The 121,896-nt window shown below is 40.4% G+C and overlaps 3 protein-coding genes across 8 annotated transcripts in view; 1 reads left to right on the top strand and 2 right to left on the bottom strand.

The window, feature by feature from the left end:
• Nucleotides 1-881: 881 nt before the first annotated feature.
• Nucleotides 882-63,820, top strand: enpp4 (ectonucleotide pyrophosphatase/phosphodiesterase 4). Of its 4 annotated transcripts, XM_048530661.2 has the most exons (6): nucleotides 994-1,407; nucleotides 15,960-16,849; nucleotides 21,855-22,025; nucleotides 23,443-23,618; nucleotides 25,994-26,090; nucleotides 62,974-63,820. In XM_048530661.2, exons 2-5 carry the CDS (start codon nucleotides 16,024-16,026, stop codon nucleotides 26,048-26,050), a joined length of 1,230 nt encoding a protein of 409 aa, XP_048386618.1. In that variant the 5' UTR covers nucleotides 994-1,407; nucleotides 15,960-16,023; the 3' UTR covers nucleotides 26,051-26,090; nucleotides 62,974-63,820. The 4 variants fall into 4 exon arrangements, with proteins under 4 accessions (XP_059501408.1, XP_048386618.1, XP_048386619.1 ...); XM_048530662.2 differs by lacking the exon at nucleotides 25,994-26,090 and having other exon boundaries at nucleotides 62,974-63,815; XM_059645425.1 differs by lacking the exons at nucleotides 994-1,407; nucleotides 62,974-63,820 and adding an exon at nucleotides 882-980 and having other exon boundaries at nucleotides 23,443-26,090.
• Nucleotides 35,882-46,826, bottom strand: enpp5 (ectonucleotide pyrophosphatase/phosphodiesterase 5). The gene is made up of 3 exons (XM_048530576.2): nucleotides 45,992-46,826; nucleotides 44,492-44,671; nucleotides 35,882-36,306 (listed from the first exon to the last, which is right to left on the bottom strand). The coding sequence occupies exons 1-3, from the start codon at nucleotides 46,824-46,826 to the stop codon at nucleotides 35,882-35,884; spliced, it is 1,440 nt and encodes a 479-aa protein (XP_048386533.2).
• A 34,138-nt stretch (nucleotides 63,821-97,958) lies between the features above and the next one.
• The window catches only part of rcan2 (regulator of calcineurin 2), a 355,743-nt gene continuing 331,805 nt past the window's right edge, over nucleotides 97,959-121,896 (bottom strand). For all 3 annotated transcript variants that reach the window (XM_048531672.2, XM_048531673.2, XM_048531674.2), the window contains one exon: nucleotides 97,959-100,818. In XM_048531672.2, coding sequence (XP_048387629.1) covers nucleotides 100,658-100,818 — 161 coding nt within the window. In that variant the 3' untranslated portion in view covers nucleotides 97,959-100,657. The remainder of the gene's footprint in view (nucleotides 100,819-121,896) is intronic.

Raw genomic sequence — 121,896 nt, 5'->3', positions numbered from 1 at the left:
TAATGAAAGGTATGATGCACAATTTCAAAGAACCCTGAATGTCAAAGAATATATGGTATTGGAAGAGGAAGAAAAGGAAGCTTATTGGAAGCAAATTGGATCCAAAATTATCTTAGTGGCACAAGGCTGAGGGCGATGGTTGAAAGATGTTCTCTGGACCAAAGGTCTGTGTTCAGTGGTGTACTGCAAGGTTCAGTGCTGGGTCCCTTACTGTTTGTTGTCTACATTAATGAACCAGACATGAACTTAAGAGGTATGATCAGTAAATTCGCAAATAACATGACAATTGGCGTTGTGGCAAACAGCAAGGCCAAAAGCCTTCTCAGAATCTCTACTTGTTAGACTACCTAATGGTCTTCTACAGCTGCACTAGACAAAGTAGGTCCCCATATAAAAAGGATGGTGGCAGCAAATCTACATTATGGTGAAGAACAGTTGAGCTAATTCATACAACATGATGATCACTGGTGAAGGGTTCATTATGCAACATGGTGCCAGCAGTGGGCATTGTATGGTCTTACCCTAATCATAAGAACTTTTGCACCATCTCATCAGTCTGATGGGATATAAGGTGAAAGGTAAAGTCTCCATAGTCCTTGCAAGGTTACACTCTCATTAGAGAATATTATTGTTGAAAACATAGATAAAGGCACCGTCAACAACCATTTATCTTCTATTTACAAATTTTCTCATAAGGTTTTAATCGTTAAATTTTCAATTTTAGCAGTTTTTTTGCTGATGGAAAAACTTTTATTTGCAACTTTGGAGAGGGGGAACTAGAGAGGGTGATCCGGGATCCGATTGGATAAATGAAGCTGATTTAAATAGTTCTCTGTTGCTGGGGACAATTCTGAATTTGGCAGAACAGCTGCGAAATAAATGGCACGAGGGTTTGTGCGTTTTGTTTGTCGTGAACCATCCGCTAGCGTCGCTAGAATATGACATGGTTAGTCAGGTTGGAGGTATCAGTAAATTTTAAGGTATTACCACCATTTTAGGGAAAGCATATCATAATACTTAGGTCTCATAAATTCTAACCTCAACCCTTGTGTTAAACTCTGATGTTTTACCCCTGAATGAGACCAATTAAGAAACGCAGTATTTTAGGGTTGATGTTATTAATTTCAACGCGTTAAAAGAAACTGCTGCGATCATGGAAGAAAAACGTGGTACAAGATGAAAGGAGTAATGGAACCAGCCAGCTGCTGTTTCCGTGCACAGTGAAAGCCCAGCCTCTCTGAATGTCAATCAAATGTTCCAAACATTTAGGACGCGGAAGTCAAGAGGAGATTGGGTTACTTCTCAGTTTTGCTTTAATGTTTGCTATTTGCTCCAGTGTTAGAAGCCTGCTTTTTGTTCTAAGTATATTCGTGTAAGGGTTCTTGGTCTGGTGCCGTAACACGAGAGGTAAGCAGAGGCCGGCTGGGTTTGAGTGGGTCGATGCTGCAAGTTGTAAAGTCTAGAGCACTGACCCAGTCACACGTTGAGGTTGCGGGGTAAAGCGCGGTCGCAAATGGGCAGTGTTTGCGAGTTATTCCCCAGCTTTTCAACATGTCACCGTGTCCTGCGGATCACCGCACAAGCAATTTATACGTTGCAAGCGGTTTCATTTAGCACGTTTCATTCTGACTCCTATTTGTCGTAAATCTTGTGGGCGGACATTGTTTTTGTTACGGAAACCACAAAAACGAAGCAGTTTCGTTTTCTCGGATGCTGGCCATGCAAGGGGTATTCTAGCTTAATGTTTCAAGCAGAGTTTTGGCCAGATTAGGGTTTCTTTACGATTCTTCTGTTTTCGCATTGTCATGTCGGGTATCAACTCGACCTAAATCATATGACTGGGTCATACTGATGAGATCGGTACCCAGAATAACACTTTACTCTCCAGGGCGAATATGTGAGATGTTTTGCAATGGCTTCTCTTCCTCTTTTATACATTTCTGATGCAGCCACGTTTATTCCACACGCACACCCTTATCATCTAGAAACGAAATGTCAGAGTATAGAGAGTAAGAACTGCAGATGTTGGAGTCTGAGATTACACAGTGTGGAGCTGGAAGAACGCAGCAGGCCAGGCAGCATCAGAGGAACAGCAAAGTTGACTTTTTGGGTCAGGATCCTGCTTCAGAAATGAAGCTTTCTGAAAAAGGGTCCTGACCTGAAACATCAACTTTACTGCTCCTCTGCTGCCTGGCCTGCTTTGTTCCTCTGACATAAGTGTTATGTCAGACTAAGGATGGCCAACTGTACTTGGCAGCCACCCCTTAACCACTCCACTGTCTCTGATTTTTGCCACACTACTTGTGAGATGCCCAGTATCGTCAGTCTCTGCGACCGACTCTGTTCTTTCGCACCTGACTCCCTTAATCATCCTGGTGCCCTATTTGACCTTGAGCTTCTGACTCATATCTTCTGCATTAAGATCACCTCCTTTCACTGCTGCCTAAACAGATGTGCTGAAATTTCCAGCCATGCCTTTGTTACATCTGAATTTCTCAGGCTCACCTTCTGCCTTTGGACCATCTATGAACATCAGCTCATCCAAAGCTGTTATGCTAATATCCTCATTCTCTCAAAATCATGTTCAGTCGTCATATCTGTCCTTGTTTCATTGGCTTGACTCAACAATATCCAATTTTTAAAAATCAATTATTATCAACTCCCTCCTTATCACTGCAACTCCCGAGGCCTGGTCTTTCAGAAGATTTTTGGTAAGGATGCCACAGGAGGTTGGCTGACAATTAATAAGCATGGTGTAGGGGATAATGTCGTGGCATGGATTAAGAGTTGGCTCACAAGAAACAAATGAATCATTCTCATATTGTCAGATTGTGATTAGTAGGGTACCACAAAGATCGGTAATTTGGCCCTAGCTGTCCACAACATATATCCATGAAATTTATGTAGGGACCAAAAGAAAAATTTCTAAATTTGCAGGGGACACAAAGTTAAGCAGAAATTTGTGCTGTGAGGAAGGTATAAAATGTTTTCAGGATGATTTCAATGGGCTTAGTGATTGGCTAAAAACATGACAGAAGGAATATACTGTGGATAAATGTAGGGTTATCCACTTTGGTAGGAAAAACAGACGTAAAGCATATTTCTTAAATATTTAGAGGTTGGAAAGTACATGTACAAAGGGATTTGGATGTCCTTGTTAATAAGTCACTGAAGGCCAATGGCAGATGTTAGGCAAACTATTAGGAAGGCATTGGAATGTTAGCATTTATCACAAAGGGGTTTGAGTACAGGAATAGTAATGTCTTGCTTCATTTGTATGAGCATTTGGTTAGACCTTACTTGGAGTACTATGAAGTTTTATCTCTTTATCTCAGGAAATATATTATTGCCATAGAGGGAGTGCAATAAAACTTCACCAGACTTTTCATCATAGAATCCCCACAGTGTGGAAACATGCCGTTCAGCCTAACAAGTCCACCACCCCTCCAAAGAGCATCCCATCCAGACCCATTCCCCCATATATTCCATTGTCTAACCCAAACATCCCTGGATACTATGGACAATTTAGTATTGCCAATCCGCCTACTCTGCACATCTTTAGACTGTGGGAGGAAACTGGAGCAGCCAGAGGAAACCCATGCAGACACGGGGAGAACGTGCAAACTCCACATAGGGTGGAATGGACCCGCTTACCTGGTGCTGTGAGGCAGCAGTGCTAACCACTGAACCACCGCGCCACCCACTTGTTCCCAGAATGGCAGGACTACCTGTGAAGAGAGACTGGGCAAACTGGGCCTGTAGAATCTCAAAGAATGAGAGGTGACCTCATTGAAATGTACAAAATAATTAAAGGGACAGATGCAGATAAGATATTTCTCCTGGTTGGAAAGTTTAGAGCTAAAGGACAGTAGTTAGAGAAGGAGTTGCACATTAGAACTGATGAGAAATTTTCTTACTTGGTTGTGAATCTTTGGAAGTCTGTATCCCAGAGGGCTGTGCAAGCTCAGTTTTTGAGTATATTAAAAATAGAGGTTGATAAATATTTGATTATTAATGGTGTAAAGAATTGTGGCAATAATATGCATAAAAGGCATTGAAGTGTACAATCAGCCATAATTTTATTAAATGGCTCAATGGGCTGACTGGCATAATCCTGTCCTTATGTCCATGAAGGAATCGACAGCAGGGAGACATGAAGCACGGTTGATTTTTGGCTCTCAATCCTATGCCAAAGCTATCTAGTTAAACCCACTTTCCTGCTCCTCCCACTTAACCCTATAAATTCTTCACTTTTTAAAAAAAAAATCCAAATCTCTCTTGGATGTTACCACTGAGTCTGCTAATTTGTTGCGTATAAAGAAAATATATCCATCCACACATCTCTCTGGGGTTGTTTTGTCCATGTATGATACCATGGTTTTTGACCTTACTGCCACTGGAGACAGTTTATCCTTGTATATTAAAACATTTACGCCATTATGAAATCTCCATTGCTGTAATTCTTCTCCTTTCCTGTCTTCTACCATAAATGTTGCAAGACGTATTTATTTTCAAGAAATATTGTTAATTGTGAAACAGGGATTTTTTGTTCATATTCTGTACTTAGGCTTGTTATGTTTAGTAATTGGCTGGACATGAAAATCAAAGTCAGATGATTTCTGAATTTAATGGATCATTAGTTGATTTGGTTTCAAAATAGCCTAACATAGGACTTTTCAGAGATAATTTTCCAACAATTCCACCGCGTGACATGAAATGCTATTTAAATAGTTAAAGCATACTAATGATGTTATACTAATTCTGATATACACTAAACAATACGTTTGATCTCTGTCCATAAAGAAACAAATTAGCTAAGATGACAGATTTCTTTCTCTAAAGGTAGTTAAGGAACCAAATGGTCTACTTTTTAAAAATTACTCATCGTTACCACCATTATTGAGACCAATTTATAATTCGATGTTTGTTAATTGAATTTAAATTAAATCAGTTGCTACATTGGGATTTGAACCTATGTTTCCTAAGCATTAGTCTAGGTTCATGTTCACTAATCCAGTGATATTATCATCTTGCAGGAGTATGATTGTAGCCATACACGATGATCTAAGTATAGTCTGCCTAATATTTTGTATAACGTATAGAACAGCAATCTTAGCTGGTTTCTGTACAGGGATTTCTAGAACAGACCATTATACAGAATGAGACCCATATGATTGGAGCCCGAAAATTTTCCTATCTCAAAACCCCATTCCAGTATTTCTTCTGTTTTTAATCAGTAAGATCTATGCATGTATTTGTGTGATGGAGGAAGAATGTTTTTCTAAGGCTGACTCCACAACCCTTTACTGTTTTATTGTATAGATATGGTATTATTCATTGGAATTTGGTGAAGTATTTGATGTTCTGTGTATAACAATTGTTGCAGCTTGTAGGAGTGGTTAGTTCAGTGGGCTAGACAGCTAGTATATAGTTCAACCTCATTCCATTTGAGATTGGCTTGAGTCTGCCTCTTGACCGAGATCATTACCCAACCTGTAGTAAAAACAAATCACAACGCTATCCAGCTGTGATAATAAAATGTGAGGCTAGATGAACACAGCAGGCCCAGCAGCATCTCAGGAGCACAAAAGCTGATGTTTCGGGCCTAGACCCTTCATCAGAGAGGGGGATGGGGTGAGGGTTCTGGAATAAATAGGGAGAGAAGGGGAGGCGGACCGAAGATGGAGAGAAAAGAAGATAGGTGGAAAGGAGAGTATAAGTGGGGAGGGGATAGGTCAGTCCAGGGAAGACGGACAGGTCAAGGAGGTGGGATGAGGTTAGTAGGTAGGAGATGGAGGTGTGGCTTGGGGTGGGTGAGGAACAACAGGTTAGGGAGGCAGAGACAGGCTGGACTGGTTTTGGGATGCAGTGGGGGGAGGGGACGAACTGGGCTGGTTTTGGGATGCGGTGGGGGAAGGGGAGATTTTGAAGCTGGTGAAGTCCACATTGATACCATTGGGCTGCAGGGTTCCCAAGCGCAATATGAGTTGCTGTTCCTGCAACCTTCAGGTGGCATCATTGTGTGGCACTGCAGGAGGCCCATGATGGACATGTCATCTAAAGAATGGGAGGGGGAGTGGAAATGGTTTGCGACTGGGAGGTGCAGTTGTTTATTGCGAACCGAGTGGAGGTGTTCTGCAAAGCGGTCCCCAAGCCTCTGCTTGGTTTCCCCAATGTAGAGGAAGCCACACCGGGTACAATGGATGCAGTACACCACATTGGCAGATGTGCAGTCCATTTCCACTCCCCCTCCCATTCTTTAGATGACATGTCCGTCATGGGCCTCCTGCAGTGCCACAACGATGCCACCCGAAGGTTGCAGGAACAGCAACTCATATTCCGCTTGGGAACCCTGCAGCCCAATGGTATCAATGTGGACTTCACCAGCTTCAAAATCTCCCCTTCCCCCACCGCATCCCAAAACCAGCCCAGTTCGTCCCCTCCCCCCACTGCATCCCAAAACCAGTCCAGCCTGTCTCTGCCTCCCTAACCTGTTCTTCCTCTCACCCATCCCTTCCTCCCACCCCAAGCCGCACCTCCATCTCCTACCTACTAACCTCATCCCACCTCCTTGACCTGTCCGTCTTCCCCGGACTGACCTATCCCCTCCCCACCTACACTCTCCATCTATCTTCTTTTCTCTCCATCTTCGGTCCGCCTCCCCCTCTCTCCCTATTTATTCCAGAACCCTCACCCCATCCCCCTCTCTGATGAAGGGTCTAGGCCCGAAACGTCAGCTTTTGTGCTCCTGAGATGCTGCTTGGCCTGCTGTGTTCATCCAGCTTCACATTTTGTTATCTTGGATTCTCCAGCATCTGCAGTTCCCATTATCACTATCCAGCTGTAGTTTGGCAAAGATGGACCAAAGGATTGGGCAGAACAGCTTGAAGAAGTAATGCTGTTGTTGAAATGGGACTTTCCAATACTAAGAATACAAGTACAGGAATAATCAGATCAGAAATGTTATCTTTGCTCACTAACTCACTAGGATTGATATATAATATAATATTTATTTCCATAATCCAATTATCCTTTTCATTTAACAGTGTGTAGCTGGATAAACACAGCAAGTCAAGCAGCATCTCAGGAGCACAAAAACTGACACTTTGGGCCTAGACCCTTCCCATCCCCCTCTCTGATCAAGAGGGTTCTGAAATAAAGAAGGAGAGAGGGGGAGGTGGATCGAAGATGGATAGAGGAGAAGATTGGTGGAGAGGAGAGTGGAGGTGGGGATGGGATAGGTCAGTCCAGGGAGGACGGACAGGTCAAGGAGGCAGGATGAGGTTAGTAGGTGGGAAATGGTGGTGCGGCTTAGGGTGGGAGGAGGGGATAATGAAAAGAACAACAGGTTACGGAGGTGGGGACGAGCTGGGCTGGTTTAATGATGCAGTCGGGGGGGAGATTGAGCTAGGCTGGTTTTGGGATGCAGTGGGGGAGGGGGAGATTTTGAAGCTTGTGAAGTCCACATTGATATCATTGGGCTGCAGGTTTCCCAAACGGAATATGAGTTGCTGTTCCTGCAACCTTCGGGTGGCATCATTGTAGCACTGCAGGAGGCCCATCATGGACATGTCGTCCAAGGAATGGTAGGGGGAGTTAAAATGGTTCGCGACTGGGAGGTGCAGTTGTTTATTGCGAACCGAGCGGATGTGTTCTGCAAAGCAGTCCCCAAGCCTCTGCTTGGTTTCCCCAATGTAGAGGAAGCCACACTGGGTACAGTGGATACAGTATACCACATTGGCAGATGTGCAGGTGAACATCTGCTTAATATGGAAAGTCATCTTGGGGCCTGGGATGGGGATGAGAGAGGAGTGTGGGGGCAAGTGTAGCACTTCCTGCGGTTGCAGGTGAAGGTGCTGGGCATGGTGGGGTTGGAGGGGAGTGTGGAGCAGACAAGGGAGTCACGGAGAGAGTGGTCTCTCCGGAAGGCAGATAAGGGTGGGGATGGAAAAATGTCTTGGGTGGTGGGGTCGGATTGCAGATGGCAGAAGTGTCGGAGGATCATACGTTGTATCTGGAGGTTGGTGGAGTCGTATGTGAGGACGAGGGGGATTCTCTTAGAGCGGTTATTGCGGCGGCGGGGTGTGAGGGATTTGTTGCGGGAAATGCAGGAGACACGGTCAAGGACATTCTCGACCACTGTGGGGTGGAAGTTGCGGTCCTTGAAGAATGTGGACATTTGGGATGTGCGGGAGTGGAATGTCTCATCCTGGGAGCAGATGTGGCAGAGGTGAAGGAATTGGGAATAAGGGATGGCGTTTTTGCAGGGGGGTGGGTGGAAAGAGGTGTATTCTGGGTAGTTGTGGGAGTCAATGGGCTTGAAGTGGACATCAGTTTCTAGCTGGTTGCCTGAGATGGGGGGGGGGAGAGAGAGAGGTCCAGGAAGGTGAGGGATGTGTTGGAGATGGCCTAGGTGTACTTGAGTTTGGGGTGGAAGGTGTTGGTGAAGTGGATGAACTGTTCGAGCTCCTCTTGGGAGGTGGCGCCCGTACAGTCATCAATGTAACGGAGGAAGAGGTGGGGTTTGGGGCCAATGTAGGTGCAGAAGAGGGACTGTTCCACGTAACCTACAAAGAGGCAGGCATTGCTTGGGCCCATGCGGGAACCCATGGCCATCCCCTTCCTCTGTAGGAAGAGGGAGGAATTGAAAGAGAACTTGTTGAGGGTGAGGACAAGTTCGGCTAGGCGGATGAGGGTGTCAGTGGAGGGGGACTGGTCGGGCCTGCGGGACAGGAAGAAGCGCAGGGTCTTAAGGCCATCCGCATGAAGAATGCGGCTGTATAGGGACTGGACGTCCATGGTGAAAATGAGGTGTTGGGGGGCTAGGGAATTGGAAGTTCTGGAGGAGGTGGAGGGCGTGGGTGGTGTCACGGACATAGGTGGGGAGTTCCTGGACCAAGGGGGAGAAAATGGAGTCCAGATAGGTGGAGATGAGTTCGGTGGGGCAGGAGCAGGCAGAGACAATAGGTCGGCCAGGGCAGGTGGGCTTGTGGATTTTGGGAAGGAGATAGAAGTGGGCAGTGCGGGGTTGGGGAACAATGAGGTTGGAGGCTGTGGGTGGGAGATCCCCTGAGGTGATGAGGTCATGGATGGTATTGGAGATGATGGTTTGGTGCTCAGGGGTGGGGTCATGATCAAGGGGGCGGGAGGAAGAGGTGTCGGAGAGTTGGCGTTTGGCCTCGGCGATGTAGAGGTCAGTGCGCCATACTACAACTGCGCCTCCCTTGTCTGCGGGTTTGATGGTGAGGTTGGGTTTGGAGCGGAGGGTTGCCCGTTCTGTGGGGGAGAGGTTGGAATGGGTGAGAGGGGTGGAGAGGTTGAGGCGGTTAATGTCTCGGCGGCAGTTGGAGATGAAGAGGGTAGGAGGCCTTGGTGGTGTCCAGAAGGAGGACTTGTGTTGGAGGCAGGTGAAGGGGTCAGTGGCGGGAGGGTTAGGATCCCGGTTAAAGAAGTAAGCGTGGAGGCGAAGGCGATGGGGAAAAACTGCTCTATGTCCAAAAGTGACTGGTATTCATTGTGTGGGTGGAGGGGGACAAAGGTGAGCCCCTTGCTTAGGACTGACCATTCGTCCTCAGTCAGTGGGAGGTCTGGGGGGGTGGTGGATGGTGAAGATTCGGCAGGGCTCAGTGTGGCTGTCTTCTCTGGGGTTGCTGGCTGTGGGTGGAGCAGTTAACATAGTCAGAGCTGTAGTTTCTCACTCATTACAGGTCACATGATTTGACTGCATGACAGAACTGGTCTAACCTGTCAGGTTTAAATTACAGCAGAGAGTATTTTATGAACATCAGTAGGTATTAATACTTAAGTTGGGCTGTGAATGTGATTTAAAAATTATAAGTTTTTAAGTTGATATCTTTGTCAACCCCCTTACTTACTTGGATAACAAATTTTGGAAAATCAACCTATGTGTCTAAAGTCTGCTTCCCCCAAGTTTTGGACATTCCTTCACCAGTTTCTGGCAGGTCAGACCAGATACTGACAAGATGGAATTATGTTACCTGTAATAGGTAAAAAGCTGCCAATCTCCCTAACAGTAACTCAATAGGCAAGTGTGGAAATCATATTTTTGTCAACCTGTTCGTTAAAATATATTGTTTCGGTTGCTGAGCTTTTGCTGCTTTTTCATTTCCCTGCGTCCCCCAGCTTTGTGGTTTGCTACTTGTGTCACATCCACAACATAGTTCCTGTTTTACAAATATTTAGTGGTTGACGGTTTGTCTCTTCAAATGGTTAGGGATCTGAAATACATCTCTAAATATTTCTGTTTGTGGAGCTTTTAGATTTTTTTGAAATAAAGAGTATGGTGGTAAATTTTAACACTGCTTTACGCATGTAGGAGTGTGATTTTTGCTTATGAGTTGAGTGGGAGTGTAATTGCCAGTACTGTCTTACGTCAGAACCATTTTCTTGGAGGCTGGAGGGGGAGTGGAACGGTTAACCCAAAATGGATTGTATAAAGAGGCCAATGAAGGGGTTGATTGGAATTTTCCAGTTTATTTGTTTGGTCTCTGACTATAAGGAACAGGGCAGCTGCCCAGAGGCAGATAGGGCCTCTTTCTCCATGATGCCTTTTGAGCACCATTTTACCCCCTATTCCTGGCAGCTGTAGCCATTTGTTTACTTTAAAACTTTTAAAAGTGCTGAGAGTACACCTCTGGGTGCATGTGCTCTTTTTCTCCCTGTCTTACTTACAATGCAGGTTTCCTGCTATTTCCATGGTTTGGGGATTTCTATTGGTCCTCCAGCTTCTAGATTTTAATTGGACAGCGAGCACATCCCCTGACCACTAATGGATCAATTCAGGGAAAATCAACTGTTATCATCTCAGCCAAGCCCTGTTGGATCCTGATGTCAGGATCCCGGCCCAAAATGAAAAATTCTGCCTCAACTGTAATCTGTCATTTCCAACCCAGAAGTCAGGCAACATCAGGTTATAGTCCAAGAGGTTTATTTGAAGCCACAAGCTTTCAAAGCACTGCTCCTTCATCAGGTCACACTTCACCAGATGAGGGAGCAGCGCTTCAAAAGCTTGTGATTTCAAATAAACCTCTTGGACTATAACCTGATGTTGCCTGACTTCTGACCTTACCACCCCAGTCCAACACTGGCACCTCCACATCATTTCCAGACTAGAAAGAGGAGCATTTAGAGGAGATTTAAACCACTAAAGTTATTGAAGTTTAATACTGGCATTCAAATTAACTATTGAAGCAGATTGAAAGAAGAACAAATCAGCCTCATTAGAGGCACATATATGATACAACAGATACATGACCTGTTTTGCTTATTATGTGTTTTGTCATACTGTAACAATCAGCTATTTGAAACAAACATTCTCTTCAACTTAATTGATTTATTTTTGTAAATTTCTTCAAGGTGTATGGATATCATTGGCTAGGGCCTGCATTTATTACCAGTCCATATTTGCCTTTAAGAAATTGTGCTGCCATATTGAACAGCTGCAGGTACAGGTACCTCCTCAGTGCTGTTTAGGGAGGGAGTTACCCAATATTAAATTACTTGACCAGAATAGGATTTCAAATGCATGATCTGAGAAAAGGGAAGATGCTTCTTGCAAGACGTAGCCAAATGTAATTTCACATTAATTTCCCTGTTAAGGAAAGTGGCTATGAAATGCGCTGTTACAGGGTGCTAAGTTTGTTCACTTGTTTGGAAGTATTCTGAATTACAGGATCGATCAGCAACCTTGAATAAATCCTATTTATTCTTAACTATACCAAAACACAGTGAATAATTTCTCAGAAGTATCCCATCTACATACAACGTAGCAATCTGTGCATGCACATCAGAGTTGATTTGAAGTATACTGTATGGTGCCAGGATTGGTGCAGAATTGGGAAAGCATGGTATTACAGGTTGTAGCTGTGTTGTATTTTCAGGGCTTCTGAGTTTTTTTGAATACTACTTTGTTTCACACACGCAAACACAAGATTTCAGGATGCCAAATCACTATTTACTGCTGTAGTACTAAACTAACAGTGCATCATGCCCTAGCATGTGGTGTGTTCGGAGAAATGCGATTGATGTCAGTTGTAGCATTTTTTGTTGAAAAGTGCCATTATTTTTAACTTCTAGGAACAATGTAACAAGCTGACAATCTTAACAGCTGAGCTTAATTTAAATGATAGCTTGTCTAGGAGCAGGATTGCGAGCAACTGACAGATGGTCAGAGTCAGCGAACAATGGAGATGGATGCAGGGAGCTAGTAGGAGGTATTGTTGTGATTGGAAGGAGGGAGAAGGTAGATGTTTGAGACCAGAGGAATCATCCCTGCCTTTTCTGAATCATGACCTAGTTTTCTGGTCCTTTTGTCTGTGGAGATGGTGGATCAACTGCCCCCACCTTTTCTCTTGGACCTTGGAATTGAAACATCATTGCATCGTCATGATACATAAATTTAAACCAGGACCATGCTTACTTCCTGTAGGTTGCCTGCTTAAAAGAGTAGAATGTTCACAGGAGGGATAAAGTAAATGGTTCCTACTTCTTTTAGTCCCATGGACCAATCGCCACCAAGCATAGGCAAGTAAAACTAGGGCCTTTGTCTTGACGCTGGCTGTTGGTGTATGTTTCACACTGGGTCATATCTGTAAATGATTGATTGTTACATGCATTTTTACCAGAAACCAGTGTCGATAAGCAAAATGTTTTACAAACAAAAAAATGTTTTTCTTTTGTTAGAGCCATGATTTAGTACATCCTCTTTCCAGAAGCAATCCAGTTGTCATGAGTCCATTTTTAATATTTACTTCAATCACTTTTCATAACACCCTTTCATATAGGGTGAAAACATTCTCTTAACTTCTGTCCTATCTTACGAGCACAAGCTAAATGAAGTTGAGTCAGCATGTGACTAAACTTGGCTTTTTCATCAAGGAAAATTCATCCTACAAGGATTCCAGAGTTTTTGACTCCATGTCACAATTATTCAATCCATTTATCATGTTCTGTGCAAAGATCTATTTATTCTAAATCTGTCTTTTACCAGTTTGATCCTGTATCCTCTGGTTCCCTTTCATACTTTAATTTGAAGAGTAGTTGACTGTCTTTTACACCTACTAAGGTTGCCTCTTGGCTTTGATGTTCCTTCTCCCCCGGGCCTAGAGGGCTCAAGTTCTTCATGTTGGTTTTCTAATTTCTGGGAAGGAAATCGAATGGCTCCTCTGCTAACTATCTCAAGGGCTTGCAAACCCCTTATTTCCCAGTAACCAGAATGCAGATTGGTTGGTTGAACCAGATTGGATACAGTACTTAAACACATAGAGCACCATTTGGATTGAGAGCCAGTTCCTTTGGTTTGTATGTATGTTTTATTGTTTGATTGTAAATCTGAATTGTGTATACTTGATCGCCAATGCACCAGCAGTGAGCAGACAAATTCAAAGCACTGGTCTTCAGTCAACACTTCAGTGAGACCTTAAAAAGCAACACCAGGATAAATTTACTGTTACTGTGAAATGTTTTTTCTTGTTTAAGCCCCCACCCCTCTTGTCAGATATTAGAAATTTTAGTGAAGAAAAACATGGAGGATTTCTTGCAGGCACCTGCGAAGTTCTTGAAATAGAAATAGTTTTATATTCAGCCAGGACTTTCTAGTAAAAGTTTGCAAGACAGTCATACATCTCTTTAACACTGTCAATACAAATTAGTCAGTAGTATGTCCGGCACCAAAAATATTGTTTTGAACCCAGTAACTGACTAAACTGTTAGTGTGATTAATTTAGAATTGTAACTGCTGCAGCTGTTAAACAAGGATCGTTTATCTGTTCATAGGAAATTTCTCTATTGGTACATGTGCATGTGGTAGCATCAAGTGGGTTAAATTTATTATATCACAACTATGAAGAGATAATGGGAACTGCAGATGCTGGAGAATCCAAGATAACAAAGTGTGAAGCTGGATGAACACAGCAGGCCAAGCAGCATCTTAGGAACACAAAAGCTGACTTTCTGGCCTAGACCCTTCTGGTTCATTTATATATTTCAGATAAATCGGTACCTCCTGTGAAATAGTTCTCAATGCAAAAATTAAACTGTGCACGTGATGAATACTCATGCCAAAATTCATGCACTGTGCATCCTCAGATTTGCAGAAAACTTTACAAGTTTTGATTCTGCTTTGGTTCTGAATCAAAAATAATAACTAATCACATCAATGAACAATTGCGCACTCTTGAGCACTGCCCATTTGTACAATAGTACAACCTGAAAGTATAATAGGGTTCCCTTTAGATTTAAGCTGTGTTGGGATGATTTCTGCCCAATTACCTCAACCCTTCCCAGAATTGTGTCATACAGAAGAACACTAATTTCAAAGTTATTTCAGATTTGGTTAATTATCTCAATAAGCCTTTCAGAGCATAATATGGATTTTACGTTGGCGCCTTCAATGTCATTATCAATGTTTGCTGCTGGTACTCAACTGAAACCGGCAGTAACTTTGGGAGTCTACATGGGTGTAGAATACCTTGGAAATCCACAAGTTCCTGTTTGTGATTCTGCAGATGAGATTTTAACTCCCTCAAACATCATTCACTTTAATGGAGTTAAAAATTGAGCACTGTTTGCCTGGAGTGCATGCAGTTGAGATTCCGATCCCTCATCCCACCTGTCCAAATTGTATTACTAGAAAATCAGTTAAATTGACACAAATTTCAGCTCTTATGCTGTTAGTCGAGTTGTAAAGGGTACAGGTTTGTTTGTAACAAAACTATGTTTATATTGACACCTTAACTTCCATCTAAATCCTAGTTATAGTAATCATTATCATTTATTTTACTGTCTGAAAACATATATTAAAAGTGAAGGATAAAATGCTTTTAGCTTCCCTGTTTGCTGTCTGAGAGAATAATGCGTGCTGCTGCTAACTTGCTGATTTCACCACTGATGCATCATCGGAAATACCCTTGACCTCCGTTCCAGGTTTAAACTGCAGTCAGGAAAGGAAGTTTATGCCACAGATATAACTGTATCTTTGGGTACAGCTTTCTTTTGAGACAAACAAACAATGTGCTCCATTGCTTCACTGCAGACTCCCAAATCTAGATCCATGTGATTGTGAGCTTCTTGAGACAGATGCAGCTTTCGCAGGATGATCACTATTTGTCAATTGTACTTGCAACTTCATGAAAATCTCTACAACTTTTAAGTATTAACTACTTGGGGAAACAGGATTACTTGAAGGAAAAGGCATGAGAAATGCAGACCTGACTACAGAATGTAAATGCTCTTGCTTTGAACATGTGGTGGTCTAGTGTAAGCATCACAGTGCCTTTTCACCTCAAATGACAAAGCATTACCTCAACAAGACAAATGTCAAACATTGTATTGATACTTCAATTTTAATGACTTAAGGCTAATTTTTCTGACAGTAAAATTGAATTTTACTGATTATTGGAAGTGCATGGCTATGATAGACCAGCTGACCAAGATTTCTTTTTAGTGTGACTGATACATTTGTGCTCCAAATTGTTAACTTGCTTTTGAAAGAAAGCTTAAATACATCTGTCCAGCACAAATAGAGCTAGAAGTTTGCTGACGTTTTTCTGGTAAAACTAAGGTAATGAAGTATGTCTTTCCTAACTCTCTGGGGAGACCTTAAATGTTGCGATTTTTCTATGGTTCAATTATAACTTAGTGAAGCTTGAGCTTTCGTATGCAATTTCTTCTATGTAATTTGATTTCAAAGATTTTATCTCAACACATTGTGCTTTACTGGAACAATTGCCTGATCGATTTTGTCACAAACTGTGAAAAGGGCGGAAATCCGAGTATTCATACAGTGTTTGTCACTGACAAAAAGGATCTGCCAAATGCCAGTGTCACTTTTGTGACTATCGCTTTCTTCATTTAAAAAATGTAAATTTAAGGTATAAAGTATAGGCAGTCATATTTTGATTGTTGCTTTTGCCATTTAATTACTGTCTTGTATCTTTCAGTACACCAAGTAGGCTTTCCTGAAGATTTAGAAGATTGTGGCAGCTTGCAGAAAACTATTCCAGAATGCGTAGCTTCTGGTACATCTTGATGTTTGTATCAGGATTCCTTAAGTGCCATTGCAATAATACAACAAGCGGCTCTGAGGTTAGATTGCTTCTTGTGTCCTTTGATGGATTCAGGGCTGACTATCTTGAGCGATACAGCTTTCCAAATCTGAAGAAAATGATTAATGATGGAGCACATGTGAAGCATGTAACAAATGTGTTCGTTACTAAAACGTTCCCTAATCACTATTCCATCGTCACAGGCCGCTATGCAGAAAGCCATGGTATTGTGGCCAATTTAATGTATGATGCAGCCACCAAAAAGAATTTTTCGGTCTTCGCAGATCAAGATCCATTTTGGTGGAATGAAGCTACACCAATTTGGGTAACTAATCAGCAACAAGGGCACAAGAGTGGTGGAGTGATGTGGCCTGGTACTGATGTGTCCATACAAAATACAACTCCTTCCTACTACTTGAAATATGACCGCAATGTCACATTCAATAAGAGAGTTGACCACATTATAAGATGGTTTTCCACCTCAACAGAACCCATCAATTTTGGTGCATTGTACTGGGAGGAGCCTGATTCCACTGGACACCGTTATGGACCCGAAAGTCAAGAGATAATCAAAATGTTGAAGGAAGTGGATGATCACATTGGCTATTTAATTGATCAACTTCAAAAGACTGGTCTCTGGAACACAATTAATATAATTCTCACCAGTGATCATGGGATGGCTCAGTGTTCTAAAGACAGAGTTATAGAACTCGATAAATGTATTGGACGTGGTAACTACACAGAGGTGACTCATTCTCCAGTAACATCTATATTGCCCCTTAAAAGTAAGTAGTGATTAACAGGCAGTATTCATTGAACGACTGTGGAATTGTTATTTCTAAAATGCGATTCTGAATGAATTTAGATTTGATATATTAAACTTTAATATTCTTAAAGTTATTTTAAAGTATTTCTATTCCCTGAATATAATTTTTGTTTGCTCTAATAGCTCTAATTATAAAAAGCAAAAAATATACTTGGATGTTTATAAACATCCATTAGTAAATCAATAAAAGCAGGGTTATGATATAGAAATCAACTTCAGACATTCAAGGATTCCCTTGTAGACTCCAGTTTGAAAACGTATTTTAAACCAAGCAAAAGTTAAAATTGTGTAATTCCGTATTAATACCTGGATTGTAGTGCAGATATTGCTAATATATCTAATTATGTTAAATTACTAATATCTTAGATACATTGCATGTAAATTTATAAGATGGTGCCATTTGTTTGATCAGCATTATCCTTGTTGTCTAAGGTATATAAAACAAAATTTGCACATATTTAGCTCCTTTCATAAATTCAGGACATCCAAAAAAGGACTGTTCAACCAACTGATTACTTTTGATATGTCATCACTATTCTGATAAAAGGAAATGGAGCAACCAGTTTGCATACAGCATCTCCCACAATGGCAGCGTGATAATGGTCTGTTTTCTAATAATGATTTTAAGCAATTGCTATTAGTCAGACATCATCTGTGGAGAGAGAGAGGAAAAAGTTAACCTTTTCAGGTATCCCTCCACAGATGCTGTCTGACCTAGAGTAATTACTGGCACGGAAGAAAGGTCATTCAGTCCTTTGATACCAAACTGGTTTTCTGTAGTGCAGTCCATTCATGACCATGCTGCCTAACCTATTTGAGCATTTCTGGCAGAAATTCTTCCGTTTCTCTTTCAGATTTTGACAACCTCAAGGGCCGAAGGGCCTGTACTGTGCTGTAATGTTCTATGTTCTATGTACCTTCAATATCTTTTGATTATTTCTGATTCCTAAAAAGCCAGTGGTTTGTTAGCTGCACACGGGAATCATTTGTAATCAGCAGGCAGCATGGATGCTATTTTCCGCCCTTGTTGGTAGTCTCTGCTGGGTGGTTGTTTTGGCAAATTTCCAATTTCTAAGCCACAAATGTTTTTATTTGAAAAAAAACTTTGTTTAATGCTCCCAGTTTATATTAGAGTTAGGCCTGGGGTGTCCACTTTAACATTACTTGTAAGACCTAAGTCAATTATAGTTATAGACAGAGTTCTGAAAGTTGTTCCAGTTTTGGTTTTGCTCCAAATAACTTCATGTACAAGTATGTTTACACAAGCTTCAAAGAATTAAATCAAGTTCATCACAATAAGCACAAAGGAATTGAATTCAATAAAGGCAGTGGACCAGTCAATTCAGTTCAGAACATGAGTTTACTGGCTGACAGGGCACATGACTGAAGTTCTTCTATCTCCTCTTACCTACACGCTGGACTGCGAGAGTTGTTGTTGTTTATTAACATTTGCCATCCACTGTTTTCCCCCATCCTCCCATGGCACATGGCATTTCTGAATTTGAATTCTCTTGCTAACATGTGAACAGCATACAGTCTGTCTCAGATTGGTCTGTGCCCTATTTCTGACTGGTTTCTTAAGGATGATGGTCATGACTGCTAATACTTCCTAATTTCTCTTGACTGGTTCCCTACTATATCAGTCACTTTTTGATTATTACTTTCATTACAGATTTTCCCTGTAAATTTGCTAACTTTATACATCTCTACTAAGGCAACAGGCACCACCACAGTGTTTTGCCTGTCTGTTAATGTCCAATGAATACATCCAAATATTCTTGAGTTCAAGAGCATATCAATGTTGTTTAGATCAAGGAACCAATTATTAAAATAATACTTCACAATAACTGGTGCCTGTTCCAAGTTGCTCCAACATACATTGCAGTCTGCATAGGTAAGCAGCATGTCAAAACTGAGCAAACAGGATACACACATAAGGTATAACTTAGAATCTCTCCCGTGTGGTAACAGGCCATTCAGGCCAACAGGTCCACAATGACCATCCGCAGAGCATCCCACCCAGACTCACTCACTACCTCCCCCAATCCCTGTATTTCCCATGACTAATCCACCTAACCTACACATCTCTCGACACTAGACAATTTAGCATGGCCAATCTATGCAACTTGCACGTCTTTGGACTGCAGGAGGAAACCAAAGCACCAGGAAGAAACCCATGCAGACATGAGGGAGGAAATGTGCAAACTCCACACAGACAGTTGCCCGAGGCCGGAATTGAACTGGGATCCCTGGTGCTGTGAGGCAGCAGTGCTAACCAATGAGCCACTATGATGCCCTTATTACATATTATAAATTCAAATCAACTACAAAACTAATTGCAGAAATCAATTCCAATGTGTTACAAAGGCCTGTTACGTATTTTGAAAGACTATTTCTCCATAATGCTCTTTGGTATACAAACTAAGCCCAAATAGTGTGTAGCTTTAAACAAAAGCTGTTTTGCTTCAAAGTGGCTTCACAGTCTATGTTTACAATAAAAAATGTATCTTCTGTTACTGAGAGTATGTTTGTCTGTGGTCAATAAAACAGCAAAAAAACCATAAAACCATGACATTGCATTTGACCCGGACTGTATGGCCAATCTCACCTATAACAGAAACATGATTTGTATAATGTCTAACTGTGGTCAGTGTAATATTAATACATCCCTTGCTCAATTGTTGCACCAAACTAAACTAAAACTAATTGTTGAAAAATAAATGCAACCCTCAATTGGCTCAAAAATTCTTGTACCTAGTCAACAACCGGCACTTGCTGCCACATTTTCTCAGAAGCACATCACTGCTTTTATATTCCAACCCTCTTGAGATGAACAACATTACATTCGCTTTCTTAATCACGGACTCTAAGACCCAAGACCCTGCTATTATTCTTGCAGCTCTGCAGTTATTTCTTCCTTTTTAAGCATTTAACAAATTAACATTTGAAAACTACCATCAAATCTGTTTCTAGCACCCTATTAGTTTGTGCATTCAGGATCATAATAGCTTGTTACGTAAAATAATTCTTCTCTTCCTTCCGGTTCTTTTGCCAGTAGTCTGACATCGGTACGCTCAGGTTACTGACCGTCCTAGTCAGCGGCATGTTGGTGGTGGGGGAGTTAATTTCCCATTGCAATCATCTATATTTTTGAAAAGAAAAAGGTCAACTTGTCAAAATAGCTACTGCTGCTGGGACTTTTGGACATTTCCTTCAGTTCAGTGCATCTGAATAACTGAAATCAGCAGCGGGGATACTAAGAAAGCCATTCTAACCTAATCGTCTTGCACAGAGACTGACTGGGTAATGTGCAACATGGCTTTCAACTTCAATAAATGTGACTCAAAATTAAAGTCTAATTCTTGTGTTCCATGTAATCCCGTGGACCTCCTGCCAGTGACATTGGTAGAAAGGCCAACTTTATGCCAGCGTGTGGGGCTGACGTCGTTAAAGCGATTGTGTAATGTTTATTTCAGTTGCTTTAAAACTCGGTTACTTCAATAATATCTATTTTTGAGAGTTATCAGTCTGTATTTACAGGTTTAAAAACAAGATCGTCCTTCTTATATTTTTCATTGTATGTATATAATTGATAATACCATTGGGCCATCACCTAGTTATATAATCACTGGATTGTTAATCCAGAGACCCAGATAACGTTCTGGGGTCCCAGGTTCAAATCCCGTCATGGCAGATGGTAGAATTTGGATTCAATAAATATCTGGAATTAAGAATCTAATGACAACTGTGAATCCATTGTCGATTGTCAGGAAAAACCCATCTGGTTCATTCATGCCTGTTAAGGAAGGAAACTGCCATCCTTACATGGTCTGGCCTACATGTGACTCCAGATCCACAGAAATGGGGTTGACTCTTAACTGCCCTCTGGGCAATTAGGGATGGGTAATAAATGCTGCCTAGCCAGTGATGCCCTCATCCCATAAATGAAGAAAGAAAACAAAATTCAGTATGACTGAGTTTTCTTTCAACTTGTGAAAATGATGATGTCATTTATATTTTTGTTCTTGAAAACATTATTGTAATCAAATGTGCTAGGAGTAACTATACTTGATCTAGTATGGATTTGATGTAAGTTCAGAACATATAATTTTATAGGTAAAGTGCAGCGCATCTAATTATTAAATGATATCTAATAAACAGTGTACATGGAAGGAAGCATGACTATTTCAGGTTAAATGTTATAACTTGTAAGTCAAGTCCAAGAAAGGATTGAAAATTAAATTGAAACCAAACACGACACAGCCTGTCAAACCTGCTATACTATTCCATACAATTATGGCTGATCCAATTCCACTTTCCTGCCCACTCTAAATATCCCCTTGGTTCCAAGAGAGACCAAAAAGCTGTCAGTTCCAGCTTTGCATGTATTCAAAGATGGAGATTCCACAAGTCATCTGAGACGGAGACTACTCAAGATTCACATCCCTTTGACGAAAGAAATTTCTCATCTCAGTCTAGAATGATTTGGCCTCTATTCTGAGACTACCCTTGCATTTTGAATTGTAATATTAGAAACAATCTTTCGGCATTTGCCCTGTCAAGCCTCTTCAGAACCCTGTATGATTCAATGAAACCATTCTTCTGAACTCTGGAATATAAACCCAATTTGCTCAGCCTTTTACCATAGGCAACTCTCGTCATCCCAGGGACTAATCTAGGGAACCTTAATTATGCTGCCTTTGATACAGGTATATCTTTTTTTTTCTTCAATGTGATGAAAATAGCACACGTAATTCAGATATAAACTCATCAAAACCTTGAACAATGGTAACAAGTCTTTATTCATGTATTCCAATCCCCTTGCAATAAAGGCCAACATGTCTTTTGTCTTCTAAATTGTATATAGCAGAGTTATACAGTATGTCTTTTGTTTTAAGATTCCATTTTAACCAGTTTTGAACGTAAGATTCAATATGTGACTCCATTTTGTTTTTTTCTAACAGACACAAGTTACGTGTACAAATTGTTATTGAACTGTGACAGTCACATGAAGGTATATTTAAAAGAAGATATTCCAGACCGTTTTCACTACAAACACAATGAAAGAATTCAACCAATTCTTCTTGTTGCTGATGAAGGGTGGACAATTGTTCAGAACGGATCAATCATCCAATGTAAGTTCAAAAGGTTTTTTTTTCTGTTTTCAAAGTTTGAGCTTTCTTTCCTGGTGTTGCTTCAGTGTGTTGTGTGTGACTGTGTAATAAAATCATAAAACTTCACAATTTCTTTTGTTTCACCCATACAGCCAGTTGTAGCATGGCTACAAAAGCAGGGCAAAAATGGACACTGCAACAAGTGCCATTCCCTAATCTCCTCAAAACCTTTCCATTCTCTACAGTCCTCCAGTCAGCCGTATGATGGAACAGTCACCACTTGACTGGCTGGGTATAGATGCAGCTACAGTCAAATCTTGGAACAGTTCAGGATAGTGCGGTCCATTTGATCAGTGTCTCACTTGATATTTAATGCCCCCTCCAAAAACAACTGTTCCATTATAATATATACTATCTGCAGGGTGCATTAGCAATCTCACTTCGACAGCACACCCCAATTCCACAGTTGCTGGGTCACCTAGGGTGGATAAAAGCAGCAAGATAATAAATTACCATCATCTCATGTTGCACACCATTCTATTTCAGATCATTTTCACCGTTCCCAAATCCTGGCTTGAGCCCTAGTGTGTATAGGCCAATAAGTTCTCCAAATTGCAACATTTTTGATTACATGTGGCTCCCAACTTCATCACAGCTTTGGTCTCCATATTTTTTACTATAATCTACACATTTAATAGTACAGTGCAGACAGTTTGTCTTCAACCAAACTGAGTAACCACACCAGCATGTTTCGGCTACCACTTGGTGAACGTAGTAAAAGTAAAGAGAACCCTGTGTATAAGTTGCATATAGACATGTTGAGAGATGTATGGAAAAGTATGCAAGATTAAGTATGATTAACCAGGGAGGAGCACTGGCAAATATTGGAAGAAACAGCTTTTTCTAGCAAAATCTATGCAATCTTTACAAAAGCAAAAGGGATATTTAAAACAAAATGATAAAAGGAGCTTGGAGAATTAGGAAATCAGCAGATATCAGTTGCAAAAAGTGAAACCTTTTTATTGGCATCTGTGCAAAGGGAAAATTAGGGCATAGTATTAATACTTTAAAAATAGTTATTATTTATAGTGTCAAACAAATTGCACCATAAATATGTATTAACATGTTTTCAATCAATTTTCTAAATTAACATATTCATGGATATTTGCTGAAATTAATTGTGTACTTGCAGGAAGCTAAATAAGAACATGAAAGGGAAAGTAACAACAGATTTATTAATGGGTGAGGATCTGTAAGGTGCATGGGATCATGTGGAATATAAACCTGTTGAGCTGTGTGTGCTGTGAACTTTATACGTGTGTCCATTGTACAACAAATGATCCATATTATAGAGTACAAACATGAAAATAATCTCTTCCCATTTCTTGGAATTTTCAAGACTGATTTTTCAAAAAATTTTGCTTTTTCTTTTCTTCAGTGGGTGACCATGGTTATGATAATGCTTTACCCAGCATGCATCCTCTTATGGTAGCTCATGGACCAGCATTTCGAAAGGCTTACAAAACCAACACCATTAACAGTGTTGATATCTACCCATTAATATGCCGCATCCTGGGATTGAAGGAGGAGTCTAACAATGGAACCTTTGCAAATGTGAGATGTTTGTTGGCTAATGAGATTTGTGTGAGCCTACCAGATGTAATTGGAATTGTGATTGGCTCCTTAATGGTATTGGTAACATTGTCCTGCCTTATAATTCTAATGAAAAAGCGAATTTCACCGCAGCGTGAATTTGCTCGTCTCCAGTTGCAAGATGACGATGATGATGATCCTTTAATAGGGTAGTTTTAAGCCTACCAGTGTGAAAAGCTGGTACTAAAGTGTAAATAAAAACTGAAAGAACTGCACATGCTGTAAATCAAGAACAAAAACAGTTGCTGGAAGAGCTCAGCAGGCCTGGCAGCATCTGAAAAGGAGAAAGCAGAGTTAACGTTTTGGATCTGGTGATCCTGAGGAAGAAGTGTCACTGGACCCGAAATGTTCACTCTCTTTTCTCCTTCACAGATGCTGCCAGTGCTGAGCTTTTCCAGCAACTTTGTTTTTGGTATGAAAATGTATTTATTTTAGTGTGGCAGCAGGGAAAGTACTTTATTTTTAGAGATATTCGCAATAGAATTATTTTGTCTTTCCGTTATTCAAGTACCTCTGAACTACAGGCCCCATTAACTTGCATGCTGTACTAATGAAATCTCTCAAGTAACAAGGATTAAACTGCTCCTAACAATAGTTGTTACCAGAAGTTAGTCTGAAATAATGCGATTTGTAAGTCTGTTCTTGTCCATACTAATATCTGCCACATTTTAAAGAGATTAAATTTAGTTATACCCCATTTGTACTGTTTTTTTTTCCTGAAATGAACTCTGTAAAGTTCCCCTGCAGTTGGGTTTGCAAGTGACTAGTATGCAGATCAAACCCACAAGGCAGTTTATAGTAGGTTAGAAGTGATATGTTGGAAAGCCATTCAAATCCAGCAAAAGTGAAATGAGAAATCTCGTATTATCTACATCTGCAGTCAATACAAAAATAATTCTCATGAACTGAGATGACGTTGATTATAAAAGATCTATTAGGAATGTTTGGAAATTTATTTCTCACAATTAAAGGTTTGGGTAACATGAGATTGTGTTTGAGTTCAATAATTCAGAATGTTAATAAATTTGAGAAACTGTAGATGGTGCAATCCTAAAAAGCCAAAAACTGAGAGTGCATTGAAATTGCAAATGTGTGTATATTTAGATGAGATTATTTGTCAGTGCATTAACCCTATTTTTAGCAATAAGGTTTCATGACATCCTTGGTTTAGTTAGTACTTAAATGTTAATGAAAAAAGAATGTAGATTGGAATTAATCATACTTTAGGTTTTGCAGTGACATTTATCAAAATTCCAGATGCCGGTGTTTTTGAAAAGAAATGCTAGAGCCTGATGACCACAAAATGCAATGTCTTTAACAGTTTTATTAAAAATGAAGTACAGGATCAGTATCAACAAAGGAAAAGTGAATATAAATAGACTAGAGAGTGCAGAAAGGAGGACAAGACTTTAAATTTTTTGTAGAATAATGTCAGCATTTGAGGTATTTGCATACTCTAACGCTATGGTTTGCTTCAGTGTGACAGTGCATTCAGTCATTTGTTTTGAGGTTGGCTCTGGATCTGCTGGCAGTCAAGGAGCCAAAGGACTGAATTTTGAAAACATTTATCTGCATATTTAAAAAATTACTGAAGTAGTTTGTTGGGAAATAGGCATGTAAATGTTAGGATTAAACTATGATTTAAACAGGTTATATTTTGGAGGTGAAGCTTTATAGAATATACAAGGGGGGGGATGGGGTGAAATGGATTAGTATTTTACAACTTTAACTGAAAAAGCATTAAGTATTTATTTTGGCAATTTTCATTTAAAAATTTTATTCATGATAACTGTGTTCTGAAGATTAGCTTATTTTGAAAAGAGCATTGAACATTTACCACTAATTTATCAGTTTGCTTTGTTGCTAATTCAGTCAACCACTATGATAGTAAGAATTAATATTTCCAATGCTCGCAATATGACAACAGTTTGATGGAATTGTAATGATCCAGAGGAAATAGGGTTTTTTTAAAAAAATCTCCAATCTGCACTTTAATGGTCTACAATACCTATGTCCTTTGAAGTTATGAATATGGTATCTCATGACAACTCCAAATGGATGTTGATTATACCCATAATTCAATTCTCCTGTACTTGGTCACTACTGTTCTCGTTCTGTTTATGTCAAGTATGAGTCAGCAAACAAGTGCATTTAATTATGTGACTTTATACAATTAAAGCAAGAGGAATCATACAGAATATATTCTTTTACTTCGTACACTGGAGATTAGAATCTTGTGCAGGTGACAGTGGTCTTAAAGGTTGCCAGACAACTGGTGAGAACCCTACATTACCACTTTTTGGAAAGGTTCACCACATCTTGTTCTGCATCAACAGGCCAGCAGTTCAAACTCTGGGAATCAAAAACTCTGGGGCAGAGAGCTGCCTATCTGATAAACATCTCGGATTGTCACTGGATCCCAGACTATTGTTGGTGAGTCATGAGGGAAGAGGTGCTATGGGTGAAAGGAATAGCTCTCAAGGAACTCTGCAAAGTTCTTCTGACTGCCTTTAAATGATGATACCCCACCAGAAGCTAGGAAGTTTACTTGTCATGTCTCACCAGCTGGGGAACACATGTCCCTGCAGAATTAAAACCAAGAGCCTTTTAAATAGGTTTTCCTGCCATGGGCTGAATTTGAGTGGAGGCAGAAGTTTGTGGAGTCACCAGATGCTAACTTCCCAACTTCCTGCCTGATCAAATCTCACCCACTTTCTGTCTCTCTCTCTCTCTCTCTCTCTCTCTCTCACACTCACACTCACACTCACACAACTAAACGTGTTACAGGATGGGACATGATTTTGTCAAATATAATAAGTGTATATACCTCATTTCTGAATCCAGCACTGCATGGGAAGTGGTCCCAAAACATTTACACCCTATTTGCATCTTTTTCAACCACCCTAGTTTTATAGGAGGAACTTGTGTGGGTAACAATAAAGTAGAAGGTGATTTTTGATACCACAGTTGATGTGGCAACAAGATGCAAACAGTATTTATTGTTAATACGTTATTTGTACATATTAATGAATTGTTAAAGGCAATATGATAAATTTTAGATGTTAACTTTTTTTAAACCGCTTGGATTATATTCTTTAAACATCTTGGGCATTTAAAGTTTTTTTTAAATAATTTAATGCAAAATGTTAACTTCTTGCATTTATGCTAGCTAATGAGAGAATTCTTACCAAGTTTCAAACAAAAAGAAAGTACTGGTAAACGTGCCAAGCAAGAAAATAGGAAATAATTCCCCTCAGTAAAATCAAATTAGAAATCAGCCTGTTAAATAGCAAGCGTTTTCCTGGAACAGCACTCCCACTGTATATTCAATTGACAGCTTAAAGATTGCAATAGAAACAAAGTTAGAAGTTCAATTGTACTAGATATGTGACTCTAAGGAAAGAAAAATAGGAGTTTACTTCCTGAAATTTTCCTCTTCCTTTTTACTTGAATGTAGCTGTAAACTCTATGTAGAATTGTGAGGTAAGCTACCCAAGAACATTAATCCTGTAATCCCATTTCCAACTTAATCTCAAGTCTTTCATCTACTGATTGAAGACATTTAAAGCCAAAGACTATTATTTTCATTTAACTTAAAACAAAATAAATGAGAAGTTGCATTCAAAGTTCACAAAATGAAAAAATGCAAGATAGTAACTAATGAAGAAAATGGAATTCAAGGAAATACAGTGATCAGAAGTAATAGTTTGTGTTCAGTATGAGCGTAATATGTTACAAATATTCAGAAGTAGGCAAGTTCTCCCAGGGTGTTTGGCCAATTATTTACTCAGCAGCACCTGCCTAAAACAGGTGTACAATTCACTTTATGGTAGTGGGAGCTTGTGCACAAATAAGCTGTCACGATTCTTGTATTACGGAATTGACTGTACTTCAAATTAATTTAATTAGCTGCAAAGTGCCTTAAGGTTTTGAGAGATCATGAATGGCACTATGTAAATGGAAGTAACAAAATAATAAAACAAAAGCTCTTCAGCTGTTTGCATATCAATCCCATTACTTTTCAAAAATTACATTTATAAATTAAGTATGGCTTATTAATGTTACTAGAAATAATTCCACAGCTAATTCAATGGCATTGTTCCAATTTTCCACTTCCTCTTGCACCAACATATTAATACAATATGATCATGTTCTACGTGAGGTCTGTAATTGTTCAACATCAAACAACCTGGATAGTTGCATCATTCACCAATCATGTTATACTTGGAGATGTTTGGTACAAGCTGTGCAAACAATATTGTACTTAATAAGGAATTAGTTAGTTTCTTTCATTTTGATGGTCATTCGTAGAGCACTCAAACTTCCCACCCAACAAAAACTGCTGTATAAGTTGAGAAAACAAAATAAGCACAATCCTGAAACATTAAACCTGCCCTCCGTTACTTTTAGAATGTCAAAATTAAAAGAAAATAAGGAAATTCCAAAACTGTTCTAAATATTGTGTTGTATAGTTCATCTGTTCTATTTGCATTGGGACTAGGATTCTTAATTTTTTGCAAAACGTAACTTCTCAAATTATTTGCCACTAACACACTGGATGCTAAATAATTGAGTTAAAAATGTTGATTCATAAAATAGCATATGTAGTTTTTAAATTAGCATTAATCATATGATTATCAGTTATAAGAATGAGAAACCATTTCTTATCTGTTTCAATTTAATCTTTTAGTAATAACTCTGAACTTGAGTGTATCCTCAATCTCACTTCAACAGTAAGTTAATTTTTAAATGGCGGTGTTTGTCACTTGGGTTTTCTGGTTTTGAATCACTTTATAACTAACGATTCTGCCCTTTTTAATGTACTGTGTTCCAATGTTACTGAATAGTAAATATTAGCATTTAGAATGCAGAAGTCAGCTTTAGAACTCAAGGTCAAAAATAGGATATTTTTGGTACATAAATGACTAAAGGAATAAGACTTGCAGAAATTGGTTGTGGGTTCTCTTTATCTGGATTGTGAAAATGAACATTAACATTAATTTATTTGACCTTTTTATTTGCATTAAAATGTTTATATCATACTTTTGAAATTATGTCATCATTTCAGTTGCCTGCATTATCGAAGTAGTGTTCCTTTCGCTGTTGCTGTAAGTTACTGGATCATTTTACTGTTGGTTCCATGTCCAATGCTTACTGGTAAAAGCTGTATGCTCCATTGTTTAGCTCAGTTTGATAGATGGCTGGTTTGTTATGCAGCGTGATACTAACAGTATTAGTTCAATTCCTGCACCAGCTGAGGTTACCTAAACGATTTTGCTACTCAACCTTTTCCTGCTACCTAAGCTGTGGTGACCATTAGGTTAAATGACCAACAGTTGTTTCTCTCTCTAATGAGAGCCTTATGATTTGGCAAAATCATGGTGACTTTACCTTTTTATCATTATTTAATAAAAGTTTTAAAAAAGCCTCAAATCGAAATCCAATGTTTTATGACAATTCACATGCAAAGTTAAATTCTAATTGAATGAAAACATTTACATTGAGGTGACAATTCAGTAAGACTTAAAACTAGGCACAAAAATGTTGTGCCACACTAACAACTCCATTTCACTGCAACAAGCAAAAGTACAGTGCATCAAAATCACAATCTGAGGAGAATTTTTTAATATTTTTAATTAATTAACTTGACCAACATCAAAAACAAATGACACCAGTTGAAACAAAAATTCTTTTTCACTTACACTGCTGTTAAAACATTTACCAAAATTTGTATCCAATTTTTCCTTGAAGATTAATCTTAATTTATTATAGTTTTATAAACTGCTAACTCTTGTCTTATGAACCTTAATTGATATTCTTTGTGAAGGTCAGTTGGTGCAGTGTGCACCCTTCCCCACTGCTCCAATGTTTCATCACTAATGTAGCTTCCAAAATAAGTAAACTGGAAAAATTTCAATGGAAGAAGTTACTTAAATTGCAGTTGAAGTTTTAATTTGAACAACAGGTCAATTTAAATCATTTTGTTCACAAAAGAAATTAGAAGAAATGTGCTCTAAATAGTAATTGTCCCAAATGAATAAATTGCATTTTTGCTTTGTTAAGACTTAGAAATCCCTGAAAAAGAAACAGTTACAACAAACAGACATGGTGGTTAGGTTCGTTTATTTGTAAATCTCTGTTTTCGAAGATGGACTCTCCAAGTACTCCAAATTATTGTAGGATTTCTTGAATACCAATGTATATTTTCCCTCATTGTATGGATATAGCTCTACCTGTGGCAGACTGCAGCCACAAGTGGCTAGATGTGAGGTCATGGATGAGAGAAAAGGCTTCACCAAGGATCAATGCTTGACTTGCAGAGACAAGCAGGTAGGGTGGGATGGAGATCATGGGAGATGGTTACTGATGAGCTGATGTTAGAGGAACGGCAGGGTTTTGGCTTTAAGCCTTGTTGATGCATGATCACTATGTGACACAGTGATTATGAGTAATAGAACCCCTACAAAACCACAATCAAACTGTGAGACATCTTCAAATTTCTGCTAGCATAGTCTTCATGTGTCTTACTAATGAATCCGATGTCGGGGCTTTAATAAAGGTACTCTCATCCAATTCCCCTGGTCCACTGCTATTATGCATCACAAAATCCAGCCTAGTGGTCCATTTGCTTTTTTTTAAAATCACATATATAATGTGTTACTGTCATTGTGAGCCTGAACCCTCAAATCCTGCTCTTCCCTGCCACCCAACTTTCCATGAAGTGTAGTTAAATTTTTATTTTGAGTTCAATTCACATTTAAGAGATTTAAACTCCACTGCTACTTTTTGCCCATCTCACTATGTCAATATACATCAGAACTTCCTTTCTTCCACTCACAGAATGATCTACATACTACTTGATTGACTTCAATGGATCACAAAACTACAGAGATGTTACATTTGAACACATCTCTTTTTACAAACGCAGATTAATTTAGAATTAACCCAAAGCAACATTAAGTAATTCCTAGTTTAGGGGGAACAATAATTGCAACTACTTTTAAAAATGGTGAAAAATATTTTTACCGATCATAGAAGTGTAGTAGAAATAACTTGGTGTAAACACCAAAAACCTGAAACAAACAAGACGCTGAAAGTTCTAATGAAGAAAACGATACTGGATTTGAAATGTGAATCATATTTCACAGTCCATAGATGCTACCAGACTTTTCCCAGCATTTTCTATGTTGGTTATAGTGTTTTGATTGACTCAGATGAGAATTGCTATAATTGTACTAATCAGAAAATATAGGTACAACCATCAAAACCTCATACAGAATGCATGAAGAAAATAGAGTAAATCCTCAAATTGCAATCTTTGCAAAGTAACTGGTAGCTCACAATTGGATCTGGATCACATACAACAACCATTTAGGCATCCCTTCTAAATCATCAAAAAAGTGGTGATGAAGGAATTAATCTTAGAAAAAGCAAATCATGATTTCTGTGAAGTTTAAATAGAAAAATACAGCTTGTAATAATCACTTTCTTGTTTGAAGCTTCATAATGAGGAGACAGGTCACCAACTAATTTTCAAAGGCTTGATGATAAAGTATTACATCTTCATTGAAGTTTGACATTCCCTTCTTTTTCTTCCCCAGTTGTTGCATTGCTCAGCTATAGTGTTTAACCACGTGCTGTTACAATAAAACCAATGTTTGGGTAAGATGTCCAGTTGGTCAGTTCAGCTTGAAACAGGAAGGAAGGAAGGATACTGCAGTTAGCTATGCTACAAGATCTACAGATATAAACATTGTTGGCTAAGATAGATGGTGGGACTTCTACAATGGCAAAGTTTCCTGCCTTGCTACCAAAAAGGGTGGTGGGACTTTTAGTAGCCTCATGGCCATTTCACATTAAGTAACATTAGTTGAATAGAGGCAAGACCCTAACCCAACCCCACTCATTTGGCAGACTGGGATGGGCACCTGATTGGAAAGGGAGTCCTTGAGCCACAACTGACCCTCACAAAATTTCAGCCAAGCTGGGGGAGGCAGGCGTGGTAACAAGAGAGCATCTGGGAAATGTTACCACTTTTTTGTTTACCCCGTCCTTCCCTCTCTTCATTCTACTTGGGTAAATCACAAAATTTCACCTGCAATGTCTTAGCTTGTGATGCCCAGCAGGTGACAGGTTGCTAGAATGGGTTTGTGAGACTTTTTAATCATAAGATATTTGAATAAATACTTATTAATGAAATTCTTCTAATGATGTGGAGATGCTGTTGTTGGAGTGGGATAGGCAAGATCAAAAATCACATGACACCAGTTATAGTCCAACAGGTTCATTTGAAAATGCAAGCATTCAGACCTCAGCTCTTTGCTCAGGGAGAGAGAGAGAGAGAGAGAGAGAGAGAGAGAGAGAGAGAGAGAGAGAGAGAGAGAGGAGATACAAGACACAGAATTTAAAAGCAGAAAGGTAACAACCCTAAATCTGGCCAAGATAATAAAATGTGAGGCTGGATGAACACAGCAGGCCAAGCAGCATCTCGGGAGCACAAAGGTTTCAGGCCTAGACCCTTCATCAGAGAGGGGGATGGGGAGAGGGAACTGGAATAAATAGGGAGAGAGCGGGAGGCGGACTGAAGATGGAGAGTAAAGAAGATAGGTGGAGAGAGTATAGGTAGGGAGGGGATAGGTCAGTCCAGGGAAGACGGACAGGTCAAGGAGGCGGGATGAGGTTAGTAGGTAGATGGGGGTGCGGCTTGGGGTGGGAGGGATGGGTGAGAGGAAGAACCGGTTAGGGAGGCAGAGACAGGTTGGACTGGTTTTGGGATGCAGGGGGTGGGGAAGAGCTGGGCTGGTTGTGTGGTGCAGTGGGGGGAGGGGACGAACTGGGCTGGTTTAGGGATGCAGTTGGGGAAGGGGAGATTTTGAAACTGGTGAAGTTCACATTGATACCATTAGGCTGCAGGGTTCCCAGGCGGAATATGAGTTGCTGTTCCTGCAACCTTCGGGTGGCATCATTGTGGCACTGCAAGAGGCCCATGATGGACATGTCATCTAAATGGGAGGGGGAGTAGAAATGGTTTGCGACTGGGAGGTGCAGTTGTTTGTTGCGAACTGAGTGGAGGTGTTCCGCAAAGCGGTCTCCAAGCCTCCACTTGGTTTCCCCAATGTAGAGGAAGCCACACCGGGTACAGTGGATGCAGTATACCACATTGGCAGATGTGCTTAATGTGGAATGTCATCTTGGGGCCTGGGATAGGAGTGAGGGAGGTGGTGTGGGGGCAAGTGTAGCATTTCCTGCGGTTGCAGGGGAAGGTGCCGGGTGTGGTGGGGTTGGAGGGCAGTGTGGAGCGAACAAGGGAGTCACGGAGAGAGTGGTCTCTCCGGAAAGCAGACAGGGGTGGGGATGGAAAAATGTCTTGGGTGGTGGGGTCGGATTGTAAATGGCGGAAGTGTCGGAGGATGATGCGTTGTATCCGGAGGTTGGTAGGGTGGTGTGTGAGAACGAGGGGGATCCTCTTTGGGCGGTTGTGGCGGGGGCAGGGTGTGAGGGATGTGTTGCGGGAAATACAGGAGACGCGGTCAAGGGCGTTCTCGATCAGTGTGGGGGGCAAGTTGCGGTCCTTGAAGAACTTGGACATCTGGGACATGCGGGAGTGGAATGTCTTATCGTGGGAGCAGATGTGGCAGAGGCGGAGGAACTGGGAATAGGGGATGGAATTTTTGCAGGAGGGTGGGTGGGAGGGGGTGTATTCTAGGTAGCTGTGGGAGTCGGTGGGCTTGAAATGGACATCAGTTACGAGCTGGTTGCCTGAGATGGAGACTGAGAGGTCCAGGAAGGTGAGGGATGTGCTGGAGATGGCCCAGGTGAACTGAAGGTTGGGGTGGAAGGTGTTGAAATAGATGAACTGTTCGAGCTCCTCTGGGGAGCAAGAGGCGGCGCCGATACAGTCATCAATGTACCGGAGGAAGAGGTGGGGTTTGGGGCCTGTGTAGGTGCGGAAGAGGGACTGTTCCACGTAACGTACAAAGAGGCAGGCATAGCTGGGGCCCTTGCGGGTGCCCATGGCCACCCCCTTAGTCTGTAGGAAGTGGGAATCTGCCAATGTGGTATACTGCATCCACTGTACCCGGTGTGGCTTCCTCTACATTGGGGAAACCAAGCGGAGGCTTGGAGACCGCTTTGCAGAACACCTCTGCTCAGTTCGCAACAAACAACTGCACCTCCCAGTCGCAAACCATTTTCACTCCCCCTCCCATTCTTTAGATGACATGTCCATCATGGGCCTCCTGCAGTGCCACAATGATGCCACCCGAAGGTTGCAGGAACAGCAACTCATATTCCGCCTGGGAACCCTGCAGCCTAATGGTATCAATGTGGACTTCACCAGTTTCAAAATCTCCCCTTCCCCAACTGCATCCCTAAACCAGCCCAGTTCGTCCCCTCCCCCTACTGCACCACACAACCAGCCCAGCTCTCCCCCCCACCCACTGCATCCCAAAACCAGTCCAACCTGTCTCTGCCTCCCTAACCTGTTCTTCCTCTCACCCATCCCTCCCACCCCAAGCCGCACCCCCATCTACCTACTAACCCTCATCCTACCTCTTTGACCTGTCCGTCTTCCCTGGACTGACCTATCCCCTCTCTACCTCCCCACCTATACACTCTCCACCTATCTTCTTTACTCTCCATCTTCGGTCTGCCTCCCACTCTCTCGCTATTTATTCCAGTTCCCTCTCCCCATCCCCCTCTCTGATGAAGGGTCTAGGCCCGAAACGTCAGCTTTTGTGCTCCTGAGATGCTGCTTGGCCTGCTGTGTTCATCCAGCCTCACATTTTATTATCTTGGAATTCTCCAGCATCTGCAGTTCCCATTATCCCTAAATCTAGCCACCTCTTGTTGAGTCTTTAAATCAGTTAGGAAGGTTGAAATGCAAAATCCAGATTCCTCTCAAGTCCTTGTACCAAGATAATGAAAAGCTTTATCAATGTATGCAAGAGGTGACTGCGCATTTTAGGTGTGAGGTCTTGCTTAGGATCCGTCCTTTGATTTAAACTGGGTTTTAAAACTCAGATTTTTTTTGATCAGAACAGAATGCATCTGCAACTACACAAACACCTTGGAGGAAACAATTTGTGTGTGTATGCGCATGTGTGCATTTGTCTGTGTGCACATGCTTGAGAGAGTGTGAGGGTGTTGGAGTATTGTGAGAGAGAGGGTCTGTGTAACATGTGTGTATAGTGTGGTAGGGTCACCTGTAGTGTGACATGAACCTAGTGTTACGATTGAGACCATCTTCATAGGTTATGGAACTTGGCTGCCAGTCTCTGCTTAGTGATTTTTGCATTGTTGAATTTCTTGAAGTCTAACTTTGAGGACACTTACCCAAAAATCAGAGGCTGAATGTCCTTAATCACTCAAAATCATGGTTCTCTATTGGCACTACTTACTAGTAGATCTGACCCTCTGCAGTGTTGTTACCATCCAAGTTGTTATGGGGCAAACTGCCAGCTACATTTTCAGAGATAATGGGAACTGCAGATGCTGGAGAATTCCAAGATAATAAAATGTGAGGCTGGACGAACACAGCAGGCCAAGCAGCATCTCAGGAGCACAAAAGCTGACGTTTCGGGCCTAGACCCTTCACCAGAGAGGGGGATGGGGAGAGGGAACTGGAATAAATAGGGAGAGAGGGGGAGGCGGACTGAAGATGGAGAGTAAAGAAGATAGGTGGAGAGAGTATAGGTAGGGAGGGGATAGGTCAGTCCAGGGAAGACAGACAGGTCAAGGAGGTGGGATGAGGTTAGTAGGTAGCTGGGGGTGCGGCTTGGGGTGGGAGGAAGGGATGGGTGAGAGGAAGAACCGGTTAGGGAGGCAGAGACAGGTTGGACTGGTTTTGGGATGCAGTGGGTGGGGGGGAAGAGCTGGGCTGGTTGTGTGGTGCAGTGGGGGGAGGGGACGGACGAACTGGGCTGGTTTAGGGATGCAGTAGGGGAAGGGGAGATTTTGAAACTGGTGAAGTCCACATTGATCCCATATGGCTGCAGGGTTCCCAGGCGGAATATGAGTTGCTGTTCCTGCAACCTTCGGGTGGCATCATTGTGGCAGTGCAGGAGGCATGCAGGAGCTACATTTTCAAATGTGTACAAAACTATAACCCTAAATTCACACATTGTATGACTGCAATCTCTTCAGCTAGTTAATACCATTTTGAGATGATAAATCACAACTGACAGAAGGTATTTTGAAATGTGAAGTTGTATATCAAAGAACAGTTAAATACACTCAATGTAACTTGACAGCAAGGGTTGAGACATTTCACGTTGGTGAATATTCAATCCAGACATCTGTCGTCTTGTAACTTGCCGTGCAAATACTATAAGAAAACCAACAACCAATACACTTCCAAGTAGAATACCTAGCCAAGCATATGAGCCCCTGGTATTTATTTCATCCTGGTATACAATATCCACAGCTGAACTTTCAGTTGTGATCACTTTTCCATTAACTAATAATTCTTGAACATTGTTTAAGGTGCCATTATTTGACATTGGGTCAATTCCCAATAGGTGACAGATTAGTGGGTAGAGGTCAACAATATCCATGGTTTCCTTGGTAAAGTTCTTCTTGAAAGCAGGACCATGAGCGATCAGTAATGGTTGCATACTTTTTACGGTGTTATCATATCCATGATTACCCACTAAGGAAAGAAAAGAGCAGTTCTGTGGCAAATAATAATAATTTCACATGAGCACAGAGTTACATAAAAATCCTACAAATAGTTCCTGAAAGATCTTATTGAATGTAGTATTTATTCCGAACACAGGAGATCCAGCCATTTTTAATGGCTATCAGGATCCATTTTTAGATACACAGATGCATCTGCAAACCAGTTACAATAAGCAACAGGAGTAGAAAGTGTGTTTTGACAAGCATTAATGTGCTTTGATGCTCTAATGCACTCTTGATACATTTAAGTTGCAAACAATATGATAAATAATTATTTAAAAATTCAAAGCATTGGAATAAGTTAATAATAAATTCACAGCAACTAAATTATAATTGAATTAGTACTTAGTTACTGAACTTATTTGGTTTCAGGCGATCTTTCCATTTCCAACAAAAACAAATTGCTGAAAAAGCTGAGCACATCTGGTAGCATTTATGGAGAGAAATCAAAGTTAAGGAAAGGGTCACTTGACCCAAAATTTAGGACTGACCGTAGCTAGGACAATGTTGACTTATATGCAGAAGATGGGGCTAGAGTTGAAAGAGAGAAAAACAGTTGAACAAAGGACTAGATCATGATACAGCTAGGAGGGTGAATAGCTATTAATGGGGACATACTCCAAGACCAGTAATATTCTCACTCAATTCATTTTCCTTTGATTTCTAGATATGTTCTTTAAATCAATCATAGGATATAGAGAACTCAGTTTTCCACATTAGTGATTGTACTAAAAGTAGTCTTGGGCTCACTAAGTCCAGAATAGTGGCAGCCAGTATGGGTAAGCATGAAGTTACATTGGTGCCCTACACCTGATCTCAAGGAAGCTCAACTTAAGAGTTCAGCTTTTAAAGGAAATCAGTCATGTAAAATAGGAATAAAAAGGCCTAGAGGACCACAAAGGCCAATGACAGTAGGGACAGAAGGTTCTATTTAAAAGACAGATTGGAAATGATAGTTATTGCTTAGAAGTCCAGATGCATGGCATCCAGGCAATGAGGGAACCTGGGAGCATATCAAACATGAGATGATGGCCGAGGATGTAGTCAAATATAGAGGACTATGTGAAAGAAGCAAAGAGAGAAACTGCTGGATAAACTCAAACATCTGGCAAACAAACTCGGACAATATCTATGATTGTCTAGTACGTTGGCAAATAACCCAAGCCACAGACAAAGGGAGAGTGGAGTGAGCTGAAGAGTGGAACATCCATGGAATGCGTTGCCAGCAGCAGTTGTGGAAGCAAGGTCATTGGGGTCATTTAAGAGACTGCTGGACATGTATATGGTCACAGAAATTTGAGGGTGCATACATGAGGATCAATGGTCGGCACAACATTGTGGGCTGAAGGGCCTGTTCTGTGCTGTACTGTTCTATGTTCTATGTTCTATGATGGTCAATCTGGATGGACTTCACCAGAAATAAAACAAGGAATGTTAGAAACCCAGATGGTCTGGCAGTAAATGTGGAGACAGAGTGTTAACACTATGAATCCAATGACTCTTCTTTGCAACTAAAAAGGATTAGAAAATGATGCTCTCTATTTTGTTGCTAAAGTGGGGAGGAGCAAGTAGAAGAGGGCAAGGATGCCCATACCAAAGTGGTAGTAAAGTTGAGATTGAAATGCAAAATAGCTGAGAACGTAGTGTTGAATAGAGAAAATCAGGCGTCATTCTCAGTAGAGTTGATCAAAATAACATGGGTTGGTGGGGAAAAGAGACTCTGTTGCATCTGTTCTGATGCCATTTTCACCATATATGCCTCTGATATGTTAACCTTGTCCTTCTTGTAAGGATTCTCCACATCATGGTTAAAAGGGCCCTCAGCCATGTCTGACTCATTTCTCAGTTCTGACTTCACTACTTCCCCTGCCTTCCTGACAAGGACAGTGATCTCATTGCCCTTACTTCCACCCCACATTCAAAGGATCATCCTCTGCCATTTCAACTACTCTCCACAGAATATCACCAGCAAACACATCACTCCCTCCCCTTCTGTCAGCATTTCACACAGTCTGTTCCCTTCACAAACACCTTCCACTCTTCCATCACTGAACATTTCCTCACTCATGTAACTAACCATATAACCACAGAAGTTGCAACACTTGCTGACTTCAACGCCTTCCTCTTCACTGTCCAAGGCACTAATTACACCTTCCACATGAAGGATCAGTTTACTTGTACTTTGTTCATTGTAGTCAACTGTATTCACTACTCACTATGCAGTCTGTTTTACACTGGCAAAGCTAAATGCAGGCTTAATAAAAACCGACAACTGCAGATGCTATAAATCAAGTACAAAATCAAAGTTGCTGGTAAAGCTCAGCAGGTCTGGCAGCATCTGTGAAGGAAAAAAACAGAGTTAGCGTTTTGGGTCTGGTGACACTTTCTCCAAGGAAGGGTCACTGGACCTGACATGTTAACTTTGTTTGTTCCTTCACATATGATGGCAGAACTGCTGAGCTTTTCCAGCAACTTTGATTTTGTTCCTAAATGCAGGTTTGTTCACTGCTTTGCAGGACACCTTTGTTGTGTCTAAGAATAGCCCCATTCATCCAAATGCTTGCCATTTTAACAAACTATCATACTCCCATGCCAACATTTCCATCTTATTGCTACTTTAGTGTTCCAGCATAGCTCGACACAAGCTGGGAAAACAGCACCTTATTGTCCACTTGGACAATTTGCAGCCTTCAGGACTCAACATTGAGTTTAACAACTTCACAGCATGAACATTGTCGTCCATTTTGACCTCCCACCTAGCCCACTCCACTCCCCACTACATATTGTTTGTATCTTGTTAGCTTTATTGTCAAGAGGATTGACTTATTTCCTTCTATTCAGATCACATGTATTTTACATCCTTTATTCCTTTACCACCATCAACAGCTCCACTGTCTTTTACATAGAAATGTAGAAGAGGCTCGCAGAAGTAGCCCATTCTACCCCTCAAGCCTGCTCTGCCATTCAGTATGGCCATGGCTGATTATGGCATTGAGCTTGTTAATCCTGCTCTTCCCCCATATTTCTTGATCCATTTTGTCACAAGAGCTATACCTACCTTCCTCCTTGCAAACACAATGTTTTAGCCTCAGCCACTTGTGGTAGTGAATTCCATTGGTTCGCCATTCACCAGGTGAAGAAGTTTCTCATCTCAGTCTGACAAGGTTTGCCCCTTATCCTTAAATTATAACCCTTGCTTCTGGACTTTCCCCACCATAGGGAACATCTTTTGCATCTAATTTGTCCAATTCTGTTAGTTAGATTCCTAGGTGGGGGCTGGGGATGCAGTAGTGGTATTCTCACTGGATGGTAGGTGGTTGAATGTGAATTCAATGTTTTAAAAAATTGGAATGGAGTCTAATTGTGACCATGAAACCATTGTTGATTGTCAGAAAAAAAACCCAATCTGGTTCACTAATGGCCTTTAAGGAAGGAAACTGCCATTCTTGGAGGCCAGGCCTACATATGACTCTAGACCCACAGCAATGTGGTTGACTCTTAACTGCCCCTTGGGCACTTAGGGATGGAAAGGATGGGCAATGCTGGCCTAGCCAACTATGTTTTTGTTCCGTGAATGAATAAAAACAAAACTGTTAGAAACCTATAAAATCTATGAGACTCCCCACTCATTTTTTCTGAACATCAGTTAAGAGTCCTAACCGACTCAATTTCTCTTCATATATTAATCCTGCCATTCGAGGAATCAATTTGGTAAATATTTGCTGCATGTCTTCTATAGCAAGAACATCCTTCTTCAGATAAGGAGATCAAAACTGTGCACAATATACCAGGTGTGGCCTTACAAATCCCCAGTATAATTGAGCAAGACATCTCAGATTCTCCAGGATCTGCAGTTCCCATTATCTCTGATCCTTGTTCCTGTACTGGAGTCTTCTTGCTATGATGGTCAATGTACAGTTTGCCTTCTTTACTGCCTGTGCGCTTATTTTCAGTGACAGATGCACAGGGACACTCAAGCCTTGTTGAACATTCCCCTCTCTCAATTTCCAGCTATTTGAAATCATAATCTGTCTTTATATTTTTGTTACTAAAGTGGATAACCTCACACTTACTTGTATTATTCTGCATTTGACTGCTCAGCCTGTCCAAATCATACTGCAATATCTCTCCATCCTCCTCATAGCTCTCCCTTCAACCTAGCTTTGTCATATGCAAATTTCAATATATTGTGTTTAGGTCCATCATATAAATCATCAAAATATGTTGTAAATAGCTAGGGTCATAGTACCCTACTCCGTTACCTGTCTAAACAATTTTATTTGTCTCAATGCACTACCTGAATCCTGTGCACTTTAATTTTACATATTCATCTCCTATGTGGGACTTAATTGAAAGCATTCTCAAAATCCATATAAACCACATTGTTTGGGCTCTCTGATCAACTGAACTCATTCCATCCTTGAAGGATTTGAGTAGATGTGTCAGGCATGATTTACCTTGATTGTGTCTGATTCTGCCACTGTTTCCAAGTGTTCTGCTATAAAATATTTGATAATGGAGACCAGCATCTTCCCACGATAAATGTCAGACTCACTGGTCTATAATTCCGTTTCTCTCTCCCGTCCTTATTGACTAGTGAGGCTACATTAGGAACTGTTTTGGAGTACAAAGAATCTGGGAAGATGAACATAAACGTATCCACTATTTCTAGGGCTACCTCTTTAACTACACTTGAATATGAATTATCATGCCCTGGACATTTACCAGCCTTTAATCCCAACACCATTTCTCTAATATTGGAGATTTGGTTCAGTTCCTCCCTCTCACTAATCCATGTTCCCCATCATTTCTACATTTTTGTGTCCTCAAAATCATAGAATTCCTACAGTGCAGTTAGAGGCCGTATGGCCCATCAAGTTTCACCGACCCTCTGAAAAGCATCCCACGCAAACATATCACTCCCCCACTCTATCCCCATAAACATTTGCCATAGCTAATCCACATGGCCTATAAACACCAAGATGCTACATGGCAATTTAGCATGGCCAATCCACCTAACTTGCACATCTTTGGACTGTAGGAGGTGACCTGAGCACCCAGAGGAAACCTGTGCAGACATGTAAACTCCACACAGATAACTGCCAAGCATGATGGCACAGTGGTTAGCACTGCTGCCTCACAGCACTAGGGACCTGGGTTCAATTCCACCCTTGGGTGACTGCCTGCGTGGAATTTGCATGTTCTCCCTGTGTCTGCATGGGTTTGCTCTGGTTTCCTCTCACAGTCCAAAGATGTGCAGGCTAGGTGAATTGGTCATACTAAATTGCCCGTAGTGTTCAGGGATGTGTAGATTAGGTGGGTTTAAAAGGGGGTTGGGTCTGGGTGGGATGCTCTGTGGGTCAGTGTGGACTTGTTGGGCCAAAAGGGTCTGCTTCCATACTGTAGGGATTCTATAATGATTCGATAATAATGATGGGATCAAACCCAGGTCCCAGGCACTGTGAGGCAGCAGTGCTAATCACTGTGCCACCATGCAGCCCTCCTTTGTGAATTCAGAAGCGAAGTATGAATTTAATATCTGAAATGTTGGAGGGATGAAGTATGGAAAAAAATCGACTATAAATGTGCTCCCATTCTACTAGGCTACTGAGGAAGCCTAATGCAGGATTAAGGTGGGAGTTAACTGTGCTGTGAAGGTAGCATCGATGGTCATGATGTAGAATGGTTCAACATACCCAAGCAAGGGGAGATACGTTATGACAGCCTTCCAGAAATCATTCTGACATGGTGGAATGCAGTGCAACCTTGACAATGGTATAGTCTGTTTGGTCCCAGTACTACACTCGAGGAGGACAGATTGAGCTGGTGGACATAAACATAAATAGTAGTCCTGTAAGCCAATCATTTGATGTCTGACTGGACCACTTTTTTTTAAAAACTGAATCTCCTTTGCCATACCTCCACAGCTGTGGCATATGACCAAGGTCCAATAAGGGTTAGCCTACATACATAAAACTAAAAGAAGACAAGTGCAACTGGATATTGAAGAAATATAACTAACCACCTGGTGGATGAACTGGGGAATAAATGCCCAAGTCCACTTTAAATAAGAATATTCTCATATGTTTTGGACATAGCTCAGTTTGTGGGGGTTGTCTTTGTGGTGTTCTCTGTCAGTTCGACAAGGAACTGGAGAAGCTAACAATTATGGAAGAGGTTTTCCAGAAAGAAATTCCTTGGGGGAAGCTATGGAATCATGAATCAAAAGGTTTTATCAAAACCTAGCTAGATCAGATTTAAAGGGTTAGAGTCGTTAAGCGATCTGCTGCTTTACCCATTGGTCCCATGAACAGTGACATCTGGTGAAATGTCAAAAATGAGAAATGGACTGGATCATTCATCCCTTCAAGCGCTCTGTCATTCATGGTGGACCATCCAATGTCATATGTCTTACATCAGTCCTGCCATCCAGGAATCTGTCTGTTAAACCTTTGTTGCACTCGCTCTGTGGCCAGAATATCCTTCCTCAGATAAGCTCACCATAAGTGACAAAACTCCAGGTGTGGTATCAAAGCCCTGTATAATTGCTGTAAGACATCTGTTCCTGCACTCAAAATATCTCACTATGAAGGCCAACATACTATCTGCCTTCTTTACCGTCTACTGTACCTGCATGCTTAAGAGTGATGTACATAAATAACCTAAGAGGAAAAGAAACAATTGCTGACAAGAGAATGGGGAGATAGAGACAGAATCTGTAATGTGGTGTTCAACTGAACCTACTAATGTTTAAGGACATGAAATCTGTTTGCAGTAAGTGATACTTGCTATCCCAATTCTAAGCTCATAATGTGATCAATGCGGTGTAGCTGTGATATTATTAAAGGAACTAAGAAGATGATAACCTGCAAAATGGCAGTCTTGATCAGATTGAATATTAAATTGATCAGGTTAAAGTTACTGTTAAATTTGTAACAAACATGCTGTTTGTGCAGCAACCAAGAAGTTGGCAGGGATGAGATTATTATCTCATTTATCATGTCAGAACTGGAGAACAAAGAATTAGCTGCTAATATGATCAGAAAGTTTGATGAAGCTGCCAAGAAACAATTGATCAATCCCCCTATTTCAACTCAGACATGCCCAGGCAACCTTGCATATGTGGGCAAATGAGTATAATTCTTATTGTGCATAAGGTCTGTGTTGAGTACCAAGTAAACATGTGTGTAAACCATAATTTGGGAGTTTTGAGTTACAGATACTTAAGAGTAAGTCTCTGAACTAAGAAAGGGCACATTAACTTATAAAATGAATTATTTAAAATAAGTACAGTATGAATATTATATATTCAATAAGGAATCCCTACAAAGGTGGAAACAGGCCCTCCAGCCCAACAAGTCCACATCGACCCTCAGACATCCCACCCAGACCCATCCCCCTATAACCCACCTACATATCCCTGAACATTGGTGAGCAATTTGGCACAGCCAATCGACCTAGCCTGCATATGAAGCACAGTGCCTAACCACTGAGCCACCTTGCCACCCACGATCAGGAAGCGTTCATTTTGCTGAAACCTGGGACCTTTTAGATCTTCAGTCTAAAAATTTTAATTTTGGGATGCAAATACCACTGACATGATCACCATTCATTGCCCAACTTTAGTTGTTCTACTGTCATTTGATTCAACGGACCAATTTGCTAGGTGACTTCAATATGAAGTCAGGATTCAATCAATTCAGTGTATGGGCAAAACCAAATAGGAACATTGCTATAAAAAGAAGGACACTGGTGAACCAGTAAGATTTTACAACAATTACTTTTGCTCAGTCTACCTTTGGAAGATCATTAAATGTCTCATTACAAAATACAAAGCTGTACTGAAAACACTCAAACCATAACTGCACTTGGAATAGAAGAGAATTTCAATGGAAATCAAATAGTAAGATGCTTAAAAGAGATTGAGGGGAAAAATTGGTACACTTGAATATATTTACATGTTCAGGTGTAATTCATGCGTGCACCACAATGTATCAGTTCTGTATCCTTGCAGTTTGTGTTGAAGATCTTTGTCATCTTTGGATCAAAAAATTAATTAATCTTCTCTCAATGTACTTTGAAGCAGCCAAGTAAAAGCTTATAATGTGCATTTGATAGTTGGAGTGACAAAACATTATTAAAAAGAAAATACTTACAATTAAATTTTCTAGTTGTTTTATTTTGATTAATTGTCCACCCTTCATCTGCCACAGCTATTATTGGTTGAATTCTTTTATTGTGCTTATAGTGAAAGCGATCTGGAATATCCTCCTTCTTGTATACAGTCATATGGGGATGAGCATTCACTAAAGCATCATATATCTCATTGTTTTTGCCTGCAACAAAACAAAATGGCTGTCACATCAGTGGCTGGTGCAAGAAGTGCATTCAAAAGTCTGTGTTGAAAGATAGCTGGAAACTAAGCTGGAGCATTCATATGAACAAGGAACTGGAGTAGCAAATTCAGCATCTTGAACCAACTTCACTACTTAATCTGATTGTGAACCTAAATCTGCATTCCTTCCTATCTTTGATAATGTTTTATCCTCTTGACTGGCAAGAATCTATTCACCTCTAACTTAAATTCAGGATTCTGCTTCCACCACCTTCTTGGGAAGAGAGTTCCATGATCCTCTGAAGAAGAAAATTTAATATCACCTGTTTTAAATAGTTACGCCCTGATTTTTAAACAGTAAGACCTAGATTTTGATTCACCGCTAAGTAGAAACATTTTCTCCGCATCCACCACGTTAAGCTCTTTCAGCATCTTAAACCTTTCAAGTTGCTTCTTACTCTTCTAAACTCAGCACATTCAAGCCTAGCCTATCCAAACTTCCTCAGTAGACAACTGTCCATTCCAGGTATTAAGTCTTCTCTAAACTGCTTCCCATAGATTTACATCCTTACTTAAAAGAAGAGACCATACTGTACATACTGTTCCCGATGTGGTCTCAGCAGTGCCCTGTATCACTGAAGCATAATCTCCCTACTTTTGTATTCAATTTCCCTTGCAATAAGGACTAACACTATTAGCTTTCCTGATTACTTGCTGTAACTATATAGATTAACTTTTAGCAATGCATATACTAGGAAACCCAGATCTCTATATTTCACATCTCCGCAATCTCTCACTTGTAGGTAATATACTTATTGTTCATTCCCACTGTCACTGTCAAAATGGACAATTTCACATTTTACCACATTACACTCTATTTTGCACATCTTTGCTTTGTGTATTCATGTTCACAACTAACTTTCCTGCACATCTTTTTAAGTCACTGGCAAATGTGATAACCTTACTGCCCATCCATTCAAATCATTTCTATAAATTGTAAATAGCTGACATACCTACACTGATCTGGGTGGTACACCAACATCATGCCACCCTGAAAACCCCATTTGTGCTTTATATCTAATCCATTTGAGCAAATATTCCTTTATGCTAATGATTAATTTCTATAGCTGTGCATTAGCTTTCAGTGACTTGTGTATGTGGATACTCAAACCCAATTGTCTTCCACAACTCAATCTATCAACATTAAGAAAATTTTCTAAGGTGCCTTGTTCAAGTCCAAGATAGTTGATCTCAATTATATTCCAAATACATTGAATCCAAGATTTATCAAAAAAACCAACTGTCATAAATTTTATCTTACCTTCTTTGGGCAATATAGCAGAAACTGGTGTAAAATCAATCCATGTGTACAGATCACGATCAATGTATAGATCTAATTCAATGATCCTGTCTCTCGAGCATTGAGTCATCCCATGGTCACTTGTGACTACTAAGTTTATTGTGTTCCAGAGTCCAGCATTCTGGAGTTGTTCTACAAGGTGACCAAGCTTTAAATCAATATCTGCAATGACTTTATCCATGAAAGCGTTGTCAGGCCCAAACTCATGGCCTGACTGATCAGGTTCTTCCCAGTACAACAGGCCAAAATTAACAGGTTCTTTTCCTCTGAACCAGTCAATCAACTGATTCACTCGATCCTCAAAAGAAACAGAGATATTATAGATCATGTAGTGAGTTGGATACATCCCATGTATTTGAACATCAGTACCAGGCCACATTGCAGCCCCACTCTTGTGGCCTTGAAGCTGGTTTGTAACCCAAAGTGGATATGCCTCATCCCACCAGACTGGATCATATGTGTCCATTCCATCCATAGAGAAGGTTTTATTTAAATCCTGATCATACATTTCATTTGCTACAATCCCATGGTTCTCTGCATATAACCCAGTGACAAGGGTATAGTGGTTTGGATAGGTTTTTGTGATGAAAATATTTGTAACTCGATTTACACGAATACCATTTTCCATGACATACTTAAAGCGTGGCATTGGAACTCTATGGATGTAATCCCATCGAAATCCATCAAACGATACCAGCAGTACTTTTGGTTGGTCCAGCTCACGAGATGTAGCTTCAGTGAGAGTGAAGGCAATTGCAATGTAGCAAAGACACATCTGCCTGGCGTGAGGTATCATGATACTCATTTATTTACTGTTAGGTATGTAGACACCAGCTACAACACAGAAATAACATCTATCAACTTTGTTTACATATCAGTGCAAGAGCTCAATGCAATATTAAAAACTCTTTTGAACCACAATTTTCTCTTCTTCTCCATCCAATCTTTGAAGTATTTAGTTGGGGTCGAGTACTAAGGGCACACTTATCTCTCTGGCACCAAGAAATGTTTCAACATAAAAATGGCCACAACTAGCATCCAAGTTTAAATACTTAGGATATACATGGCAGAGATGGTGCACCTGCTAGAAGAGGTGGTGTGAAAACATGTAAAATTTTTGAAACTTTTAGATCTTTCGCCAACTGTACTTCTACACAATCAAAGAGAAACTCTGGCTTGTTGCCCACAATCTTCCATGGATAGAAAATTGCAAGCAATCCACATATTTTCCAGAAAAACATCTGCTGCTTGTAAGGCCTCCTCACTGTCCAATAGCTTGGAGTCTAAGAAGTTTTGCCTCTAGTGTACTACTATTCTCAAAATAATTAATGTTGAAAAATTATTACAGCACTGTTTGAAGTGTCTTTAAAGGTATGTGTTTTAGATATTGTTAATATTTCACTTGTGTTTACTTTCAAGGAATTGATAAGCGTTTTGTCTGGTATCAGCAGAAGAATTCAAAATGTAACAGAAATGGAGTATTAATTACAAATGAAGAAAATAACTTTCACTCTTTATAATCATAATCCTACATTCCTAAGTGCAACAATGGTCACCCTACATTATGTGAGATGAAGTTCAACAGCAGGAGTCCAGAATCAGCTCATAATCATCAGCCCAGTCACTAAGTTTCTAAAAGCATTCTTATTGGAAAGATTATGGGATTGTTCAACACCTCAGACAGAATTAGTTTAAAGAGTTATTCATAAGTGGTTTGTGTTAAATGCCCATACCCATTGGTCAAAAGGAATTGTCTGACCCTTTCAAATTTGAGGTACACTTGGTTAGGCCATTTCCCAACAGTATGGCATTTCTGACAGTATGCCTCCAACCCTAACAGACTATAAGATAGACTTTTAAAAAAAAAATTCCTACTCAATTGCACTTTCCTCAGACAAGAGGGAATAATTTTGTTGCACTTTCCCTGACAGCTTACACTTTAGTACTAATTACCAACACTGGACTGGCCACTTTAGCTGCTGTGCTACCTGTTCTAAAAATAGAGCTTGCACCTCTGCTTCCTCAAATTTGAGCTAAATTTGCAGACTGCGTTTCTTCCATCCCTAAGTCTGAGCTAGTGGTCTTCACGCTCCTAAGCGCAAGCATTTTAATGCAAACTGCTTTTCCTGCCTCTTTTCCTGAAACACACTCCTCCGTCCTCGCTCTTTCCTTTCTTTCCCATTTCTCTCTCTCATGCTTCTTTCGCATTGCTTTTCCTTTCTTGAAATTCTATATTTCTGCTGCTCCATTTTTTTTGCCACTCTGAATCATTAACTTCAGTTTCAATTTGTAAACATTTAACTATCACTTAAAATTTTTCCTTTTCTGGCTTTTGGGTGAAATTATAGTTCCAACAACAACATCAATAAATCTTTTGGAGATGGTGGGAACTGTGGATGCTGGAGTATCTGAGATAACAAAGTGTAGAGCTGGATGAACACAGCAAGCCAAGCAGCATCAAGAAGAGCAGGAAAGCCAATGTTTTGGGTCTGGACCCTTCTATTAAGAGCGGCAGTGGCTCAGTGGTTAGCACTGCAGCCTCACAGCGCCAGGGACCCAGGTTCGATTCCAGCCTCGGGTAACCGTCTGCGTGGAGTTTGCACATTCTCCCCGTGTCTGCGTGGGTTTCCTCGGGATGCTCCAGTTTCCTCCCACAGTCCAAAGATGTGCAAGCTAGGTAGATTGGCTGTGCTAAATTGCCCATAGTGTTCAGGGGTGTGAGGCTTATAGGAGGATGCTCCAAGGGGCGGTGTGGACTTGTTGGGCTGAAGGGCCTGTTTCCACACTGTAGGGAATCTAATCTATTCTGCAGAAGGGTCCAGACCTGAAACGTCAGCAAACTTTTAACACCTTCTTTTAATTATAAAGGTGACTGTAACTTAAAATGTTTATTGTAATAAATCCATTCTCAGCTGTATTAATCAAACCACACCAGGTTATTGCTCTTAAATATATCAGGGAATATTTTTAAAGTAATGTTTCTCTTAAATTACATTCTTAAAAAATGCTGCCAAATTTGCACTCCGTGACAGCAGATTTCATAGGCTGACAGAAAGAAAAATTTAACTTGCACCAGTTCAGGCACAATTTAAACCCTGACAACTCTGCACCCAAAGCAGAAACTTAAACCTTTCAATACGAGACTAAAACAGACATACTCATTTCAGTCTTTTGTTGATTTTTATTTTTAAGCATAGCAAAGAAATCAAATGATAGACGGCCATTACAGACAGGAATTGCAAACTGGCATAAGGCCAACATTTTAATGTTCTAGACCAGTCAACAGAAACACAGTAAAGCAGAATCACTGTGATGGACTCAGTCCAGAGGGATTCCTAATAGAAGGGTCAACATCATTTACATCCTCAGTTTGGCAAAACTGTAACCCAGGAACCAAGCTATTGATATTCAGAACTTATAGGAGTTATTTCACAGAAAGTCAGAGAAGCAATTTTCATAATACATGCTGCCCGATCAACTGATAACAAACGAATGGACAGGTAGATATTCATCAGTCGTTTTTACTACCCCCAAACTTTCTCCTCCATACTTCCGCTCCCCCTTACACCAGACAAAAGATTTGATTTCATAGTTGTGAAATGGCATCAGGTCTGCATGCATATCAGTACCACTTCACCAGGTTGAGTGAGAACTTATTTTCAGATATGCCTAATGCTAGTTCCGGCACGATACTCCTCAGGTGAAACAGGAATGAGCTCGATAGTTTATAGTGGAGAAAGAAAAATGCCAAGTGCTGAATTTGTAGACAACACTAAAGTTAGCAGTACAGTGAAAAAGATTATCGAAGAGTACAAAGAGATCTTGATCAAGTGGACCAATGGGCTGAGAAGTAGCAGATAGGAGTTTAATTTGGATAAATGCAAGATGTTGCATTTTGGTAAGGCAAATCAGGGCAGGGTTTAAATGGTTAATGGTAGGGCCCTGGGGAGTATTTTTGAACAGAGGCGCCATAAGACGTAGGAGTGGAAGTAAGGCCATTCGGCCCATCAAGTCCACTCCACCATTTAAATCATGCTGATGGGCATTTCAACTCCACTTCCCCACACTCTTCTCATAGCCCTTGATTCCTTGAGAGATCAAAAATTTAAAATCGATCTCTGCCTTGAAGGCATCCAACATCCCGGCCTCCACTGCACTCCATGGCAATGAATTCCACAAGCCCACAACTCTCTGGCTGAAGAAATGTCGTCTCATTTCTGTTTTAAATTTACCCCCTCTAATTTTAAGGCTGTGCGGACGGGTCCTAGTCTCCCAGCCTAATGGAAACAACTTCCTAGCGTACACCCCTTCTAAGCCATACATTATCTTGTAAGTTTCTATTAGATCTCCCCTCAACCTTCTAATCTCTAATGAGTACAATCCCAGGATCCTTAGCCATTCATCATACATTAAACCAACCATTCCAGGGATCATCCGTGTGAATCTCTGCTGGACATGCTCTAAGGCTAGTATGTCCTTCCTGAGGTGTGGGGCCCAAAATTGGACAGTATTCTAAATGGGGCCTAACTAGAGCTTTATAAAGCCTCAGAAGCACATCGCTGCTTTTATATTCCAACCCTTGAGATAAACAACAACATTACATTCACTTTCTTAATCACAGACTTTACCTTCATGTTAACCTTTAGAGAATCCTGGACCAACACTCCCAAATCCCTTTGTACTTCTGCTTTACAAATTTTCTCACCATTTAGAAAATAGTCCATGCCTGTATTCTTTTTTCCAAAGTGCAAAACCTCACATTGAATTTCATCAGCCATTTCCTGGACCACTCTCCTAAACTGTCTAAATCTTTCTGCAGCTTCCCCACTGCCTCAGTACTACCTGCCTGTCCACCTATCTTCGTGTCATCGGCAAGCTTCGCCAGAATGCCCCCAGTCCCTTCATCCAGATCATTAACATACAAGGTGCACAGCTGCAGCCCCCACACTGAACGCTGCGGGACACCACTAGTCACTGGTTGCCATTCCGAAAGAGACTTTTATCCCAACTCTCTGCCTTCTGTCAGACAGCCAATACTCAATCCAAGCCAGTAGCTCACCTCAAACACCATGGGCCCTCACCTTGCTCAGCAGCCTCCCGTGAGGTACCATATCAAAGGCCTTTTGCAAGTCTAGATAGATAACATCTACTGGGTTCCCTGGTCTAACATACTTGTTACCTCTTCAAAAGAATTCTAACAGGTTTGTCAGGCACGACCTCCCCTTACTAAATCCATGCTGACTTGTTCTAATCTGACCCTGTACTTCCAGGAATTTAGAAATCTCATCCTTGATAATAGATTCTAGAATTTTACCAACTACTAAGGTTAGGATAATCAGCCTATAATTTTCCATCTTTTGCCTTGATTCTTTCTTAAACAAAGGGGTTACAACAGCAATTTTCCAATCATCTGGGACTTTTCCAGACTCCAGTGACTTTTGAAAGATCACGACCAAAGCCTCCGCTATTTCCTTAGCCACCTCCCTCTGAACTCTAGGAGGTAGCCCATTGGGGCCAGGAGATTTATCAATTTTTAGACCTTTTAACTTTTCTAGCACTTTCTCTTTTGTAATGCCTATCATACTCAACTCTGCCCCGACTCTCCCTAATTGTTGGCATATTACTCATGTCTTCCACTGTGAAGACTGACGCAAAGTAATTAAGTTCTTCACCTATTTCCTTATCTCCCATCACTAGCCTTCCAGCATCAATTTGGAGTGGCCCAATATCTACTTTTGCCTCTCGTTTGTTTCTTATGTATGGAAAGAAGCTTTTACTATCATTTCTAATATTACTAGCTAGCCTACCTTCATATTTGATCCTCTCCTTCTTTACTGCCCTCTTTGTTATCCTGTTTTTGTAGCCTTCCCAATCTTCTGATGTCCCAGTGCTCTTGGCCACTTTATAGGCTGTCTCTTTTTCTTTGATATTATTTCCTGACTTCCTTTGTCAGGCATGGCTGTCTAATCCCACCCCAAGAGATTCAGTGTTCTTTGAAGGTAGACAGGGTGCCTATAGACAGCATGGTGATGAAGGTGTTTGGCATGCTTGTCTTTATTGGACAGAGCAATAAGTATAGATAATGTTGTCGAGGAGAATACTGAGATACAGGCTACTAGACTAGGTGGGATTGAGGTTCACAAGGAAGAGGTATTAGAAATCCTACAGAGGGTGAAGATAGATAAGTCCCCTGGGCCGGATGGGATTTATCCTAGGACCCTCTGGGAAGCCAGGGAGGAGATTGCCGAGCCTTTGGCATTGATCTTTAACTTGTCATTATCTAGAGGAATAGTGCCAGATGACTGGAGGATAGCAAATGTGGTTCCCCTGTTCAAGAAGGGGAGTAGAGACAACCCTGGTAATTATAGACCAGTGAGCCTTATCTCAGTTGTTGGAAAAGTGTTGGAAAAGGTTACAAGGGATAGGATTTATAATCATCTAGAAAAGAATAAATTGATTAGGGATAGTCAGCACGGTTTTGTGAAGGGAAGGTTGTGCCTCACAAACCTTATTGAGTTCTTTGAGAAGGTGACCAAACAGGTAGATGAGAGTAAACCAGTTGATGTGGTGTATATGGATTTCAGCAAGGCGTTCGATAAGGTTCCCCACAGTAGGCTATTGTACAAAATGTGGAGGAATGGGATTGTGGGAGATATAGCAGTTTGGATTGGAAATTGGCTTGCTGAAAGAAGACAGAGGGTGGTAGTTGATGGGAAATGTTCATCCTGGAGACCAGTTGCTAGTGGTGTACCACAAGGGTCAGTGTTGGGTCCACTGCTGTTTGTCATTTTTATAAATGGCCTGGATGAGGGCGTAGAAGGATGGGTTAGTAAATTTGCAGATGACACTAAGGTCGGTGGAGTTGTGGATAGTGACGAAGGATGCTGTAGGTTGCAGAGAGACATAGATAAGCTGCAGAGCTGGGCTGAGAGGTGGCAAATGGAGTTTAATGCAAACCAGTGTGAGGTGATGCACTTTGGTAGGAGTAACCAGAAGGCAAGTACTGGGCTAATGGTAAGATTCTTAGTAGTGTAGATGAGCAGAGAGATCTCGGTGTCCATGTACACAGTTCCTTGCAAGTTGCCACCCAGGTTGACAGGGCTGTTAACAAGGCATACAGTGTTTTAGCTTTTATTAATAGAGGGATCAAGTTCCAGAACCAAGAGGTTATGGAGAAGCTGTACAAACCTCTGGTGCGGCTGCACTTGGAGTATTGCGTACAGTTCTGGTCACCGCATTATAAGAAGGATATGGAAGCTTTGGAAAGGGTGCAGAGGAGATTTACTAGGATGTTGCCTGGTCTGGAGGGAGGGTCTTACGAGGAAAGGCTGAGGGGCTTGAGGCTGTTTTCATTAGAGAGAAGGTGGTTGAGAGGTAACTTAATTGAAACATATAAAATAATCAGAGTTAGATAGGGTGGATAGGGAGAGCCTTTTTCCTAGGATGGTGACAGCGAGCACGAGGGGGCATAGCTTTAAACTGAGGGGTGAAAGATATAGGACAGATGTCAGAGGTAGTTTCTTTACTCAGAGTAGTAAGGGAATGGAACGCTTTGCCTGCAACGGTAGTAGATTCGCCAACTTTAGTACATTTAAGTCATCATTGGATAAGCATATGGATGTACACAGAAAAGTGTAGGTTAGATGGGCTTGAGATCGGTATGACAGGTCGGCACAACATCGAGGGCTGAAGGGCCTGTACTGTGCTGTTCTATGTTCTATAGGAGTTGGAATGTCATTGCTGCAGCTGTAGAAGACATTGATGAATACTGTGTACAATTTGGGTCACCTTGCAATCGGAAGGATGCTGTTAAACTAGAAAGGGTGCAGAAAAAATTTACAAAGATATTACTGTGACTGGAGGGATTGAGTTATAGAAAGAGGCTGGGTAGGCTGGGACCTTTTACCCTGGAGCAGCAGAGGCTGAGGGGTGACCTTGTAGATGCTTATAAAGTCATGAGGGGCATAGGTGAAGTGAATAATCAGGATCTTTGGCCAAGGGAGTTAAAACCAGATGGCATACATTTAAAGTGAGGAGGAGAAAGATATAAGATCATAAGACATAGGAGCAGAATTAGGCCATTCAGCCCATTGAGTTTGTTCTGCCATTCAATCATGGCTGTTAAGTTAAGTTTCTCAACCTCATTCTTCCGCTTTTTTCTTGTAACCCTTGATCAACTTGACAATTAAGAACCTGTCTCTGTCTTAAACATACTCCATGACCTGATCTTCACAGCCTTCTGTTGCAGTGAATGCCATAGATTCGCCACTCTGACTGAAGAAGTTTCTCTTTATCTCTGTTCTAAAAGATATTCTCTTTACTCCAAGGCTGTCCCTCGGTTCCTAGTCTCTCTTACCAGTGGAAGGATCTTCCCAACATCCACTCTGTATTCTGGAAGTTTCAATTAGATCCCCCCCCCACCAATCCTTCTAAACTCCATTGAGTATAGACGCAGTGTCCTCAAATATTCCTCATATGTTAAGCTTTCCATTTCTGGGACCTCCTATGAATCCATTACAGGGCCCAAAACTGTGCACAATAATCCAAATGCAGCCTGACCCAGAGCCTTATACAGCATCAGAAGTAGATTCTTGCTTTTATATTCTATTCCTCTTGAAATAAATGCCAACATTATATTTGCCTTCCTTACTACTGACTACTGCAAGTTTACCTTGAGAGAATCCCAGACTAGAACTCCCAAGTCCCTTTGCACTTCAGATTTCTGAATTTTTTCCCCATTTAGAAAATATTCCATACCTCTATTCTTCTTACCAAAGTGCATGACCTCACACTTTCCCAAGTTGTACTCCATCTGCCACTTCTTTGCCCACTCTCCTAACTTGTCCAAATCCTTCTACAGCATCCCCCTCTCCTCAATACTACCTGTCCCTCTATTTATCTTTGTCTGCAAATGTAGCCAGAATGCTCTTGGTTCCTTCATCTAGATCATTAACGCATAAAGTGAACAGTTGTGGTCCCAACACTGCCCCTTGTGAAACAGCACTTGTCACTAGCTGCCATCCTGAGAAAGATCCTTTTATCCCCACTCTCTGCTTTCTGCAAGACAGCCAATCTTCTATCCATGCTAGCATCTTGCCTCTAACATGAGGCCTTATCTTATTCAGCAGCCTCCTGTGCGGCACCTTGTCAAAGGCCTTCTTGAAGTCCAGGTAGATAACATCTGTTGGTTATCCTTGGTCTAACCTGCTCATTACTTCCTCAAAGAATTCTAACAGATTTGTTAGGCACGACCTCCCCTTGCTGAAGCCATGCTGACTTCGCCCTATTTTACCATGCACTTCTAAGTATTCAGAAATCTCATCCTCCACAAAGGACTCTAAAATCTTACCCATGTTCTATGTTCTCTGACTGAGGTTAGGCTACTCAGCCTGTAATTTTCAGTCTTCTGCCTTACTCTCTTTTTAAATATTTTCCAGTTATCTGGGACCAACCCTGACTCTGATGATTCCCAAAAGAACGTAAAGGGAACCTAAGGGACAACTTTGTCATACAGAGAGTAGTGTGTATATGGAATGAACTGCCAAAGGAAATGGTAGAGGCAAGTACAATTACAGCATTTAAAAGACATTTGGACAGTTACATGAATAGGAAAGGTTTAGAGGGATATAGACCATGCTCAGGGAAATTGGACGAGCTACGTTTGAGATACCTGATCAGCATGGACAAGTTAGACCAAAGGGTCTATTTCTGTGTTGTATGATGCTATGACTATGTCAGACAACTACTGGTATATTTCCAGTGATTCTCCATTCAAATGTATGATTGATTTGTTGATTTGCATTGGGTGTCAGTTCATCCAGACCAATTAAAATCTTGGCAGTCTAATAAAGTGTTGGAGCACAAACAGGCCACCTGATGCATTAAATCTGCAATTACATTCTTCCCATTCATCAGTGCCAGAATGAGGCCATTAAATGCAATGTGAAGGCTAATGGAGGACTTATCGAGCATCCTCAAGTCTGGTTAAATGCTCCATCACCACCAAACATGTTGCAGGGAACATCAAATTCCACCCTCCAGAAGTCTGGAAAATTGTGATCATAGCTTCCAATGTTTTCCTATTAGTTATTCATAGAATTTAATTTATCATCCAAATACTCTATCTTTTTTGAATAACAAATCTTCCTAACTATCCATACACACCTTAAGTAGTTCTGCAATTTCCATATCAATTTTTAATGACCTCTTTGAAAAAGGAGACATTATTTCATACCATTGCCATTCCTTCAATTTCCACTACAAACTTGCCTCTTTTTGCTTCTTGGTGGCCTAATGTTACTCAATTGCTACTAATACAGGCATACTAAAAACTTTTGTTTCTCTCCTTCGTTTTTATGCTGACTTACAGCTAGCTTTATGAACATTCATACAGCAGATACCCTCTATTCTGTAAATATGCCCCTACTTTTATTTCGTCTAATGTGTAATTTTTACCTTTTCAGTTTCAAGCTAGCTCTGCTCTGTATTCATCAATGGTAACCAAGTGTCCATTTCATCATCTTTTCCTTGCTGTCATATACTTAATTTGTAGTTGGTTCAGCTCCAGTTTAAATATTTCTCATTGTAATTTTGAAATATTTCCTCCACACATCCATGCAGATTTCCTCTCACCTCTTAAAATGTTACTTTTTAAACTTACACTGAACCATATGATCATCACATGACTTAAAATTATGTCATTCGTTTAAGAGAACTACCTGCTATGCATCAGTACCCAGAACTAAGTAAAGGTTTGCCTCCTTCATGACGACATTTAGACTAAGAAGTGGGGGAGGGGGAGAAGGTTCTGAAATAAATTGGGAGAGAGGGAGGCAGATAGAAGATGGATAGAGGAGAAGATAGGTGGAGAGGAGACAAACAAGTTAAAGAGGCAGGGATGGAGCCAGTAGAGGTGAGGAGGACCTACTCTCGGTCTGTACTAAACAACTGCACCTCCCAGTCGCAAACCATTTCAACTCCTCCTCCCATTCCTTAGATGGGATGTCCATTCTGGCCTCCTGCAGTGCCACAACAACATCACCTGGAGGTTGCAGGAATAGCAACTCATATTCCGCTTGGGAACTCAGCAGCCCAATGGTATCAATGTGGATTTCACAAGCTTCAAAATCTCTCCTCCCAGTACTTCATCGCAAAAATCAGCCTAGCTCCTCCCCGCCTCCCTAACCTGTTCTTCCTCTCACCAGTCTCCTCCTCCCACCTCAAGCCACACCCCCATTTCCTTCCTACCAACCTCATCCCATCCCCTTGACCTGTCCGTTCTCCCTGGACTGACCTATCCCCTCCCAACCTTCCCCCAATACTCACCTCTACTGGCTCCATCCCTGCCTCTTTAACTTGTCTGTCTCCTCTCCACCTATCTTCTCCTCTATCCATCTTCGATCTGCCTCCCCTCTCCCCCATTTCTGATGAAGGGTCTAGCTTTTCTGCTAAGATACAGCTTGGCCTACTGTGTTCATCCAGCTCTTTGTTATCTCAAATTCTCCAGCATCTACTGTTCCTATTATCTCTGATAGGAAACAGGTCCGAGCTCAAGATTTCTTTAGAAAAAACCTTTCTTGCCATCTTTTCCATGTCTGACAGAGGTTTAGCGTAATTGAAATCTCCCACAATAATTAGTACTTAATAATTATTAAGTGTGTGATTAAACCTGTGCTGTTCCTCATCTTCGTTCAAAGTGCCAAAAAGTAAATTCAGCAAAATTGAAGGATTAAAAAGGACAGTAGTTAAGACACAAGAATTAGAGGTAGTCTTTCTGACTTGAGGAATGTATACAGTGCTGTCTCAGAGGTCAATATTAATGCCAGTATTTTTTTTTATACTGGAATAGCCTGGTTGTCAGGTTACAAGGCAAAATGTCAACATTTCTAACAATGATACAGGAATCAGATGCATTAGCAAGTGAAACATACATTAACTGATTTCAGGAGGACATACAGTCTGGTGAAACAAGCATTTACATGGCAAATGGAATTTAACATGTGTGTAATAACTCATTTTAGAAAAAATGAGGAGAGGCAAAATAAACAAAATGGTATAACTGTAAAGAGGACAATAAAATGGAATAAAAACTCATTTATCCTTTGAATATGTCAGTACATGCCAAGAAGTGTTAAAATGGCAATGTTGGAGCCTTGGCTTTATAACTCTACAACTCATCAGGAGTGATAGCATTTTGCCGCCCATTCCCAAGTGCCCCTGCTTGCTAGGCAATTTCAGAGGGCAGTTAAGAACTAACCACATTTTTTGGGTCAGGAGTCAAATGATGATATCAGTACAAGTGGTGGCAGCTTTCTTAAAGACAGCTGTGAAATAGATAGGATTTTATTACAAATGACAAGGGTTGCAAGGAACCACTAGCATTATATTCCAAATTTATCAATTTAATTAAAATGCCACCTTCTGCTATTAAAGGATTTGAACTCACATGCCACAGCATTAGCCTTGGCCCTTGAATTATCAATCAGTAACATTACCACTACAACATCACGGCAGCCGAGTAGTACGGGCAACGCTGGACATCACATTTTCACAGCAATGCTAAGGTAGCCGATGATGGCGAGACTAGTCTCCTTTAGGGACAGGTTGCAGGGAGGTTTAAGAGATCTCTAAGTCATGAAGGATTTTGACAGTTTTGCCTCAATACTCTATTTTAGTGACAAGAAGTCAGTGACAGGCAGACACACATTTAAGCAAACAGAGAGAAAAAACAAATCACCTAGTAAATTGTGATCTGGGATACCCAAAAAGCTGGTGGAAGTGGATTCACAGAAAGCAGGAACTGCAGATGCTGGAGAATCTGAGATAAGGAGGTGTGGGAAGAAGGGTCTAGACCTAAAACGTCAGCCTTCCTGCTCCTCTGATACCGCTTGGCCTGCTGTGTTCATCCAGCTCTACACCTTGTTATCTTGGAAGTGGATTCATGACAACTTTGAAAAAGCATACCAGATTATTACTTGAACTGGAAAGATTCATGGGATTGTGTTAAATAAGCAGGAGAGCGGAGCGGCTATTTAAAGCGCTGATAACAACAAGATGGTTTAAATGACCTCCTTCTTCACTGTATCATCTTGTGATTCTGTTTGAGTCTTTGACATTTAATTCCACATGGGTTTCGAATTACTCCCGGCAACGGACCGCCACCGCAGGTTCTGAAACGGGATATGTCCTCTAGCCCAGGTGGCTAGATAATAACGACAGTAAAGGTATTTACAAGATTGTATTCTGCCTTTTGACCCTGTGCAACGCCGTTATTATAAGAGAGACAGAGTGGTTTACGATCCATTGCGAAACGTTGTATTAATGGGAGGTAGGTAGGATGACGGTTCACTCAACTATCAAATGCCTTGAGATAACGCAAAGGCTGCTACAAGAGCGTGAGCGTCCCCGTCTCACCTGCTCGAGCTCCCGCCGCCCGCTCCTCACGCTCCTAGACCATTGTGACGTTACCATCTCGGAGAATAAGGTCCGCAGCCGCATTCCGATTGGTCAGCGGGTGCGGATTAGAACTCCGCCCTCGAGACTGGGCGGCCAGGGGAACGCCAACCAGACTACACCGAGCCCGAACGCCGGTTGGTACGCACGTGGAATGGTACTGATGTCGCGCTGAGAGGGCCGAAAGCAAAGCGTTTACGAAATTGCGTTCTTGATTTGAATATGGTCTCGCCATTCCAATAGGGAAAAGGTAGTTTGGACAAACTTTTACTCAAAACTTTTGTGTTCCAATATTGTATCAGTGATAATGGGAACTGCAGATGCTGGAGAATCCATGATAATAAAATGTGAGGCTGGATGAACACAGCAGGCCAAGCAGCATTTCAGGAGCACAAAAGCTGACGTTTCGGGCCTAGACCCTTCATCAGAGAGGGGGATGGGGTGAGGGTTCTGGAATAAATAGGGAGAGAGGGGGAGGCGGACCAAAGATGGAGAGAAAAGAAGATAGGTGGAGAGGAGAGTATAGGTGGGGAGGTAGGGAGGGGATAGTGCCTCTCACCCATCCCTTCCTCCCACCCCAAGCCGCACCTCCATCTCCTACCTACTAATCTCATCCCACCTCCTTGACCTGTCCGTCTTCCCTGGACTGACCTATCCCCTCTTATACTGACCAAGTACTCAGGAAAACACAAGCTCATACCGATACTGCCAATGATACTGCCAGAGTGCATGAAGCCGCAAGTCAACAGGTGAAGATAATACTACTCCAATGGCTATTCTTCAGTTATGGTCAGGGAAAGGAAACAGTGTTGATGCATGAAACAACTATTATAGAATGCACACCTAACAGAGAGAACGGTGTGCTAGAGTTGTGATTAACTAAGAATTCACATACAGAAGGAAATCTCTTATATATGCGTCAAATTTCAGAGTTGGTGGGAAGACCAGTCATTGAGGAAAAAATATACTAAACAATGAAAATGGATTGCATAGAAGTTAACAGAGGCAAAGCAACAAAATAAATGAAAAAGAAAAGCTGAAACATCACAGTAGAAGCAAACAATAATTTGTCACACCAAGATAAGAACCTTACAATTGCACAAAAGTACAGATAATTACACTTCCCAGATAAAAGAATTGCACACAACCATTCAGATCAAGAAGTTGGTGAGAAATAAGTCCACAACTATAAACCTGAACCTGTAACATCAAACTGGAGCATATAGTAACATCATTCCACCAAGAGTGTATCTGAATGTCTTTCCTGAATTGTTGAAAAAACATGGTTGAAATGTATTTCAAAATCATGAGATGCGTGAGACATCACTGAAGATTAGAAGTACTAAAAATGCCCTCCAATCAAAAACAATAAAAATTTGTTCTAAATATATCTGGAGTATTTGATGAGACGATTGGACACTTTGGCAATAAGATACCTAAGATTTTCATTGATGCCAAGAAGAAACCAGTGATTCAAATCCTTGTAATGTACCGATAAAACTGAAAAGAAAGGTTGAAAGAGGAGTTCAAGAAATGGAAGAAGAGTGAGTGACTGCCAAAGCCACAGAACGTATAGTTTGGGTAAATTCATTGCTGCATGAAAAATAATAGGTGAAGGCAAATGAGCAGATTACCATCAGATATTGGAGTTCCCAAGGCCAATATCAAAGGACAGGAAAGGAAAGAGACTTAATTCAGAAAATTCAAGCAGTTGAAGAAGTTTTTCATAAACTTATAGCACTCCAAGACGCAAAGGTATAATAAAAGAATAAAGTCACCGACCTAGAACACCTGAATACTGAGCAGAACATAACCAAGCAGCTTAACACAGCCACAGTCAGTATCACAGTCAGACAAGGATTTACTGGAGGCCAGTAAAAAATTGCAAGATATTTTAGAGCTTTTAAAAAAGGAAAAGGAAATACAAAAAGTAAGAATCCACGGAGCAAAGGCAAAACAGAAAGCTGGAAAAAAACAGTGGAAGATGGGCTCATAGAGTAGTTGAAAGAGAAATATAAACTGCAAATTTGTCATGCAGATCTTGAAGTAAAGTACTACTAGGCCAAAGACTGACAGTATGCTACTCCAGTTCAGAAAAAGAGGACAGAACATTTCAATATTTGAGCAATAAAATGAATAATGGGCTTTTCTGAGAAAAGAAAACTAGGTTTCAAACAGTTCGGAACTACACATTGTTACAACTGTAAAATTTATTTAATTTCGATATAAATGTTTAAAAATGACTGAAATTATGCTGCTATTAAGAGAATCTTGATGTAAAGAAAGAGATGTTATAGTCTGAGAAACAAAAACAGAAATTGGTGGAAAAGCTCAGCAGACCTGGCAGCATCTGTGGAGAAAAAACTCAGAAATAACATTTCAGATCGAGTCACCCTACCTCAGAAAAGTTAGATTTTTGAGATCATAATCAGGCATCTATAATATTCTCATTTATTTCCATTAAAACCTTGAGATGGTGACCTTCTCGTCCTTGTGGATTTGTCATTCTTCAGTGCTGTGAATTTCTGTGTTATCATTTTACCTGTTTTAATTCAGGTATATTCTCATACCAGATTCAATAATAATTTCCTTGGTTTGTCTGGCATACTTCTTGTGCTGTAAATACTGGTTCAAAATAACTTGCAGATCGAGAATTTCCTTACTTTTTCATTGACAATATCAGCATAGTCAGTTTTCAAGGACTCCACATTGCTCTTGACCAACCTCTTTTTTCGAACAGAGTTGTAAAGATATTAAATGGTTGTTACGGTATCTCTTCTCTACTTGTTTTTATACTCCCTTTTTGTAGCTACCTCATGCGGCGGCCAATCAATTGTAAGATTTTTCCTGAATAAAGGTATTGAAAGTGGAAAAAGTGTTGAAATTTGTATGTAAATCTAAAAAGTGTAATAAAAGTAAATTTTTAATGTTGACATACGGGTTGGTGAAAAATAGTGTTACAGTTGGGAATTTAGCAGGAATGGAATTTGAAAACAGCATCACAGAATTGTTAAGCACAGGAGGTCATTTAGCCCATTGTCAGAGGCTGAGCAGGTGCTGCTTTTGCTTTCCGCATGTCAAGGTTTGCATAAGGTTGTGGCAGTAATCATTTAAAATTTTGTCAAAAGTTTTAGTGATTTCTAGCAAGATTGCGTGTAGAAAAATAATTTTAAAAACTTAGGATAAATTGAAAAGTAATAAATAAGGTACAGTATGATAAAACAAACAGTGTGTTCCTGGATATCATTGTTTAAAAGCTTGTGGACTGTGAACCGATCCTTAGATAATACTTCAGTAACAAATGTCATCACGTAAAACTCTCTATCTCGGAATCATTGAGTTGGAGTGGGATGGGACGAAGTATCACATCTCTTAGCAAATACAGAATCAGAATAGAGTAATTGTTGCTCTGCATATAATTCATGCATGAGTGGGTTTTAAAACAAGTAAACTAATTACGTTGACTGATGTTTGTCTTTCATTTATCATAGGTGATGTGATGAAACACAGATAAAACAACCTACTTGAGTCTAACTATGTCAAAAGCATGCTCCAACCCAAGAGAAAAACACAGTTCATTCCCAAGCCTACTTCCAGACCTCCACGCTCTCTTGGGACTTGCATGGCTCCTGATAATTAATATGGATACAATACGAAAAAGGGAACGAGCATGTAAGGTGTCTCAAAAATTGCATCACTCTGGTTGTTCCTCACCCAGATTTTTACTGTTTATCCTCTTTCTGATTGGCATTATTGACTCTTCATTTTTCTTTATATAGCTCTAATGACCTTTATTCCACTCTCTTGACAGTTACATTTGTTTCACTCTGAATAAAAATTAAGTAGATGCTCCTATTACATTTTTGGTATTTACACAATTTTTTTTTCCTGGTCTACTACTTGCTTTGCTGTCAAATAAATTAATAATAGAATACTGCCTTTGAAATAACCTTTTGCATAATAGATTGCAACAGATATGCCTGTGATGTGAGATCTGGCAGTAACCAGAGACAAAATGGCACATCCCACATCTTGATTAAGATATGAAAAACATATGAGTTCATTTTGAATGATTTCTTCCATGTCAACAACCAGCAAGTCACAAAATTCTCTCAATCTCTATCAGAAGAAGACATATAGAAGATTGTTTTCATGAAATGGTGAAAACTGAATGGCTGCTATGCTGATAAGATGCACTTGTTTGAAAGTCTGGATTAAACACAACACTTTGGGCCTAATATTGTCCAAGCTATCCTGGGGGTGCTAAACCAGACACCTACAGGTTCACAATTAAATAGGTTAGACATTATTTTTGTAGAACAATGTATCCAAGATCCTTGCACCCTCTTCCTCTAAAGATGCGGAATTCACTGTATGTAACATAGTGGCACACTGCATGAAGTTTCAAGGTCAAAGGAAGGACGTGTTCTTTGACACAGCACTGCAATCCTAATGGAGGATGTCCAGAAGAGGAGACATGTTCCGTACTGTACCTGCAGAGAGGAAGCAATCCACTTTGCCCATCTGTAGCTCTGTCTCCTTCAGTAGCTGGTTGTACCTGTCCTTAAATACCTCTCCTTTTCCCACACTAAGGAAGATTCCAGACAAGAACCCTTTCTCCTTCAAACACTTAAAAATCAATGTGCACAGCACTCAATCTTAGGAAATGAAATATCCAGAAAGTTTGCAAATGAGATGTTACTAGAATGCTGGTAAACTCATTATCAAAGTGTCCTAGATGCCCTTCAGTGTGTTCTGGAGGTCTTCTTCACAGCTCCACTAAACCTGAAAGACTATGCATCCCCTTTAGTAGCACTTGAAATAGCTAACAATGGCTTGTTTACATGAAAATGAATCATACCATTAGAAGAGCAAGTCAGGTCATGTGAGACTCTAAAATGGCAAACAGTCCCTTTAATAAGTGTTAGCTAATTGGCTATTAGCTCCTTATTGAACCTCTGGATGATAATTGCTAGCAAACACTTCAACTCCTTTTATCAAGATGGTGTCTTGCATTAAGCACAGAGGAAAGCATATTTAATTTTAAAATGACAAACTGTCCACCTTGGGGATCTTTTATATATAAACATACCACTGAAAATAATGCCCATAAAGTCTATCAATCAGAACTCAATTATTCCTGGCATGCTGAATTTCAAAGCCATTTATTAAACTCACAATGTAAACAGCAATTGGATAACATGTTAATCTTATCCTTTTATTCTTCATTCGTATCCGAGGAATGTTTGACTGTGTCCTGTAATCTCCTGATTTATTTATTTATTATCACATATATCTAGAAAGATACATTGAAAAGTGTTTTGTCACCGTAATCTATGCCATTTTGAGTTACAAAAAGAATAAAATGAAATTACATAAATAGAGTTCATCTTCCATATAAGGGGTCTTCAAACACAGCTCCAGGACTGCTGCAAGGCGTGCTGGACCTCAAGGAGTCCCCAGTGTTCAGGTCTACCACAGCCAGCAGTCCTCACACCAGGTATAGCCACCACTGCAGCTGAAGATCTGTCAAATTCCTGAATCCACACTCTGGGCCTACCATAGCGAAAGGTCCTGGGCACCACCACCATTGCAGCTGGCAACCTGACAAGCACCACTTTGGCATCCCCACAATGTCAGAAAAGAAAGAAAATGATGAGAAAGGAGAGAAAGAGAAATATGCAGTGGCCTGGAGCAGGCAGGCTCAGGACCCCAAACAGTACCTACAGTGTTGATGCCACCATCTCTGGGCTTGTTTTAGCAGCTCATCGTTGTCCTCTTGCAACAACTTAGCTACCTTGTTTAACCCTTTGTTTCACTAGACTAGGTGTCTGCTAAGTCATCTTATGCCATCTGCACCACCTTAAAAGTGATCTTACAGCCAAAAACATGTTCCTGACCTTTTTTTCCTCCTGTGTTTTAGCATGGCTGTCACCTCATGATGTGGCTAAAGAACCCCAAGGTTCTTAACAGGTGTGTAAACACCTGTTTGACATTGACATTGAGCCAAAGAATAAGATATTGAGACAATCAATGGAGAAAATCAATAGGTTTGGCTGTATATGAGGAGGGAGAAGCGGAGTTACTGTTTTGAGTCTGGTATGAGTCTTCTTGAAAAGAATTTCAGATTTCCAACATCCACAGTATTTTGTGTCTAATTAAGACAGACAGTGATATGTTTGGTCAGACAAAAAGGGTTAAGGAGTAACTTAAGAAATGGAGAGAGGTGAAGAGATTTAAGAAGGAATTTCCTAGGGCATAGTGTTTAAGACACAGCCGCCAATGGTGGGTTGAACAAAATGGTAGTTGAAGAAAAGGGTAGAATTGAAGGAATACTGAGATTCTGGATGGCATAGGGCTAAAGGAATACTCAGACGTAGGGAGGGGTGAGGCTATTGAAGGGTTTGAACACAAGGTTGACAAATTTGAAATGACAATAAAAAGTTTATACTTGATACAGTATGAAACTGGAGGAACACAGCAGATCAGACAGCATCAGAGGAGAAAGAAAGTTGATGTTTCGGGTTAGGGCCCTTCATCAGGAATCAGGAGGGGGAAGAGAGCTCAGAAATAGATAGAGAGGATGGGTGAGCTGGGGAAGATAGGTGAGATGGTGATAGGTGGATACAGTTATTGGGTTGTGGAGGTTGGTCAGTGGGAATGTTGGGGTGAATAGTTGAGAAGGAAGATGGACAGTTTGTTGTCAGATCAAGGAGGCAGGGATGAGAGAGAGGGCTGGACATGGGAAGAAGCCGGGGATGGGGAGACTTTGAAGCTACTGAATTCTATATTGAGGCCACAGGGCTGTAAGCTGCTGAGGTGGAATATAAAATGTTGTGCCTACAGTTTTTTTGTGGCGTCATTGTGACATTGGAGGAAACCCAGGAGGGACATGTTGCCAAGGGAGTGGGAGGAGGAGTTGGACTGGTTGCCAATGAGAAGGTGATGTTGATGGAGCATACAGACCATATGTGTTCTGCAAATCAGTCATTGAGTCTGCACTTGGTCTCTCATATGTAGAGGAAACCACATTGGGAGCAATGGATGCAGTATACCAGTTTAGTAGACATACAGGTGAATCCCTGTTGGATTTGGTATGATTGTTTAGGGCCTTCACCCGAAGTGAGAGGAGAAGTGTAGGGGCAGGTGTAGCACTTCCTGTGAGTGCAGGGAAAGGTGTTGGGTGTGGTGAGGTTAGTCGGGAGTGTGGAGAAGATTAGGGAGTCATGGAATGAGCCATCCCTACAGAAAGCCAATCGGGCTGGGGAGCAGAAGATGATTTTGGTGGTGGGGTCTGATTGCAGAGGAAAGCGAAAGTGGCAGAGAATGATGTGTTGGATTTGGAGGTTGGTGGGTTGGTCTGTGAGGACCGGGGGACTCTATCCTTGTTGTTGGGGGGTGGGGGGATCTGAGTGCAGAATTGCAGAAAATGCAGGACTTGTTAGAGGGCATTATGAAACAATGTCTCATATATTGGGAGAGGGGAATATATATTGGGACTTACAAACATTGATATTTAGAGGGAGCTGGGCTTCTGACTACAAACAATTAGTGGAGGAACTGATGTGCTAACCTTAATTACAAAACAATTAGAATAAAAAATGACAGAGTCTTTTTCCAACTGTATAGGGTCTTGATGTATCCAAACCTGGAGTACATTTACAGCTTTGGTCACCTTATAAGAGGATATGTTAACATTGGAGGGTGTGCAATCATACTGATTCCAGGGACAAGGAAATTATTTTCTGAGGAGATTGATTGATCGATTAATTTTATTGTCACGTGTACCGAAATACACTAAAAAGTTTTGTTTACGAGCGGTACAGGCAGATCACAGCAAGCAAGGGACGTACAGATCAGAAAGATTTAGAGGTATACAAGTTACATTGCAAGTTGTATTATTTGAAGCTAGAGTCCATTTAACAGTCTGATGATAGCTGGAAGGAATCTGTTCCTGAACCTACTTATGCATGTGTTCAGGCTTCTGTATCTTCTGCCTGACAGAAGAGGTTGTACGAGATCATTGCCAGGGTGCGATGGATCTTTGATGATTCGTTCCGTGGCAGTGAGCCATGTAACAAGAATGTTAATGGGAATGAAACGTTGGCTGTCACGTTGGCTTGGGCTGTGCACACAGTCTTCTGTAATTTCTTACGGTCCTGGAGAGAGCATTTTGCCATACCAGACCATTATGCATCTGGACAGTATGCTTTCAATGGTGCATCTGCAGAAGTTGGTGAGGGACGTTATGGACATGACAAAAATCCTGACTGCCTGAGGAAGAAGAGGTGTTGTTGTGCCTTCCTGACTGTTGTGTCCACTTGGGAAGACCAGGACAGGTTGTTGGTTATCGTCACTCCAAAGAACTTGATGCTGTTCACTCTCTCAAGTTCAGTTCCGTTGGTGTAGATGAGAGTGTGTTCTCCTCCCTTCTTGCTGAAGTCAATGATCAGTTCTTTAGTTTCACTGAAGTTGAGAGACAAATTGTTCTCATTGCACCATGTCATCAATCCCTGTATCTCCCTTTTGTATTTTGACTCATCGTTGTTAGATATCCATCCCACTACCGTGGTGTCATCAGTGAACTTGTGGATGGTGTTTGTTTGGAATTTGACAACATAGTCATAGGTGTACAGGGAGTACTATTTGGGGCTGAGGACACATCCTTGGAGGGGCTCCAGTATTGAGTGTTATTGTGGAGTAGGCCTAATTGTCTGCTATCTTACACTGTTTCAGTTTGTATCCTGTAATGTCGTTTAGGCTTTGCCATAGATGGTGGGAGTCTGTCTGGTAGGTCTGGGCCTCCAACGTGGTCTAGGACTGCTTCTTGGCCTCCCTGATGGCTTTGCGGAGGCCATATTTGGATTTTCTATATTGGTCCAGGTCATCCGACTTGAATGCTGCACGTCAGTCTTCAGCAGGGAGTGGATTTCCTGGTTCATCCAAGGTTTACGTTTAGGGAATGCTCAGATTGATTTATTTGTTACACAGTCCTCCACACATTTGCTCATGAAGTCTGTGATGGTGGTGGTATATTCGTCCAGGTTTTTCGCTGAACACTTGAACATGGTTCAGTCCACCGAGTCCAAGAAGTCCCAGAGACATTCTTCTACTGCCTCAGATCAGCACTGTACTTCGTTTTGTGAAGGTTCTCCTGTTTCAGCTTCAGCTTGTAAGCTGGGAGGAGGAACACAGCGCTGTGGTCAGATTTTCCAAAGTGTGGACGGAGAATTGAGCAGGTGGCATCTTTGATGATTGTATAGCAGTGGTCCAGAATGTTGGGTTCTCTGTTGGGGCAGGAGATATGTTGATGGTATTTTGGCATCACCTGCTTGAGGGTGGCTTGGTTGAAGTCGCTTCACTGAATAGGACCTTAGGAATTTTGTCTGTCAAGTGTTTGTGGCAGTTCAATTCTCATCTAGGGCAATTGTCACACATGCATGGGGTGGTATGTAGGCAGCTGTCAGGATTGCAAAGGTGAACTATCATGGTAGGTAGTAGGGACAGCATTTTACTGTAAGATATTTTAGATCCGTGGAGCAGTGGCCTTCCAGGGTCACTACATCTGAGCACCAGGAAGTGTTGATCAAGAAGCATACTTCACTGCCCTTTGCCTTGCCCAAGGATGCTGTGCAGCCCATGTGGGACAGTCAGAATGGCAGTGGTGAGCCAAGTCTCCAAGAAGCAGAGCACACCAACAGTCTCTCAGTTCACTCTGATATGTAAGTCTAGATCTAAGTTCATCCATTTTGTTTTTGATACTTTGGACATTTCCTACAAGTATGCTGGGGAGGGGAGCCTTGAAACCGCATTGTTTCAACCTCACCTTTAGGCCAGCACGTTTTCCCCATTTCCTGTGGGTTTCCTCTATCCTGATGATCCGGGGAGTCAGTGCTGCAAGACTGCTGCTCCTACAAGTAGGTGAGTAATGTTCCAGTCAGGCTGGGCCTTCCTTGGGGCAGAACGCTGTGAGATTGGAGTTCATGCCTGGGCTGGTCTGGTCTCCTTGGGGACGGTTTGCGGCAGTGGAGTTTCCAATCCTGGGCAGTTCTGGGTACTTGTGGAGCAAAACGTTTTTGCTTGCAGCTAAGTGAGTCAGGCCTAGTTGGGCCAGGCCTTCATGGGTCGGGTAGCTGGGGGATTGGGGATCAGGCCTAGATCAGTTGGGGTCCTCAGGGTCATTCTGATGTTAGTCTCAGGTCAGTCAGAATTCCAGTGGGTCAAGTAGCTGTCAGAGCCAATTCCATTTCTGGATCGTGGTTGGGTCACTGCGGGGTCGTGGGTCGGGTTGATGTTCTTGTGAGTCGTGAGAAATAGAAGAGAATAGAATTTGTTTATTGTCACATGTATTCCAGTACTTCAGTACAGGAGTGCAGTGAAAAGTTTTTACAATGAATGCCTTTTATGGTGCTATTGTAGATACAAGTACCTAGATACAAATCTTGGATACAAAAGAAGAATAAAAGCATTACTTATAGTATCCAAAGAAAATGTAGAAATAAGAGAGTTATAACATAGTTAAAGGATTGACATCTCAGTCTGGTAAAGAATTTCAAATAGCAGCTGCTCAGCACATGACCTGATTGCTCCCGCCAGGCCCCAATCTAACAAATGTCCTTCTCTGCTCCAAGCCTCCAGTCCGTTCTGCACTGGCATTCAGCTACATGAGGGTAGGTTGTGCTGCTCCGGGACTCGCTTCCCTTTGCACTGCTCCAGAACCTGATGGACCAATATTATATTCCAAGGAATTTAAAGAATAAGAGATGATCTCAATGAAACAGAAAAAAAGACAAATCTTAAAAATCGTCATTGAACAGATGCTACAAGAATGTTTTTCCTTGCTGGGAAGACAAGAACTATGGGTCAGCCATTTAGAACTGAGATGACAAGAAATTTCTTTATTGAAAAGATTCTGGATTTCAGCAATTCTCCAGCTCGTAGAGCTATGGGTAGTTAGACATTTAACAAATCAAGACAGTGACTGACAAAGTTAGACCACAGGACAATGAGACGGGGGAGGTGATGTCACAGTGTTAATGTCACTGACTGGTACTCCACAATCCCAGCTAGTGTTCTTGGGACATATGTTCAAATTCAATCATTTCAGATGGTAGAATTTGATTTAAAAAGTCTGGACCTACTCCCACCTTATAAAACTCAATGTCATACTTTGTAATACTCCTGTGAAATGCCTTGGAATATTTAGTTAATTGAAGTCACTTTATGAATACAGGCTTTGTTGTTATTATAGTCTTCATGATGGTGGTGAAAGAAAGATAGAGCTCAACTTCCCTCAGGTGGTCTTCCAGGCACAGTGAAGGAATAAAGAGAATCAATGTCAAGAATCTGGCCTGAAGGATCTGGATATAGTGCTGAAGAAGTTCAATGACTTCACCTAAGTGGGCAAGGTGAGAAAATGCTTCTTCAAATCGTATTTCCTCCAGAAATTATCAAGCTCACACATTTCTCCAGTTACACTTTAACAATTGCTCACCAATCAACAATCTCTAGCAATCGTTCATTTAATCCAACTCATCACATATTTACCATGCTTGCAAGTCTCATTTCAGCATTTTGAAGACTCCATGTGCTTCCAGCTATTCCACTGTGACAGGTACATTATGAAAACGCATTGCAACAGACTCACTGACACTTTTCCCTACCTTTTACAGTATGATAGTTAATAGCACTTAGAAAATGAGTAGTGGTGTCAGGCATATCTGAATATCCTTGCTCTCTGATAGGAGATGGAGCTTGGCACTATTGATGAGAGTAGATTGAAGCCATGGCATCTAGTGTTGGTGATTGATGGAGCTGTTCATTATGACCTGAATGCATATTCCAGCCTTACACACTGTCTGAAATAACAATTCACCTTCATGGTGTAATCTTGGGTGGCATGCAATCTGCAGATTATATTGCAGTACGCCTCTAGCTTTACACACACTCACCTCTTTAGTCATCCTAACCCTTCCCTTGTGAAAAAATACTTTCAGAGACCCAAATATTTTCACCTGGCCAGCCATCATTGCCTGAAGCTGAAGGCCAAGAGGCACTTCAGAGCAACAAATACGGTCACTTGATCTGACACACAGTCTGGTGCTGTAGAAGGAGCCTTAATAATTTGTATTAGTCGTCTTGCAGTTTGTATAAACTGTGGACACAGTGGGTCAAGGGAGTGAATGCTGCAGCTATTAGATGGAGTCACAATCAAGTGGACTACTTTATTCTGGATATTTGCAGATGATTAACATGCTTTGGGGAGTCAGGAGGAGTGTTGACAGAATTTCTTGTTCTTAAAGTCCCAGTATTTATACGGCTCATTCAATAGAATTTCTGATAAATGATTACCTCCATCTGGCATCTAACTGACAATGTTAAAATTTTGCCAGATCTGTCCAATATACCAAAAAGTTGGACAAATCTAATCTGTCAGTTAACACCACATCAATCTACTCTCAGTCTCAGTAAAGTGATGGAAGGTGTCACCAATAGTGCTATCAAGCAGCAGCTGTTTGGCAATAACATGCTCAGTGACACCCAGTTTGCGTTCCACCAGGGTCACTCAACTTCTGACATCATTACATAGAACATACAAACATACAGCACAGTACAGGCCCTTTGGCCCACGATGTTGTGCTGTGGAATAATCCTAATCCAAAATTAAAATAACCTAACCTATATTCCCCTCAATTCACTGCTGTCCATGTGCGTGTCCAGCAGTCACTTAAATGTCACTAATGACTCTGCTTCCATGACTACCACTGGCAAAGTATTCCATGCGCTCACATCTCTCTGGGTGAAGAACCTCCCTCTGACGTCTCCTCTATACCTTCTTCCTAACACCTTAAAACTATGACCCCTCCAGGCAGTCAGTCCTGCCCTGAGGAAACATCTCTGGCTATCGACTTATCCATGCTTCTCATTACCTTGTATACCTCAATCAGGTCAACCTCTCTTCCTCCTCGCCAGTGAGAAAAGTCTGAGCTCAGTCAACCTCTCCTTATAAGACAAGCCCTCCAGTCCAGGCAGCATCCTGGTAAACCTCCTTTGCACCCTCTCCAAAGCCTCCACATCTTTCCTATAATAGGGCGACTAGAACTGGACACAATATTCCAAGTGTGGTCTCACCAGGGTTTTGTAGAGCTGCAGCAAAACCTCGCGGCTCTTAAACACGATCCCCCTGTTAATGAAAGCCAAAACACCATATGCTTTCTTAACAACCTTATCCACTTGGGTGGCAACTTTGAGGGAGCTATGCACTTGAACACCAAGATCCCACTGTTCCTCCACACTGCCTTTAATTCTATATTCAGCATTTCAGTTCGACCTTCTAAAATGCACCACTTCGCATTTATCCAGGTTGAACTCCATCTGCCATTTCGCAGCCCAGCTCTGCATATTGTCAATGTCTCGCTGAAGCCTGCAATAGCCCTCAATACTATCAACGACACCTCTAACCTTTGTGTCATCAGCAAACATACTAACCCACCCCTCAACCCCTTCATCCAAGTCATTTATAAAAACTACAAAGAGCAGAGGCCCAAAAACAGAGCCCTGCGGGACACCACTCAGCACTGACCTCCAGGCAGAATACTTACCATCTACAACCACTCTCTGCCTCCTGCCAGCCAATCAATTCTGAATCCAGACAGCCAAATCACCCTGTATCCCATACCTCCTGACTTTATGAATGAGCCTTATCAAATGCCTTGCTGAAGTCCATGTACACCACATCCACTGTTCAACCCTCATCAACCTGTCTCATGACCTCCTCAAAGAACTCAATAAGATTTGTTTGGCATGACCTGCCCCTCACAAAGCCATGCTGACTCCCTTTAATCACGCTATACTTTTCCAAATAGTCATAAATCCTATCCCTCAGAATTCTTTCCAAAACCTTGCTGACCACAGACGTAAGACTGGTCTGTAATTTCCAGGGATTTCCCTATTCCCTTTCTTGAAAAGAGGAACAACATTTGCCTCCCTCCAATCTTCCGGTACGACTCCCATGGAGAGTGAGGAAGCAAAGATCTTCGCCAGCGGCTTAGCAACCTCCTTTCTTGCTTCCCAGAACAACCTAGGATAAATAATTACAACCTTGGTTCAAACATGGATAAAAGAGCTGCATTCCTGAGGTGTGTTGAGAGTGATTGCCTTTCATTGAAGGCCATACTTGACTCAATACTGCATCAAGTTGCCCGAGCACAAAATTGGAGTCAATGTGAATCAGAGGAGAACTGTTGTTTGAAATCATTTCTGGTATGAAGGAAGATGGTGTTGTTGTTCGTGGTCAGTTATCTCAGCTGCAGGACATCTCTGGGAATTCCTCGGGGTAACATGCTGGACCCAACCATCTTCAGCTGCTTCATCAATGACCCTCCGTCCATCTTAAGGTCAGAGGTGGGGACATTCACTGATGACTGCACAACTGAAAAGAGGCAAATGATATATGGAGCACACAAATGCCAGGCAATGACCATCAACAAGACAGAATCTTATTTTGGCCCTGATGTTCAATGCCACATGGATCGCAATTGTTCAGAAAGCAGCTCAACACCAGCTTCTCAAGGGCTACTAGGGATGAGCTAAAAATACTGGTCCAGCCAGTAATGCCTGCATTCCATGAGTGAGTTAAAAAAAATGTCAGACCTGCTGAAAATTTCCAGCACTATCTGAAACAAAATAAAGAATTCTTTAATTAGATTTATTTTAGTTAAGGAATTTTCTCACTTTCTCCCTGTATGTAACATTATGGGGTAATTTCCTTTTATTTTCAGTGATGAAATTATTCATTATATCCATAAAATGTAATGCTCCCCCTGCTAATTCTTAGAGTCTATCATAGAATGATGGAGATCTGCTGCACACAAAAAGGCCCTTCAGCCCATCATGCCTGTCCAGTTGAAAGCAATGACTGAACTATTCAAATCCCATTTTCCAGCACTTGGCCTGTATCACAAGTGTTCATCTGAATACTTTTTAAATGTTATGATGATTTCTGTCTCTACTGCTCTTATAAAGGCAGCGAGTTCCAGATACTCACTACCCTCTTGGTGAAAAAGATCCACTTCACAATTCCTTTAAAGTTGCTGACCCCATAAAACAATGTCCCCTGGTTACTGATCCCTCCATCAAGAGGAAAGGTTTCTTCTTGTCTACCCTTTCTATGCCCCTCATAATTTTATATCTCTCAATCATGTCCCCTCTCAATCTCCTCTGCTGTAAGTAAAACAAACCCAAATTGTCTAATCTCTCTTCATAACTGAAACTCTCCAGTCCAGGCAACATCCAAGTAAATCTTTTTTGCACCGTCTCCAATGCTATCACATCCCGCCTATATTTCAGAATTTCACAAACTACTCTACCTGTGACCAAACCAATATTTGTACAGTTCCAGCATAACCTCTCTGCTCTTAAACTCTATGCCTTGGCTACTAAAAGTATCTATTCCAAATGCCATCTTATCCTCTTTGTACACCTGTCCTAGACCCTTAAGTACATGTACACCAAGATCCCTTTAATCGTCAAAAAAACCAAAAGAACCTAATTCTTGGTGTTTTCCAGCATCCCACCATTTATCATTGATTTGACCTGCCGAAGTGCATCACTTCACATTTATCCAGATTGAATTTGGATACATTTTTCAAAAAACGTAAGCCCCATTGATTCAGGACACCACTGTATGCTGACAATGCAAACCTACCATAATTTTTGAATTAAAGATAATCTGAAAATTAATGGATGAAATTTTGAAAAAGTGTATAACAAAAAGCACCATGATCTGCTATATCTTAGAGCACTATTTCAGTTTTTAACCTAAATTAATTTAGTAACATTTGCAAAATTTTAAAATACATGTATTGTAAGAAAATATGGAAATTTCAATGGATTATTTATTTACTGTTTTATGTAAGTAATCTAATAGCATTTCACAATTATAGGCATTCAAAAAAACTTATGAATGATAGTTTAACAATCACAAATGATAGTTAAATGTGTCATACAATTGTAATCCACAAGAGGTCAGTCATTGTACAGCAATCCTTGTGGAAAATCTTTAATTTTTGAAACTTGATCTTACCCTATTCTGAGAACACTGACAATGCTCAAATATGAATTAGAATTAGCTTTATTGTCATATTTACTGTGAAAAGTTTATAAGTCACCACTTTCAGTGCCATCTTAGGTAAAAAAAAATGCACTTAGGTACAACTTCATTTACAAGACTAGTTACAGCGTAACAATATCACCAACACACAGTGCCAACTTAAGTACAGAATACCAAGATAGAATCCTCAGTTACAGAACAGAGAAATGAAGAAAATGAGAAGTTACATGACAGCTATACACAGTATAATCACAGGCCAGTAAAACAAGCAGCAAAGTTAAAAAGACAAACATCACAGTCCCATTTAAAGGGCTGTCTGCAGCAGACCAGCACAGGGACTTCCACATAGTCTGACTGCTGGCCACCATCTCGATCTGCACTGGGCTGTTGCCCCCTCTCCGCACTGGGCCAATGCTGCCATGCTCCACAGCAGGCAGTTCCATGATGACCAACAAGAACTCACATCTATACAGTATACTGCATGTAGATTAATATATAGAAAACCATAAAATGCATCAGTTGTTTGGGTGGTCTTCCTAAATGACATGCTGACCCCCTGCCCCCACAGTCAAAGCACATCCAGTGGGGGCACACAATATTTAGCCTATTATTTCATTTCTTTATCATTCGTTCATTCATGGAATGTGGGCATCATTGACTGGATCAGCATTTATAGCACATCCCGAGTAGCCCTTGAGTAAGTGAGCCGCCTTCTTGAACCTTTGTGGTCTGTTTTCTGTAAGCACACCCACAATGATTTTAGGAAGGGAACTTAAGGATTTTGACTTAGCAACACGGAAAGAAAGGCGACATATTTTCAAGTCAGGATGGTCAGTGGTTTGGACAGAACTTGCAGGGAATAGTGTTCCTATATATCTGGTTTGGCCACATTTAGAGTACTGTGTACAGTTCTGGTTGCCACATTACCAAAAGGAGGTGGATGCTTTGGAGAGGGTGCAGAGGAGGTTCATCAGGATGTTGCCCGGTATGGAGGGTGCCAGCTATGAAGAAAGGTTGAGTAGATTAGGATTATTTTCATTAGAAAGACAGAGATTGAGGGGGGGACCTAATTGAGATCTACAAAATCATGAGAGGTATTGACAGGGTGGACAGCAAGAAGCTTTTTCCCAGAGTGGGGGACTCAATTACTAGGGGTCATGAGTTCAAATTGAGAAGAGGAAAGTTTAAGGGAGATATGCATGGAAAGCTCTTTACGCAGAGGCAGGTGGGTGCCTAGAACGTGTTGCCAGCCGAGGTGGTAGACGCAGACACGTCTGTATCTTTTAAGATGTACCTGGACAGGTACATGGATGGGCAGGGAGCAAAGGGATACAGACCCTTAGAAAATAGATGATAGGCTTAGACAGAAGATCGGCGCAGGCTTGGAGGGCCAAAGGGCCTGTTCCTGTGCTGTAATTTTCTTTGTTCTTATCTTTTGCCCTTGACCTTCTAAGTAGTATTGTGCCTGTGTTTCGAAGATGTTAAGGAGCTTTGATGAATTTCTGCAGTACATCCAGTAGATGGCACACTGCCACTGCCGTGCATTAGTTGCGGTGGAGTGAATGTTTGAGTTTGTGTCACTAATCAAGAGGACTGTTTTGTTCCGGATGACGTCAGTCTCCTTCAGTGTTGTTGGAAATGCCTTCATTCAGACAAGTGGGAAATATCCCTCACACTCCTGACTTGTACATGGTGGGCAGTGGACAGACTGTGGATTCCTAGCCTCTGACATGCTGTTGTTGTATTGATACAGCTAATCCAGTTTATTTTCTGGTCAGTGGTAACCCCCAAGATGCTGACGGTCGGTTGTTTGATGATGGTAATGCCATTGAATATCATGGGGTAATCATCAGATTCTCCTTTTTTGGAGATTATCATTGCTTGGTACATGTGTGTTGTGAATATAACTTCCTATGTCAGCCAAAGCCTTGGTATTGTCCAGATCTAGATGCATTTGGAAATGGACTTCTTCAGTATCCGAGGAGTCATCTGAATGGTGTTAAACATTCTGCAATCATTAGCAAAACGTCCACTTTTGACCTTATGTTGCAGTGAATTTCGTCAATGAACAGCTAAAGATTGTTGGGCCTAGGATACTACCCTGAGGAACCTGATCAGAGATGATTGACCCACTAACAACCACAACCATCTTCCTTGGGCCAGGTATGACTCCAAACCGCATAGGGGTTTCCTCTTGATTCCCATTGACTGCAGTTTTGCTCAGTTCCTTGATGTCATACCGTCAAATGCGGTCTTAATGTCAGGGCAGTCACTCTCGCCTCAGCTCTGGAATTGAACTGTAATGAGGTCATGAGTTGAATGGCCCTGGTGGAAAACCCTATCCGACCATCAGTGAGTAGTTTATTGATCAGCAAATGTTGTTTGATAGCACTCTTCCATAATTTTACTGATTGCTTGTGCAAAGTGCCTTGAAACATTTTATTACTTTAAAGTTGCTTTATAAATAGAAATTGCTTTTTGAAAGCTAATTGACTCTACACTCAAACTTGCAATAACTGTGCTTCATCAACTATAAGTTTGACTGCTAAACTGTTTTAAACTTCCTTTGCCTAGAAATTGGATTAAATCATGCATGACTGAGAAATCCAAAATAACCCTTTAAAGATGGCAGCATGCCTAAGCATCACATGCCAGAATTGTGATTTGCCAATCACTTTAATTACTGCTACTCTATAGGTGTCCAGAGTGACAGTCTGAAACTGGTGTTGGGCCTTTGTATTTGCACATTAGAGGCCTAACAAAGCCCTTTTTCAGGCCCGTTTTCAAACTGAACTGTGAATAACCACAGCATGTGCAAGATTGCTGAGTCTACTTTTTCAGCCACTGTAACATAAAAGTTAAGCTAAAAGTTATTTACTAACCTAAATGTGAAACCAGGCCATTAAAACTTCTACTAGTCATTGTTGGTTTCCTCCTCCCAATTCCCCTCTCCCCATAACTCATATTTTCATGAAGCTTTTGACGACTATCTGTCAATGATGAGCTGCCTCTGATTCCTCAAATAGTTTGCTATTCCATATATCTGGTTAGTGAGGGATACCTGCATCTTTTTACACAGATTACAAACATACATCTCCAAGCCCAGCAAGTACAATTTCAGTTTGTTCCTCGAAATATCTCTTTTTGGCAGCAATATTCGATAAGTGTCCTCCTATCTGGAATGCCGTTAATTCACTGTTATGAAAACAAAATCTTGAAAGGAAACTTGAATATAATTCTGATGTCAATGATGCATTCTAGTACCCAACTGCCACCAGTCACAAAACACCTCAAACATATAATTGGTGGCTACAAGATCATTGAACAGGGATAACTCCTCCTGTGTTTAGCAGGAGCACAAATCGAGTTCTGTGTTAATCCTCAGCATATCAATACAATTCAACTTTATTTATTAGTCATTCGATATTACAGAATTTGTATATGGCTGAAAAAAGATACATTTTGTCAAAGCTTCTCATTTTGCAATCATCAGGTCAATTCACAAGAATATCAATTTGAGGGGAAATATTTATTCACTTGTGGGAGTTGGACTTTGCTGTCTGGGCCACCATTTATTGCCCATCCCTAATTGCCCTTGAAAAGATGGTGGTGAGCTGCCTTTTTGAACTGCTGCAGCCCATGTGCTGTAAATTGACCAACAATGTTCTTAGGGAGGGAATTCTAAGATTTTGCGTCAACAACAGTGAAGGAATATTTCCAAGTCAGGAAGGTGAGCGGCTTTGAGGAGAACTTGCACATGATGCTTTTCCTGGTTTTTGCTGCAGGAAGTGGTCATAGGTTTGGAAGCTGTATTACAAGGATCCTTGGTGAATTTCTGCAGTACATCTTGTACGTAGTATACTTTGTTACTATTGACCATCAGTGTAGAAAGAGAATACTTGTGGATGTGGTTCCAATCAAGCAGGCTGCTTTGTCCCTATAGTGTCAAGCTTCTTGAGCATGGTTGAAGCTGCACCCATCCAGGCAAGTGGGGAGTATTCCATCTGACCCCTGACTTGTTTGTCGATGGTGGACAGGCTTTGGGGAGTCGGGAGATGAGTTGTATGAAGCATTATTTTTAGCCTCTGACCTGCTGTTGTATTAACTGTATTTATATGGTGAGTCCAGTTGAGTGTTTGGTCAATGATAACCCCAGGATGCTGATAGTGGAGGATGCAGTGATGCTAATATCGCTGAATGTCATGGAGTAATGGTTAGATTATCTCTTATTGGAGATGATCATTGCCTGGCATTTGCCAGGTTAATCATCATTCATACTGCATGAAAAGAGAGTGTGGATTAGTAGACAATTGGATTCCGACCGGTAGGGACATTGCCATGGAAAATATACCCATTAGTGATCACTGGCTGTTCACAGCAAGGCTTTGTTGAAATTATAAACCGAGCAGTTTGAATCTGATTGGTGAGAGCATTTCCCTGAGAAAGGAACCAGCAAATGGTTGTCTCCTATTTTGTTGAATTGAAACAGATGCAGTGCGCGCGTGTGTGTGTGTCTATGTTCTTTCTGTCTGCAAAGAAGTGTCTGTGTATGTAGCTTCCAGAGCATTGGTATGCACAACACTGAACCCAACTAACGACACTAAATAGGTTGCCAGTGTAATTCCTCGCACATTCTGATTTATCCACATCTAATTTTAGATACTGTAATAAGATCTTTACAAGTCTGGGCTGGTTGTGGTCACCACTTTGCTTGTGCAAACCGCCAAAGAGAGGTGCTATTTGACATGATTCTCCAATCTCTGGGATGAACAGCTCACATACCTGGTATCACACCAGCACCGAAATTCCACAATATTCAATTAATAATTAACAAATGGTGCCATATCTCACTGTAATGAGCCCAATAATACTAAATGACCAACTGTGGGATTGTTCACTGCATTAGATTGTGCCTTATTCTGTCCTTACAATCTAAATAAAAGTGACTAAATAAAAGAAAGGTCAACAAAATTAAACAATTTTGTTTTGACCAAAACTTGTTTTACATTGAGAAGAATCCTATTTCTATCTGATCACCATATGTTCACATATATCCGAAGCAGTATTTATTTACCAATAGATAATCAGCAGTGAGAATCATGGCAATAGATTATGTGGCTTCATGAGCCTTCTGTGCCCTTTAAAAAGAATATGGCCAATTAGATTGTGGCCTCAGTTGTACTTTCCTCTCTGCATCCTCATGTGACTGTTGACTCCCTTGTTGAGGAAATTTTTTTTAATCATCCAGTAATGTACTAAATTATCTACCTCTGCTATCTCTGAGATAAAGGATTCATAACCTTCCTGATAGTCTAAAAGAAGAAATTCCACCTCATAGGAACATTGCAGCAGGATAAAGCTATACAGCCCCTTGAGCCTGGTGTACTATTTTAGATCATAGCTGATCATCTACCTTGATGCCAAATTCACTAACTACACCATAGTCCTTGATGTGATTAGTATTGAGAAACTTTTCAATCTCTGTCTTGAACTTGCTTAATGGCAAAGCTTCCACTCTTTTCTGCACAAAGATTTACTGTCTTCTGGGTGAAAAAGTTCCTCCATATCTCAGTCCTATAGCGTTGTCTTTTATGCACCTATTCTGTCTTTCCCTTTCAAATTTTCTAAGCTTTTATGAGATAGCTTCACACTGTTCTAAGCTCTAGAGAATAGAGGCTCTTAATCTCTCCTCAAAGAGCCTGTCTCCCTAAACCAGGAATTAATCTGGTGAACGTCCACTGCACTCTTCTATGACAAGAATGTCTGTCCTTAGGCAAGGGGCCAAGAACTGCACTCATTACACCAGATGCAGTTTAACTACCATCCTTTCTTTCTATCTTTCTAAATGGATGACACATTATGAAGTTATGCACGAGTTATACTAGACTCCTCCACAAAAAGAAATGGCCTCTCAGCATTTACCCAATGAAGCCCAGTCAGGATCTCATCTGTCACTCTCACAGCATCCTAAAACGAAACACTCACTACTTGGGCAGTGTGATACAGTCATAAATTTTAAATATAACCATGAAACCTGTTGTGATCCCCTTAGAAACTGATATCTTTTAAAAAGATATTCAAATTTCAGTAGATCAAATTAAGAAAATTGAACAATAATATTTTAGTTATTAAAACCTTTTCTACACCAAACAAAATGAACACATATTGCCAAATGTTATCTGGTAGCCAATAAAATAGAGAAAAATTAATCCATTTAATATTTTAGTGTGACTGATAGCCCCATATTGAATACCTGTACATTAGGACATGCTCTAAACAGGATTATAGTCCTTATGGAAAACAGACCATATTCACTCCAGCATCCAGTAGGTTCATATCTCCTTATTTCATCAATCTGTAATACTGAATGATCATCCTGTTTGGAATTTTTGGACCATTTTTAAACCGACTGCCACGAGTAAAATCCACTCCAGCAAGTTCTCCTCCTACCCTTGCAAATCTTCCATAATATCAGATACAATGATAAATATGAATTTTGAATTGGACTAAAGTTGGGCAATGTTTGTCATAAGTATATTATGAATGGAATTGAATTAGGTTACAGTGACATAGCAAAGAATTTGTGATAACAATGGATATACCACAACCAATCCTTTAAAGAAAAGACCCTGTTATCCTCATTAGATCAGGCCATATTTGGCCAATGTATTTGATGCTAACCTATCTTCACATGTGGTCTGGTAAGTATTTCAGCAGTATTTAACAATTACAAACTACAATAGTTTAAGTAAAAGGCCTGTCACCACCTGTAGGATATTTGCTCAGAGATATAGTTAACAGGACTACAGAAGTTGTGCTGGACATAGATTTTGGAAATTGTGATGAATCAGAGTGGGGAAAATTCAACAGGGGAAGAAATTGATATAGGAAATGAAAAACAGACAATGACAGGTCAAGACAGAGAATGTAGATCTAAGAGCAAATCAGCAGATAAGATTATTAGCCACAAAAATAATAAAAGGACAGAACATAAGGCACAGAATTTGAATATACATCATATTTAACACAGAACATACAAACTAGTAGTACCAATTAGGATAAATAAGTATGATCTAATGGCCATTAATGAGAAATTGCTGCAGGATAAGCAAGATTACAACCAAAATATTGAAGGGTATGTGACATTTAGGAAGACATGAAGCAAGGAAGCAGTGGAGGTATGGTTCTGTTAATTAATGATGGTATTAGCACAATAAAAGGATGACCTAAATTCAGGAAACCACAATATAAAGCCAGAACAGAAATTGCTGGAAAAACTCAGCAGGTCTGGCAGCATCTGTGGAAAGAAAGCAGAGTTAATGTTTCGGGTCTGGTGACCCTTTTGTTTACTTTTTGTTTACAATATAGAAGTAGTCTACGTAGAGATGAGGAATGATAAAGGCCAAGAGTTCGCTTGTGAGACTTGTTTATAGCGCTCCCACCCCCCCAACAGTAACCAGTAAACAGGGCATCAAGGCAGGAATCATAGCAGTGTGGCAGAAGAAATTATTATTGAGGTTTTAACCAAATATAGACTGGAAAAATTTAATGGGAAGATGTAGTCCAGATGAGAGATTCATTGAATATTTTTGGGACAATTTCCTAGACCAGCATAGTATGGCACCAAATAGACAGAAGGCTGTATTAGACTTATTTTAGAACAATGAAATAGGATTAATTACTGACCTGAAAGTGAATGAAGACTGGGGAGCATGACCATAATATGATTTTTACATAGTTTAAGAGGAAGAACTTTATGCTCAAGATTACTGTTTTTATTTTAAACAAGACCAATTATGAGGTAATAAAAGCAAAGCTAGTGAACTGGCAATTTAAGTTAGAGCATAGGGCAATTGAGATAGAGTCGAACATTTAAGGTAATATTCCAAATTTCTAGAAAGTGCTGAACAGTACATTCCAACAAACCAGAAAAATTCTAAGATATGGACCCACCATACATAGTTAACTAAAAAAGTCAAAGATTGTATCCAGCTCAAAAAAGTGGAGTAATATTGTGCGAAGATAAGTGGCAGGTCAAAAGATTGGACTGAGTCTAAAAAAACAAATAGCTATTAAAAGATTAATAAGTAAGGAAATATTTGGGTACGAGAGTAAGTTAGCCAAAATTATAATAAGAGACCATAAAAGTTTCTTCAGATATTTAAAAAAGAAAAGTGTTAACAAAGTGTTGGTCCTAGAGAAAACAAGTCTGGGTAATTAATAATGGTGGATAAAGAGGTGGCAAATAATTTACTGTCATAGAGATGTTCAGCACAGAAACAGATCCTTCGGTCCAACTCATCCATGCTGACCAGCTATCCTAAACTAGTCTAGTCCTATTTGCCAGCATTTGGTCCATATCCCTCTAATACCTTCCTATTCCTGTACCTCAGCAGATGCCTTTTAAATATTGTAATTGTACCAACATCCACCATTTCCTCTTGCAGCATATTCCATGCATACATCACCCTCTTCGTGAAAAAGTTGCCCCTTAGATCCCTCTAAAATCTTTCTCCTCTCACCTTAAACCTATGCCCTGTGGTTTGGATTTCCCTTCCCTGGGAAAATTACCTTGATTGTTCAACCTATCCATGCCCTTCATGATTTGATAAACCTCTATAAAGTTATCCTTCAGCCTCTGATGCTCCAGAGAAAATAGTCACAACCTATTCAGCCTCACCCTATGGATTAAGCCTTCCAACTCTGGCTACAACCTTGTAAATCTTTTCTGAACTCTTTCAAGTTTCACAATATCTTTCCTACAGCAAGGAAACCAGAAGTGAATGCAGTATTCCAAAAATGGCTAAACCATTATCCTGTATGGCATGATGTCCCAACTCTTCCACTCACTGCACTGATTGATAAGGGCAAGCCTGCCAAATGCCTTCTTCACTACCCTGTCTACCTGTGACTCCACTGTCAAGGAGTTGATATTTTGCATCAGTTTTCACTAGAGATGATAAAAGTTGCATGCCAGAAATAACTGTAAACCATGGGAGGGAAGAACTCAAGAAAATTACAATTACCAGGGAAAGGTGAATAAATTGTTAGAAGTGCGAGTGGACAAGTCCCCAGGTCCTGATAGATTCACCCTTAACAGAAGTAGCTAGTGAAATAGCTTATGGATTATTTTTAATTTTCTGAAGCTTAGTAGATTCAAGACGGTTGTCATGATGGGAAAATAGGAATGTAGCTCCTTTAGACAAAATGGGAGGGAGGTAGAAAACAGGAAACTAGAGGCCAGTTAGCTGAACAGCTGTCATAGGGAATGTTAGAAGCTATTATGTCCAAGCGGAGTAGAATAACATGGCTTCATCAGAAGCTGTACTGATAGTGTCACTTAGCATGGTGACGAAACATCTGAACAAAAACAAGCCAGCTCAGCAAGTAATTCATCAACTCCAGAAGCTATTATAAAAGAACACTTGGATAAGTTCAAGGTGATCAGGCACAGCTAAGATGTGCGTTTGTCAAAGGGAAATCATGTTTAACTAATTTATTGCCATCCTTTGAAGAAATAACTTGTGTTGTAGATAACATGGACTTAGTAGATGGATTTTGCTTAGATTTCCAATAGGTGCCATAAGAAGGTTATTGTGGAAAATTAAAGTTCATGGTGTAGGGAGTAATGTAACGACATAGACAGAAGATTAACTGGCTAACTAGAAACAGAGGTGGGAATAAATAGGTCTTTTACAAGCTGTCAGGATTTCATGAGTGCTGTATTACAGGGATCAGTGCTGGGGCCTCAACTCCTTGAAGTTTATATAAATGATTTGGATGAAGGGACGGAAGACATGTAAATCTGCTGATGACGCAATGTCATGTAGAAAAGTGAGGTGTGAAGAGGACATAAGACAAAGTAATATATGTAGGTTAAGTAAATGGGCCAAGATCTGAAGTACAATGTGGAAAAGTGTGAACTTGTCTATTTTGGCAAAAAGAGTGAAAAAGAAGCATGTTAACTAAATGATTTGATTTCAGAGATTACAGAGTTCTGAAATGCAGAGAGATCTGGGCTTCCTAGTGCAAGCAACATAGAGGTTAACATGTAGGCACTGTAAGTAATCAGGAAAACTAATAAATTGTTCTGTTTTATTGCAAGTGTAGTTGAATGCAAGTGTAGGGAAATTATGCTTCAGTTATACAGTGCATTAGTAAGAATGTATCTGGAATATGGTGTACTGTACTCATCACTGTACTTACAATGGATGTAAGTATGTTGGAAGAAGTTCAGAGAAGTTTTACAAGACTAATGCCTTGAATGGATGGATTGCCTTTTGAAGAGAGGCTGTCAGATTAGGCCTGTATCCCCCAAAGTATAGAAGAGTCAGATGTAACTTAATTGAAACATATAAGATCCTGTGATGATGACTGGGTGGATGTGGAAAGGATGTTTGCTGTTGTGGGACAGTCCAGAACTAGGAATCATCATTTTAAAAAAGGGGGCACCTATGCAAGACAGTGATGAGGAAACGTTCTGTTCTGTCAGAGAATTGTGGAATCCCTACACTTTGGAAGCAAGATATTTGGCCCATCAATTCCACACTGCCCTTCTGAAGAGCATTGCACACAGACACACTCCATCCCTGCAACCCTGCATTTCCTAAAGCCAATCCACCTAACCTGCACATCTTTGGACTGTGGGAGGAAACTCGAGCACCAGAAGGAAACCAACACAGCCACAGGGAAAACATGCAAGCTCCACACTGACATTTAGCCAAGGTTGGAATCAAATCCGGGTGCCTAGTGCTGAGTGTCTTTGGAATTCCCTTCCTCAAAAGATAATAGATACAGAATTTTAAAATATTCTTAAGGCAGAGGTAAATAGATTCTTGATTACATAGGGGATGAAAGATGATCAGGGATATGCAGGACTGTAGGATTGAGGTTAAAATCACCTCAGAAATGATGTTATTGAGTAGTGGAGTAGCCTTGAAGGGGCAAGGGGCCTACTATTATTCCTTGTTCATATGGGTCACTGGCGATGTAGACTGTGAATATTTGTTCCAAGATAGTCACTGCACTGGAGGTATCATCTGCCTAATTTGGAAGGGGAATCTACCTCTCAGTGTTAAATAAATGGTCTGTAAGTAAAAGAATAAGAAAAACTTAAAACTTACATTCTAAAAAGGGATTAACAGAACACACTTAAATATATATGAACTGCTAAACTGTAAAGATAAGATAAACTCAGATAATTACTTAACTGAAAAGATATGACAACTAGCAGGCATTTTTATTCAATCTCAGAATGTAAATATCACTGACAAGGCTCCAGTTATTGCCTAACTCTCAGTGACCTCAGAATGTTGTGGTTGGCTTTCTCCTTGCAGTGCTACCACTGGATATTGCACTAGTAACAATTATATGCCAGCAACGTGGGTTCAAGAGTTCAATCAGATCTAACAACTTAAAGCTGGGAAGGATGAATCATTGTATCATTGCAAGCCAACAGCAGCAGAGGAATTGAATTCACCCAAAATCTGTAACTTTGTGACCTGGAATGTCTCCCACTCACCTGTTAGTTGGGAGACAAACTTTGGTTCCAGAAGAGTGCATGCCACAACCAGCATCAGACACACCCAAAACCGAGACATCAACCTGCTGAAGTTACAATACAGGACTACTTGCATGTCAAACAGTAGAAACAGCATGCAGTTGACAGGACTAGTGACCCCATAACCAGTGGATCAGATATAACCTGTGCAATCCTGCTACCACCAGATGTGAGTGGTGGTGGGCAACTAAATAATTTACATGAAATAGTGGTTCTAGAAACATCCCAATCTCAACAAATGGAGAACCCCGGCATATCAATGCAAAAGACGGCCAAAATATTTCCATGTATCTTCAGCCAGAGTGCTGATTGGATGATTCATTTTGACTTCCTTCAGAAGTCCCCAGCATCACAGATGCCAGTCTTCAGCCAATTCAATTCACTCTTTGTGATATTAAGAAACAGCTGAAGGCACAGGATATTGCAACAGTGACAGGCCCTGACGACATTCTGGCAATAGCACCCACAAGTTGTTCTTCAGGACTAGCTGCACTCTTAACTGACCTGTTCTAATGCAACCACAACACTGGCGTCTAGCTGACAATGTGGAAAATTGTCCAGGAATGTGCTGTCCAAAAAAAATACAAATCCAACCTAGCCAGTCGCGACTTCATTAGTCTATTCTTAATCATCAGGAAAAATGATGGAAGGTGTCAGCAACAGTTCTATCAAGTGGCACTTGCAAATGAATAACCTGCTTACTGATGCTCAGTTTGTGTTTCTCCAAAGCCGCTGAGCTCTGGGTCTCCCTACAGCCTCAGTCCAAACATTAACTTAAGAAGTCAACTCCAGAGGTGAAGTGAGAGTGACTGCCCTTGACTTCAATGCTGCATTTGACTGAGTATAGCATCAAGAATTCAGGAGTCAATGAGAATCTGGGTATAAGCTCTCTACTGGTTAGAGTCATACCTAGCACAAAAGAAGATGGTTGTAGTTGTTGGAACTCAGTCATCTCAGCTTTAGGATGTCACTGCAAGAGTTTCTCAGGGTAGTGTCCTAGGCCCAGCCATCTTCAGGTGCTTTATTAATAACCTTCCCTGTATCATAAAGGCAAAGGTGTGTATTCAACACAATTCTGGACTCCTTAGACACTGAAACAACCTGCGTTTACATGCAGCAAGACCTTGTGAACACCCAGGCTTGAGTGACAAGCAACATTTATGCCACATAAATGCTAGCAATGGCTATCTCCAGCAGGAGAGAACCATCAGCTTTTGATGTTTAATGACGTTGGCATTGCTGAATCTCCCGCTATCAATATTCTGGAGGTTGGCATTAACTAGAAACTGAACTGGACCAGGTATATAAATAATGTGGACAAAAGGGCAGGTGAGAGGCTGGGAAGTCTGTGTTGAGTTCATATATAAAGAATAATTCAACAATTATTCTTCCTGTCTGGTGTAAAAATAAAAGTTGGTAAGTGGCACAACTATGATTTACAAAAGAAATTAGGGGCAGTATTAGATCCGAAGAGGAGATGTATAAAATTGCCAGCAAAAAGCCACAAGCCTGAGGATTGGGAGCACTTTAAAATTCAGCAAAAGAGCCAAAAAGTTTGAGCAAAAGGGAGAAAATAGTGTATGAGAGTAAAAATTCAGGGTGCATAGAAATTGATCATAAAAGCTTCTATAAATATGACTCATATTGAGGTTGTGTAGGATTTTGGTGTACAGTTCTCTTTGCCCTGGTATTGGAAGGATATTATTTTTTAGAGAGAGTTCAGAAAAGATTTATAAGTATGTTCCCAGGACCGGGGGGGCTTGTGTTACAAGTAGATACCAGATAGGTTGGCACTTCTTTCATTGGAGCATGAAATTGAGGGGTGACCTTATAGAGGTCTATAAAATCATGAAGGGCATAGATTGTGTGAATAGCAAAGGTCTTTTCCCTAGAGCGGGGCAATTCAAAACTAGAAGGCCCATTTTTAAGGTGTGAGGAGAAAGATTTAAAAGGCACGTGAAGGGCAACTTTCTCATACAGAGAGTGGTTCATATGGGGAATGAACTGCCAGAAGAAGTGGTGGATGCAGTTACAGTTACAACATTTAAAAGACAATGGGACAGGTGTATGAACAGTAAAGGTTTAGAGGATACGGGCCAAATGCAGTCAAATGGGAATAAATTAGTTTAGGAAACTTGATTGGCATGGACGAGTTGAACTGAAAGAACTTTCTGTGTTGAATGACTCTATAACTCTATAAGAGTAAAACACTAACAAAGACAAATTTAGGTTTTCCATAGTCAAAAACCGATGAAATTATAATGGGATGCAAAGAATTGTAGAAGAATTGAATACGTACTTTGGTTCTGTCTTCACAAAAGATGGCACAAATTACTTTGTAGCAATTTTGGAGTACCAAGGGTCCGGTGAAAAGGTGAAATTGAAGGTATTCATATGAAAATAGTGCTGGGAAAATCAATGGGGCAAAAGGCTGTCAATCACTAGGACTGAATAATCGACATCCCAGATACTAAAGGAAGCTACTTTGGAAAGATGAGGTACATTGATAGACATCTTCTAAAATTCTGGAGACTCTGGAGCAGTCCTACAGATTGGAGGGCAGTAAATATAGCCAAACTACATAAAAAAGGAGGGAGAGAATTTCAGACCAGTTAGCCTAGCTTCAGTGGTGGCGAAATGCATGTGTCTGTTATAAAAGGCATGATAACTGAACATTTGGAAAGAATTAACTGGATTTGACAAAATCAGTGTGGATTTATGAAAGACAAATCATGGTTAACAAATCTACTGGAATATTTTAACAATTGAACTAGTAGAACAGATAGGGGAGAAACAGCGGCGTTGGTGTATTTGGATTTTCATAAGGCTTTTGACAAGGTGTCTTATAAGAGGCTAGTGGGCAAAGTTAAAGTGTGTAGGGTAGGGCAAAAAATTAACACGGATTAAGAATTTGTTGATAGATTGGAAACAGAGTGGGAATAAATGAGGGCAGGCAGTGACTCGTAGGGTACCACAAGGATCAGTGTTTGGGTGTCAGCTATTTAGAAGATATATATAAATGACCAAATGCAACATATCCATGTTTGCTGATGACACAAGACTAGGTGGAATTGAGAGTTGTCAGGAGGATGCAAGGAGATTTGAAGCAATTAAGATGGCAAATGGTACATTGGCCATCATTACAAAAGGATTTGTGCTCTGAAGCAAGGATGTCTTATCGCAGCTATGCAGGACCTTCATGAGACCACACCTGGAAGATTGTGTGCCGTTCAGTTTTCCTATCTAAAAAAGTGTATACTTTCCATAGAGAATGCAACAGAGGTTCACAAGGCTGATAGCACAGGTGAAAAGACTATGATGAGAGATTGGCTTAACTGGCCCTGCATTCACTAGAGTTTAAGTTGATGACAAGGGATCTGATGGAAACATATAAAATTCTAACAGGTCTGGGACAGACACGATGCAGGGAAAATGATTTCCCTGGCTGGCAAGTATAGAGGTCTGAGGATAAGGAATAGACCATTTAGGACTGAGACTAAGAATAAATATTTCACTCAAAGGGTAATAAACCTGTCGAATAATCAACTGCAGAAGTTTGTGGAAATCAAGGCACTGATAATCTTCAAGAGAAAGATAAACTTCTAGATTTTAAAGGCATCATGGGGCATGGGAAATAAGTGGGAATATGGCATTGAGAAACAGGATCAGCTGTGATGATTTTGAATGGAAAAACAAGCTTGAAGGTTTTAGACCTGCCCTTGCTGTTTAAATTTCTGTGTTTCAGAAAAAAACTTACCTGTTTAATTTTTAAACCATTTCACTAAAATAACTCAAGTAAATCAACATCCAAGTGCCACTGGCTTGAAAGCCAAACTTAGAAAAGAAGGTTTACATATGTAAATTATGGCTTTTATCACACAGTAAGGAAACAGAAGCCCAATCTATAGAGCTCCCATAAATGAGAATTACCTTGAGAATGCTACTTTTAGCCTAAAATGCAACTCAATTACATGAAAAGTGAGCAACAGCTGGAGAAGTTACTTGCCCCTAAAAAGTATACCTATCTCCTTCTTGAAAACCACTAGGACGCAGGGTCTAAAAATGAACTGTTTCTTTGGGAAATATATAGTGGCAGCAACTACTGGATTAGGCAGCAAAGGAAAATAAAGATATCCAAGTCACACACTCCAAAATCGGCTACCAACTGGCAGAAGTCCAAATCAACAGTAAAGTTACAGAATGTGAATGACCTTGACTGTTTCAGGAACAAGCTAATTTGTTAACAGACTTCAGGAAAATCCTTGGAGAAAAACAAGAACTCATAACTGAAAAAGGGAAGAAGAATTTCACAGCACATGATACACAATAGAGATACTCTGCTGGGAGTAAAATTCCTTCTTTTGCATTCAGATCACTGCAAATTATTAGCTGAGGAAAACATTCTCCTCCAAAGTTCAGTGTTGTCCTGGTCTACATTTTACCTCCGAGAAAGAAACTCTTGAGCAAGAAGTTTGCAGTAGACTCTGCTGGAAAAACAATCCTCATTAGTGAGCGAGGTCAACAGCAGAATGATTATGCTAACTTGAAGAAGTAATTTTAAAAATGTGGAGGAAGATACAGAGCTTAACCCTTCACTATTTAGCCTGTCCACACTCATAGATGGGATCTAACTATTAATGAGGTGATAGACTTTTAATGCCCTGCTATTGTCCAATCTACCATCAAGGCTGAAGATCAGGATATTGTACAAGACCATCATTGAGGTTCCACTCCTATTGAAAGAAACCTAGATTACTTCACTTGGTCCAATTTACCCATTCCAATAACCGATTACATCCAATACGGTTTGAAGCACAGTAGGAAATTCTTCATGCATTCGGACCGGTATTTATTGCTCCATTGATATCATCAAAAAAGTAGACTAACAGGTCATTTGCATCATTGCTGCATTCAAAATTTGTAGATCTAAACCTGTTTACATGAAAAGTCCAATCCATACTTCATTTCCTCAGACATAAAAGATGTTTGTTTCAAATTTTGAATGCACTCTCCATATTCACTTGGCAACAACAATGCTGATGACTTTTACACAAGGGACTGGAATAAACGGGAATGCAACAACATGGATACAAAATTGGATGGTGATTAGAAAGACAAAGGATCAGTTATGGTTATTTTTAGGTTGGAGCAAGCCTTCTCACAAGAGTTGCCCAGGAATCAATATTTGGAGCTTTACTTCCCTTATACATACTAATAATTTAGATCTTGGTGTATAGGAAGTAATGTCAAATTTTGTGGATGATATAAAACTTGGAAGGGTTGTAACCTATAAAGGGGACAGTGTAGAACTTCAAAAGGACATTATCAACATTTGTGGGTGGGTAGATAGGCGGCAGATGATGTTCAATGTGGGGAGGAATGAAGTGATGCACATTGGCAGAAAGAACACAGAGACATAGAACATAGAACATTACAGCACAGTACAGGCCTTCAGCCCTCGATGTTGTGCCGACCTGTCATACCGATCTGAAGCCCATCTAACCTACACTATTCCACGTACGACCATATGCTTATCCAATGACGACTTAAATGTACCTAAAGTTGGCGAATCTACTACCATTGCAGGCAAAGCGTTCCATTCCCTTACTACTCTCTGAGTAAAGAAACCACCTCTGACATCTGTCCTATATCTTTCATCCCTCAATTTAAAGCTATGCCCCCCTCGTGCTTGCTGTCACCATCCTAGGAAAAAGGCTCTCCCTATCCACCCTATCTAACCCTCTGATTATTTTATATGTCTCAATTAAGTCACCTCTCAACCTTCTTCTCTCTAACGAAAACAGCCTCAAGTCCCTCAGCCTTTCCTCGTAAGACCTTCCCTCCATACCAGGCAACATCCTAGTAAATCTCCTCTGCACCCTTTCCAAAGCTTCCACATCCTTCTTGTAATGCGGTGACCAGTATTGTACGCAATACCGCAAGTGCGGCCGCACCAGAGTTTTGTACAGCTGCAGCATAACCTCTTGGTTCCGGAACTCAGTCCCTCTATTAATAAAAGCTAAAACACTATGCCTTCTTAACAGCCCTTTCAACCTGGGTGGCAACTTTCAAGGAACTGTGTACATGGACACCAAGATCTCTCTGCTCATCTACACTACAGACAGTATAAAATAAAAGCTAGTCTAAAGGGTGTCCAGGAATAGACAGACCGGAATATATAAATGCATAAGTCGTCAATGGTAGATAAAATGGGTCGGGCGATTTGTTAAAATACAACATACAGTATTATAGGTTTAGAGAAGAAGAGCATTTAGCATTGTGCTAAATTTTTATATAACACTAGTCAGAGTTTAGTGGAGTATTATATGAAGCTCTGAACGTCACATTTCACAAAGAATATGAATGCATTGGAGTGAGTGTAGAAGGGGTTTGCAAGAATTTTTCCAGGAATGGGAAACTTCAGTTATGAGCATAGGTTGGAGAAGGTGGGACAGTAGAGAGGGGAGTGTTCAAAATCATGACAGACTTAAACAGAAAGACAGGAAAATACTATTCATGTTTGTAAAAGGATTGAGAACCAGGGGACATAGTTTTGCAAATGCGAGAATAATATAACACAGTGTGGAGCTGGGGGAACACAGCAGGCCAGGCAGCAGCAGAGGACCACGAAAATTGATGTTTCGAGTCGGGACCCTTCTTCAAAAGGGTCAACTTTCCTGCTCCTCTGATGCTGCCTGCTATGTTCTTTCAACTCCACACTATGTTATCTCTGACTCCAGCATCTGCAGTTCTTGCTGTCTCTAAGATTAATATCAGCCTTTTTACACAATCAATGGATTTATACTGCACTCCTTGAAAACATGGTGGATGCAGGTTCAATTGAAGCATTCAAGACGGCATTGGATGCTTATTTAATAGAAACAATGTGAAGAGCTATGGGGAAAAGACGGGATTTTAGGACTGAGTTAAAAATACTCAGAGCTGCTGCAAACACATTAGACTGCATGCCTGCCCCATCCCCATTGCACTGTATTAATTCTATGATTCTATGATGTGGCTTCTGTATCTAACATTCTGGATCCATTTATAGTGCTCAGTATGAAATGATATAACTCCAAAATATTTTAAGTTCAGCTCCTCAAAATGCCACAAAATGTTATGACTTGACATTTATGAAAATAATGACATCATTTAGAAGTCTAACCAACAGTTTTACGTGGTTTTTGAAGATTGTTTGAATTATGCACATTGCTCAAAGATTTCAGGGCATGAATGTTAAGAATTAATAAACTAGTTTCCTACGAAAGGAGATAATGCATATATTCGATTCATCTATGTTAAACGTCAAACAGTGAGAGTAAAATTTAACTCTCATCATTATTAGATCAACATTTTTTCTGTTCTTTTATTTTCCTTACAATTCAGTGAATAAATTCAGTATGGAAACTCGTTAGCCCTTGAATAATAATAACTTTGAGTAATAAAGTTAAAGTCAAATTTAAATTAACTTTATCAAAAACAGAAATTGCTGGAGAAACTCAGAGCTGGCAGCATTTGTAAAGAGAGGAACAGTTGACATTTCAAGGCCAATGACCCTTGATCAGAACTGAAGCAGCTAGGAAAGGGTGGTATTTATGCTGATATTAGGGGGTGTATGTGGTGGATGTGGAGGGAGGGTTTGGAATGGAGTGAGTAGAACACATGGAAACATGCAGAAACAAGGAAGAGAGCGAAATATATAGATTACTGATGATAAGCCAAGAGAAGATAAATGCTGAATGCGTTCTAACAGGAAGTGTGAATAGTTAAAAATAGGTCTCACATTGTAGGAGTGGGTAATGAACATGAAGGAAGGTGTTCCTTTCCTGAAATTGTTAAACTCAATGTTGAGTACTGAATGCTGTAAGGTATCTAGACAAAAGATGAGGTGATGTACCTCCAGCTCAGTTTGAGCTTTGCAGAAGCACTGCTGCAGGCCTGCGACACAGGTTGGCACAGGTTCACAATGGGTATTGAAGTAGCAGGTAATTGGAAGCTCTGGATCATTTTTACAGATAGAGCAGTGGTGTTCCACAAAGTGATCACTTAGTTTGAGTTTCGTCTCCCCAGTATTTAACTGCAGGGACCTATAAAATGCTGTTTTTCAACTGTCTTTTCAGGTTATATCATCAATTCATGGAAAAGCACTTTGTATATTTAATAGATTGGTTGCACATAGTAATGACTACATTGCCAATGATTTTTAGAAGTCACTATATATTTCTTATAATAAATTTTTCTTTTAAAAGATGAATGCAGAGAAAATTACAATGTTGATGGAACTGTGAATATTGATTGTGCTTTTCTGATAAAATAAAAGATATGTTAAAAAGAATGTCTGTTTTATTAATAACCATTGCACTTGGAATTAAATACATGAGCAAACTATTGGGTTAGTTGGAACTAAAACCTGAAGCCCAGTTAAGCATTGCAGTCTGACATGTTTTTTTCATTGTACCCTGTGGAACTATAAATTAAGAATCTAATGCACAATGTAAATTTGAGGTTTTCCCTTTGTTGAAAAATCTTGATGAGAAATAGGACATGCACATAAACAGAATGTCTCCCATCAAAGCCAGCTTCACTCTCCTGTATTATTGTTCTTGTGTTGAAATCCCTTCATGGCCTCATTCTTTACTACATACCAGCCCAACAACCCCTTCTGCATTCCATCCAATTGACTGTCAACATTTTGTCCAATTCCACCGCATGTCACCTCACCATTGGTCGCCATGTGCTCAACCACACAGATACCTCCATCTGGAAGTACTTCCTAAACCCCGTTACCTTCCTTTAATGTTGTAAAGAATCCCTTGGAAGCTCATTTCTTTGTGCAAGTTTGAGGTCATGGCTCTTACTTGATCTGCCTTTATCCCATTTTCCTACATAGTGAGTTGGGTTGTTTCTCTGTGTTAAAGATGCTATACAAGTACAAGTCATTACAGCTGATATTGTGGAGTCATGGTGGCCCCAGCGCAAGGCTTTGCTGCAAAGCTACAAAAAAATGCGAATGGCATTCACAAAACCCAAAATATTATCAAGGATTCTGACTGAATTTTAACAGCAGGAGCACGAGTTTGGGTTTCATTGCAGGATTAAAAACATGTTGAAGTCAGCCCTAATCATCCTACTTTAACATTTAGCTGCAGCATTAAATTCCAAATGAGCAACTCCTTCGAAAAAGACAGCCTGACTGTTTCAATATGTCAATTGCCTATTTATAACATAATTAATACGGAATTTGCAACTTAGCTGAGAACCCCTGGGTCTCCCAGGCCTCTTGGAACTTGCCATTGAAAACAAGACAGGAATTCTGCAGCATTTAAGGAGGCTAAAGGCATGACGGAAAAATATGTCACCAATGTTGATACCATGCAGCTGCTTTCTTGCAGCTTATATAAAAGGTTTTGTTTGCAATACTTGTGCTGCAATAATTCAATAATTTTGTAGATTTGTACATCTGATCTCTGCTTTGATTTATCAGGTCATCAGGAGTGCCACTTTTGCTGTTTTAATTTGAAAAAGACTAAGATCAACAGTGTGAAAAGAACTAGCAGGAACGCACCAGCAGGAGCATGGGTAATACCAGCAAGAACAGCAACTTCTTAGACCTCCAGCTTGACAGGACAGAGGGGAAGAGCAGGGAAGTGCAGCTTGCTTGGAGGCCATGAAGGCAGCGCAGGATGTACAGGCAGAGGATCTGCTTCCTTGACACATAAAACACCAGTGTTTCAAATGGATCAGGTTACAGAATAAAATGCTGTCAGATATTTTCAGCTTGCAACCTTGGTTGGTGATTCTTGATATACTTGCAACACTAATGGCCTATTGCTAATATTTTGGGCAACTTGCTTTGAGGTTAGCAGAGATCACCACAGCTGCTAACTGCAAAAACCTGCTAACTGCAAAAACCTGCTAGTAACACAGTGGCAAGGCTAAAAGGTTTCCTGTAGCTGCTTAATATTTGGTTTCCCATGTTCCTTTTACCTGCAAGTGAATACTTTTAAGTCAAAGTTATCCTGTTTATCCATCTTGAAAACTTCAATACATCTATTTGGATCTGTTTATTAGTCATGCAAGATCCTTTGGACAGGACCCAAAAAAAACAAAAAAAGCAGTTTTAGAAACACTCCCAGTTTTAGACAAATTTGTGTTCTTGTTTACATTTATGTTTATATCCCTCAATCAATAAGGCTATACAAAATATTTCCTTTCATTGGTCAATAAATTATCATTAGAAATCACTAAATCTCCTCCCTGTCATCTCCAAATAAATCTCAAAGATGGTATATTTTCATACATAGAGGGGCAGAAGTCCTTCATCTCATTCTGCTGCCATATGTTTTAAGTTGGGTGACTCAGTGGTTAGCATTGCTGACTCTCAGTGGCAGGGACACAAGTTCAATTTCAGTCTTGGGTGACTGTCTCTGTGGAGTTTGCATGTTCTTCCGTGTCTGCATTGTTTTCTGCTGGCTGCTGTGGTGTCCTGCAGTCGAAAGATGAGTAGGTTAGGTGGGCTGGCTGTGCTAAATTGTCCCATAGGGTCCGGGGACGTATAGGCCGGATGGTGACTGCGGGTTTAGGGTGAGGGTGTGCTATTTATGTTATGCTATTCTTGGAATAGGACAACAACATACTAGCTTTAATATGACAAATTCCACTGCAAACCATTAACTGTTCTTAAGAAGTTGAGAAAGCAATTTAGTTGTTCATAAAAAGTGATAAATACTTGCCTACTAGTGCTAGCTGTATTGATCACATGTTGTAATTTTAAGTGCAAGTTCAAAAATTTGTAACAAGAATACTGTGGAAATACGAATAACTTTTTTTTATTTATATGGTGTTTGAAAACTTGCTTTTCATTTCAATACTCTTGAAAGGTTACAATCACCTTAGAGTGTTCATTAAGTTTGTTCTGACAATCATGGGGGCATCTGCACAAGCACTCCCTAAAATGCAATTACCTAAAGGTGCTGTATGATAACTGGTATAACACAAATTATTTGGTACACAAACTAACAAGCAATAGGTCTTTTGAAGGACAATGTTTTATGTTACAGAAATAAAAATAATATTTTTTAAAAACCATTGCATTATTCATCACAAAAGCTTTCAACTCATGTCTAAAGAACAGGTTATATTTGAGTAAAGGGAATTTTTAAAGACAAGCTGTGATGTGAATGTGTGCCTTTTGCAAAATCTTAGAGAAGGCACAGGTACAAATCTGTCACAAGGACCACAATTTTGAACAATACGACACAGTTCATGCACAAACCAAATAACAACAAGTATATACCAGACGTACATATATAAGGCAATTAATTCATAAAGTATTATTACTAGCACCCATTCAGTGGCAAAGACAAGTAATAACACAGACAATGTCCAATACTAGTACTACTCATAATGTTACATTCTAACTATACACACAAGCTCTAGGTACCCGGAAAAGCAGTCAAATCTCATTTCTAGCTAACTTACCCTCTGGTTTTGCACATCTGCAGTCGAGGATAGTGTTCTCAAGCATTTTTGACCTCAGATAAAACCATGGTGCATGGAACAACATAAAGGATAACAAAAACAAATTTCTTTGGTAGAAAATGCCTCCAGACCTGGTGATTTGGAGTTTAGAGAAGATCATAAAAATCTCAAAGTTGAGCATAATTGAGTTCAAATGACAATTTGCAGGTCATCTAATGGGAAATGAATATTGTCATTGCAAGTCAATATTGCTTCACTTTTTCCGAGTTTCATGGGATTAGAACATACAGATTTATATATTGTTGTAATGAAGTTTGACTGTTTTAGCTTGAAATCTTTCTCCACTTAGAATTATTACATCTCTGCAGTGAGTTCATTCAGTTTTTGTTTGTATCCTTATAACACCATTTTCATTTCTGACAATTTTGTACACAACTCAATCTCAATATACTTCAGCATAAGCATTTTTCTTCAGTAATTTTAAAAAGGAAAACCGATGGAAGCATTATAGCTGAATTGAAAAACTGAGCAGAAATCCAACAGGAACACTGTTCCTTGTGACTACAGAAGCATTGACTTATACATTAAACACAATGGTTATTACATAGTATTCATTATCCTTGATAGATATGATTAACTGAGCAAAGCAAAGTAGGTGTTTATCCAGATAAAAACAAATACTTGTAGCATTGAAGTTGCTAGCCACTAAAATATATTCATTTATGTGAAAACTGAAAATATAGTTCAACCCAAAAATTAGATTGTTATATTGGTTCCTAACCAAGTTTATCTAAATTTTGATAATTATCTTCTTAATGTTGCAAAGTAGAGTAGAATCAAGAAGGCAGCTAATTTGTTTTGTTTAAAACGTTGATAGGCAGATTTCAGTCTGGCTTACACATTTACTCAATTGTGTCTCAAGAATCTATGTCCCAAAGATATGAAATGAACATGTTATCATTTCAAGCTGAAGTAACTTATAGATCATATTTTTCCAAATAGTTCTTTAGACAACTCTGAATGTCATGCTCAGCTGGACCTTGCTAATGTTAAGTAGCATAGGTAAAGAAAATGTCAAAAGATTAAAAACAAAGAATCTTATACTTAGGGAAATTTCTTTTAAAAGAATGTGTGCCAACGTATGGATATCAGGTCATCTTGCACTGATTAGAGCATAAATCTGTATTGTAGCAGCACAATATGAGTCTTCATTGCAGCAGGTGATACCATAATATGATCTATTGACACTCATCCTTATGAGGAATCCAGTCTGCACTTAACTGATAACTGTGATAATACCTGTTTGTCTATCTGCCTTTAAACTCATTTTATCATTCCTTTTTTAATAATTATACTGTATATAACTCAATCAGTACATTGTATCAATAATAAAAGTGATAAAATACAAAGTACGGTTACACCATTTCACAAGATTACATGGAAGATGCTGACATTATGTAATGCACATCGATAAATGAAAGTTAGTCTTTCCCCTTGTGGTGCCTATACTTTTTTACAATAGTCTCACGGGATTTTCACGAAGGAGGTAAAATTGGTAATGCGATGCCAAGAAAGTAAAACTCAGACTATTCATTGACCATTTCAATTTTTGGCTGAGACAGAAAATATAGTAGATATAATCACAACGTGCCTCAAGACTGTAAGCCTAATCTAAAATTGGATCAAGCATTTATACCAAATCGTTTAGAACACTAGGTGCTGAACAGTGAGATGTAATTTACCATGGAATTATAATGCCAAGCTTTGCAATTACTCCTGGATTTACTAATGTCATTTGAACATAAATGAATACTTTATGATATGATCATAACTATTAGTTTGTATGTAGCAAAAAGGCATACGCATAGTAACCCCTTCCATCCTATTTTAGTAGGCATTAGAAACATAACATGGGGCTTAAAACAAATGCTCCTGTGACTGACTGACAAATCTTCCTTTCAACAAAGTACAGCTGTAGCAGAGAGCACTGAATGATGCTTGACTGAAAGTGTGCACCAATTTTTCAATTAGACATTGCTGGTGGCAGATCAGGACGCCTGGTTTGAATTATTTTTGGTTTTGGAGAATTCTTCGATTCATCCTCATCCTCTGTTTCACTATCGCAGACATGGACAACCACACTGGGAGTTGATTCAGTTCCTGCATGTAATTCATACTTTTCACCTATAAAAATCAAAAATAAAAGGATTACAATGAAGGCAAAACATTATTTTACAATATTTTTACTTTTAAAAAGTTATTGGAGATAATTGTTTGACTTATTTTTGTAGCTCTGTGTATCGCAGATCTATAATTGAGCTTGAGGAAAGCTAGGATTTCTTAATTGTAAGGGTGAAATTTAGCAAAAGGCAGGATCTCAAAAATATCAATATCTCTGTTGAAAGTTGTGTTCTTGATAAATATTCATTGCTTTGCTATAGGTGGAAAAAAAGCACAGATAATGCAATATCCAGGCTCTGCAATATTTTAAAATGAACATACAATCATACAGATTAGGACCTGGAGTAAGCCATTCAGCCCCTCAAGCCTACTCTGCCATACAATAAGTTCATGGCTGATTTGATTGGAACCTCCACCCTCACAGCTATCCCAATTACATTTTACCTGCTTAATTAGTAAGAATATCAGTTTGAAACTTTTATGACATATTTTACATCTAATCAATGTATCTGGAATTAATAGTCAGTTGAGATTGGCAGCTGACACACACGAGGTTTGAGCTTCCACTTGCCCCAAACAAGATTTTCATCATAAGGACAGGAAGATGAGGCAATCAAGGTGCAGGGAATTCCTAAATCAAGTGTTTCAGCACTTTGCATCTTCAGTGGAATCTTGCATGTGGTTTGGTGAACCGTCAGTTGGTTAGATTGACCTTCAGGAGTCCAGTGCAGGACAATATTGGATCTATGATCATCTGGCAGCAAGAATTTTATTTTAAACTTTTACAATGGGCCTTTTACAATTAAGGTTGTGGGTCTACCACTAAGTTGTGTTCAGCATTTTCATCCCAAGCCTAGACATGCAATTTAGACCCCAATTTCTAATTGTTAGCCATTAGTCTGTGCTCTGGACGTTCTCTTAATTAAATATATACTCATCATTGGTATGAATATTAAATAACTTCATCTAAGCTGAAAACTTTACTAAGTCAGTGGTGGATGCATCCTGGCTTCCATGCTACAATAACTTGTCACAACTCACATTTCCAAGAAATTTAAAGTCAATGCTTTTCATCCATCACTTTAACACTAAATTATATGTGTGAATTTACACCGCCTGCCTCATCTTGGACTGTGCAAAAGTAACAATTGTGTTAGTATTTTCAACTTTCTACTTTAAAACTGCTGGTCTCTGTACTGGACTCTAAATGTAGTTGGGGTCTTTAAAATGACAAAGTAATTTCATAAGATATATTGATGAACATTTCCTCTGGATCAGATCAGAGCACTGTTTTAAAATTAGACTATTTCATTCAGGAGTGAAATCAGAGAGTAGTCTGCAAAAGCCTGTGAAAATGTAAAATTATTTTGCCCAAAAGGCTGTGGATGTTGTGTCAATTGAAATTTCAAGTCTGATGTTTACATATTTTATTTGACCAAGCTATCAGGGGATTATGGATCAAAGGCAGGCTGGTGAAGATAATGGACAGATAGGCATAACCTAACTGAATAGTGAAGCTTGCTTAATGGCTGGATGGCCAACTCCTATTTCTACATGCATGCCAGAAAGACAGCTTTGTAGGTCAACTGTCTCATGTTTATTCAACTTATCTGCATCCAAGTGACGATCCTTAGTGCCTCTAGATCCTAATGGCTCCCACCCATCATGGTTAAACTTAGTACACTAACTCTGACAATTACTAAAGCTGCATAAAATCAACCTAAAATATAATGACTGTTCTTTAAAATTTAGAAATAGGCAAATATTCTCTGAGTTTTTTTTATTTTAGTAAACCAGTTACAATTACCACAAGCAGTAAGATCATATTGTTCTAAAATCTACTTTACGGTGGACACATGACTTGCCTACCTGAACAGGCCGTTAGTGCCGACAGTCAAAGACTATTGATTGCAGCAAAACGTTAGCAAAATGGAATAGCTAAAAGAATTTCTTTAGATTAATGTTTGCTTTTAAGATCAATCTGCAGGTTATGAAGATTGAAACTAACTGAGATTTAAACACATCAGTATCAGATTGCTATATATGCCTGTGTATCGGAATCTGTGTTTCCAGTTTCATTGTAAGGTATTAGAATTACTTCATGGACAAGTCAGGAAAGTCACTGACAGTCTCTAATGGCAGTATTCATGTATTTTGTCTGCAATTAGTTACAACAAATTTATTAATATAATGTTCTGGCCAAAATGCAAGCTCTGTCAACATGGATTAAAGTTCTATAATAAAGTGAGTCCTGTATTTATGTAGTGCCTTTCATGACCTTTTGACATCCCAAATCACTTTACAGTCAATGAAGTACTTTTTGCGCCCCCAAAACACTAAAGTAAAACAGCCAGAAAATCTGTTTCTATAATGTTGATTAAGTGGTTAAAAAGTGGCTTGATCACTTAGGACAATTCACTTGCTCTTGTTCAAAATAATTTTTGTGAGATCTTTTAACTCTATCTTAAAACACAGACAGGCCCTCAGTTTAATATTTCATCTGAAAGATTGCACATCCTATTGTGCTGCATTCCCTCAGTTTCACACTGGAATGTTAGTTTTGACTTGTGTGTAGTGGGATTTGAACCCACAAACTGCTACCCCAGAAGCAAGATTGTTACCAATGGAGCTATATCTGAGAATTTATTGATTAGGTTTTACAGTACTGTACATCCTGTTTTATTACTTTCAGCCTGCCAGTTAAAATAACTCAACACGCAACTCAGACTCAGCCCAAAAAAAACATGGAATTCATATACACAAAAGATTTCAGATTAAGAATATACCATCCAATCCTAATAAGATTGGCCATTTTTCAGCTCCACACATTTGGCTTCTCACTCTTACCTTTAATTCCTTCTCCATAAACATAGCCAACTATTTTTGAATGCGTTGATCTCGTCTGCTTCTATTACTTTGTTTGGAACCTTTTTCCATAACCCTATTAATTTGATTGTAAATGTTCTATGTGCTTTTCCTCAAAAATTTCTTTTCAACATGTATCATTCACTACAATGTATAATGTGCCTGTATCAGTTTGGCCAACACATTTCATAATCCAAAAACTTTAACTGAACCATCTCAAAGTCTCATATTTTCCAAATGAATCAAGTGCAAGTGCTGTAATCTTTCCTCTTAACAAATTCCGGAAAGCAGAATAATCTTTATTGCTTGTTAAAGATACATCTGAAGAAGTAGGCTTTTGAAAGTAGAGGAAAACTTGGCTATTTGTAAGTACTGTCTGTGTCAGCATTAAAAGACAAGTCAAGACCAAAGTACCTGCACTGCAAGCTTTTAAGCTCTGGCTGTGGGGCACACAGCAAAAACACAAAGGAATGATGATATGGCAGAGATTTGTGATACAATCGGGCACAAAGTGAATGAGTGCTAAGAGATCAAGGAAGGAGATCAGAGATGCACCCTGCTCCAGTTCAGGAAATGGGTGTTGCTACAGCATGCAAATAGGTCCCTCACCTCTCCCTATTGAGATACCTCATTCAACACATGGTTGGAGAATTGAGTACTTTACTCCTTCTGGTAAGATGGTGATGGAGTAGGGCTTTTGCTTGTCTCTTTGTTTCTTTTACTTTCCCCTCTCTCTTTTCTTATCAGAGGTCATAGAATAGATAGTGTTGAAACTGGCCCTTAGGTCCAACAAGACCACATCCACCCTCAGACCATCCCTTGCAGATCCATCCCCCTATAACCCACCTAAGCTACACATCCCTGAACACTATGGGCAATTTACATGGCCAGTCCCTCTAACCTGCACATCTTTGGACTGTGAGAGGAAACTGGAGCACCAGGAGGAAACCCACACAGACAGTCACCAAAGGGTGGAACCGAACCCCGGTCCCTGGCGCTGTGAGGCAACAGTGCTAATCACTGAGCCACCCCAAAGAAAAATGAAAAGATCTGGAATTTTTTAATTGTATTTTACCTAACTTTTGTTGAGGAGTTCAATCACGGCAAAGCATCAGCAGTAAGTAAGCCCAGCACAGACTCAAATCAGTCGGCATCTCTACATGCTGGTGGCGGAGTAGACTCGTCCACTCCATCTGTTCTTATTTTCTTTATTTCAGTTTTAGGTTATTTTCTCAGTTTTTTTCTGCTAACTTACTTTCTGGAGAGAGTCAGTGGTGCTGGCAGTATCGGGCTGGTTGAATTTGGGGGTTGGCTAGATGTCCAGTGTGAGACAGCGGTTAGGGTCCTAACCCAGGACTCTTGGTGAGTTCCTAATGCCCGATACATGGACTGAAGGAGAGGCCGAGGATTGTTGCATGGACTGAAGGCAAGGCCAAGGCCTGGCACTTACAGCGTTTGGATCAGAGCTTTGGCAGTCTGAGGTTTCAAGGGCGAACCCAATGAGGCAATGGAAGTTTTCCTGACATCGGCAGTGACGATGAGAGCACATCAGCACAGGGAAAGCGTGAGTGGAGGAGATGGAGTCTGTGTACTAAGTGTGGTAACACCATGGCTAGCACTTAAGAAAGATTGCAATGGTTGAACTTTTAGCTTTATTTCTTCATTTTCTGACTTAATACTAAGAAGGACTGTAAGGTTTAACTTTTAACTTTGTTCCTTACTTCTTTCTACCTTGTTCTTAAGTTTTTGTACTTAGGTACTTTCACCTAAGACGAAGCTTTATATGGTGACATTGAAAACTTTTCACTGTACTCCTGTACTTGTGCTCTTAAGTACATGTGACAGTAAGTCTAATTCTAAATCTAAAAATCTATGGCCAATTTTCCTAACTTTCTCAACAGATGTCCATATTGTTCAGTGGCTGAGAAGGTTCCACTCATTGTCAGAGGCCATTTACCAGGCTGCTACAGGCTCATATCAAATGTTATGTACAAGCTGGAAAATGGTGAAAGTGATGTTCCTGATGGCAGCAGCTTGGCTGTGCCCTGCCTGGCAACACCACTGTCAACCAGTAGCAAATCATTCAAGTGTAGTTGACTCTCAACTGCCTAGTCCCCAATCCCAGCTTCTGTTGTCACATGTTTACAAACAGGTGCCCAATGCTGGCAAATGATTTGTACAGTTCTTACAGGACAGAGAGAAATTCTTCAGCCCATCGTGTCTGTGCCAGTCATCAAACATCTATTCTAATCCCATTTTCCAGCACCTGGACCATAGCCTTGTACGTTGTGGCATTTCAAAGGTTCATCTAAATAGTCCTTAAATGTCCTACCTCTACTGGCCTTTCAGGCAGTGAACTCCAGATACCCGCTATCCTCTGGGTGAAAAAAAATCCTCAAAACCCCTCTGAATTTTCTGCTCCTTATGCTAAAATTGTACGCTCTGGCTACTGAACCCTCTTCTAAGGGGAAATGTTTATCCTCATTTACTCTGTTTTTGCCTCTCAGAACTTTATACACCTTGATCAGATACCCCCTCGGCCTTCTCTACTCTAAGCAAAAAAATCCCAGTCTATCTGGTTTGCCTTCGTCCCTGAACCACTCCAACCCAGGCACATTCTGAGGAAACATGCAAAAATGGAAGTTGCTGAAGAAAGTCAGTAGGGGAGAAACTCAGCATCTCTGCAAAAAAAGCAGAGTTAACATTTCAAGTCCAAAAACTCTTCTTCAGAACACAGGTAACAGTACCCAAAATGTTATGAGTCAAAATGTTAACTGTTTTCTCTGCACAGATGCTACCAAAGTTGCTGAGTTTCTCCAGCAAATTCTGATCTTGTTTGTTTCAGATCTTCAGCAGCCACAGCTCTTTGTTTTATTAAAATCCTGATAAATCTCTTCTGCACCCTCTCTTGTACAATCACATCTTTCCTGTTGTATGCACACAGTACTCCAGCTGGGGCCCATCTAAATGTCACGTAATACTGCATCATAACCTTGTTCTTGTATTGAATATCTTAACTAACTTAGACAAGTATCCTACAGGCTTTCTCAACCACTTTATCTATCTGTCCTGATGCCTTAAAAGATCTATGAACATAAACACCAAGATCCCTCTGATCCTTTGTACTTCTTACAGTCTTAAGCATTCATCATGCACTCCCTCGCTTTCAGAATTAAATTCCATTTGCCACTGTTCGGCCCATCTGACCATCCTGTACTGTAGCCTAAGAATTTCCTCATTGCTATTTACCACACCACCAATTTTTGCGTTATTGGATACTTACTCATCATTCTACCTACATTCATGATTAGATCATTAATGTACACAACAAACAACAAGGGACCCGGCACTGAACCCTGTGGTACACACTGGCCACAAGTTTCCAGTCAGAAAAACACCCTTAAATCAACATCCTTGGCTTCCTGCCACTAAGTTAATTTTGGAACCAATTTTCTAAAATACCCTGGATCCCATGGGCTTTTAGTTTCTACAATACAAAATCTTGTCAGAACCTGTCCATGTAAACTATATCAACTGCAGTAGCCTCATCCTACACTTAGTCACCTCCTTGAAAAATTCAATCGTATTTGTTAGACATAATTGCTTCCTTCCAAAGTCATGCCAATTATCCTTTATTAATGCTTGCCTCTCAAAGTGGAAATTAATTCTGTGATGGAGGGGAAGGGATTGTGGCAGGTGGGGTCCTGATCTGGTGTCAACAGCTAAAAGGGTGTTCTGCCCTGGCTAAGGGCAATTTTTATTTAAAAGACATTTTAAATGCTTGAGAGTAGGCAACCCTCTTCCTCCTATTGGATTGGCAGATTGTAGTTTCTTCAGAGCTGCAAGTCCTCCTGTTGGCCATCCAGCTTCGAGAAACATTTACTCTTAGTTGCCCAATGAGTACAACCCCTATCACCAATTTGGTATTTCAGGGGAAGTCACTGACTGGTGGCTGTTTTCGCATAGTACAGCCTTACAACTTCTTTTTGACCTGATCAAAACCCACCGTGTTTTCAAATCTAATATCAATAGGATGCAAAGAAACAATCTGTATGTTTTATCATTTAGGGGATTTTTTTAAAATAGCTCATGGTATCTATAATCCAGGATGAAGGTTAATGTTAACGAAAGTTCTTATTACATTGTGCTGAATATATCTAAATGAGCAACATGAGAAAAGTTACCACTCATAATTAATGATCACTATACACTTAAAAAGAATGACTGTAAACTATCCTACAATATTCTTGATATTCTAATTTTTAAATTTTCCTCATTTTAACTTTTTGCTTTAAAAGTCCAGTGCTGGATGTAGCTTGATAAGAAAATAAATGATTGCACAAGCACATAGGAAAAGATAATCAACTACCAAGGTAGGGGATCCACAGGAAGTGTACATTTCTATGGCAATACTCCGGTTTACCAAGGTTTGTATAGCTATGTGTCACCAGTTTTAAATTCACCAAATGCTACTGCTCCAAGCCTTACTTAACATGAATAATGTTTTACAATCAAATGCAATGCTACTGAAAGTTTTATGAAAGGACAGATATTGCAGTTTGGAAGAAATCCAACAGAAATATTCATGTTGTCACAGAATTAGTTCTTATGAAGGATAATTGAACTATTATATATAATTGGCCTATAACGGAATTTCCCATTATCTGGCTTATAGAGATCTCCAATTCTACATATAACATGAGTCTATCAATTTTAGTGTGCGACAGGCAGATTTCAATTTTTATGCGAATGAGAGTAACTGCTGAGCCCAGCGATGAGGAAATATAAACTCTCAACTCTGGCTCTCCATTCATTTAATTAAATAGCTGCGGATCAGCAATTCAAGCAGAATGAAGGGACTGAGAATTCTTCCCAGAGGACAAAGCTCAGAGTTCTTGGGTACCAACAATGCATCATACATTTTGTACCCTCACATATTATGCAGATCTACCAGAATAAGTGAAATATAACATGCAAGATGAGCTCATGGCCTTAATTATGCCTTCCAGTGGAAACTCGCTCATTGGTGAGGGACAGAGAATTCAATGCAGCTGAAGCTCTTAAAGCACTGCAAATGCTATTTAAAGAGAGTCAATTATTGAACCAGAAAGCAAAACAGAGCCAGGAAATGCTGCATAGTGAGTCAACAGTAGATCATGAGGCAAAAGCATGATCAAACCCTCTGGTGTAAGAGTGAGTGAGACCAAGAAGATAGTTTACTTATGCTGGGAGTTTCCAAAGAGTGAAGGACCCTGGAAATCTTAGCTGAAGATTGTTGGATTCAGCCTTCTATAAAAGGATCTAATCCTCTGGTCTACCATGACTTGATAAAGTTTGGAGAAGGGGGTGGAGGGAAGTGGTTACTAGTATCAACCAATCCTGAGTGTTCTCATAACATCCACTTCTGCAATTGGGCACACACTACTTATTATATAATAATTCTGACAAGGTCAGGAGTGGGAATCAGCAGCACCTCTTTTATCCTATTTATACCAGTAGATAAAGATGTTTGTGCATGTACATGCAATGTTTCATAAGGTTACAAAAGGACAGTTTGTTTCACAGACGGTTCCACAAAGATTCTCTAGAACTAATGGAGGCACTAAAGGGGAAGTGAATGCCAGAGCACCCCTTAGAGGGGTATCCCAGTTTTAAAGAAAGGTGGTGGAAACCATTAGGACTATTGGCACTACAAGCAATACTTGGAGGCAGTGTAGAAATAGTTCAGTGAATTGATCAAGGTAGGGAATGAGTTCAGCAAGATCTTCCGTTAATCAATGTACCAGGTCCAGAGTACTTATCGAGAGCTCTTCTTCACCCCATGCAAACACACTTTAAAACTTCACAATGCATTCCATTCTGTTGCTCTCTGTTCCTTACATCACAAATCTTTTTCCTACATTGCAGTAGCAGCCATTGCTTTGGAAGATCCAAGACTCTGTATAAATCCAAACCTTTGTTTTAAATGTTTCTTGACTCCAATCTTCACATGTATTCAGCCCAAAACAATCTCATCTCATCCCATCCCATCAGAGAAGGTGACAGGTGTAAAATCTGAGAGAGAACTCAGGAGGGGGAAGGTATCTTTGGAAGTCTGGAGTGCCATGGAAAGTAAAGGAGATGAGACAGTGGGAAATTTCCAGCCAGTTTATGCTTTGCTATGAACTTTTTTCACCCTCATCCTGTTCTTCAGCTCATTTGTCATTATTGAAGTATAATCTTGAGCCTTTTACCATGCCACTTGAAGTAAAAACAACACATGAAGACTACTCATCAGGGCATCACCAAGCCTATTGTCACCTGTTTCTTTTGGCGGACGATTCTACTCTCCCTGGTGGTGAGCCTCGAGGTGAGAGCAGCATTTGTGGCATACTTGACAACGTCACTTTCCAGCCTCTGCCAGGACTAAGTTCTGGATAAAAATGCCCAGGATTGACCTTTCCTGCCTGTCATCAACTGAGCTATTAAGTGACCAATTCAGGGCCCCATGCCTGCACCATTGGAATTAACCCAGCTGCAGGCAGCTCTGTCAAAGTGCAGAATTCAGGATAGTTGCAACTGTGTAACCAGCTTGTTAGCTCCCAATGGAGCGGGGAGCGGGGACAGGGTTTTGCATCAACGGTACTTAATGGCAGATGGTACAGTGAGAGCCACTCCCTATCCTTGCTGCTGTTTCCCCTGCACCAGTTTCCTTGCAACAGACAACTCAAGAAATCCCTTCAGAAATTATCTGGGCACTTCCCAATTCTTGGATGCTGATGCCTGTCATTCCAGGAACAGCTACCATGAGCTCTGCGGCACTGATGTGCACAAGAGCTGCCGGCATCTGATTTGGCAGCAACTCCCTGCAGGTGAGTTTTCTGCCCCCAGGGTCTTGATTTCAAGGCAAGGTTCACTGGTACTCTTAACACAGACTGATTGGCTTATGGTTCAGCAGGCCTTTCAAAAGAAAAAAACAATCCAGCCTGCAGGTTAAACCCTGACACCTCAACAAGATTCCCTTCTTTAGTTGTGTCACATTAAGGGAATTGATCTCTAACTAATCTCTATCTCTAGCTAATCCACTACATCTTCTCTTCCACTCATGTATCAGCACAATACCTACATTGGAGGGTGTAATGGGGACAATGCAATGAATTAAATATGCAGCATGACTGAGCTGGAGGAGAAGTGCAAACACTGACCACAGACCAACTTGCATACACCCTCAGATAGCGAGCCCAAAAATATGCAGCTCATCAGATGTATTTTCAGAAGAGGGGTGCTTTGAGTATTAGGCTTTGCTTTCAGCACTGGAGATCGGTATGTTGCAGATAGAAATCTAAAAGAGGTCTTAGCCAGTCATATGACAGGAAATTTGCACAACACCCTGTCTTCCAAACCAGAGAATGTTAATACTTCTCTCTTAGTTGCATAGTCCAAGTTTAGAAGCCTAAATTTACAGGGTGGAACATATATAACCTTCCATTTAATGAGATTTTGGGTTAGTTAATGAGAACAATAAGTGAGTGCTTCACTGATCTCATTTGCGAGATTAATTGCAGTGGCATTGACAATAAATGCAGCCTTTGTTTAAAATTCAGAGAGCTGTAGCCTTTTTTTACGTCTTTTTGGAAGGCTTTTGGAAAGTGAAAATAGGGTCTGTTTCACCTCAGTACTAATCTGAAATGGCCCTATTGAGCTTAGGTTACCCAACTGTGTTACTCGTGCCCCTTTCCTGTCTGAAAAGAATGGGATCTGCTGGAAATTAGGCAAGAACTTCCACATCCCCGTCCCACCTGCCATTTGTAAAAGCAACGAGAGTCAGCCCAATTCCATTGAAATCTTGGTCTATTCATCAAATATTGTTCAGACAGGAGACTGGCTTGAATGAACAAGTTTGAATTGCCTAAAAACCAAAGGAGCTGCGAAACACAGTTGCTGGAAAAGCTTAGCAAGGTCTGGCAGCATCTGTGAAGGAGAAAACAGAGTTAACATTTTAGGTCTGGTGACCCTTCCTCAGAATACTCTGTTTTCTCCTTCACAGATGCTGCCAGACCTGCTGAGCTTTTCCAGCAACTTTGTTCCGAAGTTTGAATTGCAGTCTGGGAGCAGAGTACTGAGGTACATAATTTTGTGGTAGTGATCACAAGTAAGCTGAGCCCTGTGTTACGAATAGCGTAATGAATCCAGCAGATATTATTGCTGGACCAGTTAGATCCTAGGCCAAAATCATAACTTTATTTGTTTTGGCTTTAATACAGCGATCTCTTGCTGAACTATAAGCACACCATCATAACCATCAGATTTTTCTTTAACAACAAATGGAAGTTTATTACAAAAACAGCAAAGATGAAACAGAATAATCCAAACTATTTCAACAGCCACTATGCATAATTTCCTGCATAATCAAGAATCCTATTGGTTATAAAATGGCAAATTTCTCAAACTGTGACTAGATGAATTTGATTACTGACCAAAACAAAGCAACAGTTATTTTGTCACTTCTTTGCATAATCTACAGACAGTTTATTGACATACATGCTGAAAACTCTAATAAAAATGTGAAGAGATTCTACACCAGAAAATAAAGGGAGGCTGTGAGATTGATAGTCCCAAGCAGTTCAATGCTTTGGAAGGGTTTGGCTACAGGTCTGGATGCAGCATGAAGCTTAGTTTTATCATGGAATCTTGCAAATCTGAATCTCCAGAGCTATTGCTCATGTGCCAAATACAGAGATGTGTGTCTTTGTAGATTCCAGTAGATGTGCTGGCAAATAGATGCAGAGGGTTTCTGGTTCAGTCTACTCTGACCGTTATCTTTCATTTATCTTAGGGTGCTTCATTTGGAAAACTAACTGAGGTTGTGAAGAATAGAGACAATAACAGTTCATTAGGGTCACACCAAAGCTGGACATGAAAGCCGGAACCCACTTTGGCTCTTTATGAGACCCTAGCTGCATTTCAGATCATAGATCCTAGAATCCCTAAAGTATGGAAATAGGCCATTCAGCCCACTGAATCCACACCGACCTTCCAAGTAGCATTCTATCCAGGCCTGTCCCCCTAACCTATCCTTGTACCCCTGCATTTCCCATGACTAATGCACCTAACCTGCACATCCCTTGACACTATGGGCAATTTACCAATCCAACTGACCTGTACACCTTTCAACTGTGGGAGGAAACTGGAGCTCCCAGAGGAAACCCCACACAGACACAGGGAGAGTCCACAAACTCTGCACAGACAGACACTTGCCAGAGGGTGGAATCAAACCTGGATTCCTGATGCTGTGAGGCAGCAGTGCTAGCCACTGAGCCACCGTGCCACCCCAAATTGAAGTTCCAACCAGCAGCTAATTATCTGCCATTGGAGTTCCTATCCTTTTAAAAGATGAGAACCTGCCTCTAAGAGCTGCCAGCAAAAAGACCAGGCACTCCTCAGCTCTGTTACCATGAAAGTTGGCCACTGCTGGGACTGTATCCAGTTGAATGCTGCACTTGCTGTGAGGTGAGTGGAGTCAGCAGTAGTTGGAAAGAAATGGTGCTGTGCCAATCAGGTAGAGCCCAGAAAATAGAAGGGTGGCTGGGAGGGCATGCAGGGAGCCTGCCAAGGTTCACCAGGAGGTCTCCCCACATGCTGTAGGGTCAAAAGGCTGCTGGTTAAATGCTAGATGTGGTTGAAAGAGGAACTAATTAAGTAGCACATTTGGCCTACAGTGAGAGGACTGTCCTCCACTTCCAGAATGCCATGGGTACAGGAAGGCCACAGGCAATCTGTTTCCCACAACATTTTACATTGCTCTCTCCTGCCTCCCAGTTCACCTCTGGAGGGCTAGAAAATGCAGCCTATTATTTTCAGGCCAATTTTAGATTTGCAATTTTACTTAAATTTCAGAATAAATCAGCTTCAAGTGGCAGCTCCCTGACTCTGTTAAGTGTGGCACTGGAACTGCTGATGTTCATGTAAAATAGGAAGCAACCTATTGTGGCTGCACTTCCCATTTTCTAATTGCTAAGACTCACTTTATAGAGATGTTACTGATAGGAAAATTAACTACAGTGTCCCAGACACTTAGGACTGTAATGCTGGAAGCAGACTGTTGGTGAAGTATATGGAGCTGAATCTTAGATTGTTCTGGCTAAGTCTGAGTTGTGTCCCATTTTTTGGAGGGATTCCTATCACAAGGTCTAGAAAGCAGGTATGGTTAGAAGATTTGTAGAGGATACCAAAATTGGAGGTTTGGTGGGCAGCAAAGAAGGTCAGCCCAAAGTACAATGGAATCTTGATCAGATGGGTCAATGGGCTGAGGAGTGGGTAGATGACGTTTAATAAATAGGAGTTACTGCATTTTGGAAAGGCAAATCAGGGCAGGACTTGTGCACATAATGGTAAGGTCCTAGGGAATGTTGCTGAACAAAGAGACCTTGAAGTGCACATTCGTAATTCCTTGAAAATGGATCGTGGGTAAATAGCATAGTGAAGGAGGTGTTTGGTATGCCCAGTTTGTGTAGCTGAGGTACCAAAGTGTTATGCAAGAACTTGTTGCAGCAATACAAAGATAGTTGCCATTGAGCCCCAAGGTCCAGCACTGAAGTGCAAAAGCATCCTGTAAGTGAATTGGAGGTGTGCCATAAAGTTTCTCAGAGGTTGACACATCAAATTCCAATGCCCGTGCATGTGGATTGTGTGGTGCTGGTGCCCACAAAGCATACCTGATGCCTATGAAACATGCCTGAGACATAGGTGCCCAGTGTCCAATCCAGATGTCCTTTGGAGCAAGTGGCAAGCTGAATCTGCCAGGTGGCTAAGTCTGGATTCCTTGTCAAGGGTTGTTTATTCAGTGAGTTTGGTACAATCATAAGCTGAATATTAATGAAGTGAGTGGGCCTTAACAAGGGTGCATAGCTCATAGTTCAGAGAATCCCTACAGTGTGGAAATAGGCCCTGCAGCCCAACAAGTCCACACCAAACCGCATAGCATCCCACCCAGACCCAGACCCATCCCCCTATAATCCACTCATCCCTAAATACTATGAGAAATTTAGCATGGCCAATCCACCTAATCTGCACATCCTTGGACTGTGGGAGGAAACCGGAGCACCTGGAGGAAACCCAAACTGACACGAGGAGAATGTGCAAACCCCACACAGTCGCCCGAGGGTGGAATTGAACCCAGGACCTTGGTGCTATGAGGCAGCAATGCTAATCACTTAGCGACCATGCTGCCCCTGTCAATTGGCAACACATCACTGTTAAGTGAAAATCTTGTCAGGTGCTTGTGAAAAACATATAAAATGGGGTGAGGCGCTCTTGTCATAGGGATGGGCCTCTCTGGACTTCTCATCTGATTCTGTCACAAATGTCACTTTAACCCACATTGCTCAGACCTCCATAAGTTTCTGATTCAGTCGGTTGCAACAGCTGAATAATTTAGATGCATATGTTTACATAGCATGCAATCATTTAAACTGCTGAATATTGTGAATTTTTGTCCCATGGTGGCTGAATTAGGATTATCTAACCCTCAATCATACTTTCTCTCTTTTTGTGGATCACTTTGAAGATAAGTCTCATGTACGGAAGGGACTATACTGATTAATGCCAGCAATGATTCTTGTCTGCCACACTGAACTGATGGCAAGAAAATGAATCCATTCATTATCCATGAGGTGTTTCCACAAGTTGCTGAATGCCACGAAATTTCCATACTTGGATTTCTTTTGGAATCCTCAGCCATAGCTGATAAGAAGCAATTTGCTGTCTCCTCTATTCTCTCCTTCCTGCATAGTGACAGTTTTAGACGAATGACGTGCCGAATTCTGGTCAGTTCTATCTGTTGACTCACAATGTACTTAATGTAGTCGAAGCTGAAACCTAGGCATCTGAATTTAAAAAAAAACCAAAGCCACAGCAGCTGCTTGTGAAAGGAATATTTGAAATGCAGGATTGCTAGGCAATAACTGGCGCTAAAGTCTTAAAGGAAATCAGTTCAGAAGATCGAGATGTCAATTTTGCAAATGTCACACAAAATTACTGGATTCTGACAAATCCAATTTCTGGGTGAAAAATTGGAGTTGAAAGGCAACATTTCCAAACCAAAGCCGTCACAAAGTGTTCCAGCTGCGGAATGTGTGGCTGACAACATCTGAGTGCTTAGGCTTCCACTTGAAACAGCTGCTAGGTCATGTGGATATGCTAACAAAGCTCCTAATACCTCCAGGACCAAAATGCCAACTTTAGGTTTAAACTGACCTATCTGGTGGTCTTTAAAGGAACTGCTGGACACAAATGAAGAATGACAACATTTTAGCTTCTTTCTTATCTTTGTGGGGAGCTATGAGGAATAGCAATGCCCCAGTGATATGGCGAAACATGGACAGCCCAAGCTGGAATTCTGTCTTGTTTATCCACCTGCAGGCTGTATCAGTCCTATTACTAAACAAAAAGAATTAATTGATAAGAGGAGGTGATGACCTAGTGGTATTATTGCTAGACTATTAACCAAAGAGTTGTACTGGAGACCTAGGCTCAAATCTTGCCATGGCAAAAGGAGGAATTTGAATTTGAAATTTAGAATCTAATGATGATTGTGAAACTATTGTCAGGAAAAAAATCCATGCAAGTTACTAATGTCCTTTACAGAAGGAAATTGCCATCCTTTCCTAATCTGGCCTATGTGACTCCAGGCCGACAGCAATGTAATTGATCCTTAACTGTTCTGGGAAATTATGGATGGGAATTAAATGCTGGCCTCACAAGTGACACCCCATCCCATGACTGAATTTTAGAAATTACAACTGAAGGTAATATATATGAAGTGCAATATGGTTTAGTTCTGCCCCAATTTTTTTAAGTATGGAAATTTGCTTTAACATTCATCTCTGTTGCTACATATTCCTCACTTCTGGCTTTTTAAAAAAATTGATTGCTTCCTGATCTGACCTCATCTTTTATCTGCGTCCTGGACTATATTTTCTCTGAAAGGTTAAGAAGGAAACTTACTTCCATCCTTTGCTAACCTCAGTATTCAGCTCGGTGCATAGAATTAATTACTGTGGGTCACTGATTGTGACTGTGGCTGAGGAACTGTTTTGCCTCTTCTCAGATCCTTTTTGTCAAAGGCCAATTGCGCTTATGTACACAAATTTATGTTTAAAAACCCGAGGCATCTAAATGTTCAGCACTACCAGTCTGACCATTTACTCGTTCTTTCACAGAGAATGCAAGTCAGTATGCGGAAGCTAATGTGAAGGCATGGGTACATGCAGCAAAAGTGTTTTTGTATTTTTCAAATTATCAGATAATTTGGGGAATGAGGTCCATATTTAAATTTTACTTTAGGAAGGAAGGCACTCAACCTATATGGAATATATCTGCATTTAAGTTTTGCGTTAAATTCTCTCATCCTTTTCATTTAACCCTATCAACATGCTGTTTTGTTCCTTCCTCTCTCAAAATACTGCATTCACCTTTAAATATATCTGAGCTATTTTCTTCAAAGATCATTGTTATTCCTGCTTTATTGGAAAGAAAGTTAAATTTTGCATTCCAAACATCACTTTCTCTTTACTATATCAACACTGTTTAGATTGAAATGTAATCATGATCATCCGTCCTTCCTGGGTCTGCCTTAGTCATGTGACCTCTATCAACTATGGGCAGCGAGTTTACAAACTCTTTGATAAAGTCACAGTAGAACAAACTCCTTCTGCTGTCCTGACGGAAGCAGATGAATCATAGTGCCAATAATATCACTACTTCCATGACAGAAACAAAATTGCTGAATATTTTGCACTTTGATCTGTTGCAACATTCAAATCTTTAAAATATATACTTTGAATTAAAACGCAAAGGAGATCTTATTCTTTCTCCTGGCTAACAGGAATCTCTATTTTTCAACAATCCTTGTCCTTAAGGATTTCCTTATTCTGGTCTTTTACCTTCTGGTCGAAATTAATTCCTCAAACACAGAATGATGTTAAATTTGTCAGTGTTCACTAAAAGTACTGCAAGTTGCTGAATGCTTCTGCTTTAGTTCAGCCCAACATTGCCAAATCAAAGCAAGTTGTAGGGAAGCAGACTGAATGTTAACACAGGGAGGCTAATTACATAAATTATTTCATAGATTCTAAGCTTCATATTATCATCTTTGTAAGCCTGAGGACTAGGCTGAACTGCAAAATATGCTACAAACTCAAGCAAATGTGGGTTGGAAGTAACTACAGCTTCATGAATTACACACTAACTCGATACAATACTCATTCATACCCATTTGCTTAAGACCACCCCAATATTGCAACTCAAGTGCAATACCAGTTGCTGATTCCTATAGGTGCAACACTTTAACTGGCAGTGGCCTCATGATTCTAATAGGGTCATACTTACATTGCAATTTATTTTTCAGTTTCAACAGCCAAAAAAATGTTGGCATTTTATAGGTGATATGTAGCCCTTCATTATCTGCCATCTAATATTTTGGCCCTTGATCAACATGCCAATGCATTGTGTGCTATGTAAAGTGAGCACCCACAAAGTGTTTAGCTGATGTTGGATTATGTCCAAGTATTTTTTGGCTGAGTGTAGATATAGGCAGCGCTTTAACAGCAAGGAAACTCATAGCTGTGAATCGGAGTCATATGATTTCTTCCTTGCTATCCAAGGATAAATGTATATCTTCTATCTTCAAGATGCTACAGGGTCGGAAGCTCACCTAGCTCCTCCTCACCTGGCTGGCTGCGTTCTTCTTTATTTATTTTTTGTTTCTTCACTTCTCTTTTGTATCAAAGTTCGCCATTTCTTTTTTTTTCTGTGGTGGCAGCAAGGCAGATCTGGATGTTCATTCCTTGTGGCCGTAGTGACCACAGCTTTATCAAAGGCTTCATAGTCAGTGGGTCTGGTCCATTCTTCCTGATGGTGGTTTCAGTGCTGGCAGTAGTGGCATGGTGGTTCTGGTTTGTTCCTTATGGAAATGGTAGCAAAAGTTGCAGTGACAGAAGCAGCGATGACTTGAGCGACAGCTTCAGTGTTGACGATCTGGTGGGCCTGGCCTGTCCCTCCTTGCTACGGCAGTGTTGGCTTCGGTGGTGGCAGCACGGTGGGTCCAGTGTAGAAACCCTTGCTGTGGTGACCTCAGGGCTGGCTTTGGCGGCAGCGTCCCATAGCCCGTTTTCAAACTCAGGAGCCGTGGAGGGAACAAAAGGTGAACTTTGTCATAACTTTGTTTTAATTATTTCTTTTTATAATTTCTGTAATTTAAATAGCACAGAATTGTGGCAACTTATACAAGTCTCACTGCATTTTCATAAATAGAAGAGATAATAAATTGCTATTCTGTTCTGTTCTAAACTGTGTGTTTTATTATTTAATGCTGAATTGTCATTTGGTGGCATATTTGTCCATTATTTGAGCACAGTCTTGCACATTGTGAATGTGTATTAGAGAAGAACTTAAAATTAAATTTTCATTGTACATAGGTAGCATACATTGGAAATGTTGATGCAAGCTGTGTACAATTTGTTGGAAAATCACAAGTAGTCCTTGTCAAAATTCCAAAACTATGCTATGAGCAGGCAACTGTCCTGCCTGTTAAAACAAAAGTTTGGAGCTTCTAATATTTTGGCTGTGTATTTTTGTCAATTTTCATGGGGGCATTCTCTGCATAAGGCCTATTATGTCTTGTCATGTGATTGCGACCTCTATATCACACTTCCCCTCCAACGTTAGCTGCATCTCCAACACACTGTATCTAGAAGTACTCACCTCTTCCTGTGTATGCTGGGAACCCTGATATCTGTGCCATCTTTAAAAGACCATTGTGCACTGGTCAAACACTGGCAGTCCAGTGCGATGCTGTACAGTTTAGGATATTTGCCTCAGATATAGCATACAAAAGGATATCGGTGTCTTGTTTAGCAAACAGGGGCCTGGAGGTCCTGGCTGATGGTTGTGGTGCAGGCTAGGGCCCGTCCACATCCCCAAGGGAACAACACTATATCCTGGTAGCCTAGTCCATGGTTGCCGCCTCAGTCAATGTGGTCTCAAACATTTAGAGAAACATGCAGTAATGTTGCAGGGAGAACAGTGACTTCATCTGCTCCACTATCTTTCCTCTACTAACTCAGACTCTGTCTCTCTCTACTACTGCACCAACCACCCCCCAGGGCTCATGCTGTACTAAATAAAAGCCAAAAGAACTGCAGGTGCTGTAAATCAGGAACAAAAACAGAAGTTGCTGGAAAAGCTCAGCAGGTCTGGCAGCATCTGTGCACCCTCTTCAGAAGGGTCGCCGGATCTGAAACATTAACTCTGATTTTTTCTTCACAGATGCTAAGCTTTTCCTGCAACTTCTGTTTTTGCTCATGCTCTACCACTCTCACTGCTGCCTGCAACATCTTCCCTCACTTGCTCTCAACCATCCCAAGCCCCACACTACTAATCTGCACTTTCTACTCATTCACTCAGGACCTCTGACCATCTTTTCCTCACTGGCACTGGCACCAGCACCATTACCAGCACTCACAATGGTTCCACCCACATTTCTCCCTTTCAATCCCCCACTTTCATTATAGGAGTGAACAGTACTCAGCAGTGCACAACAGGGAATACTTGTGGTGGGTGCCCAAAATTCAGCCTCTGCCCCTTACAAAGAGTGGATCCAGACCTTGACCACTCAAGTGGCTCACTAACCGTGCCTAAGCCCCTCGACTAATAGCAGGCACTGCCCTCGACTTAAGAGATAACAATTGTGGAGCTGGATGAACGCAGCAAGCCAAGCAGCATCTTAGGAGTAGAAAAGCTGATGTTTCGTGCCTCGACCCTTCATCAGAAATACATTTGGGAGATGGGGATGATGGGGGTGCATGCAGCTGCTATCCTGGAGCATGTTCTGAGACATAGGTGCCAGATATTCAGGAGGAGCAAGCTGCAATTCTAGTAACCCATTCAGACATCATGAATGAGGTGAGGATAGGGTAGTTACAAATGTGATAATGAGTGATAATCCCCATTCCAGGCCTCTTGTTTCTCAGTAGTTTGAATCTTATCTTGACTTTTCTAAATTCATTTGTGAGATGTGGGTGGTCACTGGCTGGCCAGCATATTTTGCCTGTCCCTTAAATGCGCTTTAGAAGGTGGTGGTGAGCTTGGTTGAAAATTGTGATTTGTTGGTTTCAACATGAAGGCAATGTTTCACATGTTAAACAACTCTGCTAAACTTTTGGGAGAATCTAGGAATGTTTTAGCAAAAATTGTGAAATTATTCCTTAAGTACAATTACTCAAAAGGTAGATTCTGCAACCCATGTTCACATCTAAATGCTGTTTTCCGGGTGAGGACTATTCCATTAGGCAATAATAATTTCAAAGTCTGTATACTTTGCAATAAATGAGAAGTAAAATTTATGACTAAACATCCTTGGATTAGTAACTTCTTTTTTAGAGAAACATTACTCTGTAATGATCAGTTAGGGCATTTGTATGCTGCAATTAACATTTTTATTTTCTTAGCTGGAAGAACCCTTTCTAAAAGTTGCATTAAGATAGTCATTTAAATGAGCTTGCAAAATCACCTTTGAATACGATTTAATAAACTGAGAAGATGGTAACATTTCAGTCTTAAACACCTATGAAGTCCTGGCATCCATGTAGTGGCAAAACAACTACATTGCTGCTAGATGGATACCAGTACTTCATTTCAAATGTAGAATTGCATGAAGAGGGAATTAAGGCTGGTACTAGAACAAGAAGAACAGTGTATAGGTGAGGAAGCCTTTAAGAGCAGCAGGACATACAGGAATAAAGTAGGAAACAACATTAAACAGAGACTCATAATCTTGAATAAATAAATTGCCCCTATTTTGTTGACAATGTTAAAGTGGAACACTTCTAATTAATCAAATAGGAACTCTGCAGATAATGCCTTTGTGAGAGAAGGATGGATAAGAAATACTGGTAGACAGACTGATCAGACTCAGGCCCAATGAAATCTAATGACGACAGAGTGAAAATCTTCCAACGAAAAACTAAGAAAGCACAGCATGAACTACGTGATACAATTTTAAAGAAGATGCAAGAACATATAGTCTAAGGGTACATGCACACAAATGTTTCAAGGTGGAAAGACAAGTTCAGAAGGTTATTAAAAATGCATATGACATCTTGTCTTAATTTAATAGTAGAAAACACATTTAAAGCAAGGAGATTATGCTAAATCTTTTTAAAATGCTGGTGAGACCTC

Source organism: Stegostoma tigrinum, chromosome 4, assembly GCF_030684315.1.
Source record: "Stegostoma tigrinum isolate sSteTig4 chromosome 4, sSteTig4.hap1, whole genome shotgun sequence".
NCBI lineage: Eukaryota > Metazoa > Chordata > Chondrichthyes > Orectolobiformes > Stegostomatidae > Stegostoma > Stegostoma tigrinum.
Note: the sequence above shows the minus strand (reverse complement) of the source record. Positions and strands in the feature narration are given on the sequence as shown.

Excerpts from the sequence above, each read along its gene's own strand:
- enpp4 (XM_059645425.1), top strand. The coding sequence starts at position 16,024 with ATGCGTAGCTTCTGGTACATCTTGATGTTTGTATCAGGATTCCTTAAG. Across the intron at positions 16,850-21,854 it reads ATCTATATTGCCCCTTAAAA|ACACAAGTTACGTGTACAAA; the intron begins GTAAGTAGTGAT and ends TTTTTCTAACAG. Across the intron at positions 22,026-23,442 it reads GAACGGATCAATCATCCAAT|TGGGTGACCATGGTTATGAT; the intron begins GTAAGTTCAAAA and ends TCTTTTCTTCAG.
- enpp5 (XM_048530576.2), bottom strand. The coding sequence starts at position 46,826 with ATGATACCTCACGCCAGGCAGATGTGTCTTTGCTACATTGCAATTGCC. Across the intron at positions 44,672-45,991 it reads TGCTATATTGCCCAAAGAAG|GCAAAAACAATGAGATATAT; the intron begins GTAAGATAAAAT and ends GTTTTGTTGCAG. Across the intron at positions 36,307-44,491 it reads AACAACTAGAAAATTTAATT|TGGGTAATCATGGATATGAT; the intron begins GTAAGTATTTTC and ends TTCTTTCCTTAG.